This window comes from Rhineura floridana, chromosome 2, assembly GCF_030035675.1.
Source record: "Rhineura floridana isolate rRhiFlo1 chromosome 2, rRhiFlo1.hap2, whole genome shotgun sequence".
NCBI classification, from domain to species: Eukaryota; Metazoa; Chordata; class Lepidosauria; order Squamata; family Rhineuridae; genus Rhineura; species Rhineura floridana.
Genome location: NC_084481.1, coordinates 100,036,338 through 100,144,538, shown reverse-complemented (window position 1 = coordinate 100,144,538; position 108,201 = coordinate 100,036,338). Strand labels below are relative to the sequence as shown.

The following is a 108,201-nucleotide window of genomic DNA, read 5'->3' as shown; positions in this document are numbered from 1 at the left end:
GTAAACCTGTCTGGGGAAGGCTTGCCGATGGAACAACTTAATGAAAAGAATTTTGGCAGCTGGAAGCCGAGGATGAGGGCTTTGCTGATAAAAGAGGATTTATGGGACACAATAGATGGACCCACTCCAGTGGTACTGACTGCGGTTTGGACGCGTAGAGATCAGAAGGCGCAGGCTTTTATACTTCTGGCTCTATCTGACTCTCAACTGCTACACGTGAGAGATGTTACAAACGCCAAGGAGATGTGGGACTGGTTGGAAGGCATTCATGTGCAACAGACCGCGGGATCTAGATTGTGTTTGGCACGGAAGCTTTATCAAATGCGCTTCACGGGTGAGTGCGACATGTGTGAGCATCTCACGGAATTCAGACGCCTGTTTGCTGAGTTGACAGACCGAGGCGTCGAACATTCTGAACTTCAGAAGACCTATCTGATCCTGGCTTCACTTGATGGGACTTGGAATAATATAGTCATAGCTTTCGAAGCCATGCCTGACGGAGGTTTGAACGTTGCGTTTATTGAGGAAAAACTGACCCAAGAATGGCAGCGGAGACAGGAGGCGAAACGAGCCGAGTCGATGGAAGCTGTCAGGAAGCAAGAGGTGAAAACAGTCGTGCCAAAGGATAATAAACAGGAGCAGCAACAGAGGCTGAAGGCTTGTTTTGTTTGCGGAGATCGACGACATCTCCAGCGGGGTTGTCCAGTCAAGCGAAACTCCAGGGACGGAGGCTTGAAGCAGGGAAGTGTGAACCTTGTTTGTAAACAGAATTCTAAAGACTTGGAACAAATTAACTTTATTGTCGACAGCGGAGCAAGCCATATATTAATTAAAGACAGACGTTTGTTTTACGTTTCAGAAGAAGTGAAAGACTTTGTTTTACTTGCTGATGGATCACGGAAATCCGTAAAAGCTAAAGGTCTGATTAAGTTTGACAAGCTTGGACTAATGACAGACTGTTTGTTTGTTCCGGAATTGGCTCATAATATTTTATCAGTTAGCAAACTGGTAAGTTGTAATTATTCAATTTTGTTCCACAAAGACCAATGTTTTATAATGAGGGGAGATGAAGTGTGCATGCAGGGAAGCCTTAATGATTCACAGTTTGTAATAAAGAGCAGTCAAGCAGGGTGTGCTGTGTTAAACGCTGAGGCACAGGTACATCAGGGCTGCGTCCATGAATGGCATCAAAGGCTGGGGCATGCAAACCTTAACACGATAAGGAAAACCCCTTTGCACAGTGAAGACATGCGTTTAAAAGATTGCGGACAGTTAATGGATTGTGATTCTTGTAATCAAGCTAAAATGACTATTGCACCAATAAACCGGGAGGCTGAGAGAACCACGACAGCTCCCTACCAGCTAGTACATGTTGATTTAGCAGGGCCAATAAATGCTTCACGAGGAGGTGCGAAATTCTACATGGTACTGGTAGATGATTTTTCAAGATTTTGTCATGTTTTTCTGTTAAAGCATAAAAGTGAAGCTGAGCAGAAGCTGAAACTGTTCATTAAGAGAATCGAAACTCAACACTTGGTCACGGTGGGGGCTATACGCTCAGACCAAGGTGGAGAATTTATGAGTAAAGCATTGAGTGACTTTCTGGAGAGTAAGGGAATAAACGAGAATTTCACTGCTCCACACAGCCCGTTTTCCAATGGAACTGCTGAGAGAAAAAATAGGGTGCTTGGGGAAGCAATGAGAGCCATGCTGCTGGATTGCAGTTTAGGGAATTCTTTCTGGGCAGAAGCAATTCTTTATGCGAATTACATTCACAACAGGGTGTTACACAGTGCTATTGGAATGTCTCCTTATGAGAAACTTACTGGCAGAAAGCCTAGAATACAACACATTCAAAAATTCGGGGCAAGGTGCTGGATCCACATTCCACAGGGAAAAAGGAGGGGCAAGCTTGTGCCCAGAGCACAGCAAGGTTTTGTTTTGGGATTTCAGAATGCATATTACAGAGTTTGGTGTCCAGAAACACAGCAGTTAATTCTGAGCAGAAGCATTAAAGTCTCAGAAAAGCCTTGGGATCAAAGGGAGACAGTCCTTCTTACAGGAACAAATGACACACAAACACAATCACAGAAATTTAAGCCAGATGTTGACATTAAAGTGGAAGGTACACAAACACCTCTCAGAGATGCTTTGAATGAGCTCATTTCTGGAAAACGAAAAGCTGAGGAAATGGAAGCTCCTGCGCAGGTTGTGCCAAGCACAAGCACAAATGGGGGGGCAGAGAGAGCCGAAGCTCTGGTTCCTTTAAGACGCTCCACGAGAGCGAATTTAGGCAAACCGCCTGACAGATTTACTGTGGGATTAATAACAAGTCCTGGAATGAATAAAGTTGTAGACATGGATCCTGAGACACTTTATTTGACATGTGTTGAACCAAAGTTTGAGTGAATAAAGTTTTGAACATTACTGAGATATACTTTTGAACTGTACTGAACTGAAAATGCAATGTACTGAAATGTATGGCAAGAGGTATTGTAGAAATGTATGACTGTATGACTATGTATTATGGAGATGTATTTCATGTGTATTTTGCAGTCTTAATGGAAAAAAGGGAGGCTGTTGGGCTGGTGACCAGTAGGCATTACTGTCTCTAGTAGTTTTCCATGAAGCCTGCAAGTGTGAAGACGTAACTGTGGTTAAGGGGGAGTTATGTCTATGCTCTGTCTGGGAACGGACTGCCAGGGTCGTTGCTATGGTAGCCATCTGATAGCGACTGGGAAAGTTCCAACAGAGTCTGTGTGTTGTTCTCTTCTGAATTATGCCTCTGAGCTGAGAGGCTGTCTTTTGTGTTTATCTATGGAGAGAGATGTACCAGAAGGGGGGTGACTGAAGAATCTCTACATGTATTTACTCTTAAGCCTCTGGCCTTAATGTCTTTCAATAAAGACTCTTAACATGCTCTGAAGAAGTTTCTTGCTCAACTTAACTCCAACGTAATGTATGCTGTTTCACACAACAACGCGCACACACCAACAAGTAATGGCAGTTTCCCTACCAATGGAACTTAATTTTAGAGCAGCATCTGAGAATCACACATTGTAAGGAAATAACAGTGTGGCTTCCAAATGTTATGAGCAGGGGTGTAGTCATCCGGGGTCTTGGGGGGTGCCTTAGACCCCTTACCTTTTTGGGAGCAGGGTCCCAGCAGGGTCCCTATGTCTCCAGCATCCTATGAGCCAATTAGCATGAAAGGGGAGTATGTTAGCCACTGACACGAGTCTTCTAACATGCTTCCTTGCCCTTTCCTGCTGATTGGAGCCAATCAGAGTGAAAGGAGGTGAGTCAGCCACTGAGAAGACTCTTTTCAGTAGCTAACACTCCCCCATTTCAGGGTGATTGGCTCTTAGGGATGCTTGGTGTTATGAGAAGGCATTAACAAGCATCTCATTCTCAACCCAGCAGCAAAAAAGGAGGCATGGCATGGTTGTGACTAACATGAATTTGCCACTAGACTACTGGTTATAAGAAGCGCTGACAAGTGAATATACAGCTCTTGGGCACCTCCACTTTTTGCAGTTTGATTGCACTATCCAAAGGGAAATGCATAGAGAGGAGGATGTGCAAGCCATATGCTTGAGTCAGTGCAGGAGAATGGATCTTGTGCCAGTAGAGGCATGGCTGCGGTTATATGCAAACACAATCTGTTCTGGGTATATCAAGCTGCTTTGTTGTAACTCAGCAACAGAGACGTACCATTGCCAAATTATTATTTGGAATGCTATTTCCACGTCAGATGCTATTCTCTCTATCTTTATTTGTGTGTGAAATTAGTTCAGAATGTGACTGCCAAGATGAAGATCCAGGCAGAAAAGGGCAACCCATATAATCCATGGGCTGGAGCAATCCTGATATGAGGGAAGTTTGAGGGCTTTTTAGTTTGAGGGGGAAGGCAAATAAGGGGGAACATGATGGAAGTATTATGCATGGTGTGGAGAAAGCAGATAGAATTTCCCCCCTCTCTTGAAACACTAGAACTCAGGGTCATACAATGAATGGTGGGAGATTTGGGACTGACAAAACCAAGTACTTCTTCACACAGATAACTATGGAATTCTTACCGCAAGATGCATGGATGGCCGCTCTTTAGGTTGCTTTAAAAGAGGATAAGAGAAATCCATCAAAGATAAGGCTGTCAGTAGTTCCTTCTCATGATGGCCATGCATTATGTCCAATATGAGAGAAAGTGTACACCAGCTGCTGGAGAACACTGGAACATAAAGAAGTTGCCTTATACCGAGTCAGATCATGGGTCCATCTAGCTCAGTATAGTCCACACTGACTGGCAGTGGCTCTTCAGGATTTCAGTCACAAGTCTCTTCCAGCTCTACCTGGAGATGCCTGGGATTGAACCTGGGACCTTCTGCATCCAAGGCAGATGCTCTGCAACTGAGCTATAGCCCTCGTGCTCTGTCTGTCAGCTTTCCTTAGGTATCTGGCTGGACACTGTGAGAACAGAATGCTGGGCCAAATAAGCCTTTGGTCTGATCCAGCAGGACTCTTCTTATGTAGGCAGTATGTGAACAATATGCATCTTCTGGGCATATTAATTGTTGTAAACTGCTCAGAGAGCTTCGGCTTTGGGGCGGTATACAAATGTAATAATAATAATAATAATAATGATGATGATGATGATGATGATGTCTAATGTTTCATGCTTGCCTAATCCCTCTTATTTTAAAGGATTACTTCTTAATTCAGAACATTCTAGCTAAATAGCAGAACATAGGAGATGTCACTTTTTTTCAGTGCTCTGCAGCTCTGAGCTATCTCCCCCTTTTAAATAAAAACAAACTTATATCCTACAACCTCACCCTTGATGCACTTTAGTGAGCTCTTGTTAAAAGAGGTGATGAAAATTTCAGAACAAAAGCCATCAGTGAATTTGTATGCCATGCTTGTGGTATGATGGGTGACACAAACAAACAGTTAAAATGTGATGATGGCCTGTCCAAAAGACTCAAAACATAATGTCATATGTTTAAAAATGTCAATGTACTGCCTTCAAGTTGATTCCGACTTCCGGCGACCCTATGAATAGGGTTTTCATGAGGCTGAGAGGCAGTGACTGGCCCAAGGTCACCCAGGGAGCTTCATGGCTATGTGGGGATTCAAACCCTGGTCTCCCAGGTCATAGTCCAACACCTTAACCACTACACCACACTGGCTCATAAAGTCATATGTTTAGCTCATAATAATAAATCGCAACAAAAGTGAAGTACGTGCAAATCAAGCCATTTTGATTGATTGATTCTAAAGGACCTATCTTATGATCAAGAAATCAACGTTGGGAAAATTCAGCAGCAAAAAAGGAGACTTTTCCAAATTATCCAGAACTGCTTCCTAAAACAGACAATAACTGATAAGACAGAATTCACAAGACTATTTTGGACTGGGGCTGATGGGAATTATAGTTCAAAACTGCAAGCTGGGGCTGATGGGAATTGTAGTTCAAAACATCTGGAGGGCATCAGAGGCTGGAGAAAGCTATGATAAAGTATAGTCTCAAAAGTTTAGGATGAGCTTCCAGCTCCACAGCTGCTTATATCACCCCCAGACAGTGGCATCCAGTGGGACAAGGTCATCTAAAAGGCTCTCATGCACAATGGACTTGGTAGCTCCCACTCTTGTTTACAGCAAATTGCAACCATTGGGGTACTTTTCCATGCCTGAGTTATTTGAGACTTTGTGCTTATTCTTGTGTTGGTGTATTACTGCTCTTAGTGTGAACGCTGTCTTCCAATATCTAAAGGGCTGTCATGGAGAAAATGGAACAGACTCAGGCTGTGAACACGCTAGTTGCCAGAGCAAAGCATTTCCATTAGCCACACCCGGAGGGGGAACAGGCTGATCTGCTGATCAGTAGTGAAATCTGTTTGAAGCTGAATTTAAAAAAAATGCATTCAAGCTGCTCCCACCAGGGTTTACAGTAAAAAAAGGGCAGGGTTTGACTAGTGTTGTGTGCCCCCGTTTTCAGCCAGACTGGAGCCAGCATGTGTTTCTACCCTTAGAGTGCTTCCAGATGGGGGTATAATACCATAAATGGGTTGTTGAGATATTGCAAATGGATAGGTGGCAACAGTTCCCCCCCCTCTATCTGATTTCCCCCAGAAAGGGTAAATCTGGATTAAATGGGGAGAAATCTGGATTGGCATTTTGATGACAGCAACAATGTTGTGTGGACAGGGCCAGAAACTTCATGAGGAGCACTGAATAAACACATGTCAGGAACCACCCTTGCTCCCTGATGCTCCACAGGACAGAGAACCAACTGGTGGAAATCGCAAGGGGAGCAAATTTTGACTAAGGAGAAACTTCTTAATGGTAAGAGCATAAGAGCATGAAAATGCATTTCAGCTACTAGCAAAGAGTGAGAATGGCCACCTGTAACATCTGTGCAGCGGCCGCGCGGCTCCTCAGCTTCTCGCTGCTGTCGGAGCGCAGAGAAGTGAAACAAGCCGTAACATTGCAGAGGCAGCGGCGGAGCCAGCGACAGCATCTCCCTTCCTTGGGTGGTTGCGGTGGGGCCATGGTGAACACCCAAAAGAGTTTGCAGTGTCTCCTGGTAAAGCAGTGGTGGCGGCGGTCCCTGGACCCGGCAGTCATTTCATCTCATCCAGGACCCGTTTTCTAAGACTAGCACCTGGGTGGCGGCGGCGGCAGTGGCAGCAGTGGGGCGGGATGAGGAGTCTACCCAGGTGGTGGCGGTTGGGGGCTGGTCGGTGGCGGTGCAGATGACTGGAAAGGGAGGTGCATTGGGGCAACTGTGCATGGCATGTCCTGGATGGAGGAACCGAGACATCTCACCACAGAAGCTCAGGGAGCAGACAGTGTTTGGACCCGTTTTCCCTGTTCACATTAGTGCTGTCGATGGGTGCTAAATGCCTATCACCTGCCTGGTTTATCAGAGCTCAGAGTATCAGCTGCAAATACATTCTTCCTGAGGCCCATGCAAGGAAGAGCAGATTCAGAAGAGGGCGACGAGGATGATAGCTGGTATGGAGAACAAGTCTTATGAGGAAAGGTTGAAGGAACTTGGCATGTTCAGTCTGGTGAAGAGAAGGCTGAGGGGTGATATGATTACACTCTTTAAGTACCTGAAGGGCTGTCACATAGACGAGGGTACAGATTTGTTCTCTGCTGCCCCAGAGGGTAGGACTAGGTCTAATGGTTTTAAGTTGCAGGAGCGTAGTTTCAGATTGGACATTAGAAGGAACTTCTTGACAGTAAGGGCAGTTCGGCAATGGAACCGACTGCCTAGGGAGGTGGTGGGATCCCCTTCGCTGGATGTTTTCAAGCAGAGGCTGGACAGCTATCTGCTGGAGATGCTCTAGCTGTGGATTTCCTGCTGTGAGCAGGGGGTTGGACTCGATGGCCTACAAGGCCCCTTCCAACTCTATGATTCTATGATTCTATGATTCTATGAATTCCAGTGTTTGAATCGTTTGCACTTGGGTCCCTTGTTGCCTACTCTGGCTTTTATACTGTGTTTATGTATATGGATATTGTTCATGTATTTTGCTTTGTAAATTAATTTGATATTATTATTATTATTATTATTATAGTTTATTTATATATCACTTTTTGGCCAAAAGGCCCCCAAAGTGGTGAACAAAACATTATAAAACATATTTTTAAAAAAATTACATAAGAAATAACCAGTAAAAAATATACAGTTAAAATACAATGCAACAAAAACAATGCAAATACAATACAAGAACAATGCAACAAGAACAGAGGAAAAACTTCCTTCTCTCTCTTCCGCAGCGGTGGCAGCTCGGTACTGCTCAAGGGCGAGGTACTCAGCAAAGAAGAGCTCGGTGTTGCTCAGATAGTAAGACATGGGGTAGCGGATGGCCAGTGCTGGATTTACGCACAAGCTAAGTAAGCTGCATCTTAGGGTATCAGATTATCAGGAGCCCTGGCGGCTCGAGAAGAGTAGGGGTCCTCGAAGAGCGCCCAAAATTGTGGCTGGAGCCTCTTCCAGCAGCCGCCTTTGCCGTCAAGGGGGGAGCCATTGGCAGAGGAGGGGCTGACAGCGCCCACGTCTTCGATGCCCAGGCACTTGTACCTGTGTATTCTATCATAAGCCGTTTTGAGATATTTCAGATAGTAAGCGGTCTATAAATGGAAATATAAATAAATAAAATAAATAAGAGCTGTTCGACAGTAGAACAGATTGGCTTGGGAGCTGACAGGCTTTGTGTCACTGGAGGTATTTAAGTAAAGGCCATTAGCTGCGGTTGCATTCTGCTTTGCAGGCCTTGCATTCTGCAAGGGGTCAGATGAGGTGACCTCCAAGTTCCCTGCCATCTCTATAATTCTATGCAAGACACAACAGGAGAGCTATTTTTGAAGTCAAATATATATCCTAGCCAAATGCAGGGTTTGCATTCATGGGCCAGGAAGCACAATATTCGCTTTTAATGTAGTGTGTGAAAATACCATTAGGGCAAGTGCACTATTTACAACAGCAAACTCTCAGAAAGTGTCAGGGAATCAGAGTCTCCCAATTTGGCTGCATCCTTGCACGTCAATATAGTTCAGGGTTTTTGTTTTGTTTTGTTGGACTTGGCTCAATTTGGATTATACAGTTTAGCCATAGCACTTACATTTCATACATTCAGGATTAACTCTTGCTGTTAAACATGTGATGCACCTAGGCTTGGCACCTGTTTCTGGTTTACTATTAAAATTTAGTATTACTAAATAAAGACCAGCATACAGCTGGTATAGCACAGTGGGGAGAAGAGCCTGGCTGGGAGTCCAGGGCCTGTGAGTTCAAATCCCCGCTCGTGTCTCCTGAGTGTCAAGGGCCAGCTAAAGACCACCCCCACAGTTAGTGGCTCAGGGGTTACGTGTCCTGCCACCTGTGCAGCCATGGGCAAGCTGCATAGTCCCAAGGAGCCCAGTTGCCCCCCAGCTGGCAGTTGCAGACAAGGAAGGGGCTGGCTTGTGCAGCTGTGGCAAGCTGAACAGGCCCTGGCCAGCTGGGGAGGACTAGCCTCAGAGGGAGGCAATGGTAAACCCCCTCTGAATACCACTTACCATGAAATCCCTATTTATAGGGTCACCATAAGTCGGGATCAACTTGAAGACAGTCCATTTCCATTTTTTCAAAGAAAGAACCATTCCTTGGAATAAGAAACAGGTGGCATATTTCTGTAGGCATTGGGCTACATTCAACTACGTTATCTCATTAATGCAAGGATTTCCTATGCAAAGGAAGGTAAATCCAGCTTGATTCAGATGTACAAGTGAGCTCCTTGCAGAGAACTGTCTTGTGTCCCTGAACCTGATCAGTTTGGCTGCACATGAAGTCCCAAAGTCCCAACTTTGTCATTGGTGGCATGAGGGGATTGTCAAGTGGGTGGGTCGATCTGCCTGTCAAACCTGGCCCAAGAGACAGTTTCCAATAAGGTTCTCCACCCCAGGGCAGAGAGTAGCCCCTCAACAAGGGAGCTGGTCTTGCTAATTGCAGGAGTTTATCAGGACAGGCTACAACAATAGCCATAAATGACTCCCACTGCAGGCTGCTTAATGACACAGAGAGAAGCTCTCTGTCTATTGTATCTGTAGACTCACCCACAGATTCCAGTATGCCCCCCACAGCTATTTTGTACTTCCCCTCCATAGCTTCATTCACATCAGCATACCCCCCTCCCAATGATGCCCAAAAGGAAATGTCAGTCTTGATTATTTGTTAATTACTCACCACCCAGAGCACTGTAAAGACACTGTAGTTAGTGGCTGAGCTGATTTATACGACTTTCAATTTGCCACTTAACAGCCCCTAGAATAACTAACTGTCTTTACAAATGCCTTATTAAATTTCATTTAGTTAAATGTCTTATGCCTTATTACCAAACATATTCTTTTTAGAAGAAGTAAACATCTCAGCTGGGTCAGTACCTATTTTTCTCATTATATCTATAGGTTTTAAGTGTATATTGGATTTGTACCGAATAGCAGAACCTGCCAACTTTGGCTCATACAGCACTATGTTACTTGGAAACTGGATCTTCCTGGTACATATTAAATCTTGAAATGATGGACATTTTAGTATTTTTGGAATGAGACACTCTGAGTTGCCCTAAAACAGAATGACACCCCAAAGTGGAAATGTAGAAATGTATATTTTGAAGTGCATATGTATTTCAAAATGTATTTTATATATGAACATCTGTAGGTTAACAAAAGGACTCTGACCTATTAGCAAGGCTTTCAAGATGGCTAACAATCATAAAAGAAATAATAAAGCAATGAACAGAAAACTTCAGGAGCAGCATAATTGGCAGTGCAATCCTATAGATGTCTACTCAGAAGTGAGCTCCATTGAGGTAAATGGAACTAACTCCCAGGTAAGGCAAGTATTGGATTGTAGCTTAAAAGAGTGAAATGCAAAAAGAAGGGGAAGATAAAAACAGGTAATTATAGCCAACCGAAGACCCATATGACTAACATTTAAGGATGCTGGGGAAAATAAATGAAGTCTTTTGACTGACGCCAAAAGTCATGAGAGTGGGCACCAGCCAGGCAAGCCTCTCTATGGAGAGCCAGGCCTGTAGCCAGTCTAAACGTCCGGGGAGGGGACCAAAAAAAGTAGGGGGTGCACAAAAATTTTAGGGGGCAGGCCCCCTAGCCCCCCTGGGTACAGGCCAGGAGAGAACAGTTCAGAAGTGGGGCACAATAACTGAGATTGCCCTCTCATGCTTAACTTTCAGTGAAATTGGTGTGCTATGGTTTGTTTACTGTAATTAGTCTGGCCACTTACACATTGCAAGAAAAGAGGAAATGTATCACTAAAAAAAAGGACATAGATTTACATATGCTAATTTCTATATATAGATGAAAATTTAGAAATAATGTCTAATTAGTTATTAATTTAGAAACAAAGTACATCTCACCACAGTAGGGAAGACTGTGATCACTTCCAGACAACGTATTTATTGAGCATTCATCCTGATTTGTTTGCAGGCAGGTTAGACCACACTGTGGCAAGCAAATCTTATGCCATACTTATGCCAGAGCCATCTCCATCATCACAAAAAGTCTGGTTTGGGCAGGGTGGGAGGGGACGCAGGTTTGATGTGCAAGAGCTACAAATCAATTTGAACTGTGCAAAGTGAATTTGCCACTATGTGATTGAATGCCACTTAACAGTGACAGTCTGGAACCCCCCCAGCAGTGACATGTGTTCCTGCTCATTCTTTTGTTTGGGGCCTACATTGATGGGCAACTTCAAGGCCTCTGCTGTCCCTTCTTAAGAATTCTTTATCTTTAAACACATTTGGACTAAGCAGCCCTTCAAATAGAAGACTGTCCTTTGTAAAGGTGACACATTGCCACCCTAAATGCAATGAAATACAAAGTTCTAGACAGCGCCTTTTTCTGACAGTGCTCCTGTGATTTAACGTAAGAAGAACACACTATATTTTTACCCCATCTTTCCATCTGCTGGTTGGGAAAAGTTGCACCTGATCATTTCTTTCTGTAATGTAGCTGTTGAAGATACAGAAGTCTTGGCAGAAAAAAATGTTGGAAAGCCTATATATAAATATATCAAGTTCTGTCGTTGGTATGAATCTCACTGTTTTTGTTTTGCTATGATATGCCCATATGTCATTTAGATGAGCGGAGATAATCTGTTTTAGCATTGGGAAATGGCCTTCAGGAGGGAAGAGGGTAGGATTACCGGATTCCAAATACGACAGGGCTCCTGTACAATGTTTTATTTTAATTGTTTCAAACTATTTCTAAGTTGCCTTTCGGGGTCAAGCAGCGTGCAAGAAAGATACACAAGACATGTCAAATTGGTATATATTACTATAAGAAGGCTTGTCTGACTCAGATAAGCCCAGGGCACAGAACCCTTTTTCTGTCAAGGGCTGCATTCTCTCAGGGGTATTCTGTTGGGGGCCTCATGCCAGCAGTCAGCAGAACCAGAGGCAAACAGTGGGTGGAGCCAGAGCCAGAGGGGGGTGGAGTGTGCAACACTGCAGGATTGCATGACTCTCTGTCTCTCTCTCTCTGCCACCTCTTTTTTCAAATTAGGCTCACTGTGTAGCAGCACCCGTGACTCCCCCCACCCCAGGCCCCCACCCATTCACAGCAAGGGAGGATGGCCTTGATTGTGGGCGGAGTGAGAACCAACTGCTCAGCACCACTCCCTTGCCTCAGAGGTCCTCAGTGGACTCTGCTGCCTATTTGATGGAGGCCAAAGGGAACCATCAGGAAAGACCAAGGATGAGAGCAGGAAATGCCATCTGTATAATCCTGACTCCATAGGGAGACTACTGTATGGCATTTCTGTTCCTGATAATGAGGGATGGAAGAATCTGTCAATTTTGATTTCTCTTAAATGTAAATGTACTGCTTTCAAGTCGATTCTGACTTATGGCGACCCTATGAATAGGGTTTTCATGAGGCTGAGAAGCAATGACTGGCCCAAGGTCACCCAGGGAGCTTCATGGCTATGCGGGGATTCGAACCCTGGTCTCCCAGGTCGTAGTCCGACACCTTAACCACTACACCACACTGACTCTCTTGATTTCTCTTAGTTTCTCATTTTTCAATGAAGTTTCATTCCTTCGTTCTTCCAATCTTCAGTTCTCCACATTTCTGCAGCAGTTTGTGATTTTTTTTTTTTATGTCCTCATGAAAATTCATCAGCATTTTGGTGGAAATTTCTCCTTAAATTTCTCCACAGTTTTGTATACAATTTTGCCTACTATACACATTTTTGCAAAGCAGTTTTCCCTAATACTATATATTTATTTATTCCGTTTATATCCCACCTTTCCCTCCCAAAAGAGCCTGGGGTGGCAACATATCAGTAACAAAAAAATAGTAAATTTAAAAGCAGTTTAAAAGCATTCTGCCAACCAGTAATTTCAGGGTTGTCAGAAACAGTATCTTTCAGTCACCCAGTGCCTAGGTAAATAGGAAAGTAAAGGTCCTCCTAGAAGTCAATCATGAGGGAGATGCAGACACCTCCCCTCCCCCACCCCCCACTAGACAGGGCATTCCACAAATGGGGAACCGCCACTGAAAGGCCCCATCTTTAATAATGCATGTTTGTATGTTATTTCACTAATATATACCTTTTTACACATAGTTTATCCTAGTATATGCATTATTGTACTCATGACTTGGTTGGAGAACTGCAGTGCAAAATTTGCAGAAGTGCAAATTTCAAAGGCTGGCAGTGTTTTGGTCCAGAAGTGTGAATCAGGTAGATTTGCCTTTAAATGTGAACCAAATCAAATTTCTCCCCCATCCCTAATTATCACAGACTTAAATGTGATTTTTATTTTGAGAATCTTTTGTAAGCTGTCTCGAGAGACTCCCTGGGTGATAAATCAGGATATAAGTATTCTAAATAAATAAATTAGAGGAAGTAATTCCTAGAGTGGTGGTCTGGAGCAGCCTTTTCCAACCAGTGTGCCTCCAGATGTTGTTGGACCACAACTCCCATCAGCCTGAGCCAGCATTGCCAATGGCTGAGGCTGATGGAGTTGTGGTCCAGAAACATCTGGAGGCACACTGGTTGGGAAAGGCTGGTCTGGAGAGTAAAAGTGGGCCTACAGGGTCTTGAAGGCCACATGCAACCCCCATGCCTCCAGTTCCTCAGCCATCTACACCTTCTGTGGTATAGAAAGAAGAATGTTTACCCAAGTGCAGCTTCTCCCACTGCCAACACTCTATGACAGGTAAAGTGGTGCACACTAAATCTGCTAGACAATCATTAAAGGCACAATAGTTCTACTCTGTATGAAATCTAACCTTCACAAAGGAGGACTCAGGGAGAATCTCCTGTTACATGGACCTCCTTTTGTTTCCTTCAGTGTTGGATTCTCCGGCACCCTGAAGGAAGAGAAGAGCAGCATCCTACACCCAGCATCATGAACAGTAGGAAGGGATCCCCCACGGTCAGGGTGCAAGCATTTTACCCTAACGCACCAATTAAGGAATGGCAGACGATAGTTCAGGTGTGCAATAAATTACATACTAAGTGGATAACATGACCAGACAATTGCAACAACACACAGGAGACTCTTAATTGACATGAGGAATTGTCAGCTAAAACCTCTTTTCCATGCACTTCCAATTGTCTGGCCACATTATCCACATTTATGACCATTTACCTTGTAGGGCAACTGTAGTATTGCTGTTCAGAGAGGAATTTTCAGCTGTAAACATTCATTGCTTTTAGCATTTAATCCATATTCCTCTTTCAACTACTTTAAGCAGAACGTAGTGTTCTGTCCATCAGTTACTTAACAGAATCTGTGTTCAAACATGCACTTTACTGCTGATTTACGGCAGAGCTTGGAAAAGTTACTTTTTTGAACTACAACTCCCATCAGCCCAATCCAGTGGCCATGCTGGCTGGGGCTGATGGGGGTTGTAGTTCAAAAAAGTAACTTTTCCAAGCTCTGGATTTACCACAAGAATTTCCACAGGCATTAGCTTACCTTGATAGATCTGTCATTTCCTCAGTTGGAGCTTTGGCATATTCTTGGGTGAGATGATGGGCGCATCAAGATGGGCAACTCCTAAAACCATTCATTCTCTTCTGCTGTATGCTACACATGGAATTGTAATTGACTTCCCATACTGCTGGGTATTGTGCATTTTATGTGTGAACAACATCTTGTTATGTTCTGTCCACACTAGTGACGTGATGCAGCCAAGTGAGTGAGAAAAGGGAGAGTACAATTCACCTAAGCAACATCTATTTTTTAAAAATGTTTTTCCATTCATTTTTTTTCAAGTCAAGTGTCTGTGTTTCTCCAAAATGCCTTTCCCTGGAATAAGTGCTTATGACTGCAGCCTTTTTTCACCAGCTAGCAATGGAATCTGAATCAACTGGTCTCTGAAAAAGATATAAAGTGCTCCAAGTCTAACTGGAGGAGATGGGGTTAAGGGAAGTCTAGAAATTCAAATAAATACAAATTTCAGTGTGGTTGATTTGTCCAGGAAAGGTCCCTGAGATCTGAACAATTTTGCCTAGCCCAGTTTGTCCCTCCCATTCCCTGTGCAAACAATTCCTTTCTTATGCTGTACTTTGCTCATTCACTTAAAAAAAATAATACTGTCATTATGATGTCGTGCAAGAAGAGGTTTTACAGCAGTATAACAACTCTACACTTACTGTGAGAACAAAAACTCTGCAAAGGCCCTCAACATGGTTTGCTTTTAGGGTCCATTTAGGAACATGATCTGAAGGGATGCAAATATTAAAACAGTTGCATTCATTTTTGTTATTGTTATTTGGGACAGTGGGATGGCGAAAGAAAGAAGCAAAGTGTCTTCCTTTTTTAAATTGAAACATAGGTAGGAAGGAACACAACTGCTTAAACCACTAGCTCTTGAAGTGCAACACCAGCAAAGAAGCATCTCCAAGCCACCTCCCTAATCCACTCCTTGTGTGGTATTGGACAAGGAGTCAGAGCAAAAATCTACCCTCTCCCACCAGTACAATTCATACCTCGCTTGTTAATTTGATGCCTGCAGGCCAATGGGGAAGAACCATTTTTCCTCTTCACATGCTTTTATGCTTCCCTAAAAGGTCTCTCTTTCCGGAACATTAATGCAAGCTTCTGGTACACATGGTATCAACTGCTTCCTCCCCCCCCCTTTCAGGGTTGCTTACTATGTTGACTTTCATAATACAGCAATCTGGAAACTTAATTTATTGCATTGTTGAAGTCTCAATGAGGGATGTCCCAGTGAGGGAGTTTTTAATGACTCATCAACAGAGAGGACCACAAGGGAAGAAATGAACAATAGAATCACCTCTAGGCCTAGTTTTTAAGGCAGCCCATTTCTCTTTGATATGTTGTTATGTTGTGAGCTTCCAAAACATCATTGGAAATCGGGGAGTGATTTTTGAATAAATATGCTTTCCAGTTTCTACAGAAAAAGCCAGTGCCCCCTCGGTTTTTCTAAAGCACAGGCGCATCTTTAGAGGTTACACAGGCACAAATTAGAATACAAGAATTAGATTTAATATCTAATAATAATTTGAATAAAACTGTGACCCAACCACAAACGTCTGTGGGTTTCTTAAACTGCTCTGAAAGCTGTTCAGACGCTGATCAAAGGGTAGAGCAGGGGGTGGGGGACCTCAAGGCCAAAGGCCAAATGCAAACTTCCAGGCCTCTCTGACTGGCTCTTGGGACTCTCCAGGCCACCCCGTCTCCCCAGCTACACCATCATTGACTGTATTTGCCTGCCTGGAACGTGTCCTTGAACTCTGATAATGGTTCTTGCTTGTCTGGGTGGAGGGTAGCGTATGTAGGAACGAATGTACTAGACAAAGGTAAACATTTACATCCACTGCTCCATCGTTTTTTTGCCTCTGGCCCTGCCCACCACTGGCATGTGGCCCCTGGAAGGTTGCCCAGAAGGGAAAACAGCCCTTGGACTGAAGAAGGTTCCCCTCCCCTGGGATAGAGGCAGAGACAAAGATGAATATCCGGAGAGAGGGAGTTGCTTATTGTGGGCTCCCCTACAACATTTTCTGGGTTTGGGGGAGCCTTGAGCAGGATGCCCTCAGAGAAGTGCCCTCCTCTTTGCTTCTACCGTTGCTGCCCACTTGCTTGTCCTCTCCCTCTGAGCCCAGTCTGCAGTAGCCACTGGGAAGGTGAGGAGAGCAAAAGCTCCTGCAGCTCCTTCTCACTCCTATCCCTGCTAGCTTTCTCAGAAAAGGCAAGTGAAAAGGCAACGACAGTGAGGAGGAGGAGGAGGAGGAGTGGGGTCGGAGCCCTCCAGGGCTTGGCAGTGGGCCCTCTGCTGGGATGTAGGCCTCAACAAGACCCTGACAGTGCTGACTGCTGGTACCAAAGGCTCACTGAAGACTTAATGCTGATGCCCAAACCCTCATGTGAGTGCAGGCCGGAGGTGTGTGCACCTCCAGGAACATTTCTCAAAAGTAGCCGGAGTCTGTTCCATTGAGCACATTAAAAAAAAAAATCTTCAGAAGCAATAAAGAAGTAAATTAGCTTTAGTACCTTCTATATTAAAATAAAGGACTTGTAGCTAAAATCCTAGCAGCTCTTACAATTCTCCTGTATCAAGGGTTCCCATACTGTGGTCTGCGAACTTTATTCAGGTGGTCTGTGGCGTGTCTGTGAAGAATGACAGGAGCCTGGAGGTCCTCCCAAAAGGTGAGCAGGATGGGATGGAAATAAAGGAGGGGGCAGGGAAGGAGGCACTTGAAAGGAGTGGAGAGGATTAGCAGCAAATTAATGGGAGGCAAGGATTAAGAAGTTTAATCTTGATTCATGGAGATAAATTTCTTATGTTGTATTTTATTATATTATTGTATTTTTGTATTGTATTTCTGTGGAATTCAAATTGTAAAACAGTAATAGTTAATGAATCCTCCAGGAACAAAGCTCCTTTTAACCACTGCTTTTTAATATGTGAAATTGAGCAGCTTTGCTTTGCTGTGGATAAACTTTCAAGCCTGTGCCTTTGCTTTATGGTGAAACTGACCAGCCTGTGTCTTTGCTTTGCTATCAATAAACTGATATGCCTGTTCCTTTGCTTTGCTAGGGTGAAACTGACAAGTCTGTCTGTTTGCTTTGCATTAAAGAGATCTCTTGCTTTCTCCCAGGGCTGGGGAGGGAAGGATCCAATACATTCAGATGAGGGGAAGGAGGGGGTGGGTGCTGGGCAGGCACCCTTTAAAGCCCCTGTTGAAACTGCCCCCACCATCTATGAGTGGTCCCTGTTCTTTCCATGTTATTCCTATCTCTGGTACCAGAGTTTCTCTTAAAGAAGTTGTTAGGTCCAAACCCAACATGCAAGCGGTCACTGTCTACTCAGCTCACAATCTTGCTGGCAGGTCTTGGGACCCCTTTGCAAAGGTAATATTGTGTGTTATTTCCTGGCCTCTGGCAGTAGATTATTGCTCTCAACTCCGCACCTTCCCGGGTGGATGTGAGCTGAGTAGACAGTGACGGCTTACGTGTTGTGTTTGGACCTAACACAGTAATGTCCAGGACCACATCTACTTTTTAGCTGAGGTATTACTGTACAATTAAATGCAATATCTAAGAAATAAAATAAGCAATAAAAATACAATTAAAAATCATACAGCAACTTACACAACACATTACAGGGAACCACTGTCCTATATCACCTCATCTAGTTGTGTCCTGAAAGATCCTCACAGAAAACGGCTAAACTCTGGGAATTGTGGGGGAGAAGAGAAATAAAATCAGAGACAGTTTTGGCAAAGACCTGTTTTGTTTTGTGTTGTTTTTTAATTCAAACAAATATGTTATTTATTAAAGAGCTTCTGTTGTCATAAAGCCACTGTGTAAAGGGGTGGAAGACTGTAAAGGGGGAGGGAAGAAAAAATGACCAAAGAGACTCATGTGAAAGGGGAACCAGCTCTGCCCTGTAGAATAAGAAAGTTTCCTTTCAGGGAAATGAGTTGTCATATGACGTATTTATTTGAGTAGAGAAATGAGGAAATGCAACAAGCTCTGAGAGGCTTTGGAGAAGGTAAGAGAGGAGGAAATACAATCCCAGTGGAGAGAGAAACAGGCTCAGAAGGAAAAGAGAGAGGCTGAAAGAACAGGGCGAGAGACAGGGCCTGCCACTCTGACACAGGTGGATCCTGAGGCAAGGCTTGCATGGCTTCGCAAGGTGCCCGAGGGGAGCAGAAGCCCCTCTTAGGGCATGGGGAGTCCCCAGACAGGCCTGCTACATCCCCTTTTGAGGGCAGAAAGGCTGCCTGCGCAGCTGTGCTGCTGGTGGAGATTCTGGAGCGAGCAGCTTTCTTTGGCATTGTCTCGAACCTCGTCCTATTCCTCAATAGCAGCAATTTCAACTGGGGCGGCTCTCAGGCATCACGGGCAGCACTGCTCTTCATCGGTGCCTCCTACTTGCTTTCGCCCGTTGGAGGCTGGCTTGCTGATGCTTATCTGGGCCGCTACTGGACCATCACATTCAGTTTCCTGCTCTACTTGCTATCGGCCTGCCTCTTGCCAGTCGTGGCCTCGCAGTATAATCGGCTCTGGCTGTGTGGTGAGATGCCAGCTTACATAATAGAACCCTCATGCCAAAATGGCAGTATGGAATGCGAGAAACAATTGCCAAGTCAGTACTGTGCCCCCATCATGTACACTGGTCTCATGTTCCTGGCCCTGGGCATCAGCTCTGTCAAAGCCAACCTCACACCATTTGGTGCTGACCAGGTAAGAGATCTTTGTTCAGATCTACCCTTCCTGTTTTACAAGGTGGATCACTGGGGGTCTTTTGCTTCCACCAGTACACCTTGTTTTTGGTTTACATGATCTTTCTATCTTTTAGGCTCATTTTCTCCTCACTCTTGTTAAAAGCAAGATGCATTAGAGTAGTTTACTGTTATTAGCTGAGGTAGTTAATTCTTGCTCTCCAGTACAGATTTTCAGAGTGGCTTCCAAACACAGCTTATAAAGCAATAGGAAGTTAAAAACAATAGCAATATAAGAAATGTCAGTGACTAGGGATGTGTTAGAAGTCCATCCAATTCAGATTTGATTCTGAATTTTCCATTAATTCACTTATTCTGGATTGTTGTGGATCAGATTCTTACATAGCAATTTTCCACGGCTATTTTCAAAACCAGTTTTTTAAAAGAAAAATTGCCTCTAAAATATCGATATTTAGGTAATTTTATCGATATTTCCTTTCATGCATCAATATTTCCTTTCAAAATATTAATATTTTTTGCGAGGGAAAAAATGGATAGGTAAAATCAGGGACCTGTTAGGTTGATGGAATGCTTTTGAACCGGCATCATCCAATAGATTCTATTCCTAATAGTGACCTAAACAAATTAAAACAAAAAATGGAAAAGGTCTCAGACAATTAAGTTCTTACCTAGTGATGAAAAGACAACAGATGCAATTCTAAGCAAACCTCTATAGGGAGGGGACTTGTAAAAGTAGTGGGCGCTGACTGAAGCATCTTTTTCAATATGTTGGCTTTTCTTCTTTCTAAAAGCATCTGCAACCAAGGGACTTTCAAATTTGGAAAAAAGGAGGGAATTTCCTCACTAAGTAGTTAAAGAAAACAAGGAAGAGCTGTTTCTCCTTTCTCCATGAGAGTGAATTGGATTTCCCTTATCTTGATCCCAGAACGAAACGACTTGTCTGCTTATGGCATAACTAGGACTAAGTGAAATTGGCCTCCCAAAATTCTCTGTGCTATTTGTGGATGGCAAACTTTTAGGGGTTATTTTGCCAAAAATTATTGGTGGGCAAGTTTTTCTCAAGAAATTCTCTTCTGAGAAATTTTGGTTCACTTAATGTTGAATTAAACTGGATTTATTTATTTATTTATTTTATGAATCACTTCCCATTGTTCATATGGGTGGGCAAAGGAATCAGTGGGCTAAGACAGGACTGGAAGGAGTAAAGGCCAAGCTCATGTCATCCTTCAACAATGTTAATGTAATATTAAACAATACTATTTTATTGTTTAATAAAATATTGCTATGGGATTGAGAGATGAGATAGATGATTTCTTTGAGTCCCCTTCAAGCCTGTAATCGTGTATCTGAAGTTGGGATATGCAAGCAAGAAACCTGCTCTACTGACCAGTCTAGTTTCCTTTGTTAAGCTAGCCTGTGAGATCATGGATTTATTGGTCAATCCGCATATCCAAAGGGAACAATTGGAACTCTTTTCAGGGGAGAGGCTCTCCTACCTCCATCATCTGGCTGGAGGCCCCCCACTTCCTGGATTCAAGAAGAGCCGTGTGTGTGTTTTATTCTAAGTGGGGGGAAAGTGCTGGGAACTGCAGACAGAAATGCTTGCTTGCTCTCTGTACCCCTAAAGCTATGGGCAATGGGGAGCAAGATCTGATGGACTGTTAATGCTGTGAACCCCTCCATCTTAAGCTCAGGTTGGAATGTGTATAAATAAAAACTATATATCCTATAAGACACCATAGTCTCCACTGACCTTCTTTCCAAAGAAACCAAACCCTGGGAAAGCACTGCAACCCCTGGAAGTCTTGCACCACTCAGAGATTGGGGTGACACACAACAATATTAAACATGGGGAAGGCTGTAGCTCAGCGGCAGAGCACCCGTTTTGCATGCAGAAGGTCCTAGGTTTAATCCATAGCATCTCCAGGTAGGGCTGGGAGAGACTCCTGCCTGAAACCCTGGAGAGCTGCTGCCAGTCAGCGTACTGAGCTAGATGGACCAATGGCTTGACTCAGTCTAAGGCAGCTTCCTATGTTCATGTTAAAGTTAGATCCACCACGGTGCCCAAAATTCATGGATGAGAAAAATGAGGAGGCCATTTTGGCCAATATGCTCCAGGACAGGGCTGAAATTCCCCAATGGTACACAAGGAGCTCAGAAAAAGAAAAGGTCAGAGAATTATTTTCTGATAATGTTTGCCTCAGCTCTAGACAGAAGAGTAGAGTGGCTTTGTTTTTCTTCCCAGTGCAGAGCTTTGTACCACTCCTGCAATATTGAGAGCTCCACTTTGTTCAGAATATTTCAGATTAACCCTCCATCCCCCCCCTTTTTAGACGCTGTCTTCACTGCTATTAATAATGTCAGAGCTAGGCCCCTCAAAATATGGTATTGACACCTGCTAAAGGGAAGCTTTAACACCTTCCTCTGACTCCCCCCCAATCCCATTTAAATCTCCATCCTACCCCCAACTGTTTCCCCATAATTTCTCACAAGCCGAGAAGAAGCTGTTTCCGCCATGCACTGCATAACTGTTGTCCCCACTAGGGATTGGTGCATGTCAGGATACATCTGTCTCTGTCAAATTCTACACCACTACTTCCTTGGTTGCATCTAATTCCATTTTCCTTGGTGGTGCCCCCAGTGATGCTCTCTATGGGTTTGCTGTATGTGTACATCAGTTTTGCAAAGAAGAACCCAAAGGTTATCATCCCACACAGATGTTTACTAGTCCTAGTTGGCTTATACTTGGAGGAGGAGGGTCAGTTGTCTTCCAGGTTTCAAACAGATCCCTTCCTGGCTACCTGGAGGCACTACTTATAGGGCTTGGCACACAAGTGACTTGTTCATGTGAACATGTCCTCATTCCCCTGTCCTTTTTTTTAAACTGAAGGTGACGGACCGTGGTCGGGAAGCCACCCGGCGTTTCTTCAACTGGTTCTACTGGAGTATTAACATCGGGGCTGTGATCTCACTGCTGGTGATTGCCTTCATCCAACAGAATGTGGGCTTCCTTACTGGCTATGCCATCCCTGCTGTCTGCCTGGCCCTTGCTCTCGTCATCTTCCTCCTGGCCGCCCCCATCTTTGTCACAAAGCCTGCTGCTGGCAGCCAAGTCTCCACCATGTTCCAGCTGGCCCTCCAGAAAAGCTGCTGTGGCCAAGCAGTACAGAAGATGACCACCAAAACCAGGTAAGATGGAGTTTCCGCTGAGCAAGGCCATCTCGCTGCCACCATGTATTTCTGAGGAAATTAAGTTACATGAGTCTAATCAAACCTCACCTATCCCCTCTGTGGTTGCGCCCATCTAGACTCACACATAGGTTGCTGAATGAGAGAACCAAATGCAAAGTATGAGTTCCGGCCTGCAGCCCTATTCATCCTTATTTCAGAGGAAGTCCCATTGAAGTAAATGGGACTTTCCTCTGAGTAGTACTGGATATGTTCTGAGGACTGGGTTGCACACCATTTAAAAAGCATGTCAGGCAGAAAGGGGTCAGTATTCCTTTCCTGCAAGGGGTTACTCCTTTCTACAGGGCATTAATCCAGACCAGCTCTACAGATGCAGCAAAATGAGGAAGCAGACGCTTGAGGGAATGATGGACTAATGATGGACCACTTTAGGAGGCAAGGAGGGAGTGTGGTGGATCAGAGAAAAGGGTTCTTGCTCAGCCTGCTCTCTGTAGGAACACTTTTCTCTTTTCAGAGAGGTGTTTATATATAGGCACACCTAGCAATTCAGGGAGTAGCAATGAGGGAGGGGATGTACACCAGTAACCTCTTCACTGATGATGTCTAATTGTTTGGGTCAGGAACCTGCTGGAAGCAGGACTGCTACTGAAATGTTCCTTGCTGAATTCAAAATTGTTTCTGGTCAGTTAATTTTCAGAAATCAAGCTTATTATGTGTGGCAACATCCTTAGAACTGCAAATGTCAGGTCTGGCTCTGCAATGAAGCAGTATTAAATACCTAGGTACTATTCTTCCAAGAGACCTGTTGCTGTTATGTGTCTTCAAGTCGAATTTGACTTATGACGACCCCATGAATCAGTGACCACCAATAGCATCTGTTATGAACCACCTTATTCAGATCTTGTGAATTCAGGTCTGTGGCTTCCTTTATGCAATCAATCCATCTCTTGTTTGGTCTTCCTCTTTTTCTATTCCCTTCTGTCTTTCCCAGCATTATTGTCTTTTCTAGTGAATCATGTCTTCTCATGATGTGTCCCAAGTATGATAACCTCACTTTTTCTCCTGCTTTATTTCGATCTCCTAAGTCCCCTTTCCCCACAATTTCTAGTTCTTCTCTGTTCCCTACTTTTGCATTCTAGTTCCCCATGATAATCAGCACATTTTGTTTTAGTGTGTGATCAATTTCTTCCTCCAGTATCTCCAGTTCCTCTTCTGTGTTTGCCGTTGGAGCATAGGCATAATTACCTAAATTTAATTGATATCACTCGCTCAGACCTTGCATTATAGCTCCTAATTGCTTTTGCTACATCACTTCTCACTATTAAAGCAACCTAGTTTCTTCTTCATTTCTCATTTCTTGCATAAAATATTTTGTAGTTGCCTGATTGAGAATTTATTTATTTATTTATTACATTTGTATACCGCCTCATAGCCGATGCTGTCTGGGCGGTTTACAACAATTAAAAAATTAAAAACAAATATACAAATTTAAAAACACATTTTTAAAAAACAATTTAAAAACATATGCTAAAATGCCTGGGAGAAAAGGAAAGTCTTGGCCTGGCTCCGAAAAGATAACAGTGTTGGCGCCAGGCGTACCTCATCAAACATATCATTCCATAATTTGGGGGCTACCACTGAGAAGGCCCTCTACCTTGTTGCCAGACTCCCAGCTTCCCTCGGAGGAGGCACCCAGAGGAGGGCCTTTGATGTTGAGTGTAGTGTATGGGTGGGTTCATGTCGGGAGAGGCGTTCCATCAGGTATTGTGGTCCTAAGCCGTGTAAGGCTTTATAGGTTAAAACCAGCACTTTGAATCAAGCTCGGAAACATATAGGCAGCCAATGCAAGCAGGCCAGAGTCGGTTTTATATGTTCAAACCGTTTGGTCCCTGTTACCAATCTGGCCGCTGCATTTTGCACAAGCTGCAGTTTCTGAACTGTCTTCAAAGGCAGCCCCACGTAGAGTGTATTGCAGTAATCTAACTTGGAGGTTAGCAGAGCATGGACAACTGAAGCCAGGTTATCCCTGTCCAGATAGGGGCATAGCTGGGCCACCAACCAAAGTTGGTAGAAGGCACTGTGCCACCGAGGCTACCTGAGCCTCAAGTGACAGAGATGGTTCTAGGAGAACCCCCAAGTTACGAATCTGCTCCTTCAGGGGGAGTGCAACCCCATCCAGGACAGGTTGGACATCCACCATCCGGTCAGAAGAACACCCACTAGCAGCATCTCAGTCTTGTCTGGATTGAGCCTCAGTTTATTAGCCCTCATCCAGTTCATTGTCGCAGCCAGACACTGGTTCAGCACATTGACAGCCTCACCTGAAGAAGATGAAAAGGAGAAATAGAGCTGTGTGTCATCAGCATACTGATGGGAACACACTCCAAATCTCCGGATGACCACACCCAACGGTTTCATGTAGATGTTGAACAGCATGGGGGACAGAACTGACCCCCATGGAACCCCATACTGGAGAGTCCAGGGTGCAGAGCAATGTTCCCAAACATCACCTTCTGGAGCCGAGCCACCAAGCAGGAATGGAACCACCGCCATGCAGTCCCTCCCACTCCCAACTCAGCCAGTCGTCCCAGAAGGATACCATGGTCGATGGTATCGAAAGCCGCTGAGAGATCAAGGAGAATCAACAGAGTCATACTCCTCCGTCTCTCTCCCGACAGAGGTCATCATACAGGGTGACCAAGGCTGTTTCCATGCCAAACTAGGCCTGAAGCCCAACTGAAATGGATCCAGATAATCGGTCTCATCCAAGAGTGTCTGGAGCTGGCCTGCTACCACTCGTTCAAGGACCTCACCCAGGAATGGAACATTTGCCCCTGGCCTATAATTATTAATATTTTCTGGTTCCAGGGAGGGTCTCTTCAGGAGTGGTCTCACTACCGCCTCTTTCAGGCAGCCAGGGACCACCCCCTCTCGCAGAGAGGCATTTATCACTTCCCTGGCCCAGCCGGCTGTTCCATCCCTGCTAGCTTTTATTAGCCAAGAAGGGCAAGGATCTAGAAGTGGTTGCACAAACCTGTCCAAGCACCTCGTCAACGTCCTCAAGCTGTACAAACTGAAACTCATCCAAGAAATGCCCCATTCCTGTCCATTTTAATTCACTCACTCAAAGTATTGTTAAGTTGATGCGTTCCATTTCTTGCTTGACAATTTCTAACTTTACCTGGTTCATGGTTCTCACATTCCATGTTCCTATTGTGTACGTCATATAACTCCGGACTCTCCTTTCATATCTGTGCACATCAGCTCCTGGGCTTCCATTTGGCTTTGACCCAGTTGGGTCATTAGTCACAAAGCTACTTGTACTTGTCCTTTGTTCTTCCCCAGTAGCTCGGTGAGTGCCTTCTGACCTGGGGGGGTCTCATCTTTCAGCACTATCTCGTGCTGCATTTTGGATAGTCTGTTCATAGGGTTTTTGATGTAAGAGGAATTCAGAGATGGTTTACCATTGCCTTCCTCTGAGTCTGGATGCATCTTAATCTGGTGTCTTGGCTTTGACCATTCTGCCTTGGGTGCCCCTGCTAGGAGTCTAGCCTCTTGGTCTAGTCTCCTGACGGCATTGCTCTTCATTTGTTCAACAATCTCAAACCCCCTCACCACGTTAAGGTGTGCACCCTAGAGGAGGCCAAGAGATCTACTGCAATAAAAAACCTCAGCTTTGGCCTACTAGTAAAACAACTTATAAAAGGTCTGCAGCGATGGAAAGGAATCCATCTAATGTAGTTTGGTTGCATATACGTGATTTAAAATGAATGTTTTGCCTAGATTCTTTTACTTGTTCCAGACTCTTCCTATCTGGGTCAACATTAAAGAATTGTGCAGATGGCAGAAATTGTTAAATGGTTACATCCATAGTACGAAGAGGACTATTGAACATGTTACAGGCATCAGAGCAAAGGGGGCTTGGGAATGCCCGATTTGCCACTTTACTATGATGCCTGTAACCTGAAACAACTGGTCTAGGTAATCAGAGACAATCATGAGGTAGATTGGGGCCTCATCTATATGGTGGTTTACTGTGTGTTTAGTGCTACGCACATCCCTTTTTAATTTGCATAGTTCGCATGCTGTTACTGGCAAACAGAAGTTATCACGCAGTTTCCACCCTGTAAATCTGTACTAACCCAATCCTCTGATAATACGAAAAGGGAAGGAAAAAACGTCTTCACTCCAAGTGTAAGTCAACTAGGACTAGTAAACAAAATTAGTTGGCTTTGCCTCTAAAGGACTTGGGCTCTGCCTATTGTTTGGACTACCTGCATTCCGCCCCACCAGTCACAATGGGCACCAGCCACCACTGGCCCAGAGTGTAGCCCTGATCATGTTATGAAAGCCCTTATGCATTTTTGCTCTCCCTTTTTTCTACAGAGCAGGCAGTTCCCAGTCAGAAGCTGAAGTTGCTGGCTCACTTTCAGATCCAAGGTACCAGCCTGTGGGGATGTCACATGAGGATATCACCAACTTCCAAGTGATAATGAAGATCCTGCCTGTGATGCTCACTCTCATCCCATACTGGATGGTCTATTTCCAGGTAGTCAGCATGCAGGAACAGCATAGCACTGCTTCCCTGTCATGGTTTTGAGCCCCGATCTGTTTACTGCAGAGACAGAGAAACTATGGCTCTCCAGATGTTTCTGAACTACAATTCCCATCATCCCTGACCATTGGCCCGGGTAGCTGGGGCTGATAGGAACTGGAGTCCAACAACATCTGGAGGGCCACAGGTTCCCCTTCCTAGTTTAGTGGATGAAATCAGAAGGAACAGGGAATGTACTTCTTTCATTTCCACCGTGGTTTTAAATCTTATGTGACTTTATGCTTTCATAACAAGCAAATTTTTTTTTATTGTAGGGATTTATATACTGCATTTCAAAAAACCAAATAAATCCCAAGGCACTTTACACAACATGATAAGACAGGAACACAAGAATAAAATGCAAATAAAAATGAACTTATGAAAGCTGAAGCAGTAAAGACAAGACACAAAAATAAATACTGGAGTTTTGTTTTAAGCCCTTCTACTTAAAATACCTGGGAAAATGAAAAAATCCTTGCTTCATGCCAAAATGACAACCAAATAGGCACCAAGCAAGCCTCTCTTGAGAGAATTCCATGACTGAGGTGCCACCACAAAAAAGGCCCAAATTGTTGGTTGGTGCTCCCTGCAGTGGGAGTGTTTAAAGAGGGGGCTCTGATGATGAACATAATGAACAGGTAGGCTCACTTAGGTCCACTCCCATCCTTGACATGCTTTTAATATCATTTAGAAGGCTAATAATGTTTCAGTCTTAACATTTTTGCTGTCTAATACATTGGACATGAATGACAGCTTCCATGTTGCACGGGAGTCACAGATGCATGAGCAAGCATGTGACTTTCCCAGAAATGTTAAAGTCATGGGCTTTTGGAAGCCTTCCTTGGGCCCGGTGCCAGGGGTGAGCAGAGCCAGAGGCAACAGTAGACAAAGCAACTATTGTAAATGTTACCTTTGCACAGTCCCACTTCCCTCTCTATCCTCCATCCAGACAAGCAAGAAGCACGATCAGGTTTCAAGGCCCTCTTCCAGCCAGGCAAAAACACACAACAAGGCAGGGCGGGTGAGGGGTGTGTTTCAGGAGTGTGTGTAGCCGGGAGAGAGTCCTGCGGGCCAAAGAGAGAGACCCGGGGGGCTGCATTTGGCCCCTGGGCTTGAGATTCCCATCCCTGGGCTACAGCATAAAATGGCTCCAGCATAGAATTAGGGTGGCAAAACAGGAGAGGAGGGCTCATCTGTCGTTTGAAGTGCTGTATAAAAAAGGAATTTCAGCAGGCACCGTTTTTCCTCTCCCCTGCATGACACGTTTCACGTACCCAAATTCTCTCTTCTACTCAACTTATAGTGCAGGCGCTCTCTCCATTGGGTCTTCTTGCCCTGAACTTGGTCTTTTGCCTAGATAGTCTCTCTAGCCATTCCTTGGCAGGAAATAGGATTGCAACCCTTTGCACATTTACCTGGGATTAAGCCCATATTTACTTCCAAGCAAAGTTGTGAGGGATCATCAGGCTGCAAGGTTGCTAGTATCTTGGGTTATTAGGGAGGAGAGGATATAGAAAAAAACAGAAGCCTGCCTGTTTCATTTCCCCCTTGGTTCCTGTTTGCTTTTAGAACACAGCTGTAAAGTTGACATGGTTACAGTAAACAGAAATGAAATGTGCATTAAAAAGCAAAGCTATGAAAGTGGAGGCGTTTTCTATTCCTGAATATTTTTTAAAACAGGGTTATCAATCCTTGTTTATTAATGAGTGGGTTGACAAGAGAATGTAAAACCACTTATCCCAAAGAAATATTTGCAAAGGGGAAAGGAACAAACATGGAGATGAGAACTGAATAGATTCTAAACCAATTTTTAAAAATTGCCTAGGAGGGTGTCTGTTTTGATGCAAGCGTATGGTGTTTCTGTGCAAACACAGCTTCACCTATTTACTCTGTGGTGCTATGGCCCTAAACTAGCTGGTGAGAGAAGCCCGTCTTCCTCAAGGTACCATGCATTACAGCAGAGGGCGGATGGAAGCTTCCAGCTGCTGCTGGACACCAACTGCCATCATCCCTGACTGTGGACTACAGTGGCTGGGGCTGATGGAAGCTGGAGTCCAATCACATCTGGTGGGCTACAGGTTCTCCACCCATGGCATCATAATTTTTTCACATCTGTTTAATAATATGCCTGATTAACCAATTGATGATTAAAATTAGGGGAAGCCAAAATAGAACGAGGGGACACATTTCACAAAAGGCATTGCCTCCTATCTAATAAATTAAACACACACTTTTACTGATTGCTGGGGATAGATTTGCAGAACAGTAGGGAGATGGTAACTCATTCTGAATGAAAGCAGGAAGCATTGCCCTTGCTGTGCTTGGCTTTTTGATGTCATCATGTAGCCAAGTCTGATTGGCCAATTACAGGACAACCCTTCACTGCCATTCCAGCTTGAGATGCTCAGATAATGATTCTCACTGTTCTTGTACCATCCACCACACTAATGAGTGTGAGGATCAACGTTTGTTGAAGACCCATGGGTATAGTCACATCATGTGCGACCATCAAAGAAAGTCATGTGTGAATGCACCTTTATGAGAACTTTTGAAGTTTGTTTGTGTGTGTATTACATTTATACCCTGCCTTTATTCCATGACGGAACTCAAGGGGGAATACATGGGATTCTTCCCATCCAGGCACTGGCCATACTCAGATCTGCAGAGCTTCAGCCAATTGGCTGAATAACTGATATCAGGCCAGAACCTGGGCCCTGGTTCCGATTTTTATACTTCATTGTCGCTCCAGGGCTATGAAATATTATTTGCTTGCAATGGAAGATGAAGAATTTTAATGCAAATTTAATTAAGTTCTTTCTTTGTTTTTGCAATTGTGACCCTGTATATTTCACAAGCTGGCCTCATTCCTGTGTCTTATTTTCTGTTACTTAACCACCCACTCTCCCTGTTCTGGTCTCAATAGGCATATCTTCATGGTTTTGATTGCTTTATAGGACAGAGGGTAGAGGTTGTGCATGGTGTTTGGGTGGAAAAATGCCACTTTCGTAGCAGAGGCAGAGCATGCAAATAATGTGGGAGAAAACATACTAAATGCTTCTTTTTGGCATTTGATATGGTCAGGGATTTAAACAACACTGACCAGCATTTTCTGTCTAGAGTTTCAGGGAGAACTGATATCCTTGATAAGTAAGAGTTTCTAAACTTTGTAAAGATTGTATAAAATGATTTCCTTCTTAATCTCTGGGACTAACATGAGAATAGCTATCTATATATGGAAGGCACTACTACTGAGATCTAGACACTTGACCACCATTCTTCAACATCACTTGGTTCAGGTCAGTCTTGGGCTAGCAATCTTTCTGACTGAGCATGTATTTCTTTAATGAATTCCTCTTGTCATGATTTTTAGATGCAGTCAACCTACTACCTGCAGGGTCTGCACCTCTTCATCCCCAACATCTTTCAGAACAGTCATCTGAACAACAGTGCTTTCTCAGAGGCTACAGATAGTAGCTACACGGTAAGGCATGAGACAGAGTGCTGTGCGGTTTTGTTAAGCTTCCAGAAGATAGCATAAGAGTCTCCAGCCCAGACAATAGGATTTGTGTCAAGTTCCGTGCTTTAAGAAGGGGATGAGCTGTGATGAAGTCCCTCTGCAATAGGGTGTCTTGAATCACATTGTGACAAATGTGGTTCTGATCATAACAAATGTCCCAGCTACATGGCGGAAATATGGGTGGTCAACAGCTCAAATGAAGAGGCTGAGCCTGTGATGAATGTGATAAGAAGCAACAGGGCTCCTTCAGGGAGGGGACAGGGAGAGTCTGTTTGTAGAAGAAAGAGCAGAATTCTAAGCAGAGCAGAATCTTTCTTCCTCTCTAATAGCCCAGGCACAATCCCTACTTTTGTAAGCAGAATAGCTGCTGACAAACTGCATGTGACTGTTGGATACCACCACAGACAGAACAGAAATTATTCAATTTCCCCTCAGGCGCATTGTGGTATGGGAAAAAGCTGAGACAGGAGAAAAGATTGAATGTATGTGCAGGAGAGAGTGAAGGATTCTGGGGAAAAGAACTCAGACATTCGTGTTAGCTTCAGACTTCTTTTTCAAGGGAATCCTCTTCTATTTCATGATTGCTAAACAGTCTCTTCTATTTGAAGGACTTAAATGACATTAATTTGTCTCAATGCTTTCTGATATTGCTTGCCCATCTCCTCTGTTTGGTGGCTGTACTGCTTCTATTACCATATAAGGGGTATCTCTCAACTTTATTCTAGGGAAAACATGCTCAGAATTTGCAGCTGTGAGGCATGTAGTGGTCTCTGGAAATATGTTGAAAAAAATGTCTGTGTGGGTTAATTTCCTTCTTGTGGGAAGCCGACTGTGTGCAGGGGTCATCGTGAGTAGGACTGGGCTTTTTCAACACTCTGTAAACTGCCCTAATTGTGTTTTGCGGGTAGTATGACATAAGCATGATCATGTAATTGGGCTGCCTGTGTACAACCAACCCATTATAATCAGGGGGAGCGCACTGTGACTTCAGGCAGTCACTACATGCCTAAGAGGTTGTACAAATTTGGCCATGACAATGAGAACAATTCACACGATCAGACTAGTGTGTTGAAAAAGTTGATTGAGCAGAAGCAGTCCTGCAGTTCCTTCATCAAGTTGCAATGCAGGGCAAATCCACACCATATATGTAAAGCACATCCAGTGCACATTTAAAGTCTGTGACTTCCCTCAAAAGAGTAGTTTTCCCCTTACAGAGTTACAAATTCCCAGCACCTTTAGCAAACTGCATCTCCCATGATTCTTGGGGGGAAGTCATGTGCTTTAAATGTGCATTCAATGTGCTTTAAATGTATGGTGTGGACCTGCCCTTAGTCCACTTGCAGGAGCATGGCAGCCATTCCCGGTGCAGTAAATGAGGGTGGGATTGGGGAAACAGCAATAATACCAAGCATTGAAAGTGACTGCTGAACTCTGCATGGATCCACTCATAGTGACAGTGTGGTCATGTGAAATGGTCCATTGAATCCACAGACTCATTGCATGACTTCCCATAAAACAAGTGTGCTCCTTAAAACAGCTCCCTAGAACAAAAACTTATAATGACTATGGGGAAGGAATTAGTAGTGTTAATAGTCCCTGTAAATATGTCTGATGCTTGTGCACTCTCTCCAGTTCCCTGATGCCTGGCTCCTTCTAGCTAATGTAGTGGTTCTACTGGTGCTGGTCCCACTGAAGGACCGGGTCATAGACCCATTCCTGGCAAAGAGGAAGCTGTTGCCTTCAGCATTGAAGAGGATGGCTCTGGGCATGTTCTTTGGCCTTGGCTCAGTTGTTGTTGCAGGTGAGTCATTCATTCATTTGTATCCATTACAACTGCTTCCAGACAGGTGGCTCCTAGCACTACCCAATCATTGCTCTTCCATTGTAAGCTATAGACATCTGGTTGACTGCTGTGAGAACAGGATGCTGGACTACCTGGGCCACTGGCCTGATCCAGCAGGCTCTTCTTATGTTTAGCAACAAGCGGAAATCCATACTGACTTTCCACACTGTTGGGACTATTGCGAATTTTCTATGTATACATCCCACAATGCTCTGTCCACATCTGTGGGTGTGACTTCTGTGGGTGGGCCATTTGAAACTCAGCACACATTCATTATAGCCCTTGTGTGGGTGCCATTTTATAACCCCATTTTGATTTTCTAAATGGATCTTTTAATTATATTGCTAAAACACATACCTGTTCTTTTGTTTAAATGAAAGAGATACGGGGTTGTAACACTGTTTCGAGCCAGATAATTGGTCAATTGCCTGTTTTGGATGGAGTCATACTCCTCCTGAAGGAGCAAGTTCATAGTCTAGGGGTGCTTCTGGACCCATCTCTATTGCTAAAGCTGTGGCCATTTTAGAATCAGCATAGCCTCACCACTGGCATCCATACACTGGTAACCTCCGGATTGGATTACTGCAATGTGGGGCTATCCTTGAGGTTGACCCAGAAGCTGGAGCTAGTGCAAAATGCAGCAGCTCAACTGCTCACTGGGCAGAATATCAGCATCATATTATGCTGCTGCTGAAATTGTACTGGCTGCCAATTAGCTATTGGACTAGGTTAAGGTGCTGGTGTACAAAGCCCTGTACAGTTGGGACCAGGATACTTAAAAAATTGCCTCATATCAAACTGATCAGTGTGTTCTACAGGAGAGAGCATCCTGTGAGTACCAACCTATCAGGAGGTATGCTCTGCACAATGTCGGAATCGGGACTAAAGAGCTTTCCGGAGCAGCAGGGCCACCACCACATCTGCAGCTCTGCTGTGCATGGCAGCTGAGATGAAATGTGGGATGGGGTAGTGCTGGATTAACTATTAAGCAAAATAAGCACGTGCTTAGGGCACTAAGGGAAGGGGGGCACCACAGAGTTTCCCCCCCTAGTTATCATGCCCTTAACTCTCAACTCTTTCACTGCCACACTCGACTTTAGTTGAATTTTTTGTAATTCTCCTTATCTGCCGTGTTCGACTTTAATCTGAATTGTTAAAAAAAGTTTTCTTTGGTATGGTGAGTGACTAAAGTTTAAAAGTTTGAAGGTGTCAGACATAGACCTAGAGTTCAGTATGTTTGACTTTCTTACGAAACGTTTTTCTGCATGAATTTAAGTGTTTTTCTAATCATTATAAATATATATATATATTGCCTTGCATATATTTTTAACATTAATGGTCACAAATTGCACAGCTGAGCGTTCATTTTCTCAGCTCAAGCATATTAAAAATCCCAACAGAACAACTATGCGACAAGACAGGCTGGATGCCTTGTCTCTGCTAAGTATAGAAGCAGATTTGTTATGCCAGATTAGTTTTGAGGACGATCAAAGACTTTGCAATTAAAAAATCTAGGAGAAAACTTTTTAAAGTATAAATAAAGTTATAAGTAGGCAACAATGTCAATAAGCATTATTTTGCATCTTTTGATCCATGTATGCTGAAATGCTATGTATATTCAAGGTTAGAAAGCAATGGAATAAAAGATGTTTTGTTTCGTACAAATAATGATATTTCTCCATTAGAATATATATTTTTTAAATTGTCCACTGACATCGATTTCTGTAGAAAGAGGATTTTCAAAATTGAAAAGTATGCTCTCGAGATCACGTAATTTCAGTAGAGATAATATCAGATCTTCTTTTGCCTTATAATCTTTGGGAGGGTGATTAAAAATCGTTTTCAATAAATTTTTGTATTTGCATTTTTTCCCTTATAACAATTTTATTAAGAAATGCATAAAACAGTGTTGAAAATTTGCATTTTTTCTGTTGCCCTAGTTATAAGTAAATAATTTGCTTATATTGCTTACTGCTATTTAGTGTTAAATAAAATTTAAAAAACAACAACAGTTTTTATTTAATATAGTTGTGGGGTCTGGTTTGGAAGAAAACTGAATGTTCAATCTCTTATTTCACCTTCAGCACTTATTGAGTCTTAATGTCTTGTCAGTTAAGCAATGGAAGGGCCGAGGGGGGCACCATTGTTGGGCTGTGCTTGGGGCATCAGTTGGCCTTACTCCGGCCCTGGGATGGGGATGGGGTGATCACTGCGCCAGCTTGGCACAAGGGGGCTTAATTGCTCTGTCTGTTCTTAAAAGGACACTGCCCTGAGGCCAGCTGACAATCCCTGCCAAACCAGGTAATATTGCCATTCTAGACATCTGCAACATCTGGAAAACTCCTCTAAAACTTTGCCCTGATGCTGGCATTGAATAAGCTGACTTGACTAGGAACAATGTAAGCCCAGTTTAGTCATGAGATGCCTAGCATGGTCTGAGGAGTCAGAACAACCAATTTTACTCTCACAGTGAAAAGCAGCCTTGAGAGATATTTAGGATCTCTGCCTTAGAACTGAAATGGAGTATATGTTCAATTATTTGCCTCCCCTTTGTGTTACACTGTCTGTCTCTCAGCCATTAAGATCCTTAAACAACCATTTACACCTGTTGCAATTGCACCGTTATAAGAACTCATCAAAACAATACTCTGAAGAGGAGGAGGGGAGATTCATTCAAAGCATTACTTGGTAAGCACGGAAGTGCATTGAAATGCATCATCTGACTATCTTTTAAACTGTTAGTGGTGGAGCTATTGTTGTATATGAAATAATCTTGTTAAAGGAACAGCAACTCTGCTAAGCATCCCTTAAATCAGACTTTCCCAACTAGTGGGCCACCAGATGTTGTTGGACCACAATTCTCATCTTTCCTGACCATTGGCAATGCTGGCTGAGGCTGATGGGAGTTGTTGTCCAACAACATTTGGTGGCCCACTAGTTGGGAAAGGCTGCCTTAAATACATATCCAGGAATTGTCTGTGATGTAAGTACATGAGGTATGTTCTCGATCAATGCCTTACTGTGGTTCTAAGTGCTGCTTCTCAATAGGTGTTCTGGAGTCTGAGCGTCTGAAATATGTGAACAACAATCAGACCGTTTTACAGCGAATTGGGAAGGACGATTACTTTGCTGCCCCGCTCAAAATCTGGTGGCAAATCCCTCAATACCTGCTTATTGGAATCAGTGAAATCTTTGCCAGCATTCCAGGTAAGCAGTACAGAAGTAGTCCCTATGGCACTTGCAAAAAACCACACCTGGAATCACACAAAGGGACACGTTGCTGGGAGAGGGGACAGTGGAAGCCTAAAAGCAGCAAAACTTATATACCTAGAAAAGGGCTTCTGGAATTAAAATGTCTTGATAGGCAGGTAGATGGAAATGACATTAAGGGTCAAAGAAAGCTCTCTGGAAATTTCCATAGTCTGGGTTAAGAACATAAGGAGAGTCCTGCTGGATTGCACAAAAGGCCCGTCTAGTCCAGTATCCTGTTCTTACAGGAGCCAATCAGATGCCTATGGAAAGTCTGCAAGCAGGATCTGGGCACAAGAGCACTCGCCCCACTCCTGATTCCTGGTATTCAGAGGCACACTGCCTCCGACACTGGAGCTAGTACATAACCATCATGGCTGATGGCCCTTGATAGCCTTCTTTGTAGAGTAGCAGAAGTCCTTCCATATTAGCAGATGAAACTTAGGTAAATGATGAAATGCAAAGGCCAGCCGTATCTGTAGATCCTAAGGTGTGAAGGAGGCGAGAAGATGCATGCTTATTACACACCAAAAACACTATTATAAAGAAGCATTATGAAATCTCTGGAAAGAAATACGTCCATGGAGATGAAAATGTGATTCAGTTCTCTTTTTAAAAATACAACAAAAAAGAAAAAAGGGAATGAAAATGATTTTTAGTTGACAAATGTACATGATTTCAAAAACCATACCAGCTTGGGGGTGAAGATCCCAATTTTCTTCAAGCCAGAGTTCCCATTATGTCTGAACTGTGTAACTGGATTAATGTTGACTTACTTGGGCTTAGTTGAAGCCAGGATCTTTGTGGAAAAGCTGGCACAGGGCAGAAAGAGGGGAGGGAGGAGTGCTTGTCCACAGCTTCATAAACCATGTTTTATGGAGCCTTGATCAATTGTCTAAACACAGCTGGTAACTTGCTCTTCTGGCTAACCAACCCTCCAAACTCTTTCCTCTTTTGCAGGGCTGGAGTTTGCCTACTCTGAATCTCCCAAATCTATGCAAGGAGCCATCATGGGTCTCTTTTTCTTCATTTCTGGAGTGGGATCACTTTTAGGATCTGGCCTTTTGACAGTTCTGTCTGTGCCAGCCAACGGTTGGATGCACTGCCCAGAGGATCATGGTGAGTAATACGGTGAAAGACTATAAAGAGAGTTCAACAGACCCTTGGGGAGCCCCTCCTAAGTTCTGCCTTCTGGCATATATCTGGCCCTACCAACAAAGTTTATGTCCTGGTTATGATGGTGTAACAGGGTAAGCAAGAAAGGACCCAGAGTCTTGATACGCTACCTACGAAGAATATGTGTTGCCAGGACTCAAGAGACTGCTGTACACAGAGAGTTCAGGAGAAAATGGCCAAGAACAGTGAATGCTGCAGTCAGTGGTAATGGGGCTCCTTGCTGCCGGCTTGCTTTGGGTACAGTACACTAATAGCTCTCCCTTCTGGTCTCCTAGGGAACATTAACAAATGTCGGATGGATTATTATTTCTTCCTGCTGGCTGGGATTCAGACAGTAACCTGTATCCTCTTTGTCTGGATCGTTATCCGCTACGAGCGTCAGCAGAAGTCCTCTTGCCTCCTCTGTGCTGGCCGCGAAGGCAACTGACATCCTCAGCATTTTTCAGGACTGCAAGGAGATTCCTGCATTCACCTGTGGAATCCCACCGCCATAGCATATATAATCAACTCCTGGGTGGCCAATGGTGTATCAAAGGATTACAGAAATTAATTGGGAATGGAACCATCAGTGGCAGCCAGACGAAGACAGCAACCACACATTCAAAGTGTCATTAACGTCTTAGTTCTCGAAGCGGAGCACAGTGAGGCAGGGAGCTCAAATTATCCTGGGGTATAAGATACTGTGACTAAATTAGATGGACCATACTCGGATCCAGCAAAGCTGCTGTTGCCCCTGTTAGTACTTAAAAGTTCCTTCTGCAGCTAAACTATCCTTTGTGGAAGTGGGATTCAATCCAAAATGAAGAGGGGAGTCACGGGAGTTCTTCCTATTCACCCCCCCAAGCCAATCTTATCTTTAAGTCACTGCACAAACTTCTTGAAAATCACCTCCTAAAGCAGATGAGTTAAAAGAGGAAGGTGTGTGTGTGTGTGTGTGTGTGTGACGATTATGATGATGGGGGTAAAACATCTATAGCAAATATTTTCATACAGAGAGATAGGGTGTGGAGGGATCCATGCTCTTCTCTTCTATTAACTGACATAGCCTTAAAGATACACATTATCAGGTTCTGAGAGCCAATTGCATCATAGAGAAAACAACATCTGTTGCCTTGCTTCTGGGAGCATGGTCTCTTTTGCATGATGGAAAAAATGGTGGACCTGGCATTTGAAGAGCATGTTATGGGTTGGATCCAGAGACGTTCAAGCAAAATGGCACTCATGCCATGGGGCTTTCCTGATTCCACACTCACAACCCACTACAGTCCCAAAAGCAACTCCTGAGGGTTGCTAGGCCCTCCAGAATGGCATCAGATGGGGCACCGTGTGTGTGTTTGTGTGCAACAGGCTGGGAAATTGGAGGAATATGACAGGGCTGCCTTGGGGAACCTTAAATTCTTTTCGTTCTTTGGATCCAAGCTCTTGTGTTTTGAACATATGTAATATGGAGCTATATGACTTCATTTTCCATACATTGGGAATACAGGGATAGATTTATACGGTATAGTGAAAACACCCTTCAGTTTGAAAAACACTGCATTTCTAATCCTCTAATTTAGGTGTGGGGAACATTTAGCCCTCCAAAAGTAGCTGAACGACAACACACATCAGCTCTAGCAAGCATGTCCAATGGCCAGGGACGTTGGGAGTTGTTCAGCAACATCTGGGGGGGACAAAAGTTCCCTATACCTGAACAAACTTCACTTGCAAATGTGATCCCACACAAAATCTAAAAGAATATTTTAATAATAACTTCAGTGAGCCTTCTCGTGGCCAATCTCAGTATTCTTTTTGGAATGGAAAGAGGAACAAAAGGATCTTTGCAATGCCAGAAACACAAAACTGAAAAGCCAATTTCTCAGAAGTACGCTGTGTGGAAGAAGCCTAGCATATATGGAGATCCAAGGCAACAAGTCATTGCACATGTGGCATCTTCAGCTTAGTAGGGGCTTTGATCTGGACCAGGGCATCAACCACAGCCAGCTGGGCTAGATTCTGTTGCAGTGCATGTCAGCTCAGTGTGTTGGATTTGCTCTTCAGCTGTCTTCATGAATTTTTAAAATTAAAATCAATGTCAAACTCCCTATAGAAACATTTTGTGCTTGAACAAGACTCCTGCAGAATCCGAGAGAGGTTCCATGTGGCCTGTTTTTGCCGTTTCCTAGCAAGATGAAATCTAATCCTAAATGATTTATGACCAGTGGGCCTGTAACTTATTGGTTTATTTCAGGAGTGACATGAGAAAGGAGGGTGGTCGTGGCAGCTAGGAGGGGTTCCCACAGAGCTGGCAAGCTTCATGAGCGCAAAGGAGGACGTGGTTCCTGTCACTTGAATCACTGTGCAGAAGAAGGGCTTTTTGGCAGGTACAGCGTCTCGAGCCAGGATGAGAAAAGTGGTGCTTGCTGAAATTCCATCTTCTGCACAATTGTACAAGGAAAAAGTGGTGGTGGGATAAAAAGCTGCCCCTGCTGATATTGTGTCAACTCCAGGTTGTGACGGTCCCTTGAGCAAAATACTCTCCATGGGCCCTTCTCCCACAGTGCATCTGGCTCCTCACCACGGTCACCTACTGCTCCACTTCCTCCTCCTCCTCATCGCTGCCACTGGCTTGCTTGCTGGCGGAGAGCCATTGCGCAAGCAGGCTGTGGCATCCAACCTCCTCTTCCCCCGCCCCACCACCATTGTCTGGGCCAGAGCAAAAGGTGGGTGAACAAGCAAGTCGGTTGCGATGGTGAAGAGGAGCAGGTCCAGGGGACTCTTGTCAATGGGGTGCAGGCCCTCGGCAGATGCCTAAGCATGCTGACTCTTGATGCCAGCCCTGCCTGCTGTGTGGCAACCAAAGGATGTGGGGGAAGCTGATGCCATGCCAGCAGGCCTTGGGAGGCAGCAGCAAAAGCACAGGGGACTGCTAAGTCAGCATCATACGGCACTTTGCACAGACACCCAGCGCATACTGATGACATCGTGGCCCATGCTCGCACTGGCCACTGCTTGGTAGTCAGAGGTTGTGCACTTGCACAACCCGAGAAGAACTGAGTCACAAAAACCACACACTTTTCTTTTGGGCAAAGGCCATCACTCAGTGGTTAGAGCACATGCTTTGCACGCACAAGGTCCTGGGTTCAATCCCTGGCATTTCCAGGTAAGGCTGGGAATGTCCCAATCCTGGAAAGCCGCTTCCGGTCAGTGTAGACATTGCTGAGCTAGATGAACCAAGGGTCTGACCCAATATCAGGCGGCTTCCTCCTTTCCAATGGCTATCGAGAGAATCTGTGGAACGGCTACAGGGATGTTCCACTTGCCCTAGGCTAGGAATAAGCCTGCAAGCACTAGACATGAACTTGCAGGGGAGGGTGGGCTGCTCCTGGGTGCCTGCCCTGAATTTCATTCGCAAAAAGTGTGGCCATGACTAGCCGGGCTTCCCTAGTGCTAGGAAAGCACAAATTAGCCACAAAGTAAAACAAACCTTTATTATCTTTAAGTCATTATTTATTTATTTATTTTTGTAACAATGTAAAAATTAAAAATCTTCCATAAATAAAAGGACTTGCCTGGCAGCCTCCCAATACTACAGGTATAAAATAGGAGCGATTGTACAAAACTGTTAAGGACACCAGGCACACAGCTGGGGTGAAAAAGGACTGGCTGGTGCTTGCTGGAGCTCTGCCCTTGCCCGGCTTGGAGGGGAGTTGGAGTGGGGGGGGGAAGAGCCCCAGACTCAGACCACAGGAAGGAAGGGACACTCGCTGTTAAAACCATCACAATGGACACAAACTGGCAATGAGAGTCAAAGCAATAAGGGAGCCCCAGGGGAAAGCCCCCCCTCCTAGTTCCCTTACAGAGCACATCACAGCTGGCTTACTGCTGGCGGGCAGCTGATTTCCAGTCTGCAAAACCCTTACCCCCTCCAACCCAAGGAAAAGCCTTTTGGGGTGGGCATGGGGGAGAAGTGATGAGGGTAGACGAAGGAGAGGTAGCTCCACTGAGAGAGTAACGGGAGGGGGTTGACTCTGGCCTGCACATCCCCCTCCAGAACGAAAAGAGAAGGGGATGAGTGGTACAGCCGAGGAAGGAGATCTCTAACATAGAGAGCAGTACGAGTATCTCTGGCCCAGTTCCCGCTCCCAGCAGAGTAACCCAAGGCTGGTTTCCTGTTGGTGTAGAGCCCTCTTAAGAAGGAAAAAAAGGTAGAAAGCCCAGCTGGATGACCCTGGGAGAGTACGCAAGGGGAGGGGGGGAAGCAAATGCTGAACCCTTATTGGTTTGCCCGTACGGGTACAGGTGGGACACGGGAGAGCATGAGGTCAGGAGCTGCCCCGGATCCTCTCCATGTAGCTGCGCAGCTCATCTGGATCGTGCAGCCCCATGTCCTCGCACACCCAGCGGATGTCATCTTCGCTGGCCACCAGGATGGACTGGACAGCTGGAGCAGAAGCTGGGGGGCTAGGAGCAGAGCCAGGGGGAGTCGCAAAGGTCACAAACTCCACACGCTTCCGCCGACCACCCCCCTCCCTGCCCTCCTTGTTCCTGGACAGAGTGGTGGTGAGGGATGGGCTTCCTGGGGCAGGCAGGCCTACAGTACTAGCAGACACACTTGTTTCTGGCCCTGGCGGTGGTCCTGGGCTCTCTTGAGCCACAGCCTCCAACTTCCCCTCTGGCCCTGGGCAGCAGCAGCAGCCATCACCGGCGCTGGAAGGGTCTAAGGGCCGATCCTGGCAGTGCTGGCTGCGCAGATCCAGCTGCCGGCTCAGCTCCTCCTGGTCAGTGCCCAGCCAGACCCAGTTGTGAGGCTGCTGGGCAGAAGAGGCTGTCCCCGAACCAGCATCGGGAGGCTCCTTGCGCTGGTAACGAAGTACAAAGACCACACAGTTGACGAGGAAGATGAAGATGGCAAGGCAGAAAACTCCCAGGAGAACGTACATGCCGATCTCCAGATCCGTCACCTTTGCAGGCGCCTTCACCATCTCATCTTCCTCCTCCTCCTCTTCCACCTCTTCAGCATCCTCATAGGAGTTGCCGCCAGTCTCCTCAAATTTGGTCATTGGTGGCCCCACCCTTGCTGGGCCACGCCTTCTCGACCCCCTCCCACTCTCTGTGACAGCTGCCACGGTTACTGCTTCACCTGACATGGCCCCTTCTGCTCGCTGGAAAGGAGGCTCGCCATGGTGACGGGGATCCTGCGGCTGTGGGCTGCTTGTTGTCGGGAGGCGTTGGCCAAAGGTCACTTCCAGCCACATTGTGCCCTGGGAGAGGGGAGCCCTAGGCTTGCCCTTACGGCAGGAGTCCGGAGGATACAGGCTGAGTTGCAAGAGGGATCCTTGGCCTGGCCCCTCGGCAATGACCACTGGGCGAGCCTGCTCCTCATCCAGCCGCACAGAGACCACGCGAGGGTTCACGGAAGAAAGGGAGAGCACCGCATCCCGCCAGCCATAAAGCTCTATGGGAGCCAAGGTGTGATCGGTGAATACCAGCCAGATGGTCAGTATTGCTTCCTGCAAGGAAAGGGAATTTGGGATCAGGAGTGTGTTAAAACCATACAGATAACACAAGGAGTTAGGAACACACTCACATTTAATATGAACTAAGGCTTGCCATATCTGGAGCAGTGCATGCAGGAACTGAGCCCTGTAACTTAGTCAATGGCCCTTTGAGTACTGGTCAAGAGCCCTTAAGAGATGGCTTCAATGGGTGGCTAAGAGCCAGAGGCATACATAATCCATGATGTAAGTGGATTTGTGTCACTTAAGAGCATTGACAGAGACCCTTCTCCGGGTGCCCTCCCCAACTGAGGTTAGGCAGGTGGTGACCAAGGAGAGGCTCTTCTTGGTGATGGTGTCTTGATTGCAAAGGCTTGATTGGCAGCTACACTGCAGTCTTTTTGGCACCTTTTAAATTTCAGTTATATGTTTAAAGCATTTAGATCTTGGCTCAAAGTTCTTTCCCTTTGCTAGTTTCTTAGGCTGGTTTTCATATAAATGTCATGCTGATCTGTCTTGTGCTTTTTTGGGTGGGGGGTATTCCTTTATACTGGATTCTGTGTTTTTATGTCATTTGTATTGAGGTTATGTTATTGATTGAATTGTATTTCGTATTTTATTGATGACTTGACCACAGGAGGATGGGGACTGCATCTTCAATGTGCATCTTCAGTGCTTCCTTGGACCAAAAGGCTAATGAGCCTGAAGCCACGTTACCCACTGCCCATTGTGGCCCTTCCTTTGCTACCTGCAACACCATCTTCTCACCTGCTTCAGGGAACGCAGAGCAGAGAGTCCCTGGCACGTGGCAGTGAAGACATTCAGGTGTCTCGGCTCCACAGACAGTGTCAATGAGAGGCCCGACACCAGCTGGGCCTGCAGCTCGGAGACGGAGACCTTCTCCTCCGACACCACCAGGGTCTGCTCCCCCAGGATAGAGTCAGAAACAGGAGAACGCACCTGAACCAGGAGAGAAGACACAATGACGCTTAAGGGAAGACACACACCCTTGCGGAATCTGCACCTGTATTCTTTGATACCCCACTTCATCCATCCCAGTGCTTAAGTTTGTAAAGAGGGACTCGACTAGTGACTTGTGGCTCATAAGAATTGTCTCCAAGGGACCAAGCAGGGAAGCTGGTTTCCCACTAGTGACTGTCAAATACACGTAAAAAAACCACAAGCTAGTAGAAATGTTTGTGGGCTGGTAACCTTTGCGATAGACTGCCAAATCCCCCTTTCTTTGTAGCCTCCCTATATTCATGATACATTCAATCAGTGTACATTCTGTGTACCTATGTACACAAACAGTTGAGCTCTACACTCATATAGTTATTCTCATGTAATGTTCAGTAAGTGCACAGCCTGTGTAACCTGTGTATACTACAGCTGAACTGTACAAATCAACAAATATACACCTTTTCACACAAGCACTTGTACATGCGCAGAGACAGCTAGTACCTGTGTTCAGCGTAACATATGAACAACCCTCATGTCATCTTTCATCCTACCCTGGGATCTATTTCCGATCATGCCTACTGAGCCACCTCTGTTCCATGTCTCTCTTTCCACATCAAACCACATCACCTGTCCTAACTGTGTATAAATAAGAACCACCTGTTTGGAGCAGTTCATTCCTTCTATCCCTTCACCTTTTCCCTGGACACCTCTACTATCCAATTATGAAGAGAAACACAACATCCAAAGCACATGCCCAGTTCTCAGCCTTCTAGACTTTAGGTTATCATCACACATCAAGCAAACTTCTCTCCCCACTCCCTCTTCACAACCACCAGCCCACCACCACTGCCACCTCACTTCCCTCACCCTTACAGGTTCCTTACCTCTACAGATGTCATTCCTGGTTCACGGCCAACCACTACACTCCCATCTTCCAGTGTTGCCACTCGGGGGTCCTGGATTCTAGCGTGCTTTTGCACCAGATGAGAGACATCTAGCAGCCAATCAGAGCTTGGCATATAGGTCAGGTGACGGCCACCATCTAGTGGGTGAGCCACAAAGTGGGCAAGAAAACGGACGCCGGCACGTTGGTATTGGAGCCGGCAAGCACGAGCTCTCCTCTCACCTTCCTCGCCGCCCTCTTCAGGTTCTGCTGGACTGCTGCTCAGAGAAGGAGTAGCACATTGCATTGAGCATTTATATGGCACATTTCAAGTGATGCACTCAAGGTTCATTATGTCAGTAATCCCTACAAGGGCTTCATAAAGTAGAATGGAATAATCCCCAAGTAAAACCTGGGGGAGTTTTATATATATTTTCTACCCCACCTTTCTAAAAGAGTATTCAAGACAGCTTGAATATCCCAAGTGTGCAGAGCGTATTTCCAACTATTTCTCAATTTTATTTTATTTAACAGAATTTAAATACCTCTAAACATGAAACATCTAAAATATTCATTAAAGATTTGATAAAAGATTTAAAACAAGTTAACATAACATTTAAAAATATGAATAAAACCTGTCATTTTCAAACATGCATAATAAAATTGCATGTTAAAATTACATGCCTGGATGGACTTGCTGAAGCAAAAAAAAGTGTTCCGAAGGCTCAGAAAACAGTGAAGGTACTTGCCTAATATCAAGGGACAGGAAGTTAGAAAGAGTAGGCATTGCCACACTTAAGGACCGATTCCTTGCAAAGGTGGAACGGACATTAAAACATGTAAAAATGCCAGTTCTGCAGGCTGAAGTGGTCAAGTGGGCATATGAGGTAAGATGTAATATTACATGAGGTGTCATTTCCATTATAACTCAACTCAGATTGCCACCCTGCTGTGCTGCACCTAGGCAAATAAATGTCTGCTTGCACCCTCTCATACTCTTTGTCCCTCCTCCTTCCTTCCCTTTTTCTCTCCGTGTCTTTTTTTTTTTAGATTGTGAGCTCTTAGGCACAAGATCTTCTACAAGCGTTTTTAGAATTGTAAAACACCTAGTAGTTTGTAGGCACTATATTGTATCATACTTTACATTGACCTCTCTTTCTTAATGTGCACTGAGCATTAATCGAGAGTGTGTGCGCGCGCACACACACACACACACACACACTTTCTTTGTTGGTTGATTATTAACGATGTTCAAGGAACTTTCAGGCAATACAATATGTCTGGAGCACTGTAGCCATTAATCTCCCTGCCAAAATGCAAATAGAAATAATCAATTTCTCAAGTTATTTTTCAGCAATTTAGGCATCACCACAGCAGTCAACTGACAGGATAACAGGAACCATTTATTAAGGCACAGTGCTGGAAGATGTACTAGCACTGCACCCAAGAGGAAAGTTGCAATGGAGATCTGGCAGGAATCAAAGGGGAGGGGAGCAGCCCTCTGTCTTGCCTTACAGGGACCATGTATTCACAGCAGTGGCCAACAGCTGGATGCCGACAAAGACTACAGTGTAATTCAAAACCTTGCATCCTGCTCCTGCGCATTCCAAAGTTGACCCCATAAGTACATCACCCTGGGCAGTATCCAACACAGAGACCTCATTCTGGGCTGTAAACAGTGGGCTCACTCAACTTAGAGCTGGTGACCTTCTTGGCTCCATAACACTTACCCATCCGAGGCCAGGCCAGGTACCCTCCATCCTCGTACCTGTTCCAGGGAGGTGTCTGTCAGCTCAATGTGCAGAGGCAACAGTGGTGCCCAGACGGTAAAGAGCAGTGAAGCATGCTGCCGACGGTACCAGAAATCCACCCGTACACCACGTGCCCCTCGGCTCTCTTTCCCCCCTACATAGACAGCGTCACACACATCGGACACCTGAGGGTGAATTGAAGAACACATCAAGGTCAACAGATGTAGAGATGCATGCCCAGATAGACACTGGAAGGCAGCACAGGTGAGAAGGAAGATGTCCAGAACTCATTTCTGAATATTGACCGAGCCATATGCCTGTAATAAGTTTCCTCTTTCCTCCCCTGATTCAGGGACTGTAGACAGTAACAGTGATGGGGCTCCACTCTCTTAAGAGCCCACTGAGGGAGGCAGATCTGGCAGATGTCCAAAAGTTGAGGGCAGAGAAAGAAGAGAATGAGATTTTTTTGTGGGGGTGGGGAGATGTATGCTTAATTGTCTTTCCTGTGGCCCAACATTTATCTCCATCATTCTTACTATGTACGTGTATGAAAAGACAGAGGAAGCTCAAGACAGAGGACTGATGAAGACAGATGTGGACAAAGCTGTGGCCTGTGATGGAGGCAACTAGAAGGCCAAGGCCTAAATTTAAAGAATGGGCTAGATCAATGATTTGTCAAGTCTGAGGCTAAGAGATGAAAAGACAGTATGTAATAACAGGTGAGACCAGGAGGGGTCCTGCAAGGTGTAAGGGAAGAGAGGCATAAGAGCACTCCAGGTAATAAAGAAGAATCTTCTTTTCCCATGTATAAAGATGGACAAATAGAGACACCAGAGTCACACAAATCTTTGTGAGTATACAGTCTCAGAGCCTTGTCCCAGAGACATAGGCAAAACAGTGAAGAAGGCTGGAGTTGAGGCCCCTTATCAAGTGGTGTGGATTTTGATCCTGAAATCATGGCAACAGAGAGGGACATATTGTGAGGGCTTCTAGTTTCTCACCTGCAGGACCTGCTTGTTAGAAGACTCACAACCCATCTGCTCTGTGACCTCAGACACTGCTCCCCCAGTCTCTACCACAACCAGCTTCACGGGTACGGACTGAGGGATTCCTGTGAGGAGTGCGGTGTTCACAATCTCTTGCTCCTGAAGTGGGCCAAAGGAAAAACATGAGGAACCAACGCTACCTGCTCCTCAGGTGTCCCCCATGAGATGAAAAGGGTGGCACACGTTGAGGCCTCACCTTTACCAAGGGAACCAAGGCCCGCACATCTCGCTCTGACACTTGAATCTCCCACACCATCTTATCCTTCTCAGCCTCGGGATCCTGGCCAGGATACTCCACTTGCCAGGTGACAGGGCGGGTAGAAGCTAGGCCCCCTGTGCCATTCTCCACTACAAAATCCAGGTACAGGAACTCCGGGGAATCTGCTGCCCTAAATGGAGATTAGAACGAGAGATAGTACAGCCACTGTAGAGCAGAAGAGAACCAAGAGCCCTGAAGAAACTGAGTAGATCAAAGAACTTCCTGGAGGCAGTGCGGAATCCACCTTGTTATCTTGAGCCATAAGGCCCTGAAGGAACAGCTCACAGAGAACTAGCAATCGCCTCCCAGGAGGAACATTGCTGCTGCTTACCAGGAGGGGGGAGCAGGGCAGCGACAAATTTGGGACTGCACAGGCACACCAGTGGAAGCCTCTTCCCCTCCCAATAAGCGGCAGCAACGCTGCTCCTGAGAGGCTATTGCTGTGGCTCTGCTCCACCAGACAAGTTGCTCTTGGGCCCAGCACAGCTGAATAGTATTCCTCTAGATCACACAATTTCTCCCATTCATGTTAATTTACCAGAATGCAGTCCCTTACTCCCTCAGCACCAGCAACTCTCTCAATACTAAAAATGTCTCTGTACATCCAATTAGGCTGGCTGATTTTGGAAGAAGAGGACCCAAGGACAGGGCCCTAGGATTGTGCCTGTCCAACTGAGATGAGCGGAAGAGGATTTTCGAGTTTGTCCTACTATAGCAGAAACAGGGGAACAGGCGTTCTCTGTTAAAAAGCCCAGGAGGTGGAACTCTTTCCCCTGTGAGATCTGTCTAACCCACACATTCTTGTTTTTCTGCCATGACCTGAAAATATTTTTATTCCAGCAGGCTGTTTGCCGGGCCTCTGCAATGCAGAATTTATACAAGTTGCAGAATTCTGCTTCTCTTGGTTCAGAATTTGGACTGCTTTTGTGCAGAATTCTAATTTTGAAAACAAAACAAAACTAGAGTACACACTGCCCTGAATACAGGACTGTCTTCGTCCATGACTACCTACCTCCAGTCCAAGCTACTAACAATGGAACGTCGACAAGTGACCAGAGCAGTGTGGTGTTTGGTACCCTTGAACTTGTCCAGCTTTGCAGTCCAAACTTCTGGCCTGGTGGGGCGAGCAGTTAGAACCTGTAACCCTTTCTTCACCTTGACTCTGAAATGAAAGGCCACAAAATAAGGTAGAGGCAGGTAGAGGCCAGAAGAACAGTTTCACAAGAGCCCTGGAGATAAGGCTAAGGGGAATCCGAATCAGGCACTAGAAGAATGAGCACCCCAATACTTAAATTGCCTGAAAGTGAGGGAAGCCTGCATCAGTGAAATGGGGTAGCACAGTAACTAAGGGACTGAGCTATGAATTAGAAAGTCCCCGGGTAGAATCTTGCCACTGTCGTGAAGCCACCAAGTGGCCTTAGGCAAACCCTCTCTTTCAGCTCCAAGCTCCCTCATCCACAATATGAAGGATAATAACAATGACTTGCTTTACAAGGTTGTTGGAAGGATTACAACTAGATCATGAATGTGAAGCACTTGAACACCTGAAAGTACTCTATAAATGTTAAGTATTATCATCATCATCACTGGCTAAAGTCTCTGAAGGCTCCCTCTAAGAATCCAGATTCCTTTGTCATTCACTGGAATTAGAAAGTTATGGCAGGCACCCAAAAGCCTGGTGCCCTTAACTCACCGGACTATCAGCAGGTCAGCCGTGAAGTTCTGTTGCAGTATGAGGGTGGCTGTGAAGAGCTGCCCCGGGCGCAGGGCCATGTCAGGAACGCGGACCATCACATTGTCATCCAGCCGCACTTCCTGGCGCCGTGGAGGGCTCATCACTCTGATATCGACCGGGCCCACATAGTGCAGTTTCTCCTTGGGGACCTCAGTGCCCGGGCGTGGCCTTTCCTGCATTCGCACATGGGGGCACTCTCTAGGGATCTTCCCAGGCAGCGTGGGCTCCACGGTGTAGTACAGCTCTGCCCTCAGAGGAGTGATGGTTGAATCCTCTCCCTTCCGCTGGCTATTGCCAGCTGGAGGAGAGAACCAGCGAGGGGGGAACTCTAGTTCCACTACGCACACCCCCAGCGGTGCCTGGTCAGGAAAAGCAGAGAGAGAGTCAAACCACGTGATCCTTTTAAAATCTCCCTCATGAAATGTGAATCCACAAAGGGTACTTTACACTGCAGGGATGGCGAACCTTCAGCCTGCGGGCCACACTTGGCCCGCCAAGTCTTCCCGTGAGGCCGTCACACATGATGACATCAGGTGTGGGACAGGTAAGGGCTGGGCTTTCAAGGAACAATTGTGTCATGACCCCTCCTGAGAGGGGGTGGACAGATGAGAATGAAGCGGAGGAGGAGAACTTAGAGTGGGATGTTTGAGTCAGTGAAGGGTCGAGCATAGAGTGGGACCCAGAAGGCAACCCAGCTGTGGACTTGGACAGTTCAACCCCAGCAGCTCCAGATACCCCTGTGGAGAGTCAACCTGACCAGCTGGTGGTTTTCCACCCTGATGCTTCCCCTCTCCTTGCCCCTGTGGTGCCAGCAGGCAGCCCCCCTCCCTTGTCGGGGGAAGATGGGAGGGTGATGGAGGCTCTGCCTTCTCCTCGCACCAGGAGGTGAATGCCGTGGGAGATTCAATAGACACCGTTGAGGCGGAGCCTTCGTCTGCGCAAGCTCCCAACAGCGACAGTTGACACACGCAACCAGGGTGCCAGCCCAGCCTTACTTAAGCCGGGGGGGGGGGAGTAGTTGCTGAGTCAACATCTTAGTGCCGCAAAGTTGTGCCTAGCTAGTCCTAGAGAGATGCTGAGTAAGCCACAGATAGATTCATGAAGCGGACTAAATTGAAAGAAAAAAATGCAGCCACATCTGAGTCTGGGTTCTTCGAGTTCAGGCAAGACAAATTGGGAGCTTAACATGGGCTCCCGATTGTTCCTTTGCTGGAGCAAGGCGCACTCCTGGAGCACGCCTTGCCCAAGGACAGGGAAGCAGCTTTCCACCACATAGGAGATGGAAAGGAGCTGCACAAGGAGGCCCCTGGAGCCCAAAAGATTCTCCACCCGTTATACTGAGTCAGGCCATTGTTCTCTAGTCCAGTATCATCTGCTCTGATTGGTTCTCAAGGACCTTGGGCAAAGGTCTCTCTCAACCTTACTGTCTGGGATGCTTACAGCTGTTAGCTACTAAGCCAACAATTGACTTAATTTGGGAGTCCCAGAAAGCTGCCCAAGCCTCACCTTACTCTATATGGCTCCTTCTAGGAGGAAGGGCGGGATATAAATTTAATAATAAATACATCCATCATACCTCCAGGGCCAGCCCAGGACATTTTGCTCGGTAAGGCAAGCCAGGAAATGCCTCCCGGCTGTTCTTTCTGCCCCCTCCTCCCAACCCCCCTTAATGATGCAGCAGCAGTGACTGCCACTTGCCTCTCCTCCTCTCTGTACAGCCGTGTCATCTCCCAACGCTTCACTCGGATGGAGGATGCACTGGGGTGACTGGCCAAGATGGCCTCGGAGAGCCCCATTTTTGCCACCACAGTAAAACGCCAGTGGTGCAAGCTCTCTCTCGAGCAGTCTCACTCCACAACACCTGTACGAATGCTACCGGCCACTTTGGTCCTGCCGCCAATAATGTTCACACAGTTTTTGTTTTGTTTTCCTGCTGGCCAGGCAGTGGTCGCCGACTGGTGCTCTACAGCCTTGGCTGACAAGCGCACTCAGGGCCCAGCTTTGGGACAAGGCAGGCAGGCAGCCGACAGCAGGGGGAGCGGACGGGTCAGTGGGAGGCCAGCAGCAGTGGAGGGGACACACACAATCTGCTGCTCCTCCCAGTCTGCCACCTGAGTGAAGAGGCTCACCTTGGCTCATGGGCCAGTCCTGCTTGCCACCACAGCCCATTTCCAGTAGTCATTGCTTGTCACTCCTCTCTTGCCATCCCTGTCTCTTCTGTCTCACCCAGCAGGGACTGTGTCACTTCTATGTTTGAAGCAGTCGAGCACGATCAGCATGCAGCCGGACGTCCATGCCAAGGAATACTTCACAGACTCACTCTGGCATAACTAGGCCACCAGCACGAAAAAGGCAGATCTGACAGTTACCACATACTTGGCTTTGGGGTGCGGAGGGAGCTCTGTGCTGAGCTTGGTAGTCCACTTATCCAGTTGCCACAGGATACTGACAGGAGGCTCAGGGAATAAAGCTAATAGGCTACTGCAGGAAAGGCCAAGCTGACCTGCAGACTTTTGCAGCCCTTTACAAGTTGGATACTAAACCTCCCTAGCTTGGGCAGGACCAAAGGAACAGCTTTAAGGATCACAGACATACTCCCACGTGCTTCTCCCTCGTTAACAGACTGAACTGTCCCCACTAGCCAGAGAATGTACGAAACAACAGAAAATGTACCCTCCCTTCTCCATGCAAACACCCTGGGGACAGCTTCAGTGAGAGAGGAAGCACTGATAAGCAGTTGTGCAAGTTGCTCCTGCATTTGATTTCTGCACTTCCAGGTAATCTGCAAAAGTGGAATTCATGCATTTCTCAACGTGCAAAGCTGCAATGAAACGCCCCTGACACAGAAGCCCCTGACTGCTTAGAGTAACTCCAGTGTGCTGACATGTTGGGTTTCTTCCCAACAAAGTACTAAATATTTTAAAACGTGTTCTGGATGGACATATAGTCCAGGGAGCTTGTTAAATGTTTCTTTGTTTTAATGAGTGATATGAGTGGGTAAAAATAAAAAAGACAGAAATGCTTCCTCCCCCCGATACTTAGAAAAAACTCTGGTAATATTTTTTTTTGGGGGGGGTGAAATTGAGATTTTCCAATATTGAAAACAGTTTCATATTAACCAAAATGCCACTTTTAATGCAATATAAATAATAATGCTATGGAAAACAAGGGTCCTGTTGTTTAACGATTGTGTGTAAGAGGGAGTTTTGGAAAGTGCAGCTTTTCTCACTTTTGAAGAACTATGATATGAAAGCTCCTCCTTCTGAAATTCACTCTTTTATACAATCGTTATGAATACATGAGCCCTAATGTTGACCATCTCTGCTCTGGAATTACAGTGCCAGAAGGAGCTTCATCAGACCTACCACCTAGAACACCAGGGATTCATAGACTTAAATCGTATCACTGCTTGTCCATTCTTTTCTTTAAATAAAACTTCCAAGGAAGGGGATCTATATAACAATCCTGGGCAACTTTGACACCCCACTTCCTAGTTTGTCATTTCCCATTGGCTCCAGCTAGCACAATCATTCTAGCTGGGGCTCATAGCAGGTAGTCCACATATCCGGAGGGCACCAGGTTGGCAAAGGTCTGTACTACAGTGTGCAAGCAAATCTTTACGGAGAACCCTATCAGAACTTATCCTGTGGGCCTTAGGAGTTCAGCTCCTATGGAAGCCTTTGTCAAACAAGTGCCCTCCAGATGTTGTTGGATGACAGCATGCTTGCTGGGGCTGATGGGAGTTGTAGTCGAAAACATCTGGAGGGCACCCGGCTGGTGAAGGCTGTCTTATGACATTTCAGGACCATGTACCAAACTTCTCCTCATTCCTAAGAGCGACATCTTATTGACCAACCTGGAGGTGGCAGGCCCGGTGAATCACCTGGGCCTGGTGGAAGACATGTAGGGTGACGCACGGCAGCGCCTGCTGTCCTGACATCCAGTCCTGCCCTTGGAGGTGGAAGAGGACCCTGGCATATGGCTCATAAGGAGATACTGTGCCCTCGATGGAGACAGCCCGGATGTCCCAGGCAGTGGAGATGTCTGGGAACTTGGAGTCATCAGCTGGTACTGCCTGGGGAAGAGAGAAAGTCTGAGCTCTGTGGTGAAGCTCCTCGCAGTACAAATCATGAAAGGGTCTCTGCTCCATTTCTTACACTGAGGAGTTCTCCCGCGCAGCTGGATGGAATGATTACCTGCTGGGCAGTGAAAGGGGGATATCCAGCTTGGACGGTGGGCTTCCCTGTGAGTCGGCGGTGGAGAAAGAGGAAGGTCTCAGAGCGGGAGCCGAGGGAGGCATTTCCTGGCAAGTAGCGATCTGTACGCTGAAGACGGAAATACTCTGGGCCATTGAGCACTTTTAGTTCAGCTGGCAGGTACACCACGTCAGGGGGCTCAGATTCACAGTCCACTGCAGAGAGGAGAACCACATCCATCAACATCAGCCGTTACACCTCTTTCCCCATTTCAGATATATGTGTGCTCCTCCACAATACCCAGTCCTTCCAAGACTGGCGGTAGGAAAGGCTGAAGTCAAGGCAGGGAATACTTGCAGATCAACTGAGCATTGGCAGGGGATCCTGACCCCTCCATGCGTTGAAATAACATGGGGGGGGGATGGGGCCATACAGGCCCGCTATGCCCCTCCCAACACATGCAGCCACCACACCACCTGCTGTTTGCATGTTCTGCCAGTGTGTGAAGGGGCTCTATGTGTGTGCTGATGTATGCCTGTACAGCTCCTTTATGCAATGGATGACTTGGGCCTAGTCAGGACATTCCCCTCACATGGCAGAACTCTGCACATGTACATCAGGAATGCTCCTTCGCATGCTGGCCAAATGTCTGGATGGGGGTGTGGATGCTACATGCATGAGCAGCAGGGGGGGGCACAGCAGGGGATGTGTCTCAGATTCAAGGCCATCCCTATTAACAGACAGACCCATGGTAACTTCTCTGCTTAGCAGTCTGAGGAAGATTAACCATTTGGGGATGATGAAAGGCGACCTTCCCTAGGTTTCATGATTATCTTCTACTGCAAGAGGAGTTTTACAGTGCATAAACATCCACAATCTACAGCTTCAGGCATAGAATGATACGGGTCTGGATCATTCTCATGATTTCAGCAGCGTACTTTGCTCACAGTCTTTGGAAGCATGTATTGAGATGTCAAATTCACAGTTGCTGTCGGACTCCAACTCCCATCAGCCCCAGCAAGCATGGCCAATGGTCAGAGACGATGGGCATTACTGCTGAACAACAATGGGAAGGCCACCCAGTTCTCCATCCCAGTTCTGTAGGCTTAGCACCGCAAACACAGCTTGCAGCAGCATAATGGCAGATCTTGTGTTGTCTTATTTTGGGGGATAATGACGATTTCTTTCTCTCTTTAGAAATTCAGTCTTCAGCTGTCTATATTACTGCCAAACTGAGCACACAGCAATGCGTGTGGAGAAAAATACAAACAGTTAAAATGATTTTATTATCTCTGTATGTTTTGAATTGCTGATTTTAGCATTCAGCTTTTCTGTCCGTTTAGTATACATACAGCAGATCTACCACTATCAAGGACAGGGTAAGAAGCAAAGCTGTGGTGCCTCTCAGAATAACTAGCTGCACTGTACTCAAATGCTTAGCATTAGATCCCTCGCTGGATCGTCACCTTGCAGTGGTGAGTGGGCTTGCGTGTTCCAATGAACCCTGTGGGCGATGCCGTCTGGAGTCATGTACTCCCAGCAGGGTCACCCTTGGCAGTAAGGTCAAGGGAGAGGAACCAGATAAAGAACGATCCAAGAAAGTCCTCAACGGCAGAACAGGCGGAGGATAACAATGTGTACGACTGTGAAGGCGGATGAAGGCTGCAGCAGATAAAGGACTTCCAATCGTCATGGTACCCATGCCTTTTTCTGTCAAGATTGTGTGTTGATTGTGGTGCACCGATCTCCCCACATAACAAAAGTCCCATAGCGATTGGCAAATGGCGACAGGGGCAGGAATGTGAAATCCAGAAGCCCCTAGTCATGGTCTGGTACATCGCCGGTGGATACAGATTCAGACGGATCCATTGTTAAAGACTATATTTTGGAAGACAATCTTACTCGGTCGTGAGTGATCGCCAAGAAGAAGACTCAAATTAACTACAATACACTGAGCAATATCTCCCAATAAATAACAGATGGTTTGTACAAGCTTTAAGAGTGGGCTGCAGAATGTGGTAACTGGGTGTGATGAACATGCACACTACAAAAATTGCCTGACAGTTCTTGGCTATGATCTTGGATTGTGCACATATAACCTTGGTTAAGATTCTGAATAGCAACCATCAACTGTTCACCCTGCCTTGAACAGCTGATAGGCATTAACTGTGCTCTGTGTCTCTCTGTGTATAGCCCTGGCTGGTGCATTAGATGGGGGTAGCAGGTTGTACACTGTTAATGTGTGATTCTCTCCATCCACCTATGGACACATGCAAGGAAGCCTGCTTTTGTACTTGTGACCCATAGCTAGACTTGGGTGCTTGAAGTAAATGTCAATAGTGTATTCAGCCCCAGAATGCCTGAAGATTCCTGTGCATGTTTTTAAAGTGGCAATGTCAGTAAGGTTACTAGGTCCTCAGCAATCCCATACTGTTTTGAGAACCTCTGCGTGATGGTAATTTACTTTATTTAGCTTTTGACGACTCTGTGCTTCACTTCTCCAGTGCCACAAGTCCACTTCTCTCCGGATGTTTGTAAAAAATAGAAATGTGGCAAATGGCTCCCTCATCAGCACTGTCACTCTCCCATTAAATGGGGATGGGATTTATTGCCAAAGGATCATTGGTTGTACTAAATGGGAAATGCAATTTTGCTTTTAATTTACAGGATGGAAAGCCTTTCCAGTCTTGTTATAAGCATTCTAAGACAGAGTGACAGAGAATAATTTTAGTTAGTTCCACACCAGCATCTAATCCATTCATTTAAAGCATTTTCTCCATCAACATCCCCATCTCAGTGATACTCAAAACCTTAATTAACCATACCCTAATCAGTGAGGTTACTGTGATTTCTCAATGATGAGTTAGCACTTTTTTGGGGGCAACAACAGGAATAGGGTTTTATAGCCATAGTTTAATAGCTCTTTAAAGACCTCTTCCAAATGATTCAGAAGCAAAGTTAACCATTGGAACCTGCAACAAAACGTTGCAGTGTAGACTGCTCCTGTTCAAGGTTCCACCCAATCAGCCATGCCCTCTTCCAGGATACTCTGTTCTATTCCCTCTCCCCCCATCCCATTTTCAGTTTTTTCACCCTCAACAGTCAGTCCACATTCCATGCCCACTCAGTCCTCTTCAATGGGTTGTTTTGGGGTCCTCCCTTTACATTTTCCCCTTAAGGTTTTTTTATACTTCTCCAAACCTTGGGGTCCCCCCAGGCCTGCTGATATCACCCTCTTGTGTATGAATAGTGTTGTTTTGGCTACGTAACAATTCATACTCACTCACTTTTAATATACAGGATACACTATCTTTTAGCCTTGAAAAGTGGTACCTCTGTTATCTAATACACTCTAACACAAGGACACCACCACCAAGTGATAAAAAATCTACTCAAACATTTCCAATATCTAAAAGATTAAAAATGCAGTTTTAAAAATTTGTCTGGAAAAGCCCTCAAATTATTCCTGAACAGTTTTCTACCTCTCTTTAAAAACCCCACAAAGGTTGCTCTGAAATGCACAGAACCAGAACCAGAAAATGCATGAACGGCAATGTGAGATGCAGTTTCATATAAGGCAACCTAATTCTGTTTATGGGATCAGACAGATTCCTAGCCCAAGGCGCTAATACTCCACTTCCTGCCAAGGTCCATTTTAGGATGTCTTCATGCCTGAGTGGCAGCTAAGACACAGAAATCCTAGTGGCTTTAAAAAAAAAAAATCCTTTATTTCTGAATGAATCAAAGAGCCTTTCATTTCAATATACTACTGTAAGCAGAAGCTAAGCCAATTCAGGCATCTCACTGATTTGGAAAAATCAAGCTCTGTGATTTTGTTAACTGCATTTCATGGTACATTATGTACATGAAAAGGTCTGAGAGGTAGAGCAGAGGATATGAGAAGATAATAAAGGTAGAGGTAAAGATTAGGTTATTATGCAAAATTAGGGAACATCTTAACTGTTCGTATTTCCCATTCTTGCTAGGATTTCTTGGAAAGACCCAGGAAATGGATCTTAATTTTGCTTCCCTCTGGCTCCTTGCTACTGGTTCTCATCAATCCATTTACTTCCCACACACCCTGTGGGTTAGATTTCAAGCTCTCTCAGGGGCAGAATTGCATGTTATCCATCAACCCGCAATTCTTTTTAAAGACATCTTTTTCTTTGGTACACTGCAGCTGACAAAGCTGAGATTTGAAGAACATTGGCACAGAGACAGAGGGACAGGGGCTTCATAACCCCTTTTTCCTTGCACTGTTTCCCTGCCAAAAATGCATGTGCACGCCCACGCACACATTTTTTTAACCTTGCAAAGGAAAAAATGTTGGGAAGGTAGATTTTCAGAAGGAAATACTACAAGTGGAACATTTTAAGAATCCCTTCACTCAGGTCAGCCTTTCCCTCTACATTATAGCAGCTCCATTGGACAAAGAAAGGATGACAGAAGCCCTTGTCCCCAGTTTGTGATGAGAATTTGTTTCCAATAATTTAATCTCATTAACTCTAACACAAGGATAACACCACCATCTGCACCGTACATGTAAAGCAGTGTCATACCACTTTAAACAGTCACAGCTCCCAATAAAGGATCCTGGGAAGTTTGTGAAGAGTGCTGAGAGTTAGGAGACCTCTGTTCCCCTCACAGAGCTACAGTTCTCAGAGTGGCTTAATCACCAGTCCTTCTTCCCAGGGAACTCACAAAACACTTACTCCTGATTGAAAAAAGCATGCTGACCCATAAGGGGAAAAAAATCCTAAATCCACGATTTGGGCAGTACCTTTATTAGGCCTACCAAAATGTTACACTCCCATCAGCCCCAGCCAGCATAGCCAATGTCAGGGACAATGGGAGTTGTAGTCCAAAACATCTGGAGGGCACCAAGTTGGGGAAAGCTGGTCTACACTGACTAGCAGTGGCGCTTCATCGTCTCAGAGAGAGGTCTTTCCCAGCTCTCACACCTAAGATCCTTTTAATGGGAGGGATGAGGGACGGAACCTGAGACCTTCTCCATTATATGCGAGACAGAGATTACTCTTTACAATAATACCAAGCGCACTGAAATTAACACAACAATAGTTATTGGCTACAGTGGAATTGTGCTAGGGCTATGGATTTAGACTCACTTGACTAAGGGCTCTCTCTCCCAATGTTTGCAGACTACTGCCCCCAATCTCACCTGAGGCATGCTATGCATGAGAGTGCTGCAAACTGACAGCATTGAGTTAATATCTTTTTTTTAAAATTCTTCTTTGATGTGTTAGCTATCCTAGGGCACAAGCCACCCGGGAGATCTCCTGCACAAGCCTCACTGCGATGAACGGAAGATGTGCCAACAGCACCAATGTGCAGCACCCGTTGTTTTCAGTGGAGCCGAAACAAGAGAACTCCCACTGTGGATTGTGGCAGGAGCAATTTTCAACCTTTAGCTGTCTTAACGTCAGGCTGTTCGTTGAAACCGCAGCTGCCTTTTTGGGAAGAGAAAATGTTCTCAATAGGAAGGATTTGAAAACACAGCATTTAAAACAATCCAAAAGCATGAGACAAATAAAACATAAATGGGATTGTAAAAGAAAAATGACATCCTTTTGTAAGACACATACAATTATTAGTAGTACCAAGAGCTAGCAATTCTGCTTTTGTGATGTGCATGACAAGCCTGGGGAAATATATCTATCTATCTATCTTCTTATGCTGTTTGCATTTCTGCTTTTTTCCCCATTAGAAATTCAAATCTCATCTTTCCTTGAATTCTCTGGACACCCAGAGAGCGGTATGAACACAACATCAGATGAAAGAAGGGAATGAAAGCTCAAGTAGCTAAGAGAGAAAGGGATTTCGAGTCAGACCATTTAACGCTTTAGACCACACGTCCACAGTTGTCCATTGCCAAAGAACTGACAGTCAGCATTTATTAAAAAAAATAAAATATCTTCTTTCATTTTTTCTCCATGGAATTAATAAGCCATGATTGGGTCAGACTTCTGAAAGAAGCTACTGACTGCACCAGTGTCAGAAAGGGGTTTTCTTCTGCCTTTCCTTGTCTTTGTGAGGAGTACTACTCAGAAGGTGGCAAAAAGACCCGTCTGCATTAACTAAGCCAGGGAAAGCAGGGATTAAGGATACCAGATAGACATCTTTTTAAGGGATGCTCTTTATTTCCGCACAAAAGCTCTATCAAGCACAATAGATACCCCTTATTTCAAAAACACGACAGCTCCAGATAATGGACATCAGAGTTTCACTCTGCCCTTTATTTTTGAATTTTCAATCTGATGGCTTGAGTAGAAAAACAAAACAAAGCCTCAGAGTTCTCATGATCTGTATGATCTTGCATTGTAGTGGCTTTTTGGGTTGCAAAAGCTGTTCATAAAAAGAAAAAGAAAAAAAGATGCCGGTCCAAATTGGTAGCTCATTTTAAGGCATTTTCTGCAGGTGGACACCCCACCAGAGTAACCTAGCAAAGCAACACTGATATCCACTGTACCTAGTTAAACTTTGGATCTGCCCACTAATATGCTTTGTTTAGTTTTAATATTTCCATCAACCTGGGATTTGAGGTTTTTCAAAGCAGCCATTTTAATGCTGTAGGATGTGAAAAGGAGAAACAGTGGGGGGTGGGGTCTATGGTTCGCTTGTTGTTTTTTGTTTATAGTTTGGGGAGGAGAGGGAATATTCAAATAGATTTTGGAGTTTAGCTGTAATGTGGGATTTCTCCAGCTCCCAAACAATGTTAAAAATGATAATGATGTTGCTTTTAATTAACTGAAACGTAATTAGAGGCTCCGCTGAATTATCTATCTGGGAAAAAGGCAGTATGTTCCTAGCATTAACAAGCCTGAGGGGGAGGGATATGTGTGCCATGTAATTGTAAGGTGCCCATTGGGAGGACAGTTGCAGTGGTCCGGGGGGGGGCATGGGAATGGCATTCAGTGCATCACTCAGGAAGAATCTTTTCAAGGCTGGTGCCTTGAGTTCTGCTGTTTTTCAGCTGCTGTTCAAAAATAATGACATCTCCAGCTGCAAAGAAAGCCTTCCAGATGCAACCTCAGCGAAATACAGAGATGCCCAATTGTGTCCGTGGGGATAATTCAAGCACGGTTGCTGCTGCTGGCGCAGCTGCTGGGACAGGGGCTGGTTGCCAAGCATATTGGTATCCCTAGAAAAAATTGACCAATTAAAGAGGGTTTTAAAAAAACAAAACAGGCAAGTTCACCCTTCTCCCCTCTCAATTTTGAAGTGTGCAAATCCCAGTCATCCAAACATCATATTGTAGCATGCTGATCTGCTCTTTATTTATTTATTTATTTATCCTTTTGACAGACAAAAGGAAGTATTTCTTTACTCAGCACATAGTTAAAACTATGGAATTTGCTCCCACAAGATGCAGTAATGGCCACCAGCTTGGATGGCTTTAAAAGAAGATTAGACAAATTCATGGAGGACGGGGCTATCAATGGCTACTAGCCATAATGGCTGTGCTCTGCCACCCTAGTCAGAGGCAGCATGCTTCTGAAAACCAGTTGCCGGGGGCCTCGGGAGGGGAGAATGTTCTTGCGCTTGGGTCCTGCTTGCGGGCTTCCCCAGGCACCTGGTTGGCCACTGTGAGAACCGGATGCTGGACTAGATGGGCCACTGGCCTGATCCAGCAGGCTCTTCTTATGTTCTTAGATTTATATCCCACCCTTTCTCCCAGTAGGAGCCCAGGGCGGCTCCCAGGGTCTTGCAAAATGACCCCGTTCATCCCCCACCCCAATATTTGTATCCCACCTTTCCTCTACAGAGGAAAGGCTATACTGGTTTTATTCTCGCCACAGTTCTGTGAAATGGGTTAAGCTGACAGGCAATACCTGTCCAAAGGATGAACCGTAAGTCAGCTCTTCCTGCCTGGGTGTAGAACTGAGCCCAGGTTTTCCTGATCCAAGTTTATCACAATGACACCATTCCATCTTGGTGCTCAAGTGCCAGAAACTAAAGAACAGCCAGTTCTTTACAGGGCACCATGTATACAGAAAAGGTCAACACAAAGGGCGCACTAGCACAAAGCAGTTTTGGGGGATTGGATGCACTCTACCAGAGTCCTTGATCTTCCACGTGCCATACAGTCCAATGCTGCTTCCCTGCCCACCTGCATGCAAACAAGGGCCAGAGAGATCAACACCATTTATTTCATCCAACTGTCTCTAAGATAACCTGCAAATTCCCTTTTGTACTTGTGTTAAAGCACATTTTGTAGAGCTGGATGACCTACAATATCAATACAAGTCACCATATGTCACATCATATCATTTCTGCTTTTCATGAGGACCTCTTCCTAATTTGGGGGCTCCATGTCAGAGCACCAAAGCAGCATGTGGCACTAGCACAGTTGCGTTCATGGACATGTCAACACTGCACTTTTTTGTGCTCTTGCATGACTCTAGAAATAAGGGCACATCACAAAACCAAATGCCTTTTCATGGCAAGCTCAAACTCACATACCTTCAGCCTGCCCTGGTACTGCAACCACAATCACTTTTGGCATTGGAGGGCAGGGTCTAACATGGGCTGAAGCCACTGGCACGCATGGGCTTGCATGCATAGAATGAAGAATCATCTCCCTTCCAAACCAACACATACAATACTCTGCTAGAGTTGGCCAAGGACTGTCTGATCTCAGCTAAGAATCACAGAATTATAGGGGTCAAAAGGGTCATGTACTTCAACCCCTGTTCAATCCAGGATCTACCATGCAGGTTGCAGCTACATCATCCAGGTTCTGCTTAACACACCTCCAGTGAAGGAGAGCTCACCCACCTCCTGAGACAGCCTGTTCCACTTTTAAACATCTTGCACATTTCTCCTAATGTTTAGCCAAACTCCTCTTCCCTGCTATTTTCATTCATTGGTTTTAGTCCTGCCCTCTGGAGTGACAGAGAAAAAGTCTACTTCATCTTCCACATCGCAGATATTTGAAGATCACTCTCATGTCTCCCCCTGATCTTCTCTTCTCCAGGCTAAATAGGAGGAGGGTCAGCATCAGCTGTGTTGGACTTAGACTTTAGACATCAGTGGAGCAGCCAAATGGAAGATGTTAGACTTGATTCAGGGATCTAGAAGATTTCAACCTGACTTAAAAGCCAAGTCCCTAGATGGGAGCTGGAAAGTAATTCCCCACTCAAATCCTATTGCTCTGTATGTGCCATCCCAGCTCAGGAAATTAGGAGGGGCTCTACCAAAACATTATAGTGCGCCATCAGCCCTACAAATAATGTATCAACACAAGCCAAAAAGAAATCTTCAGAGGATATCAGATTCCCTCAAGAAAGCAAATAATACATGAAGGGACCAAGAAATTAAGGGTAAAAACCAAAGCCAGCCAAAAATCTGAGGAGAAAGAAGATTTACAAAGGAAAATGTTCATTTTAGTTTCCATGGACATTTTCTGCAAATACTTTTCAATAGTTTTTAAAAGAAAAGCCTACACTTTCTCCTTTCTTTAAAAAATTTTTTTTCTTTACAAATGACACGTTTTGAAAGCCAGAAATCTTGAATCTGCTCCTGATAGTGTATACAACTTGCCATTCACTCAGACATGGAAAATTGTATTTTAATTGTGTGAATCTTATATAGAAGATATAAAAATGACTTTTTGACCAAAGAAAATCGTGGATCAGACAAACTGACAGCACAATCATCCCCTCGTTTTACATTTGCTGGAAAAGGACAGGATCCCAACTATATTACATCAATGTTAGTGGCCACTGGCAATCAGAGCAGGGCTGCAGAAGTGCTCGGTCCAACAGTAACAACTAAGGGTCTTGTGGCACCTTGAAGCCTAACAAGTTTATCAGGCCATAAGTCATAAAAATTGTTAGTCTTTATGGTGCCACAAGACTCTTTGGTGCTTTTGCTATAATATTGGAAACTATCTGAAATTAACACACAGTGAGAGCTGTGAACAGTGACCATCACAGCGGCCAGCGACTGTATTAAGCCTCCATAAATGTGAGGTTTTTTCGCTCTCCCCATGTGCTCCTCTGTATAATATGCATGCAGAGCAGAAACAAAAGCGGAGCATCAAACAAATGCTTCCCCTCCAACCAATGAGTGCATTAAATGATGGTGAGTCTTGTGGGGAATCCCTTATCTTACCTCCCCCAGGCTCTAGGTTATAGACTTTCCCCTGAGGAGGGAGCAGATGGCTGAGAGATACCGTGACATCATAACCTGCCCCTTTACGTTCCAGAATGAGGAAGGGGGAGGAAACAGGTGGGCTCTTTACAAATTTAGCTTCTTCTTCCCCCAGGGTGTGACCTCTTGTCCCCTCTGCTTCTCTTGCTGCTAATTACTATTTCTTTCATCAATTTCCCCCTCATCAGCTTGACAACATGATCCAGACAGGACCTGTACTCTTCTTTATTGATCAAGCTCTCCCTCCTTCCCTCTAAAATCCTACCAGATCTTCTCTCTTTTGACCATAAGAACTTCTTCCTCACATAGGCCATCTTGTAAACCAGTTTTTCTCCAGAGGTTCTCCATGAAGACATCCACCAGTTCTGCAATCACATCAAAAGCAGGCACTACAAACAATGGATGTACTTTACCGCCACCACTATAAAATTTCAGGCAATACCAATTTCCTGGTAGGCTCCCCTTTAACGAGCTGTACCAGGAAGAGGATTTATTCATCACTTTAAAATGGTTCTGAGGACACTGAGCTCAGAAGCATCCTTAGCTCCAAACCAGCAGAGGCCTTAATCAGTGTTCTGTCAATCGAAGAAGAATCCAACATGGAAATGACTTGATCAAAATAATGTTGCATGTCTCTTTCTAGCCAAAACCACCAGAGATGTGTTGTTGAGGATACCATATAAGGAGCCAAATACCATCAGTATTAAGGGAACAGTTCTGGCAGCATTTCTCTCTCAATGGCTGTGCATATGGCTCCAGAAGTAGTTTTTAAATCACCAGGCACACAGCTGAGCAGTTATCGCTAGTGAGAAGCAGAGGCACTACTTGGCACCCTCTGCTTAATAGGAATTTATACCAGAGGTGGGACAATTGGTGGGAACTGACTCTATGCGACACTCTCAACAATTATGCTCTTTTAAGCACATTGGGTTGAGGAAACAGTCACTCTCCTGTGCACAACAGTTAGAAGCTCTGCTTAATCGCTACAGCAGAGCTTGGCCATTTATAAACCCTAGTATGAGATTTTAAACAAACTCAACACCAGTGGCATATTCTGATGGCAAATAATTACAGTAGAAAAATGATTGCAGACATAAAAGTTGGAGAACAGCAATAGCGTCAGAGCACATAAGACATAAATTAGCATAAAGACCCATAATGGAAGAAAAGATTTTCAGAGGGTGATGTGAGGAGGGTTGGGGAATTAGGTGGAATATTTTAGGGGTGAGCTTCAGCCAGAACAGGTAAAGACAGGGCAGAGCCACAGATTTTGGTGCACTGCCTGTGTGTGTGTATATGTGTGCAATACACAATTTCATCAGCTACAGTTTCCCAAGGGAAGTGGTATCAGCTTCGGGGCTTGAATCATTTGCAAGTAGCCTGACCACCTTCCAAAGCTGGGGGTGGGGAAAGATGCACTGTGGGGAATAATCTTGCCCTGCTGGAAAGGGAGGGGGTGGATACCAAAACCTAACTGAATTATAGCAGCAACAGATTTAGGAAGATTCATTTGCATTTCAAGATAAGTCCTGGGTAAATCTGCTTCCTCCCCCCCCCTTCAGCAGCAAGTAGCAGGCATAGCAAAGCTGTGATAGCAAGTGTAAAGCACGGGGAGGGGGTTCTATGGGGTTTGGAGTGGAGGCACTGGTCTTGAGACACTGCATTTTTACACACTGTAGATGCATGGGTTCCCAAGCCACCTTGGGTGAGGAAACTTCTGTTTTGAAAGGCAGCATACAAATCTTTATATAAATTCATAAATAAGCAAATAAAAAAGGCTTTAGGATGAGAGCGTGTTCCAGTACAGCCAAGGCACTTGTCAGTATGGGAAGTCTTTTGAGATAGAGGGACGGGGGTGGTGGCGGCGGGGGGAGACACTGTTTGCCCGGGAAACAATCGTGGAGGTATCTTCTTAGAGATCAGGAAGCAACGCTCAAGAGTCCGAAGAGGGGAAGCAGAGGGAGAAGATCCTATTGGCCCGACACACATACACACACACACACACACACACACACCAGCAGAGGTGTTCAGCTGTTTCCATGGAGATCAGAAGTGAAGGCACTAGTTTTCAAACCCCGGTTTTTAAAGGGGTCCCTATTAGGGGGAATGGGCGGCATAGGGCTCTGGTGGGGGGAGGGTCAGCGGAGACAAGCCCACCCATGGTTGATTCCTTCGGCACAGGAAGACGCGGAACCCCCAGTTCTCAGACGCAGGGGCGATCTCATCTCCCCCCAAGGCAAAAGCAGCAGTGTGGCTGGATCCGTGAAGGGGCAGGTTACCCTCACCCCCCGGCCAAACACCTAGCCAGAACTCACCTCGGGGGGCGTGCAGGTGAACAAGCGCGACGGCAAGCAAGAGCCAGGGGGCAGCAGCGCGAAGGGATTCCATTCTCCCGGACCCGATCCGCTCCTACCTCCGCTCAGATCCCCCCTCCCGGCGCTGTGGGGCGCATGTCCACATGCATGTCTGCAGCGCGGAATTCCAGGTGCGAGCGGGCTATCAGCGCTCCCGCCCGTGCGCGCTCGCCCGTGCGCTGCCCAAGCCGCTCATCCCTACCCGGGCCGCCGCCGCCGCCGGGCTGCTCAGCCTTAGACAATAGAGATAGGCGGGCAGGGGGAGGGGACCGGAGCACATGGGACCAGCGCCTGCCCACTCCGTCGCTGGGTCCTAGAGCACCTCTAGGACACCCTAGACGACGACCCAGTGCCGTACTAGCTGCGTCCCCCGGGGCCAAGGGGAGAGGCACAAATCAATCGCGGAACTGGTTCGCGGCAGAGAAAATGGATTGGGGGGGCCGGTGGGGAGTCTGGAGAGCTCAGCCAATCAGGGAGACAGAGGGCAACAAGAGAGCGAGGGAAGAAAACCGGGTAAAAACGGAACGGGAAGGAGGAAAAGAAAGAAGGTAAACTACTTCAAAACAGCGGGCAGAAGGAAAGGACGAGCGAGCAGAACGCATCCTTCAAGTGGCTCTTTCCTCAAACGAGTTTGATTATACAGGATTGTCCACACACTTCTCCTCTGGGGCTGTTTTTAATGCATAACTATCACCCAGTAAAATAATTGGCTATCGTACAAGAAAGCGATAACGCTGATGTCTTAGGATGATTAGTTCATCGCAAGATATCCCGAAAGAATAACAAGAAATAAGATATTGTTTCAATATTGTTTATAAACCATAAAAAGGGACTGGAAACTCATAAATAGATCCTATTGGTTACGTTTCCTATACGTTATTAATTTTGAGGCTTGAAGTAGGTAAGAATAATTAAACAGTTGGTGTAGGGTGGATTTCCAAGCTTTGTTCCTTTGAACAAAGCCTGAGAGGCATGTGTAGCCCCCCCCCTCCTCCTTTTCTTTGCAGGTAACAATATTCCCAATTCACATTAGTTTGAGACATTTGGATTGTCTAAACAGGGAAATGGCCTGGCAAGGTAGGATTCAAGCAGCAGAAGGGGAAAAGGTGGGATGTCTCTCTGTGCTTCTCTGTGTTTAAATCCTAGCCTTTACAGAATCCTAAGAAACACAAAGAACTCTTATCAGTTTTGATCAAGCCTCATTTACTTTTTTGGACAGCATGTGAAACAACAGCAGAGAATCTGCAAAAAGCAAGTTCACAATAATCTGAAGTATTTGGATTGGTTAAGTGTGATCCTCTCCTCTTTAACACGTGACTAAAAACCTAATAGTCTGAGCCCACTGATGTTAGGTGTATTTCCCCCCATCTATGAAATAACAATTGAAAGGGACAAATTTCAATTCAAAAATTGGCTCCCCTCTCCTTTCCACTGGCTGAATCCTTGCTCCTGGGTCTCTGTCCTGCCCGTGGACGGAAGGAGCCCTAGTTCAAGGATGTCTAGTTAGTTAAATTAAATTAGTCTAGTTAAAATCCTAGTGATAGTTTCATTTCAGCATATTTACTTTCAGAGCCTACTTTCTTCCAGAAGGCTCAACATAGAAAGCAACATTTTAAGGAAAGGTGGGGTATCTATGGAAAAATAAATTAAATATTTCTTTATTTCATCCTTACAGCAGCGGAATGAGGTGAGTCACCACCAGCAGAGCTGGCCCAAGACATTTTGCCGCCTGATGCAGAACAGCAAATGGTCCCCCCCCCAAGTCAAGCTGAATTTATCCAAGACTGGCCAAGTTATTATGGCACCTGGCACAGAGAATCTCACAAACACCCCTTAGTAAATTAAATTACTAAGGATTTATTGCCCTATCATGTTACCCCAAATTAGCTGCCTGAGGTACCTGCCTCACTCTGCCTAAGGGAAGGGCTGGCCCTGGACACCAGAGTTTCAATCCTATGCACACTTTCCAGGGTTGTAAGTCCCAATGAAATCCATGCAACCTGACTTCTGGGTAAAGAGTGGGTAAACATGGATAGTATTATTCAGCACAATTTTCCTTTCTTGCAGAAGGGAAAGTGAGGCTAACGCTTAGTCAGGGCTTATACTTTGTGCTGGAATTCATTAAGGCTCAGGGCTTTGTTTTCAGAACCACTGCTGAGTCCTAGAACAGGAAAAGCAATAATGAAGGGAATACCTCTGAGCATGTGCAGAATGTATCTGTCTTACCACTAAACAACCTCTGCCGTTTAATTTAGAATTAAGGAACAGGATTTCCAGAACAGATGAAAGGGCCCCCAGGCAGACTTGATTGCCATGCCATTTGTTCTTAAAATCAAATAAAAAGGATTGGAGGTAATACAGAAAGGCCATCAAGTGAGTCTGTAGCACAAAAGTTGGGACCTGAACTTAAGTCTTTCTAAAGTCGGATGTGCAACAAAATGTTGCTGTGTTGAGCGCTCCTTTCAGGTTGCCAGCCAGCCAGCCATGCCCTTTGCGAGGATACTCTATTCCATTCTCCCTCACCAGGTTCCTGAAAATATTGTTTGTACTTCTGAAACCATCAAAGGTTCCCTGAGCCTCTTAATACATTCCTCTTATGTGTGGATGCTGTTATTTCAGCTACATAAGGATGAGCATTCTGAGGATGAGTTTGCTCTTAGTAGCAAGTGTGGGGAACCGTTGGCCCTCCAAATGTTGCTGAACTACAATTCCCATCAGCCCCAGCAAGCACGGCCAATGGTTTGGGTGATGTCAGCTGGAGTTCAGCGAGATCTGGAGGGCAAAAAGGTTCCCTACACCTGGTATATGGGATTTCCCAATTTGTTGTGGTAATGCTACCTCTTGTACTTCTATTTGTCATAATAATGAAAAAAGAATCTCCTTATTCAGAGGCAGCAGACGCCTGATTGCCAAAATGCAAACAAGGAAGGATGGCTATCTCCAACATGGCCTGCTTCTGAGTTTCCTCCCTCAAGGCAAGAGAATGGCCACTGCTGGAAACAGAGTGCTAAGACAAGACTGACCTTTGGCCTGCTGGAGCAAGGCAATGCTCTTAAATATGCAGCCCAAATGCAGTTTGCTTTGTAGAATTCTGCTGGTTGCTGCTGGGGATGTGCTAACACAAATGCACAAAGGATCACAGTGCAGAACAGCTGAGCTTGCCAGTTTAAAACCCAATGGTTAATAAGGCAACATCTGAGTGGTTTTTCTGTTTGTTTTGTTTTAAATGAAATTGCAAAGAAACACAGTGAGAATATGCTGACAGATGTAAGTAGGACAGATAGTAACCAAAGAGAGTGCACAAAAGAGAGGTCCATAGAGCAAGACAGATAAGGGAACAAATCAGTCTCTGATATTAGATGAAAATCAAATAAATATTTTTTCTCTTGCATATTTGCCAGACCAGGAAGATGAAAAGCTAGAAGTGGGGTTGGAGATGCATGAGTTGCATTACAAGGAGAATTTCCAGCAGATGCAGCATCTCCTCTTATTCACCCTGCTACAGTTACAAAAATGGTTCCAGATTCTCCCTTTCAGTGTTACATGAAAACGTGTGGAAAAGAACAGCATATTTGCACCACTGAGATTTCCATTGGAAAGAGCATTGAACTGCACTTTATATATTTCCCTACTTTCTATATTCTCTTTTATAGGATGGTGTTGAGACAGAAGCGGGGTTTCCATTCTGTCTCAAAAGAAAGACACTGATTTTGTACATGCTCAGGGAGACTGTGCCCTTAAATCCTGTTTTGGAAAATAAATGTTGTCAAGACAAAGCCACTCAAAAGCTGCTTCCCTATGACACACACTGTCCAAGATGCTAGATTAAAAAAATCAAAATAAAAAATAAGAACTTAGAAACCTGGAGTGAGATAATAACAGATTAGAGACTGTATAAACAAATAGCAATGGAGGAGCTTTTAATGGATTACAGCATTTAGAGACCTGCAGAGGGTATGTCCTTTATTGAGCTGCAGAGGGGCTGTGTTGTGGCTTGTCAGAACTGGAGGCTCCCTATCATCTACCTGTGGCATTTTCATCCCCTCTGGGCCTTTTCACACCTAAATGACAAGTTCCAGCTCGCCTGCTCCCAGAAAATGAGCAAATGTATGTCCGGGCCCAGCAAGGAAAACTATCAGCATAATTACATTGCTCTTAGGAAGAAAAGTGTCCTATCGTTTCAGGTTGGGGAAGGGCATTCACTGTCATCTTTTATTATTTATTATTTAGTTATTAAATTTATATCCTGCCCTTCCTCCCAGTAGGAGCTCAGGACAGCAAACAAAAGCACTAAAAACACTTTATCATAAAAACAGACTTTAAAATATATTTAAACAAAAACATCCTTAAAAACATATTAAAACAAAATATCTTTAAAACCATTTTTTAAAAAAGGTTTAAAAACATCTTTAAAAAAAAGGTTTAAAAACATCTTAAAAAGTAATTCCAACACAAACGCAGACTGGAATAAGCTCTCTGCTTAAAAGGCTTGTTGAAAGAGGAAGGTCTTCAGTAGGCACCGAAAAGATAACAGAGATGGCGCCTGTCTAATATTTAAGGGGAGGGAATTCCACAGGGTAAGTACTGCCACACTAAAGGTCCGTTTCCTATGTTGTGAAGAACGAGCCTCCTGATAAGATGGTATCTGCAGGAGGCCCTCACCTGCAGAGCGCAGTGATCGACTGGGCATATAAGGGATAAGACGGTCTTTCAGGTATCCTGGTCCCATGCTGTATAGGACTTTGTACACCAAAACTAGAACCTTGAGCTTAGCCAGGTAGCTAATAGGTAGCAAGTGCAATTCTTTCAGCAGCGGGATGACACCTTGGCGATACCCTGTCCTAGTGAGCAGTCTCGCCGCCGCATTTTGCAAGAGCTGCAGCTTCCGAATGAACCTCAAGGGCAGCCCCACATAGAGCACATTACAGTAATGCAGCCTGGAGGATACCAGTGCATGGGCAACAGTGGTCAGGCTATCCTGGTCCAGAAATGGCCACAGCTGTCTTACCAGCCAAAGCTGGTAAAAGGCACTCCTAGCCACTGAGGCTGCCTGGGCGACAAAGATGGATCCAGAAGCACCCCCAGACTACAAACCTACTCTTTCAGAGGAAGTACGACCCTATCCAAAGCAGGCAACTGACCAATTATCCGAACTCTGGAACCACCAACCCACAGTGCCTCCGTCTTGCTAGGATTCAGTTTATTGGCCCTCATCCAGCCCACCACCGAGTCCAGGCAGTGATCCAGGGCTTCACAGCCTCTCCCAATTCAGATGTTACAGAGAAATAGAGCTGGGTATCATCAGCATACTGCTGACACCAGCCCCAAATCTCCTGATGACCACTCCCAAGGGCTTCATATAGATGTTAAACAGCATGGGGGAACAAGACGGTACCCTGCAGCACCCCACAGCACAACTGCCAGGGGGCCGAAAGACAGTCACCCAATGCCATTATCTGAAAATGACTCTAGAGATAGGATTGGAACCACTGTAAACGTAAAATCTTTTGGGAGTGGGGGTGTTCTCCTCACCCTGCATTCAAAGCAGAGTATGACCCTGTTACTTCTGCTCGATCTCTCAGCAGCATTTGATACCATTGACTATGGTATCCTCCTGGACTGACTCAGTGGGGAAGGTATTGGAGGCACTGTATATGGTGGTTCCGCTCTTACCTTCAGGGTCGCGTCCAGAGAGTAACACTGGGTGAGTGTTCCTTGGCCTCTTAGCACTTTGCTATGGGGTTCTACAGGGTACTACTCTCTCCACAGTGCTATTCAACATCTATATGAAGCCATTGGAAGAGGAGATTTAGAGGAAGGTGACAGCAATATGCTGATGACACACAGCTCCATTTCTCCATAACATCTGAATCAGGAGAGGCTGTGAATGGTCTGGACTGGTGTCTGAATGGACTGGAGAAGGGCCAATAAATTGTGCTTGAATCCTGGGAAGACAGAAGCTCTTTGGTTAGGTGGTTCCCATGTCTGGGAGATAGGCAGGTTACCTATTCTAGATTGGGTTGTGCTCCCTCTGGAGGACCAGGTCCATAGGCTTGGGGTACTCCTGGACTCATCTTTGTCACTAGAGGCTGAAGTATCCTCTGTGGCCAGGAGTGCCTTTTACCAGCTTTGTATGGTTCATCCGCTATGGCGGTTCCTAGACAGGGATAGCCTGACCTCTGTAGTCCATGCGTTGGTAACCTCAAGGCTGGATTACTACAATGTACTCTATGTGGGGCTGCCCTTGGCCCTGGTTCAGAAGTTCCAGTTGGTGCAAAATGCAGCAGACAGAATGCTGATGGGAGCACATGGCCAACAACATGTGACGCCACTTTTAAAACATCTGCATTGGCTGCTCATCTGCTACTGAGCCGGGTTCAAAGTCCTTGTATTAATGTACAAAGCCCTAAACAACTTAGGTTCAGGGTATCTTAGGACCACTTGGACTCTTATATCTCAGCTCGATCACTGAGATCGTCTGCACACACACCCAGTTGGTGAGGCCATTTAACACCGACACAAAATTGAGCCTTCTGTGTCATCAGCCCAGTTCTCTGGAATGCTCTGCCAACAGAGATTCAGCACATGCCTTCCATGGTAACTTTTAAGTGCTTGCTGAAAACCTTTGTTTTGCCAGGTTTATGCAGGCAATTGTTGTTTCACAACTGAACTTTGTTTTTATTGTATTTTCATTGTTTTTCAAAAAATAAATTCTATGGTGGTGGTTGTTTTAAACATGTTGTAAACCACTTTGATGTTTTTAACAAAATAGCAGTATATGCATTTTTATAAATAAACAATAAAGGGTTTTGGGGCTCTCAGGAGCAGCCCCAGAGAGCTTTGCTGAGGCAGATATAAAAGCAGCTGGGCTGATGTTGGATTTTCATATGAAGGGTGGGGCAATGTGGGGATTGCTTTTTCACAATCTTAAGGACGCTGCTTTAGGTGTCACTGTGTGAACTGCTGTATGTGGTGCAACAGCTAAAAACAGACTTCTGCAGCAGGCGTCAAGCCAAAATCACATTTATAAAAGGAAAACAGGCAGGGTTAAAAAGTTATGTAGTCATGAGAGAGACAGACACGAGAAATGAAACGGGTGAGAACACTTTAGTATCTTTAGCTTAGCCAGGAAGAACAGGGAATGGCCAGAACTAATCTCTCCTTAGGTCTTTGTAATCTGGCTGGTCCTTGACCGAAATAAATTTATTTACAATTTAGGTCTTTGTAATGTATAGCACCACCCAGAGGAAAGAGCTCAGTTGCTGGGCCAGGAAATTTACCAACTGGCTGGTGTTACTATATTTACTGTTGCATTCTACAGATGTGAAACAGGTTTGCTCCATTGAATGTTTCCTCTTGATTCCCAGAGAATGACAGAAGTGCTCCCCTCTTCTCTCCAGTGAAGCTTTTATTTCTCTCTCTTTAAGCCAGGCAGGGAACAAAATCATACAGGCTCCTGTGCAGGATTAAAAAGCTTACTTTGGAGCTGTTTGTATCCTACAAGCAGGGACTCTTTAGATCAGGATGGCAAGACATTTGACATCCACATATTTAAAACACATGCAGCTGCATGGATGGCATCTGCAGAAGGCTTACTTCAGCAGAGCTGGACACACATATCAACAGCCTATGGGGGTGCAGCATCTTCTCAACATTCAGCTCCTTGGAATACTGGGCACAACCCAGTAAAAGTTAAGTGCTTTTAAGTCTCATTGACCCAATAGCATGCTGCTGTCCAGGCCCATATTCTGGCTTCACACCTGTCAAGCAGTACAGATCTAGGTATTAGGGGACTCTGGGGCAAGGTGCCACATGTGGACCCCCCTCCCCCACCTGTCTGTTCACTTGTCCTTTTCCTCTGCATCCAAGCTGCCCAACCACTTAGGAGAGGGCAAAGCAGCGGAGAATGGTGGCCCCGATGAATTTGCTCTGGGTTTTAGTCTGAACTTTTAAAGAGCTGAAAGCACCTTGGACAGCTCCTCAGAAGTTCAGACTAAAACCTGGAGCAGATTCACTGCCCCGCTGACATCAGAACCAACAGTCTCCACTGGGGTAAAGCAAGTAGTTGCTCCTCCTCCTTCATGTTACTGTTGGCTCATTCAGAAAGGTGGGTAAGAGGCAAAATGATGGAAGTTTATAAAATTATGCATGGCATGGAGAAAGGGGATAGAGAGAAGTTGTTATCCCTCTTGTGTAACACTAGACCTCTTGGACATCTAATGAAGCTGGAAGATTCAGGACAGACAAAAGAAAGTACTTCTTCACACAGGACAGTTAAAATTTGCTCCCACAGGAGGAGTGATTGCCACCAGCTTGGAAGCTAAAATGATGAAACTGAGGTTATCATGCTTCGGGCACATAATGAGGAGACATGATTCACTAGAAAAGACAATAATGCTGGGAAAAACAGAAGAGAGTAGAAAAAGAGGAGGGCCAAACAGAGATGGACTGATTCCATAAAGGAAGCCACAGACCTGAACTTACAAGATCTGAACAGGGTGGTTCATGACAGATGCTCTTGGAGGTCACTGATTCATAGGGTCGTCATAAGTCATAATCGACCTGAAGGCACATAACAACAAAGCTATCAATGGCTACTGGCCATGATGTCTATGCTCTGCCTCCACAGTTGGAGAAGTATGCTTCCAAATACCAGTTGCTGGAAACCGCAGGAGGGGAGAGTGCTGTTGTGCGCAGGTACTGCTTACGGGTTGGGCTGTGTGGGAAGAGGATGCTAGACTGAATGGGTGATCCAGTAGACTCTTATGTGGGATATAAATATAATAAAATATATTAAGGTAGTTTTACATCCAGTAATTGCATTTCCCAGCACTCAGGCTATTTTTGCACAGAAAATGCCATTTTCCTCACCCAACTCTTGTCTGTTGAAGTTCAGTGATCTGAGGGAGGCAATTTTTGCAAATGTTTTTGAAGTCTCCTCAAAAGGGCCAGTGTAGACCATGACATGGCGACATCAGTTCTACCTCCCTGTTCTCCACTGGATCAAACGGCCTTCTGTCAATAGAGGGACACTACTGTCTGCAACCCATATATATTCAAAATAGTTTAGAATGGGCCTTTGCAATCAAGCAAATACACACCGAGGGCATATATGCCTTCCAGCAGACAGACACGGAAGCGTGCCCATACTTTTTTTTTTAGTTCCAATTAACAGGGACTTCTGGAAACACTGGAATGTAGGCAGAGAATGTGCAGGCTATGCCAACATGTGGCACAACAGTCATGCTGCTACCCCACCATGTTCAAGTCTTAAGGCATCAGTGTATACAGACATTTTAGTGCATCAGAGGCTGCAAAGGAGTCAGCCGGCAGTCAGGAATGTGGTAAAGTGATTATGAGACTCCTTCACTACAGGCAGCTCATATACTTTCAGCTACATTGCAGTATGATATGAACTCTGAAAATGCACATTTAGAATAAGGCTGGAATCTTATGGAAACCTATTTAGATGCAAGTGCCACTGAACATGCATAGGATCAGACTGCAAGACAGACAGCCAGACAAACAGAGATATTTTTAAAATATTGCCAAATTGCCAGGTCAACCAGGAACATCTTCCTCGTCTTTTAGAAATCCTTGCCAAGGGCTTATATTGGCCTACCTCAGGGGTTGCTCAAGTAGCAGCCACAGGTACAGTGACAACTTTGAGGTTTTTCCCTGGCACCCATGAAGCTTCCAAGCCCCTGTCCCACAGTCATTGCCCCCTTAGTCATGGTGGGGTTGGCTACCTTTGTCTTCCTTGAAAAGTACATCAAGCTTTAGGAAGAGAAATGCTGAAATCAACTTTGTTTTTCAAGGCTAATTCAACTGGATCTGACATTTACTCAGACCCCTTGGAAAGGCAGTAGTGCATGGTTGCTTTCTCTTACTGTGTTTCTGGGAGGGGGCTGATCAGGAAGAGGGAAAAAGAGAAGTGACCAGAGGGGGTAGAACCCACAGAACTTGCTAAAAAAATTGGTTTTAATATGTTTAATGGTGGTTGTGTTTAATATATTTTAAAGTCTGTGTTTATGATGTTTTAAAGTGTTTTAGTGCTTTTGTTTGCTGCCCTGGGCTCCTACTGGGAGAAAGGGTCGGATATGAATCAAATAAATAAAAATCCAAATGTGCCCATGAGCCTAAAAAGGTTGGCAATCCGTGGCCTAACTATCCGCAAACTAATCATATCAGATTGTGCATCATCTCTCTTCATAAAAGGATGAACTGAATGAGAGACAACCCAAGCAAGGAGAAAATGATTAAATAGACTTTATTTGGAAGAGTATAACAAAATACTCCATTTGCTTAAAATTGGCAGTTTAAAAATATATATATAAATATTGGCAACAGATATGTGGCTAACATCACCAAGTAAGTTATGCCTCCTTCCCAAAACAAGCAGAAAAAGTACTTGAGTCTGAGCTTGTTATTCCATTTGCTAGTGGTACAAATTCAGTCTGGAGGGAAGAGCTATGACCATTCATTTGTCTATAGCTTTTTTCTGCTCAGGACAGGCAGATGAACACTACCAGCCATGATACTATCAGGCTCCCTTATGCAGAACTAGCATAAGAAAACTGTGTGGCCTTGGTTCTACATGAGCATCTTTGGCTTATAAGGAGCTAGGACTGAAACACCCTCTCCCAACACAACATCTTAATTTCCTCCGTTGTAATCACAAGCATAGCAGGTCATCACTTTAGCTTTCGTGTAGGCACCTGGCTTTAGTCAGCTATACAAATTGGCTTGCTGGTGCAACATCTTAACCCAAGATCCTCAGACATGCAGCACTGCAGGAAAAAATACTTTAAAAAATATGTTTAAGAGTGAACAACACCCTCACTCCGCCACCAGGCTCATCATCTAGGAGGAAGATGGCAGGTTGAGGTCTAGAAGAAAAGGGCATGAAAAAATCCAAAACAAAGCACAAGACAAGGAAAACAAGAACGGAGAGAGTGCTTTTAACAGGTCACCGGAGTGAGAAGTGGGAAGTTACACTATCTCAGATTCATCCATTCTCCTGAACAGAAGTTCCCTTTAGTATTTATATGCTCCTCCATAGCTATGAATGAAAGAGTCACCTGAGAGCATCAACAGTCAAAGAATCATGGAGTACATGAAGAAAGTAAGAAATCTGCCCCTTCGGGAAGGTACATGGACATTACTAGGCCCCCACTTCATTCTTCATCCAGGTGCTTGGCAGACCGCCTCTGCCTGCGCTGCAGTTCCTCCACTTGGCGCTCCAAGCTGTGCACTTTGGCTTCAAGCTGTGCCCCTGAGCGGTTTGACCCACTCAGCCAACCCAGTAGGACATACAGCGTAAGTAAGACCAGCAGAAGCAAAGTTTGCACTGAACGGTCAGGTACGGCAGTGACAATAAACATAAAGCAGGCCCCAAAGAGGACCACCTTGAGGCCCCACATGATGCGGCTCAAGATGGCAAGCAGCAGTCTCAGCAACAGCGACAACACCCAATAGCCAATCAGAGCAGCCAGGCCCCAGAGCAGCACCGTCTGCACCTGGTCAGGGTTTAGCTTCAGGAACTGAGTTGCATGCTCCCCTGGAACACAAAGGAGAAAGGCAAAAGATTTATATAAGTACTCAACCCAGTGTGGCACTACAACATGTCAGTACTACGGCAAGTTGCAAAGAAGCATCACTACGTGCTGGAAGGAAACATCCTCCTACAATGGATCAGGACAGACTCTGCTACTAGGCATAAGACAGTGGAAGCCTTTGGACAGTGTCTCAAAGAAAAACAAGCACAGTGAACTGCTGTAGTGCCAGTATCAAAGGAAGAAACTCCTTTGTCCAAGCAAACCCATTCTTCCTGGGGCATGGCACTGCTAAATTCCAGTGTGTGTAGAGACTAAGGGCTGGCTCATACACTTTGTAGCAGCAGATCTGTATTTACCACTAAATATATCTAACCAATGCTAGACCAAGCTATTTAAAAGAGGCTACGTAGGCCAAAATACATTAGAATTTTATTAATTGGTTTTGAACAATATTTTCTGAACACCTTTTTACAGCCTTCATTTCACTTTTGATGTTGTTACCTTTTTTTAAAAAAAACCAGAGTAGTATTGAAAACTTTAACCCATTGGCCCTGAAAATCAGTTCTATAAACGTAGGTAGATCCATGGCCGGAATCCGAGAAGCCACTTCTGGATGCTTAGTGGGATTTGAATCTGAACAACGTTATCTGTCATAACACATCAGCCATGACCACAAACACTATTTGAAAAGTCCCATCAGGTTCAAAAGCAGCTGGCTATGTTGCACGGACCTTATGCACGAGAAACACAAACCCTTCTTGGGCAAATATGTGTAATATGCTGTATTTCTTGGCTAAGAATAAAAATTAATAAATTTACAAAGCATCATGGGTTTAATTGGATTCCTATATGTTGATCCCAGCCTTGCCCCCATCCCTCCAACACTGACAAAAGTCTAACATCACAAGCCTCTGCTTGTTTACTTGGAAGGCAGTCCCAGTGAGTTCAACAGGATAAGTATGCATGCAAAAACTTGCAGCCTAGATTACTTTTGCTTTAGAGATGAGTAAGCGGGCAGAAGGGATTGAATGTGCTACATCCTTTGGAGTCCCATTCTTTCTGCCCAGCCCATCTCTTGGTCACTTACCAGCCATTCCAAAGGAAGTAAGGAACTGCCCTGCAATTCGAGCCACAACAAATAACGCTGAAGAGATCCCACTGGACACAATCCAGACCAGGGAAGAGATGTGCTGCAAGGAGAGCAGATATGCACACATGGGATTTTTCTATTTGCCCCAGTTCCAACTCTCAGAACTCAGAAGGGTTTTTCACAGAATCCATTAACTTTTAGCTAACAATCTGTAGGACACTATAGCTCCCTTACCTGTTGAAGTGAGTAGGGATTAAATAAAAAGCACAAGATGTCAGTGTAAAGATCTAACAAGGGGATACATCACAGTCCTGTAGATGTGAATGGAAACCATAAGATGTTAAAATCCTCGCTCTCCAAAAGAGTAGATGGAAACTTATGCTAAGTACTTTGAACAGAAGGGAATTCTGCCTGGTACTGTGTGAGGCCCAATGATAAGCATGTGGTTGTTGCCAAAAATATCGAAGAACTGACATAAAGGAAGCAGACTGGTACTGCCAGGGAGGCTTCTGCAGTATGAGGCTTCCATCAGTGACAGCTTGTTCAGAAAGACATGGGACATTTATAACACATGACCCTGCATTCACGCACTGATCACAAGAAGGGGTCTTCACATAATCATGAGGGAGAGGAGGCCCACTCTTAAGGTCACGTGGCTTCCTACCCACCCACCCCCATGTTCACACATCAAGCATTGATTTGTGCAAGAAGGAAGCACATGCATGTCATATTCCGTGGAATTGGAACCCTAGACAAATCAGGATTCCCATCCCACAGAGGTTTCTCCAGCACAACACAGCAGGGCCAAGGAAGCCACATGGCCACGGGAACAGGACCAGAAGTGCTGTGTGGAGATCCTGTTGTATGGAATACACTGTGTGGCTATGGTCTGACATTCACTGAAGATTTGCAACAGCATGCAATGAATAGGAGAGAGGTACTGGAAGCTTCAGTACTCAAAGGTTTTAAAACCTTACTGAGAATATACTCTCAGAATATTGAAGCACTTCATTTGACTTTGTTTGGAAGACCTTTTACATTTTAAGCTGAACGCTGTAGTACTAAAATTTAAATAAGGAATGCAACAAAGGCCTTGTAGACAGTAAAATAGCTACTGAGGAACCAAAAATGTTACTGACAGCTTTTACTGAATGAAGTGAACTTCTGCAACTGAATACAGGATTGTTTGATTGTATACTGTTGCTTCCCCGGTTTTTATTGAAGTAGATTTAAAACACTATATCCGCATTGTGTCTATTTTATAGAATGTTGTTTGGGATATTACTAAATAGTACTTACAAAGGCTGTACTAGAGATAGCTAAACATATGTCACCAGGTATACAGAAGTGCAGTACAGAACAGATTCTAGGACCTTTGTCTGAGGAAAACTGGACAAAGTCAGTATTGTCTTAGACTGCAAGTGGTGCAACTCTCTTTGGACCCATACCAATTCAGAATGAAGCTATAGGATTCATTTGTGGCACATGTGTCTTCCTGTTCAAACTCCCAGCACAAAATAAACTAGCATGTCAAGACAAAACTCTAACATGTTAGCTTCCACAGACATGGGTTTTTTTCCTCCACACAGCAAGACATTTTATCATATCACCTGCACCTGCATTCTGAAGTGATCCAATCCAGGGAGAACTGTTCCATACACTTTTTTCTAAACATGTAGAGCTTAACTCACATTTGTGCGCCTCCTAGCTTTCTGTCACAGATACAAGAAAACAACTGATATAAACTTTTGTACCTCATTCAACATTATGAAGTTCTCTTGCCCAATCAAACTCTCCATGGTCTCCCTCATGGCACGAGTCACTTGGGATAAAAAGTCAGGTCTGACATGCTTCTCCCACTTTGGCTCATTCCGGCGGTGCTGGGCACTGGTTGTACCCACATGAAAGAACATGAGCAGTGTCATAATGGCCAGGACTGATTGTAGCAAGTGCTGGCGGCAGCTCCGTAAGGCAAGGTCCCATCGCATCATCTCTCCAATTCTTGTCTTCACACCCAGTTTCTCTGGAAATAGAATTCAAAATAGCAGAGACCCCTAAAGGCATCTTGATCTGGTTCTATTACAGGAAATCTTACTAAGGAATGACAAGCAGGTGGATGACATTCCTGCCACGCAAATGTATACAATCTCTCCTCTAAACCAATTAGATGGAACTGGTAATTCTATTGTCTCATTCCAGATTCTTCGTTAGCAAGTAAAAAGGACTGTGTACACAAACAGAAAGTTAAGAGTTCACCCAAGATAGGATGAGCCTGTACTAAGTGCATGCAGCAAGCCAGGCTGTGTTGCACAACAGTAATTAGTTACTGCAGAGAGCAGAGAAAGAAAAGCATAGACTCCTGTAAAAATATTAAGCAGGGGTGGGGCAGATTTTGTTGGGCTCCAACTCCCATCTCGCTCAGCCAATATGACTAATGGCCAGGGATCATGGAAGTTCTACTCTAGAAACATTTGGAGGACTACCGATCCCTCCTGCCTCCCCCTCCCCCCGGCGTGTAGAATCTGCAGATACAGCAGCTCTCTTTAGGAACGTTAACAAAAGCTAGAGATTTGGAACCAGCTTAATTCTCAGCTTCTGTCGACCCAACCTGAGTAGTTTTTCTAGCAGCACATCCTGAGGAGGAAGCAAATGAAGAAGGGAGCCTCTTTAGCAAACTTAGGACTGGTCTGGGCTCACAATATTGCGTGAGAACCTTAAATACAGGGCCACGCTACGGTCTCCACTCTCGCAGGACAAAAACAATACACGGATGTAACCCTCCCGTCCCAAAACCAGACCAAGCATCACACAATCCCCTCCCCGGCACTTGTTATTTTCCCACTTTCTGAAGCCCCTCCCTAGTCCAACTTTTTTTTTTGCTATAAACATTTCTGCGCTGCCTTTCAGGACAGCTCTTCTAAGATGGCTTACATGTATGACACAGAAGGTAAAACCAGAACACCTCACCCCAATAAAACAAAATCATTAAAAACTAGAGCTTGGAAAAGTTACTTTTTTTGAACTACAACTTCCATCAGCCCAATCCAGTGGCCATGCTGACTGGGGCTGATGGGAGTTGTAGTTTGGAAAAAAAAAGTAACTATTCCAAGCTCTGTTAAAAACAGTCGAAAAAGTTTCACGGCCCAGCAAAGACTTCTAAAACGCTAATGAAAACAGTCAAGTAGAATCCATTTACTAGGATTTTTAAAAAATCATTCAGCAACCCTAATTTCCCCCAGCACCTGTTATAGAAGCACTGATCGTCTCCTGCCCCCAGCCTTGAAGCCGTTAAATTGCACGAAGAGGCGGCAGCTAGTTGCTCCAAAACTCCTAAACCTCAAATGATCCGTATTAAGCTTCCCATGAGCAGCACATTCAGATGCTACACGAGATGTTTGACGAGGCCAACGCGCATAACCGAGGCTTATGATTGGTCACTGCCGCTGAGAAAAGCGGGGCGGACGCCTACATGTGGCCTGAAGGGGGAAGTGTGGAAGCGCCTGGCTCCAGCATGAGTTTAATTAGTGCTCTAAATCTCAGTCTCTATGGCGAAATTCAAATCCGGCTCCAAGTCTAGTCACTCTCTGGGAAATGCAGTCCAAAACCCGAGAAAGAAGCTTCAAGTTCTATGCAGGAGCGTACTGGGACATGCAGTTCTTAAAAATATCTATGTTTTTTATTAAAAATGAAGACTTTTCATAGGAAAGAAAAAGGATAAACAAACATTTCAGCCATAGAGATAACGAAGCTTTGCTTTTATGTCTGTTTCCAATGAGAGCCCCTCTCCCTGCAACATTGCATCATGACCATTCCAAGTACAATCAGACTTGAGGGTCATTAATGGAAAGTTGCAATTTTCATTCATTCGGTGGTGCCACCTTCAGACTCACTGGTATAAAACTTTAGATAAATATAAACTGTTGGATAGTATTCAATTAACAGGCATGACTAACTTAGATTCATTAATTTCAGTGGGTCTACTCTGACTGAGGCTAGTATTGAATACCACCAATTAGGAACATAGGAAGCTACCTTATATCGAGTCAGACGCTGAAGTTTCTCAGTTCCCAGTTCCTTATTTGCATGAAAGTTCAAAACACTAAAAAAGAAGGAAACTTGACAGCTACAGCAACTTCAAGCCAAAGTTAACATGTCTCTGAACCCCAAAATATATGTTGGGGTACCCTGTATGATATATTGCTGTGATTTGGGGATGCTCCCCATCAAGAATAACAATAAATTTATTCAATCAAAGTAATCAGGCTTCTGAAATTGTCAAAAATGGATAATGATGTCATAAAATCATAAAAAATAAGTAACTGGGGGTGCCCACTTTGCTCTGGGCCAGGACAAATCATACACCCCAGGAAAGGAGAGGGTGTCCTCTATGAGATGCCACTGCGTCCCACCTGGCCCAGGGCATCTGCTGGGTGCAGGGCACGGATAAGGGCATCTACGCACAACCAAAATGGACAAAAAGATGCAGAAAAAAATAAGAAACTGGGGGTACGCACCCCACAATTGGCTCTGGGCCAGGACAAATCATACACCCCAGGAAAGGAGAGGGTGTCCTCTATGAGATGCCAGTGCATCCCGCCTGGCCCAGGGCATCTGTTGGGTACAGGGCATTAATAACTGCACCTATGCACAACCAAAATGGACAAAAACATGCATAAATAAATAAGAAACTGGGGGTACCTGTTATATAAATTTGTATAGATATTAGCAGAGATTGTCAATAGTCTGAGATACTGTGTGCCAGTGTGTGCGTTTACCTAAGAAAGCAGGCTTTTACCCTGCATTGAGATCAGTGAGACTTAAGACTTAGTAAAATAAGAAAAGCTACTTTATAGAAATACATAGTAGATAGAAAGGCATATTATTATTATTATTATTATTATTATTAACTTTATTTATACCCCACCATTTTTCCAAATTGAAACTCACGGCAGCTTCCAGATAAAAGACACATACAATTAAAAACCTATCAAAAATAAAATTGTATTTATTTATTTAATTAAGCTTATATACCGCCCGACTAGCAACAGCTCTCTGGGCGGTGAACATTAAAAATACAATAAAAATAACACAAAACTGTACAGTCTAAAATCAAAATATAATAATTTACAATTAACAGGAATTAAAATGCCTCAGAGAAGAGAAAGGTTTTAACCTGGCGCCGAAAAGATGATAGTGTCGGCGCCAGGTGCACCTCCTCGGGGAGACCATTCCATAGTTCGGGGGCCACAACTGAGAAGGCCCTAGATCTTGTCACCACTCTCCGGGCTTCCCTATGAGTCAGAACCCGGAGGAGGGCCTTCGTAGTAGACCGTAGTGTACGGGCTGGTTCATATCGGGAGAGGCGTTCCGACAGATATCGTGGTCCCGCGCCGTATAAGGCTTTATAGGTAAGTACCAACACTTTGAATCTGGCCCGGAAGCATATTGGAAGCCAGTGCAAACGGGCTAGCACAGGTGTTATATGCTCAGACCGCTTAGTTCTTGTTAGTAGTCTGGCTGCCGCATTTTGCACTAGCTGTAGCTTCCGAATCGTCTTCAAGGGTAGCCCTACGTAAAGCGCATTGCAGTAGTCCAGACGCGAGGTTACCATAGCATGTACCACTGATGCATATAATACATAAATATTAGTTAGCAAAATTAGTTAGTTAGTTAAAAAGCATATAATACATAAATAAGTATAAACAGATATAATTAAAAAATGAACTCTAGTTTAAAATAGCATTAAATTGTTTCTAATAATTAAAAACCATAATCATGAAATCAGAATAATTAAAAAATAAACTGGCAAGAACAATATAACATCCTTTTGGGCCTATCCTTGGCCACCTTCGGAATCAAAGGCTAGCTGAAATAAGTAAGTTTTTAACTGTCGACGAAAGGACTGCAGGGAAGGGGTCATTCTTCTCTCCCTAGAGAGGGAATTCCAAAGCCTAGGGGCCACCACCGAGAAGGCCCTATCTCGTATTCCCACTAGTTGTACTAGTGCGGATGTAGGTATTGAAAGAAGAGTCTCTCCTGAAGATCTCAGGGTCTGGGCAGGCACATAGAGGGTGATGCGATCTGACAAATAGCCTGGACCCAAGCCGTATAGGGTTTTATAGGTCAGCACCAGCACTTTGAATTGTGTCTGGAAACAAACTGGCAGCCAGTGAAGCTTTTTTAACAGGGGAGTTGTATGGTCCCTGTAATCAGCCCCAGTTAACATTCTGGCTGCAGCACGTTGTACCAACTGAAGTTTCCGAGCAGTCTTCAGAGGCAGCCCCACGTAGAGCGCGTTACAGTAATCTAAACGGGATGTGACTAAGGCATGTGTCACCATGGTCAAATCGGACAGGTCAAGGAATGGGCGCAGTTGGCGCACTAATCTCAAATGTGCCAAAGCCCTCCTGGCCACTGCAGAAACCTGGGAATCCAAATTTAAAGCTGAATCCAGGAGGATACCCAAACTGCGAACCTGTGTCTTCAGGGGGAGTATAACCCCATCCAGCACAGGCTGTATCCCTATTCCCTGATCTGCCTTACGACTGACCAGGAGCACCTCTGTCTTGTCTGGATTAAGCTTCAATTTGTTCACCCTCATCCAATCCACCACTGACGCCAGACACCGGTTTAAAACCAAGACAGCTTCCTTGGAAGAAGGTGGAAAGGAGAAATAGAGTTGGGTGTCATCAGCGTACTGGTGGCACCAAACTCCAAACACCCGAACAACCTCTCCCAGCGGTTTCATGTAGATGTTAAATAACATAGGGGACAAAACTGAGCCCTGAGGGACTCCACAGGCCAGCAGCCAAGGAGTCGAACAGGAGTCCCCCAATACCACCTTCTGGGTTCGCCCCTCCAGGAAGGATCGGAGCCACTGCAAAACAGTGCCCCCAAGTCCCATCCCAGCTACGCTGGGTATCTAGGTATCTAGTTCTAACTAACTAAGTTGGAGGCGCAACACCCAGATTTGGGAGTTGCCCTCATTGCTCAGGAGAGAGCTAGCAGAGACAAAGGTGTCTCCTCTCTCTCGGACAGTCGGGAAAAAAGAGGAATGGAACGGGCGGAAGGAGGAGGGGCAGATAAGCTCCCTAAGACATATCAGTCTTGACGGAAGGAAGTCAGTCAGAGCATCACAGGTAAAGGTAGTCAAGCCTATCCATCTGGAGGACCCTAACTCTATCTCCCTTCTGGAACATAAACAAAAGAACAAAACAGGAGTTGCTCTTGCCCCACTTCCAACAGTACCCACCCGAAAATCTGCTCTGGGCTAAGACAAAGCATACACCCCAGGAAAGGGGAGGGTATCCTCTTTCCTATCTACTATGTATTTCTATAAATAAAGTAGCTTTTCTTATTTTACTAAGTCTTAAGTCTCAGTGATCCTAATGCAGGGTAAAAGCCTGCCACATAGGTAAACGCACACACTGGCACACACACATCTCAGACCGCTGACAATCTCTGCAAATTTACATAACAGGCACCCCCAGTTACTTATTTTTTCCTGCCTTTTTTTCTATTTTGGTTGTGCATAGATGCCCTTATCCGTGCCCTGCACTCAGCAGATGCCCTGGGCCAGGTGGGAAGCAGTGGCATCTCATAGAGGACACCCTCCCCTTTCCTGGGGTGTATGATTTGTCCTGGTCTGGAGAAGATTTTGGGGTGGGTACCCCCAGTTACTTATTTTTTCCTGTGTGTTTTTGTCTAATTTGGTCGTGCGTAAATGCCCTTATTCATGTCCTGCGCCCAGCAGATGCCCTGGACCAGGTGGGAAGCACTGGCATCTTGTAGAGGACACCCTTTCCTGGGGTGTATGATTTGTCCTGGCCCACAGCCAATTGTGGGGTGGGCACCCGCAGTTACTTTTTTCTGCATGCTTTTTTCTATTTTGGTTTTACATAGATGCCCTTATCTGTGCCCTGCACCCAGCAGAAACTCTGGGCCAGACAGGAAGTAGTGACATCTTGTAGAGGACACCCTCCCCTTTCCTGGAGTGTATGATGTGTCCTGGCCCAGAGCAGATTTTGGGGTGGGCACCCTCAGTTACTTATTTGTTATGATTATGCATTGATGACAGTTTGAGATGCCTGATGATTTTGACTGAATAAATTTAATTGTTATTCTTGATGGGGACTCCCCCGATCACAGCGATATATCACACAGGGTACTCCAACATATATTTTGGCTTTGGCTTGAAGTAGCTGTAGCTGTCAACTTTTCTTCTTTTTTAGTGTTTTGAACTTTCAAGCAACTAAGGAACTGGGAACGAGGAACTTACTTCAGTGTCGTGTCTCCCAGCCTGGAGACGTCGTGGGTTGAACCTGAGACATTCTGCATGCAAAGCAGATGCTCTACCACTGACCTACGGCCCTTCCCCATCTTCATACGAAACATCAGTGTTCCTTAACACATTTCTTTTCTCCCTGAGGCGTAAGCGACAGCTTCCCATATAAAATCATGAGGGGATCCTAGATTTTAGGGTAAGTAGCTGTAATTAATAAGGGGTTAAAGCAAAGAGAGCAGTTTCCTAACTCGGATCTTATAGGTATGAATATCTATGAAAGGTATGATCTGTTCACGTTAATTTTTGAATTGTCTTCTATAGTTACTCCGCTAAAGAAAAAAGCCCATTTTCCCCATAATAGGGAATAGGCTACGGCGCACAGTGAGCGATTTACGACACTTCTGAAGCGCAGTCCTCTATATTACGAGTCTCAGAGATGGAATAGAGACTGGCTTGAATTTTTAGCCAAACATCCCCCTTCCATCACACACATCAGACTGCAGTAATCTTGTTAAATTGCACCCTCACCATCTCCTCAGCCCACATCCAACGTTCAATTGCCTTGTACTCAGTTGTCTTTCCATGCAAACACGTTTCACTTCTAAATACTTGAACAAAATAGGTATTATCCTCACGATATAGAGTTAGAAAGAGAAGTAACTGCTCGATTTATTACTGTAACCTTCCACGTCTAGGTGGATATGCTAACATTCTGAATTTGTTTTCATCAATTTTGCCGCGAGGGAGAGGGGGAGGCTTCAAAATGAACCCGGAAGTGCGCATCTGAACCGATGAACTTTTTAACTCTATGCTCAAACTAACACGATTCTCCAGTTCAAATGTATGCTGGGGGTTGTAGATGATCACGGTATTACAGCCCTCCGGATACGGAAGTTGCTGATCTTTCCAGGACCGTTAACCCTTGTACTCGAGAGGAAGGGGAAATATTCCGTTTCCGGCTGATGCTGAAGTCTCCCGCGCGCTGGGGCCTGGCGCATGAGAGAGTTTAAAGGAGCTGGACCGGGCTTCCGGAAGTAGAATCTTCCTTGTCGCTCTCGTGGCCCGGAAGTGGCCGTAAGGCATATACCGAGGAGGAGCTCGCCATGTCCCTCATCTGCTCCAGTGAGTGATCCGCTTTCTCCTTCTCTCACGTCTTTTTCCATCTCCCACCTCCACACACAGCCAGGGGGAATCGATAGTCTTATACAATCAGTGGGTGGGAATGGGATGGGGGTTCTAATAATAAAATATGACACATTATATTTGTACTGTAATTATTAACATTTGTGTAGTGCTTCACATGCACTGTCTAGTTGCTTGTAATCCCTGTAAGGAAAAACCGGTGTTCTTATTCCCGTACTGGAGATGAGGCGACACAGAGAGTGAGGCTTTCCTGAGACTTACCTAGTGAGGTGATGGCAGAGATGAGGTTCAAACTGTGGGGTTCGTGATTTCTATCTCTCTTTTAACCACTGCTCAATATCAGCACTTAAGGTCTCCTCTGGTTGTGTCAGTATTCGGGAAAAGGCTGGAGTTTGTGACATCTCACAGTGCAGATTCTGTGTATGTTTATGCAGGAGGAAGCTTCAATGTACTTAATGTGGCTTCTTATGTTTAGGCTTGCTGCCTCAGTGATTGAGCCTCAGTCACTTAGACTGCATATCTCAACCCACTTACTAGGAGTAAGTCTCATTACACTTATAAGAGAGCTTGCTTAGGATTGTGTTGTTAGAAATGCACCATAGTGGAAGAAATTAACCTAGAACTTTGGATTCCTGTGCATTCATATTGGATGTGTACGCTCACTCATGCATACACACATGTACATACATGAACCTAGATACGTAATGAGCTGGGATGTTGTATCTTGAAGCTCAAAACTCTTGTTTGTATCCTTGATATTAATCTCTTCTACCTGAGGGCCCTAAGCTGTTGGGCTGGGGCTCAAATAGTGTACTCGTTACTTTATTGCGTTTAACTCTTAATAATAGAAAGCAATGATTCACCCTGATCTGGCAGCACAGAGATGACAATCGCCTTGATGGGTCATCTAGACTGACTTCTGTCTGAAGACAAAAAGATATATACTTACAAGATTCATAACAAAATTTTGACCAATGCTTTTACCATGGACAGCTTCCCTTGGGAATAGCTTCTGTTGCTAAATTGTCTTTAATAACTTTTGTTTTGGTTCTTTTAATTTTTTAACTAATAAGTTGTGAATTTACATACTATTTATGGCTGTGCCTTATGTTTTACAGTATTTGGTAATGATAACAGAGCTGCTCTGCAGCTGTACCTATTTTTTAGATGGAAAACAAAGTGAGACTCTCAAAGCTGCTGATTGAGTTCATTGCTGAGTGACAGTGTGAAAGCTTGTTCAAATATGACATCTAAGTATCTAAAATACAAATGATATGCATTATTTACATTATCAACTTGTATTAAACATACAACAAGCTAAAGAGCCCAAATCATATAGGCAGTTCTGCTTTTGAACAGGCACCAGCCTCTGATTAACCTTCTTAATCAAGCCAAAATGTAAATTCTAGTTTACCATTACTTCATAGCTTTAATGATCAAACCTCATTGGAGTTATTTTTAATGGTGGAAAGACACAAAATCCTATTTATAATCATGTATATTGAAACATAGTATCAACAGAAACATAGTTTAAAAATACTCTTGGTGGTGCAGTTCTCTCCCCCCTCTTCCAGATTCCAGGGCCCTGTCTTTGCAGTTCTATCAATTGATCACCAAAACTGCACTACAGTTGCCTAGCTTGTAGTTACTTGGTGGAACATGAGATTTATGTTTTCTTGACGGCTTATCTTTACGGAATTAAGTTTATTTGATCCCTTGCAGATCAGTTTCCCTGCACAGCGACCATCTCTGCTTATGCTACATCTCTTAACTATTATGCTACATAAAATATCTAACAAAGCTGTGTAGTTCTGCAAAATTAGCAGCTACAGCAGAGCAGCACAGGTATCCTCATATATAAAATGAAAATGGGGCAGCGCACTCACTGGCTTCAACCAGCACTTCATACACACATTCTCTAGCTGAGTGCAAATAGAAAACAGGCTTGTTGAGTTGAGAGGATGCAAGACTTTTCTTTTAATTATTCTTTAGGCTGTTTGAATGCACCTGTAATTGTGTAAGTATTCAATTATATGGGTGTCCTTGGAATTCTGCAACTCGAGGCCTTGAAAAAAGTCTGTGGGTGTGATTTGAATGCATGACTTCTCTCTCTAAGACTGCAAGCTTTCTGCATCACATTCTGTCAGATCTGCAACCTCTTACTAACCCTTTTCTGAGATTATGACAATCCTAGCTGAATGTTTTAATTGCAACTTTACCCTGCACAGGTGTTACATGCTAAATATTAAAGAGCATTCATTCTAAGATAGTAAAGGCTCAGAATGGCCCCTATTACTAGCTCTTTGTTTTCATTTATTACTATATCACTGTTTCTTTGTGCCTCATGCCAAAAAAGGTTTAGGCTTGCTTGGCTCAGGATTTCTGACTATTAAGGGGCAGATCTATATTGTGGCCTAAATAATATTAGAAGTGAAGCAGCAGAAATTAAATATTTGACAAACAAGTAACATACTCTCAAGGTTTGCATTAAAGGGTGATCTACATTTACAGTTCTTACACATTGGCAAGTTATTGCACATATATAGGCAATTTCACCCTTTTATTCTGGATTTATTAATCTGGACTAAATACCAGCTGCTGGGTCCTTTCCCTGTCACTAATCTACACTGCTCATTAGGGAACTTCTGATTTCCTTCAGAGTAGTACACAATAACACTAAACCGTGTTTTAGTGCTACATGGATCAGTCTTGGGGAGCCCAAGCAAAGCACCAGGCCCTTGTATTTCTCCTCTCCTGTGTAGCTGGTAGGAGGAGAGCTGTTGAGATTTCTTTCAGTTTGTCTGAATCTCAGTATTATGTACAAACTAGGAATTGTGGTTTAAAACAAGCTTTGGCTAGTTTAATGCGCCAGCTTCCTAACCCATGGTCTGAAGTTAGCTTCTTTTGAAATTGGTTAGAGTTTGTTTTACACTAGGCTTCCTGGTTCATAGGTAACACTAAGCTGAGATTTAGGGGAAATGAAAGTAATCTTGACAGCTCACTTTCCCCAGTCGCTTGGGGGTAACACGTAAACTGGGCATTTTGGTCATTCATGGAATGCTAAACCATGGCTTAATTGTTTTTAATTATGTATTTTAAACTGTTGTAACCTGCTCTGAGACCTCAGGGTAAAGGGTGGTAATCATTTAAAATAATAATAAGCTGTACTTGTGAATGCAGCTGTTACGTGGCAGCAAACCTTTGTCCGTGTATTCTTGGGGAGCCACAATGAGTCCAGACTCCTTGGCAAGCGTACCTAGGTGCTACAAGTATTTCCAAACATATGCTGGCTGCGTTAAATTCATTACCTTTCATCACTTTTCCATGCTCAAATGGCTCCATTAACCCAACATTTTTCAGACTTTTTACTGTAAAGGAGCCCTTTCTGCTTTGACTTATCTGCTGCACAACTTCTGTGTATTGCAGAATATTCTGGGACATATTCCAAGGTGTATAGTCAATTCAGATGGAACACAGGTCAGGACTGCTAGTTTTCCTGTGAGAAATCTCCCTGGAACTCACCCAACACTCCACTGTGCCTATGTGGTGGTGGGCATCCAGTCTCTCAGGGGAGCTTGTCTGCCACTAGCAGTCTTTTCATCGAGAAGCCTCTGATAACTTTCCAAGGAATCCCATAGTTCTTTGAAACACAGTTTGAAATCTACTGCACCAAGTAATAGCCTTCTCTAAGTGTGGATTCACATGTGACAGCCAATTTATTAAAAGCATTCCCATATTTTCTCACCCATAACATGTAGGAATTTCTGACCACCCACATCACTGACTGTTGCTTGGGGAGATGGAGAAATGAGCAGTGCAATGATGGCATGAGATGGGAACAAATAGAATAACAACTTCTAATGCAATCCTTTATCAGGCTGCTAGTTGGTAGGCTCTTCTAAAGCACGTGCTTCCATGACAGAATTTGAGTGGGTTGGCAGAAGGGCTAAAACAGGGAAGAATAAGTTGCACACGAGTATATGATGGAATACATGTCTCTCAGGGTTCAGTGGTGGCTAGTTCCCATTGGGACTGGTAGGACAGAAGGCAGACAGGCCAACAGTAGGTGGAGCCAGAGCCAACGGCAGGCAGAGCTAACTGGGTCTAGTTTTGTCCTCATCCTCTTCCCTGCTGAGGTCTGCAAGAGCAACACTGAGACGGAGGAGGAGGCTGGCAACCCATGCCATCCCCTTGGTCTGCATGTAAGAAGGCAGGCAGGTGGGGGCTGGCTGAGGGCAGATTTAGGCTGGTGGGGTAGTACACCATTTTCCCTAATGGACCAGTCTCTGCTGTCAAGGTTGGTCCAGTTGCTTACACAATGCCTAATCTAGTAATTTTGCAGCTAGATTGATTTTGTTGCTAAGGGTCATGCTCTTGTTTTTACAAAATGTATCGGTAATTAAAAGGAAGTGTGCGGCACATAAAGAACAAAATGTTTACTCTGGATTTCAGTGAGCTGGGTCGCTTCAATTCCCCTAGCCTTCTGTATCTTTACTACTTCCCAAAGTGCTGTGAAACATGTGGACATTTGAATATCCTGTGCCAATTCTTTGTTTTGCCCCTTTTCTTGCAGTTTCTAATGAGGTGCCTGAGCATCCCTGTGTGTCTCCTGTCTCAAACCATGTCTATGAGCGAAGACTGATTGAAAAGTATATTGCAGAGAATGGCACTGATCCGGTGAACAACCAGCCGCTGTCTGAAGAGCAGCTCATAGATATCAAAGGTGAGGAGGAACAGAAAAGCCAGAGGCACTTATGTTTCCCTTGTTTGAAGCACTGTGTGTGGTGTTCCTAATCTTAGTCTTCTATTAAGATCTTGACGAGAAATCTTGAAACTTGATTGCTAACTGATAGAAGAGTGTCGTGCTTGAACAGGACAATCAGAGACATCTCCCTAAAAAAGGGGTAAGGAACCTGTGACCTTCCAGATATTGCTGGACTACAACTCCCATAATCTCTGACAATGGCCATGTGGGCTGGGGCTGATGGGAGATGGAGACACCATCTGGAGGACCACAGGTTCCCCACCACTGACTTCAAAAGCAGAGCTTCTAGACCGTACTGAAAACAGGATGTTATAAGGGCACCAGCTGCCCATATCACTAGACACTTAAAATAAAATCGGCATCATTGGGCATGCAATGCTATGGCCAGATTTCAGAGGAACTTGTCCATTGTTTGATGCAATATGTTCTACCTGCCGGCTGTTCTTTATTGTTAATGCTGCTGCTGCTGATCTAAGAGCTGGGCTAGCATGTGACAGAGAGCTAAATCAGATATTGTTGGATAAGAATAGCCTCTCTGCTTTGCTATTCTGTTGTCTAATAGGATACTTCCAAAAACATGAGGGCCAGGTGAGGTTGTGGGTGGGTCTAGGTAAAGGGAGGGTTGCTTAACAAATGCATTCAGAGCCACCAATGTTTTAAACGAGGAGTGGGGAACCTGTGACCCTTCAGATGTTGTTGGACTACAATTCTATCATTACTGGCCATTGGCCATGCTGGTTGGGGCTGATGGAAGTTAGTATGAGCATCTAGGGGGCCACAACTTCCCCAACATTGCTTTAAACCAAAGAGCCTGCATACCCTCTTCAACACCCCCAGCATCTTATTTCCTTGCACTTGCCCTCATGTTTCAAAGCCCCTCCCCCACCCTGCCTGCTGTTTCTTCTTTCTGGCCCACAATCCCTGTGGTCTTCTGTTCCCACAGTTCACCTTCCAGTGCTTTTCAGTGCATGGCTGTCATGAGGAATAGATAAAGGCAAGTTGTTCTTGCAGTCAAAAGCTGCAGTTGAAAAGCTTGCTGAACACAAGTGTGTTTTTTGTGTGAACGATTCTTCCAGGCACCCATGATTTAAAGGCTGGTTTGTAGGGATGATGATGGATGGGTCTTTCTAGAGTTAATACTTTCTTGTGCCTTGTGTCATTCACAGTTGCCCACCCAATTCGGCCCAAGCCACCTTCTGCTACTAGCATTCCAGCCATTCTAAAGGCACTTCAGGATGAATGGGTAAGTATATTTTATACATCAGGGGCTGAACTTCCTTCTCTGTTCACTGAGATGATAGAACAGAAAATGTTTCCTCTATGTCTTGAGGTATTCTTCCTCCCTGATTTCAACCATGCTTAGGGTGGCAAGAAGCAATAACCTGCTGGGTTGGAACATTTGGGAAGAAAGGAGTCTTCTGAGCCTTCTTCAGAAAAATCAGTCGAGTGTTCTGTTTTCACCAGATATCCAAGAAACTACCTCCAGTGTTTAATGCTATATAGCGTAGCTGTCACTGTATTATAAATTTGCTAATATGTTGATCTACCCCCTTCAGGATGCTGTCATGCTGCACAGTTTCACGCTACGCCAACAGTTGCAGACCACACGCCAGGAATTGTCTCACGCGCTATACCAGCATGATGCTGCCTGCCGTGTCATTGCCCGTCTCACCAAAGAGGTCACTGCTGCAAGAGAAGGTGAAGACTCAGAAGATTATAGACTTCTTGGGTGGTGTCCAGAAGAGCAGCCCGTAATGCCAGCTTTACCCTGCCAAACCACCTTTTCTCTCTCTTCACAGCTTTGGCAACTCTGAAACCCCAGGCTGGCCTCATTGTTCCCCAGGCTGTACCTTCTTCACAGCCCAATGCTGTGGTAAGTTCAACAAGTGTTGTCCATAGTTGCCTTCATGCTCTGTCTTTTTTCTCTGGGCTGTCATGCACCCTCTCTTCTTTTTGCAGGGTGCTGGTGAACCGATGGATCTAGGAGAGCTGGCTGGAATGACCCCAGAGATTATTCAAAAGGTAAGAAATGTCCTTGGCTTAGTATTCGCGATCCAGATCTTGCTCTATAGTTAGGATTCAACTATTCAAGCTCTAGAGCTGGCTTTTTAGGAGCACTTGTGCCATTTCCATGCCACTGTGCCTTCCTTTTGTACATTAAACCTGCAGCATCTGACGTTGTCCCGTCAGTCTGTGCACTAACATACCATGCTTGAATCCAGCTTCTCTTAATGCTGCTCTTTCTTGCAGCTTCAAGACAAAGCCACAGTGCTGACTACGGAGCGTAAAAAGGTGAGTGTCCCTTTCCCAAAGCTGTGCAGGCAGGAAGCATTGAGTGATCCTGGTGTATGTGTAGAATTACTGTTCACATGAGAGCTACAAAGGCACAGCTCCCTGTCTTGGAACGCTTCTGTTCCAGGGAGATCCATTTTGTGTTGTCTTTTTGGCAGAGAGGGAAGACGGTGCCAGAGGAGCTGGTGAAGCCGGAAGAATTAAGCAGGTACCGGCAGGTGGCTTCACATGTGGTGAGTATGGTGATCATGATGGATTGGAAAGGCTACCTTGAAGGGGTCATATGCTCTAATCCAGAAGCTTCCTAAGTTTTACCAAAAAACGTTTTTGAGTTCCCTCCAGCCTGATAACTCTTTGCTATCACCTGTCCATTGCTCTATGCCAGTTCTGAGTAACCCCAGCATGCCACTTTGTCCCAACCACCTTTCAATCACCTGATGTCAGGTGACCTATTTTCCTTTATAAAGCTGAACATCCAAGCCCAGCCAAGCAGGACTTGAAGTTACTGCTGATCAGCTGATTGACACTGACTTGAAGCTCCACTTTCTGCAGCGGGCAGTTGTGCTACAGAATTCCCCATAAGGAACTCTGTATATTAGTCAATCCCAGTGGGCTCGTTCTCACTGCCAATCAGCTGATTGGTGTTGACCGCAAGCCTCCATTGTCAGTGAACAATCAGAAGTGCACTTCAAGGCTGCCTATTGTGTGTTGACAGCCACACCTCTACATGCTGCACACAAGATATCACATATGACGTTAGCTGTGGGACAAGTGGGTGTGATTCTGGGGAAATGGCATTGCAGGCCAAGTTGAGGCCTGTGCCAGGCACAGGCTGGAGTTCCCCGTGCTTCCTCTAGACTTCAGCCATATTTTGCAGCAATCTGGCCTGGAATGGGAAGGCTCTGGGCTCTTTGTTGACACCTCCATACTTCCCAAATCAGCAATACTGTATTGTCCTTGTGACCAAGCCCAAAGTGGTGGTGCCATGTTGCTGGGGATTACTCTTTTCGGCCAGCTCCTCTCTTGTTTCTGGAATCACTTAAAGCTCACTTTGACTGTTTCATTATACAAAGAAATTTGATTGGCCTTGTTATTGATACTAGGATCCCCATCTTGCTTTTATTACTGAAGTTGCAAGCTTGGAGCTGAGTCTCGATTATTGTCAAATCAAGAGGAAAGACTGCTTTTCTATCAGGAATACCAGCAAACAGAGAAAAGTTTGGGATAAAGCAAGTGCTTGCAGAAACTCATCTTTTGTAAGATGAGTTGTGTTGCTTTGCGAGATTAAGCAGTAGGGTCTCTTTTCTCCTTTGGCCTAAAATGTTAATGTCAATGCTATTGCTTTTGAACAGGGACTGCACAGTGCCAGCATTCCTGGCATCCTTGCTCTCGACCTGTGTCCTTCCGATACCAACAAGATCCTCACAGGTACTTTTAAGGCTTCTCTGTTAGCTGTTTTCCGGTGTAAAGCGTTGGGACAATGCGAGCCACGGGGTTCTTTCCTCTGTTCAAATGCCATCTCTTTTCTTTTCGTTCCATACTTGGGTTTGCACATAGAGATGGGAAGATCAGCTTATTTTCACTCTGTGTTAAGTTTTGCATGCGCTCAATCATAGGTCTCTTCGATCTGGGGGTTTGTAAACTTCTTAAAAGAAGAAAAATCCTGATTTTATTTACATTCTTCTCTAAAAAGCACATTTCCCTGTAAAATACATCTTTCTATGCATTTTTTTCCTATAAGCGATACTTTGGAAACATGAGTTCTAAGACAACACATGCTGAAGGAGTGTAGAGTTTCTTTCACTGGGTCCTTCTTGCTTCTTGGTTGCCTTTTTTTTTCCAGGTGGAGCTGATAAAAATGTTGTTGTCTTTGACAAGAGCTCAGAACAGATCCTGGCAACTCTGAAAGGTCACACCAAGAAGGTCACCAGCGTAGTGTTCCATCCATCCCAGGTAAAGACTGTAGTTTGCTGTGTGCATCTCTTTCTCCCCATCCCTATGAGTTTGTTTATATTGAAAGTTTTAATTCATTCTGAGCATGGTGTTGTTGACTGTCCTTGCAGCTGCCTGAAACAACTGTGTGATCTTTCTTGAGGTCCCTTCATAGATAGGGAATTGACTACATACATTGCCTCTTGAGTTCATGATTTAGGACACAGCTTTTTCTGCTTGTGGATTAAACAAATGAAGCCCTTGCTTCAGCCTAATTACCAGGCTGTTTTCTCCTTCTGCTTCTCCAGGAACTAGTGTTCTCGGCTTCTCCAGATGCCACTATCCGGATCTGGTCAGTCCCCAGTGCTACATGCGTGCAGGTTGTGCGTGCCCATGAGAGTGCCGTAACAGGGCTGAGTCTCCATGCCACTGGTGATTACCTGCTGAGTTCCTCTGATGACCAGGTGAGATCGAAATCAGAGACATTCCTGTCCAGATTATGGTAGCTGTAAAGCTCTTCATGCTTGAGGGTATCATAAACAACATCTTCAAAATGAGAGATTGCACTTGTGTCACTATTTGTTTTATTTTAAGCATTTATATCCTGGTTTTTAACATAAAAATTCTCCAAAAGTGGCTCAGAGTTGAGAGATAAGAAAAAGGTACAATATCAGCATAAAAAAAAGGCGAGTGATTGACATAAAACAGTTACAAATCGGGGAGGAAAAAAGCTTTTTGGAAGGGAGACATTTTGTCACAAAGAAACATTCAGCCTTTCCTCTTTTTCAGTACTGGGCCTTCTCTGACATCCAGACTGGCCGTGTGCTTACCAAGGTCACAGATGAAACTTCCGGCTGTGGTAAGCATTCTGCATTTTCCATCTAAATTTGGTATTTCATTAAAACATGCTTCAGAGAGGGGAGAGCCTCCAAGTTCAGTGTGGGCTAGTTTGGATGTACAGTAGGGCCCCGCTTTTTGGCGTTCCGCTAATACGGCGGCGCCAGCGGGGCGATCAGCTGGAGCTCCCTACACTACAGCTGATTGCTGGAATACAGTAGGCCCCCACTTTCCGGCGGTTTTTGTTTCTCGGCGAGGGCCTGAAACGTAACCTGCCATATGAGTGGGGCCCTACTGTAATGCTATTTAATGCATAGTTTAGTGTTCTGAGAACGAGTGCAGCTTTTCCCCGGGTTTGTGCACTCCCCCTTCCTCTGGTGCAGGCTTAAGGGGGTGTTCAATGCTTTTGCTTCTGGTGTTTGTTTAACCACAGCTTGTGGTGTTGGGTGAACTTGGACCAACAGTGAGTAGTAATGAGTATGATTAATGGAAACAAGCCAACATCAAATCATTATGAAGCTTATCTCAAGGAAGTTATTTCAATAACTAGGCATAGTTAAGATTAACCATTAGTTTAGAGTTTGGACAACGTGATTAATCTAAATCAGAAGTGGAAGCTTTTTGTCTCCTCATGGCCACACTAGAGGAGGACAATACATGAGCTTTGTGGAGAGGCTAGGCCGATCCTTACAAAGCTAAGCCATGGATTAGCATTATTTCTGACACAGCTTGTGTCTGTGATTCATGGAAGGGAGAAGGTGGGGCAGAAGCTTCATTTTCTCACAGCTATAGTTCTCTCTCAGCTTTGTGGTGATTCACTCATCTTTCTTTGCAGCTCTCACCTGTGCTCAGTTCCATCCTGATGGGCTTATTTTTGGGACAGGGACAATGGACTCTCAGATTAAGATCTGGGACTTGAAGGTAAGAAAAGGCTTGGAATATGGATTTCCTTAATGATCTCTGCCTTACTTCATAAGGATTACTGACAATGTATGTGAAGCTTTTAGAATACTTTAAAATGCTATAAAAATGCTGACCCTTGTTATCATTGTCAAGAGTATCAAATGAGGAATTGCGTAGAGGCTTGGCTTTCAGTCATATGAGCAGGGAATACACAAGATGTACTACTGCCCATTCTAGAGTTTGGGACTAAATTTAGGATAGCCAAAGAATCTGCTAGCATCCTTTGGATGTTCTGCCTGATCATTCCTTCAAAGCAATACATCGGCTTCTTTTAAGTTTAGTTTTACTATATGGCATCTCAAGTGTACCTGACGCACTGAAGTCTATCTATATATACTGTCTGGCAGTGGGCCCCTTAATTCATCTCACTTACCCATGTTTGAAACTTGGGAGGATCAACAACTGACTTTTTACTGGTTGCAGCTTCTGTGGGTGGGTAGGTGCAATCATGTTATGTACTATCAGCTGGAGGCATCTCACATGGATGTCATGAGAAAGTGGTTCTTATGAATATGCAACAAGTCTCGTCTCCTAGGGCCACAGCTGCAAGTTCTTCCACATCAAAAGATGCGTTTTAGTTGTGCCAATGAGAACTCTTTGAAAGCACTTCATCTTTTGTTCTTTCAGCCACTCTTAACCTATTTTGGGGTCCAGTGTCTACAGATCAGTTTTAGTTATCTGTCCACCTGGGAGTCACTATCGCCTCTAAGATGAGCCACACTCAAAATGTCACTTCCTGTGTGAGGATAAACTCACCTTTCAATTCCTTGGGGAAGCAGGGGAAGGTGTGGAAGCTGTGCATTCCTTGGGAAGATAGACATGTGAGGGCTCATCATAATACTGACTGACTTGCCTTTCTTAGGAACGGACCAATGTAGCAAACTTCCCAGGGCACTCGGGCCCTATTACCAGCATTGCCTTCTCTGAGAATGGCTACTACCTGGCCACTGCTGCTGATGACTCCTCTGTCAAACTCTGGGATCTGCGCAAGCTGAAGAACTTTAAGACCCTTCAGCTGGACAATAACTTTGAGGTTTGTGACCTGCCTTGCTGCAGCAGGCCGGTATTCTTAACCTCTCTTTACCTGGCAGACAGCAATTGGATTACTCTTGCATTCTCAATTTCCTCCCCTTGCTTTTAAAGCCTCATGGGACCATTCTCTCTCTACCCTTTTGGGAGCTGACCAAACCACACATAGCTTCTTCCCCTAGTTTGGTGTGGCTCCTTGGGATGGGGCAGAGGCTACTACTGCCCTACCTGGGAGGATTGGGCTTGGCTGCTTCTGGAACTGTGCCTTTCTTTTCTCTTTAGGTGAAGTCTCTCATATTTGATCAGAGTGGCACCTATTTGGCCCTAGGTGGCACTGATGTCCAGGTCTACATCTGTAAGCAGTGGACGGAGGTTCTCCACTTCACAGGTAAAGGACGCTGGGGGTCTGTGTAGCATTCTTGAGAGGCTCTATATTGTATTCCAACATTTGTACTGGGTTTTTTTGTCTGGTGTGTGTTTGAAGTGACAAAATACACAGTGAAGTCGTTTCTCACCTGCCTGTCCTGTTTCTTCTTTCCTGCAGAGCATAGCGGCCTGACAACAGGAGTGGCCTTTGGGCATCATGCTAAGTTCCTTGCTTCAACAGGCATGGACAGAAGCCTGAAATTCTACAGCCTGTAGTCTTTGCTTCCAAGATGCGATGGGAGTAGAGCCTATTAGGGTTAAGAGATCGGGGCAACAATGAGGAGGGTGGGTGGGGGATGTGTGGGAAATAGGGTACATCATAGCTTTTTATCTTGGTTCATGCTGCCTGTAGAATGGAAAGTTGAGCCCAGTACTAAGTGGATTTGTTTTCCTCTTCCATATTAGTTCTTTTCCAGCTTTGTCTGTGCTGTGATTGTAACAATATTGAGCCAAACCCATCCAGTGTTGACCATCAAATGGGGGTGGTGGCAGGAATGAGGCTGAAGAAAGGGATGGGGAGATGTGCAGGGTTTTTTGTATGCAACTCTCTAGTTTCATTAAAAAAGAATATTCAACTACAGATTTTTTAGTAGTATCTATTAAACTATTTAACTCTGTACAAACTCCCACCATAGCTTTACATCTCACATGTGCTTTTTAAGCATAACAACATTTGGGCCTCCCCGTGATTATCTTTTTTTTAGTACTTCCATCACCAACAGACACTTTATTATGTTAAAAGTTAAACTATCTTAATCAGCAAATGTGAAGGGCAGGATACTGTAAATGGGATGTGTGAAATATGACTCAAAATGGCTTCTACCCTAGTTAGAAAGCTGAAATTTGCTACACATACAATCAAGTACATTCTGATTAGAAAATATCTCCCTAAATATTTTAGGCAAAGCATGCAGCAGCCAACACTCCAGCTCCATGAAGCAAAGACACAGTGTAATGGAATACTGGTCTGAGAGTTTCCCCTTTAGACATAAGAGATAAGCTTGAAAGGCATGAGTATGTGAGAATTTACAATGACAGACCAAAATCTGAAAATGGGACAGACGAAACATTCTCTTTACATACTAATGATCTCCAGGTTAGGATGGGAACTTCCCATATCAGCTAAAAACATACATATATTTACAAAAAGAGCTGTCTTTGCATATTCCCAGCTGAGTCTGTTCAGAAATCCAGGTGAGAAGGTAGAATTCTGAGTGAGAAACAAGTCATTTGGTAGAGGTTTTCCCCCACTCCAGCACTTCTGTACCTATATCAGTAGTCCCCCCCCCCTTTATTTTCCCCTGGACCACTTGGAAGTTGCTGAGGGTCTGGCCGGACCTCTTAATTATTTTTCTGCCTGGTTATAGGAAATGTAGTGCACTGTGCTAGATGTTTTTCAATTGTATTTTTATTTATTTATTTTAATTTTTTATTTATATCCCGCCCTTCCTCCCAGCAGGAGCTCAGGGCAGCAAACAAAAGCACTAAAAACATGTTAAAACATCATAAAAACAGACCTTAAAATATATTAAAACAAAACAACTTTAAAAACTTTTTTAAAGAAAGCTTTAAAAACATCTTAAATAAAAAGGGTTAAAAAATCATTTGGGGGGAAAGGGTTAAAAACATACTAAAAATTAATTCCAATACAGATGCAGACTGGGATAGGTCTCAAGTTGAAAGGCTTGTTGAAAGAGGAAAGTCTTCAGTAGACATCGAAAAGATAACAGAGATGGCACCTGCCTAATATTTAAGGGGAGGGAATTCCACAGGGTAGGTACTGCCACACTAAAGGTCCGTTTCCTATGTTGTGCAGAATGGACCTCCTGATAAGATGGTATCTGCAGGAGGCCCTCACCTGCAGAGCGCAGTGTTCGACTGGGTATATAAGGGGTGAGATGGTATTTCAGGTATCCTGGTCCCGAGCTGTATAGGGCTTTGTACACCAAAACTAGAAACTTGAACTTGGCCCGGTAGCAAATGAGCAGCCAGTGCAATTCTTTCAGCAGTGGGGTGACATGTTGGCGATACCCTGCCCCAGTGAGCAGTCTCACCGCTGCCTTTTGCAACAGCTGCAACTTCCAGACCAACCTCAAGGGCAGTCACACATAGAGTACATTACAGTAATCCAGCCTGGAGGTTACCAGTGCGTGGGCAACAGTGGTCAGGCTATCCTGGTCCAGAAATGGCTGCAGCTGTCTTATCAACAGAAGCTGGTAAAAGGCACTCCTAGCCACGGAGGTCACCTGGGCCTCTAGCGACAAAGATTGATCCAGGAGCACCCCCAGACTACCAGCTTGCTCTTTCAGAGGGAGTACGACCCCATCCAAAGCAGGCAACTGATCAATTATCCGAACTCGGGAACCACCAACCCACGGCATCTCCGTCTCGCTAGGATTCAGACTCAGTTTACTGGCCCTCATCCAGCCCACCGCTGAGTCTAGGCACCGGTCCAGGGCTTGCACCTTCTCTCCCGATTCAGATGATACAGAGAAATAGAGCTGGGTATTGTCGGTATACTACTGACACCTCGCCCCAAATCTCCTGTTGACCGCTCCCAAGGGCTTCATCTAGATGTTAAACAGCATGGGGGACAAGATGGTACCCTGCAGCACAGCACAACTGCCAGGGGTCTGAAAGACAGTCACCCAATGCCATTCTCTGAGAGCGACCTTGGAGATAGGATCGGAACCACTGTAAAACAGTGTCTCCAATACCATCACCAAGTTGGCTCAGAAGGATACCATGGTGAATGGTATCAAAAGCCACTGAGAGATCAAGTAAGAATAACAGGGTCGCATTCCCCCTGTCCTCCCGATAAAGGTCATCCATCAGGGCGACCAAGGCTGATTCAGTCCAATAACCCGGTCTGAACCCAGACTGGGATGGGTCAAGATAATGTTTCATCCAAGAGTACTTGTAATTGCTGCGCCATAACCCTTTCAATCACCTTCCCTAAAAAGGGGGTATTTGCAACTGGTTGGTAGTTGTCACTAACGAGTGGGTCCAGGGTGGGCTTTTTCAGGAGTGGTTGGTTCACCGCCTCTTTCAAGGTGGCTGGAACCACTCCCTCCCGCAATGATGCGTTGATCACACCCTGGATCCACTCGGTCAACCCCCCTCGGCAAGCTTTAGTAAGCCAAGGAGGGCAAGGGTTGAGAGGACACGTTGCTGGCTGCATCAACGCAAGCACCTTGTCCACGTCATCAGGCTGCATCAACTGAAACTGATCCCAAGAAGTCGCAGCAGCCGTTGCACTGGACACCTCATTGGGGACTACAGTATTATTATTATTATTATTATTCTTTTTCCAAGGACTGGAACTCAAGGCGGCTTCCAAATATCAAAATACATATAACTTACAAGCATACAAAAAATCTACATTAGAATACAATTAAACTATGCGCAATAACAAAACCATTTAAATATACAGTTGGAGTAATTCAAACTGAATTTAAGATGGTATAAATAAAACAGTAAAACAATACAACACCCTCTTCAAACCCCATCCTTAGGAACCAACAGTTCCAAAAGCCTTTCGGAATAAAAAAGTTTTCACCTGCTGACAGAAGGACTGCAGGGAGGGAGCCATTCTTGCTTCCCTAGGAAGGGAATTCCAAAGCCTAGGGGCAGCCACCAAAAATGCCCTATCTCACGTCCCCACCAGTTGTGCTTTAAGGTGTTGGGATTGAGAGAAGGGCCTCTCCTGCAGATCTCAAAGCCCGGGCCGGTTCATATAGGGAGATACGGTCTGACAGATAGCCTGGGCCCAAGCCGTATAGGGCTTTATAGGTCAAAACCAGCACTTTGAATTGTGTCTGGAAACAGACTGGCAGCCAGTGGAGCTGTTGTAACAGGGGAGTTGTATGATCCCTGTAACCAGCCCCAGTTAGCAGTAGATGTGGAGGGGGCATCAAGACTGTTACAGAGGGGAGCAACTTTACCCTCAAAGTGCCTTGCAAACAATTCACAGTGGACCTCCAAAAGGTCTAAAACTCCATTTCCTGAAGTTGATGTCAATAGACCCCTGACAATACAGAAATGCTCCACTGAATGGCTATTTGAGGATGTGATGGAGGCAGAGAAGTGGGCCTTCTTTGCCGCCCTCATAGCCACACAGGCACGGTTATGATGTTTTACTTGTGCCCAATCAGCCTCACAGCACGTCTTGCGCTCTAGCCGTCATCCAGCCTGTTTCATTGCCCTTAGTTCACTGGTGTACCAAGGGGCAAATGGGGCTCCACAATGCCAGAGAGGGAGCTCAGGGGCAACTGTGTCAAGAGCCCGACACACCTTGCTGTTCCACAGCATGACAAGGGCTTCAACAGGGTCACCTGCTCTATCTATTGGGAACTCCCCCAGGGCATTCAGGAATCCAGTGAATTCCATTAGGCTCCGGGGGTGGACCATCTTAATCTGTCCCCCACCCCTGCAAGGATGGATCGGAGTCATAAGTCTAAACTTCACCAGGAAGTGATCTGACAATGAGGTGACATCCACCCCCATCTCCAGACCACCCCTTCCTCCATCTGGAACAAAAACCAAGTCGAGGGTGTACCCTGCCCTATGTGTTGGGCCAATGACAACTTAAGACAGCTGCTTGGTCCCAAGCCGGAACACTAGAGGCAGCCTCAGCATGGACATTGAAATCACCCAGCACTATTGTTCTGGCCCCTGCCAGCTCAGTCAGAGAAGCTGCCGGGCAGCAGGGTGGACAGTACACCAGCAGCAACCCTAGTTTACTGTCTCCTTGGCCTGACACCAGGTGCAGGCCCTCACAGCCAGCTCCAAGACAGAGTGGTTTCCTGGTGACAGAGATGGAAGTTCTGTAGACCACAGCAACTCTTCCCCCTCCATCCCTGCATTTTTTATTTATTATATACCATATATTATCATATTTCTGTAGAATTCAAACTAACAAAATATAAGAAAAGCAATAAAATACAGTTGAAAATCAATATAAATATTTGATATGATGGATGTACCATACCCCAACTTCAACCATAAATCTTGTAGCAATATGTAGCTGAAGTCTGCAAAGATATTACAACTAAAAAACAAGCTGGGGTTGCAAGTCAAAAGACCTTTGTCTTGAACTGGTAGGAATCTAGCAGCACTGTAGATGCAGCAAGCATGGAGGTTTCATATGGAATAGAACATGCTGGGACTCTGGATTAAACATTTAGTTCAGGGGTGGCTAAGCCATGGTCCAGATCTGGCCTGCCAAGCCACTGAAAGAGTCCTGCCAGCCTGTTTCAGGCGATAAAGCTGTTTCTCTGTTCTGTAGAGGTTGATCTTCAAAGAACAGACAGTGTGCTTGATACCCCGATCAGGAAAAAAAAAAATCCTTGCTGCCCTTTACAGTGTTACAACATTATGGTGCAATAGTACTTCTTGCATTCAAATAACTGAAAAAGTATTTTAAGCAATAATTTGTTGTTATATACCTTCAAGTCAGTTACGACTTATGGCGACCCTATGAATCTTTTTTTTTATATATTCACAGGGTTTTCATGGTAAGAGGTATTTAGAGGTGGTTAACCATTGCCTTCCTCTAAGCGTATGGCACATTCCCAGGTGGTCTCCCATCCAAGTACTAACCAGGCCAGACCCTGCTTAGCTTGTGTCTCCTGGGTGTCAAGGACCAGCTAAAGATCACCCCCACAGTGAGTGGCTCAGGGGTTACGTGCCCTGCCACCTGTGCAGCTGTGGGCAAGCTGCATAGTCCCAAGGAGCCCACTTGCGCCCCAGCTGGCAGTTGTAGACAAGGAAGGGGCTGACTTGTGCAGCTGTAGCAAGCTGAGCAGGCCCTAGCCAGCTGGGGAGGACTAGCCTCAGAGGGAGGCAATGGTAAACCCTCTCTGAGTACCGCTTACCATGAAATCCCTATTCATAGGGTCGCCATAAGTTGGGATCAACCTGAAGGCAATCCATTTCCATTTCCAGTTAAAAAGAGAGGAAGACCTCAGTGGATGACTGAGGAAACTCTTAACATGGTTAAAGAGAGAAGGAAAGCAAAAGCAAAAGGAGATAGAAACACTATTAGAACCCTAAACGCAACAATACAGCAACTGGTACGTAGCGACAAAGGGAACTATTACAATGGTTACTGTATAGAAATGGAAGAGGACAACAAAAAGGGTGGAACAAGAGCCCTATTCCAAAAGATTAGAGAAATTAAAGGGAAATTTAAACCAAGCGTAGGGATGTTGAATAATCAACAGGAGAACACACTGACTGACCGAGATAAAATAAAAGGGAAATGGAAGCAATACACTGAAGAACTCTATAAAAGAGATGCCAGGATGACAGATTCATTCACGGAGGAACTGTATGATGAAGAATCAGAAATTTTAGAGTGTAAGATGAAAGCTGCTCTTAAAATACTTGGAAGAAACAAATCACCAGGAACAGATGGCATACCAACAGAGTTGCTATAAGCTACTGAGACTGAATCTGTCCAAATGTTGACAAAAATATGTCAACAAATATGGAAAACTAAACAATGGCCCACAGACTGGAAGTGCTGCATATACATCCCAATTCCAAAGACAGGGGATCCCAGGGAATGCAGTAATTATCAAACTATTGCCTTAATATCCCATGCAAGTAAAGTAACGCTCAAGATTCTACAACAAAGGTTCTTGCCATATATGGAGCGAGAAATGCTAGATGTCCAAGCTGGATTTAGAAAGGGAAGAGGTACCAGAGATCATATCACAAATGTATGTTGGATAATGAAATGGACCAAGGAATTTCAGAAGGAAATCACCCTGTGCTTTATAAATTACAGCAAAGCCTTTGGTTGTGTAGAATAGATTATGAAAACCTACAGAATGCCTTAAAAGAAATGGGGATGCCACAGCATCTGATTGTCCTGATGTGCAACCTATACTTTGGACAAGAGGCTACTTTAACGACAGAATATGGAGAAACTGATAGGTTCCCCATCGGAAAGGGTGTGAGACAGGGGTGTATTTTATCACCCTACTTGTTTAATCTATACGCAGTACGTATCATATGGAAAGTGGGATTGGACCAAGATGAAGGTGTGAAAACTGGAGGGGAAAATATCAATAATTTAAGAAATGCAGACGATACCATACTCATAGCAGAAACCAGTAATTATTTGAAACAAATGCTGATGAAAGTTTATTTATTTATTTATTCGATTTCTTAGTCGCTCATCTGGCTGGCTACCCAGCCACACTGAACGACGTACAAAGCAAAAAACATATAAAACATCAAAAACACCAAACACTAAGCAAGAAAGCTAAACAATAACATAGAGACTAACTCAGTTACAATAAGGCTTCTCATCTGTATAGTCCAAAGAGTGTGCCTTCAGATGGAAACTCGTGATATGAGTCTTCCCACCCTTGCACAAAGACCAGTGTGAGTGAGAGTCCATATGCAAGACCGAAAAACAACACCCCCTCTTGATCTCAGCATCCAACATCCAGTACATTCAGCGGGGGGGGGGGCGCGGCACACAAACCCCTTCAAGTCGGACTAACAGGGAAGTTAAAGAGGAAAGCACAAAAGCAGGACTACAGCTGAATGTCAAGCAGACTAAAGTAATGACAACAGAAGATTTATGTAACTTTAAAGCTGACAATGAGGACACTGAACTTGTCAAGGATTATCAATACCTTGGCACAGTCATTAACCAAAAGGGAGACAATAGTCAAGAAATCAGAAGAAGGCTAGGACTGGGGAGGGCAGCTGTGAGAGAACTAGAAAAGGTCCTCAAATGCAAAGATGTATCACTGAACACTGAAGTCAGGATCATTCAGACCATGGTATTCCCGATCTCTATGTATGAATGTGAAAGTTGGACAGTGAAAAAAGCAGGTAAGAGAAAAATAAACTCATTTGAAATGTGGTCTTGGAGGAGAGCTTTGTGCTTACCATGGACTGCGAAAAAGACAAATAATTGGGTGTTAGAACAAATTAAACCAGAACTGTCACTAGAAGCTAAAATGATAAAACAGGTTATCATACTTTGGACACATAATGAAAAGACACAATTCACTAGAAAAGACAATAATACTGGGAAAAACAGCAGGGAGTAGAAAAAGAGGAAGGCCAAACAAGAGATGGATTGATTCCATAAAGGAAGCCACAGACCTGGACTTACAAGATCTGAACAGGGTGGTTCACAACAGATGCTATTGGAGGTTGCTGATTCATAGGGTCGCCATAAGTAATAATCGACTTGAAGGGACATAACAACAACAATCAAA

At 44.8% G+C, this 108,201-nt stretch overlaps 4 protein-coding genes across 7 annotated transcripts; 2 read left to right on the top strand and 2 right to left on the bottom strand.

Moving 5' to 3' along the window:
• The first annotated feature begins 18,507 nt into the window (after positions 1–18,507).
• On the top strand, positions 18,508–38,880 carry SLC15A3 (solute carrier family 15 member 3). The gene is made up of 8 exons (XM_061613057.1): positions 18,508–19,235; positions 22,125–22,423; positions 26,810–26,972; positions 30,388–30,498; positions 32,167–32,335; positions 35,426–35,584; positions 36,587–36,745; positions 37,078–38,880. The coding sequence occupies exons 1-8, from the start codon at positions 18,672–18,674 to the stop codon at positions 37,227–37,229; spliced, it is 1,776 nt and encodes a 591-aa protein (XP_061469041.1). The 5' UTR covers positions 18,508–18,671; the 3' UTR covers positions 37,230–38,880.
• A 1,459-nt stretch (positions 38,881–40,339) lies between these two features.
• On the bottom strand, positions 40,340–65,980 carry TMEM132A (transmembrane protein 132A). 2 transcript variants are annotated; one of them, XM_061609771.1, is made up of 11 exons: positions 65,598–65,980; positions 53,110–53,324; positions 52,770–52,988; positions 48,872–49,272; positions 48,191–48,340; positions 47,116–47,308; positions 46,875–47,018; positions 45,853–46,058; positions 44,124–44,400; positions 43,048–43,239; positions 40,340–42,294 (listed from the first exon to the last, which is right to left on the bottom strand). In XM_061609771.1, the coding sequence occupies exons 1-11, from the start codon at positions 65,668–65,670 to the stop codon at positions 41,107–41,109; spliced, it is 3,258 nt and encodes a 1,085-aa protein (XP_061465755.1). In that variant the 5' UTR covers positions 65,671–65,980; the 3' UTR covers positions 40,340–41,106. The 2 variants fall into 2 exon arrangements, with proteins under 2 accessions (XP_061465755.1, XP_061465756.1); XM_061609772.1 differs by lacking the exon at positions 65,598–65,980 and adding an exon at positions 63,548–63,617.
• A 9,910-nt stretch (positions 65,981–75,890) lies between these two features.
• TMEM109 (transmembrane protein 109) lies at positions 75,891–87,226 on the bottom strand. Of its 3 annotated transcripts, none has more exons than XM_061609770.1 (4): positions 87,097–87,226; positions 80,039–80,307; positions 78,282–78,384; positions 75,891–77,196 (listed from the first exon to the last, which is right to left on the bottom strand). In XM_061609770.1, the coding sequence occupies exons 2-4, from the start codon at positions 80,273–80,275 to the stop codon at positions 76,814–76,816; spliced, it is 723 nt and encodes a 240-aa protein (XP_061465754.1). In that variant the 5' UTR covers positions 80,276–80,307; positions 87,097–87,226; the 3' UTR covers positions 75,891–76,813. The 3 variants fall into 3 exon arrangements, with proteins under 3 accessions (XP_061465754.1, XP_061465752.1, XP_061465753.1); XM_061609768.1 differs by lacking the exon at positions 87,097–87,226 and adding an exon at positions 81,527–81,732; XM_061609769.1 differs by lacking the exon at positions 87,097–87,226 and adding an exon at positions 80,893–81,091.
• Positions 87,227–87,521: 295 nt separating this feature from the next.
• Positions 87,522–100,535, top strand: PRPF19 (pre-mRNA processing factor 19). The gene is made up of 16 exons (XM_061609767.1): positions 87,522–87,690; positions 92,285–92,434; positions 93,643–93,719; positions 94,033–94,174; positions 94,276–94,349; positions 94,436–94,498; positions 94,727–94,768; positions 94,927–95,001; positions 96,121–96,196; positions 96,612–96,721; positions 97,009–97,164; positions 97,490–97,559; positions 98,373–98,458; positions 99,363–99,533; positions 99,812–99,917; positions 100,074–100,535. The coding sequence occupies exons 1-16, from the start codon at positions 87,672–87,674 to the stop codon at positions 100,169–100,171; spliced, it is 1,515 nt and encodes a 504-aa protein (XP_061465751.1). The 5' UTR covers positions 87,522–87,671; the 3' UTR covers positions 100,172–100,535.
• The last annotated feature ends 7,666 nt before the right edge of the window (positions 100,536–108,201 follow it).

Coding starts and splice junctions, on each gene's coding strand:
- PRPF19 (XM_061609767.1), top strand. Junction 94,499..94,726: donor CCCCAGAGATTATTCAAAAG/GTAAGAAATGTC, acceptor TCTTTCTTGCAG/CTTCAAGACAAAGCCACAGT. Junction 99,534..99,811: donor AGCTGGACAATAACTTTGAG/GTTTGTGACCTG, acceptor TTTTCTCTTTAG/GTGAAGTCTCTCATATTTGA.
- TMEM132A (XM_061609771.1), bottom strand. CDS start 65,670: ATGGAATCCCTTCGCGCTGCTGCCCCCTGGCTCTTGCTTGCCGTCGCG. Junction 48,341..48,871: donor GCTGACCTGCTGATAGTCCG/GTGAGTTAAGGG, acceptor CTTTCATTTCAG/AGTCAAGGTGAAGAAAGGGT. Junction 46,059..46,874: donor CTAACAAGCAGGTCCTGCAG/GTGAGAAACTAG, acceptor ATTCACCCTCAG/GTGTCCGATGTGTGTGACGC.
- TMEM109 (XM_061609770.1), bottom strand. CDS start 80,275: ATGATGCGATGGGACCTTGCCTTACGGAGCTGCCGCCAGCACTTGCTA. Junction 78,385..80,038: donor ACTTCATAATGTTGAATGAG/GTACAAAAGTTT, acceptor CTCTCCTTGCAG/CACATCTCTTCCCTGGTCTG. Junction 77,197..78,281: donor TACTTCCTTTGGAATGGCTG/GTAAGTGACCAA, acceptor TTTGTGTTCCAG/GGGAGCATGCAACTCAGTTC.
- SLC15A3 (XM_061613057.1), top strand. CDS start 18,672: ATGGCTTCGCAAGGTGCCCGAGGGGAGCAGAAGCCCCTCTTAGGGCAT. Junction 30,499..32,166: donor CTACAGATAGTAGCTACACG/GTAAGGCATGAG, acceptor CACTCTCTCCAG/TTCCCTGATGCCTGGCTCCT. Junction 35,585..36,586: donor AATCTTTGCCAGCATTCCAG/GTAAGCAGTACA, acceptor CCTCTTTTGCAG/GGCTGGAGTTTGCCTACTCT.